At 35.0% G+C, this 119,225-nt stretch overlaps 7 protein-coding genes, 1 long non-coding RNA gene, 2 other non-coding genes and 1 pseudogene across 14 annotated transcripts; 3 read left to right on the top strand and 8 right to left on the bottom strand.

Moving 5' to 3' along the window:
- Positions 1-23,866: 23,866 nt before the first annotated feature.
- Positions 23,867-28,745, bottom strand: LOC133834264 (myrcene synthase, chloroplastic). Its single transcript, XM_062263821.1, has 7 exons — positions 28,455-28,745; positions 27,314-27,578; positions 26,396-26,822; positions 25,945-26,163; positions 25,213-25,351; positions 24,519-24,770; positions 23,867-24,279 (listed from the first exon to the last, which is right to left on the bottom strand). The coding sequence occupies exons 1-7, from the start codon at positions 28,695-28,697 to the stop codon at positions 23,974-23,976; spliced, it is 1,851 nt and encodes a 616-aa protein (XP_062119805.1). The 5' UTR covers positions 28,698-28,745; the 3' UTR covers positions 23,867-23,973.
- Positions 28,746-35,346: 6,601 nt separating this feature from the next.
- Positions 35,347-42,511, bottom strand: LOC133834261 (uncharacterized). Of its 2 annotated transcripts, none has more exons than XM_062263815.1 (18): positions 42,133-42,511; positions 41,994-42,052; positions 41,753-41,884; positions 41,411-41,551; positions 40,471-40,527; positions 39,832-39,926; positions 39,022-39,154; positions 38,743-38,919; positions 38,383-38,570; positions 38,154-38,220; positions 37,682-37,815; positions 37,201-37,267; positions 37,051-37,113; positions 36,715-36,959; positions 36,480-36,609; positions 36,180-36,272; positions 35,880-36,065; positions 35,347-35,658 (listed from the first exon to the last, which is right to left on the bottom strand). In XM_062263815.1, exons 1-18 carry the CDS (start codon positions 42,431-42,433, stop codon positions 35,374-35,376), a joined length of 2,553 nt encoding a protein of 850 aa, XP_062119799.1. In that variant the 5' UTR covers positions 42,434-42,511; the 3' UTR covers positions 35,347-35,373. The 2 variants fall into 2 exon arrangements, with proteins under 2 accessions (XP_062119799.1, XP_062119800.1); XM_062263816.1 differs by having other exon boundaries at positions 41,753-41,888; positions 42,133-42,245.
- Positions 42,512-42,673: 162 nt separating this feature from the next.
- On the bottom strand, positions 42,674-42,747 carry TRNAT-AGU (transfer RNA threonine (anticodon AGU)). The gene has a single exon. It is a non-coding gene; the product is annotated as a tRNA-Thr (tRNA).
- Positions 42,748-43,325: 578 nt separating this feature from the next.
- LOC133834260 (uncharacterized) lies at positions 43,326-46,073 on the bottom strand. Its single transcript, XM_062263814.1, has 7 exons — positions 45,777-46,073; positions 45,131-45,221; positions 44,446-44,561; positions 44,230-44,289; positions 44,077-44,142; positions 43,776-43,974; positions 43,326-43,692 (listed from the first exon to the last, which is right to left on the bottom strand). Exons 1-6 carry the CDS (start codon positions 45,831-45,833, stop codon positions 43,783-43,785), a joined length of 582 nt encoding a protein of 193 aa, XP_062119798.1. The 5' UTR covers positions 45,834-46,073; the 3' UTR covers positions 43,326-43,692; positions 43,776-43,782.
- Positions 46,074-48,565: 2,492 nt separating this feature from the next.
- Positions 48,566-49,394, bottom strand: LOC133780213 (uncharacterized). The gene is made up of 2 exons (XM_062220077.1): positions 48,812-49,394; positions 48,566-48,711 (listed from the first exon to the last, which is right to left on the bottom strand). Exons 1-2 carry the CDS (start codon positions 49,385-49,387, stop codon positions 48,586-48,588), a joined length of 702 nt encoding a protein of 233 aa, XP_062076061.1. The 5' UTR covers positions 49,388-49,394; the 3' UTR covers positions 48,566-48,585.
- Positions 49,395-50,188: 794 nt separating this feature from the next.
- LOC133780211 (uncharacterized) lies at positions 50,189-51,989 on the bottom strand. Its single transcript, XR_009869167.1, has 3 exons — positions 51,863-51,989; positions 51,637-51,720; positions 50,189-50,224 (listed from the first exon to the last, which is right to left on the bottom strand). It is a non-coding gene; the product is annotated as an uncharacterized LOC133780211 (long non-coding RNA).
- A 16,043-nt stretch (positions 51,990-68,032) lies between these two features.
- On the bottom strand, positions 68,033-68,139 carry LOC133781182 (small nucleolar RNA R71). Its single transcript, XR_009869974.1, has one exon. It is a non-coding gene; the product is annotated as a small nucleolar RNA R71 (small nucleolar RNA).
- Positions 68,140-79,900: 11,761 nt separating this feature from the next.
- Positions 79,901-81,486, top strand: LOC133834259 (uncharacterized). The gene is made up of 2 exons (XM_062263813.1): positions 79,901-80,094; positions 81,068-81,486. The coding sequence occupies exons 1-2, from the start codon at positions 79,974-79,976 to the stop codon at positions 81,277-81,279; spliced, it is 333 nt and encodes a 110-aa protein (XP_062119797.1). The 5' UTR covers positions 79,901-79,973; the 3' UTR covers positions 81,280-81,486.
- Positions 81,487-82,953: 1,467 nt separating this feature from the next.
- On the top strand, positions 82,954-85,743 carry LOC133834257 (uncharacterized). 2 transcript variants are annotated; one of them, XR_009893325.1, is made up of 3 exons: positions 82,954-83,564; positions 83,676-83,769; positions 85,140-85,743. XR_009893325.1 is itself a non-coding variant. In XM_062263812.1 (3 exons), exons 1-3 carry the CDS (start codon positions 83,441-83,443, stop codon positions 85,338-85,340), a joined length of 381 nt encoding a protein of 126 aa, XP_062119796.1. In that variant the 5' UTR covers positions 82,959-83,440; the 3' UTR covers positions 85,341-85,743. The 2 variants fall into 2 exon arrangements, 1 of the variants encoding a protein (XP_062119796.1); XM_062263812.1 differs by having other exon boundaries at positions 82,959-83,564; positions 83,714-83,769.
- Positions 85,744-87,734: 1,991 nt separating this feature from the next.
- LOC133777903 (uridine kinase-like protein 3) lies at positions 87,735-90,556 on the bottom strand (annotated as a pseudogene).
- Positions 90,557-111,195: 20,639 nt separating this feature from the next.
- Positions 111,196-118,573, top strand: LOC133834256 (uncharacterized). Of its 3 annotated transcripts, none has more exons than XM_062263811.1 (2): positions 111,196-111,392; positions 118,152-118,573. In XM_062263811.1, exons 1-2 carry the CDS (start codon positions 111,272-111,274, stop codon positions 118,388-118,390), a joined length of 360 nt encoding a protein of 119 aa, XP_062119795.1. In that variant the 5' UTR covers positions 111,196-111,271; the 3' UTR covers positions 118,391-118,573. The 3 variants fall into 3 exon arrangements, with proteins under 3 accessions (XP_062119795.1, XP_062119794.1, XP_062119793.1); XM_062263810.1 differs by lacking the exon at positions 118,152-118,573 and adding an exon at positions 112,428-112,859 and having other exon boundaries at positions 111,197-111,392; XM_062263809.1 differs by lacking the exon at positions 111,196-111,392 and adding an exon at positions 117,687-117,884.
- The last annotated feature ends 652 nt before the right edge of the window (positions 118,574-119,225 follow it).

Here is a 119,225-nt window from a genome sequence, read left to right as displayed (position 1 = left end):
GGTTTGGTTTTGTCATAGCATGTAGTAACCGTGTAAAATTTTAATCGAACTATATAATAATTTTCTAATACATTTATATATTATATACAAAAAATTAATTCAATTTATAGGACAAATAAATAAAATATATGATGACTTGCAAACTAACAAATTATAATAAATTATATAGCTAGAAACGAAATGAATTAATAATTTGAGGACTCGGTGGAAGGGAAGACTTGGGTGATTTAATTGCCTTCATACTATTAAATCCTAAAGTCAACATTATTGGCATCATAATGAGTTTGAAAATTCTTACAGAGCACAACAGCACTCATACATATATACATACTATATATACATTTATATATATTTTAGCAAAAAATATATTAGTTGCTCCATATTTAGAATAACACTATTCATTGCTCAAACTTATTTTATTAATTTTTAATTATTTTTTATATGTGTATATATGTTAATATTATATATTTAAAATGAATAAACACTAAAAAAATAAGTTTTATTTTTTTGGTAAAACAAATTCATGTATTAACCAAGGCAGTTTACACCTGTCCAGCACTTGTATAAACAAGCCTGATAATCATCTATTACAGATGCAAACCAATTGGAATCCTCTATATTAACATTTCTAGGCATTATGAACCGAATTCTATACTTAACCTCTAACTGTATTCTCTTAACTAACACCTGCAAAATGGGGACTTGTTGATGCCAGAAAGCCTCATTCCTACTATTCCAAACATGATAGACTACAGCAGCCACACTAGCCGAATACACCTGTTTTTTAAACTTGGTTATTCTAGCTCTTGATATCCACTTCAAGGCAGCTACAAGGGAATGGACTGAAGTCTTCCAATTCAGCCAGACTTTCATTTCATGCCAACATGACCAACTAAGATGAAAAAAAAAATAAGTTTTTCAAGAGCAATGGTTGTGGTCGCTAAAGAATCTCATAGCACTACAAGAATAAAGGCTATTAGCGGCGTAAGTATTAACGGCGGACCTGGTCCGCCTGTATTATTCAGTCTATTAGCGGCGGACAATAATAAGTGAGTATTTATAAAAATATAAAAAAATCTATTAGCGGCGGGCATTATCTATATTAGCAGCGGATAATCCGCCGCTAATATACTAAATTAAAAGCCCGGGAAAAGTTTTTAACTTTTATTAGCGGCAGGTAATTACCTATATTAGAGGCGAACAACCCGCCGCTATTAATATTAGAGGCGGGGAATTACCTTTGTTAGCGGCGGGCACCCGCCACTAATAATATTAGAGGCGGGGAATTCACCTTTGTTAGCGGCGGGAAAGACTAATAGCGGCGGTCCCCCACCGCTAATGATTATGTAGAGGTTAAAAATTGCACCGCACCTTTCTTCTTCGCGTCCGTTCTCTTCTCTTGCCTTCTTCGTCTTCTCCTGCCTTCTCACAGCTTCTCCGCACCGCACCAAGCAGGTTCGTACCAGATCTCTCTCACTTTTCAACTCCATTTCTCTTTCTCTATTCCGCCTTTTAAACTCTACATTGAGAGTATTCTAACAATCTATTTCGTTGCAGACCGAGAAGGCGTTTCTTAAGCAACCCAAGGTGTTTCTAAGGTATATTGTAGAACAAAAAACATTTTTCGTCTATATTTATGTATTCAAGTCTGTACATTTATATTTTAGTTTATTTTTTTTATATATAATCAATATTTCAGCTCCAAGAAATCTTCCAAGGGGAAGAGACCTGGAAAGGGAGGGAATCGTTTCTGGAAGAGCGTTGGATTGGGTTTTAAGACCCCCAGGGAAGCCATTGATGGTATTCTTTCTCTGTACACATTCATAATTAAATATGTAAATGTGCTTACTTGTTTTTCTTTCGGCATATATTTTGTTTAAATATGTATTTAGTGTTTACTTCTTTTTCCGTCAGCATATATAAGCTTAAAAAAGGAATAAAACATTAGATTATTGAAGTGCTGGCTATTTTTGGAATCTAAAGAGGGAGACTACTGCTTGAACGCATGGAATGAATGATTGAGTAGGGGTGTAGGTTGAGTGGTCTGCTTCCATGGAGTATTTGGTTCCATTAATCGTTGAACTAACCTATTAATTTGTTATAGTTTTCTACTTTCCTGGCTTTCAAAGATTTATGTGTTATTTCTTTGTCCATGAGAGGTTTCTATGTTATTTCTTTATCCATGAGAGGTTTCTGTCTGATAAATGTTATTTGATACCTGTAGCCTTACATTTTATGTATGGAAAATTTTAGGTTCTTGTAAACAAGTACCAGACAAATTTTAGGATTACTGAACCACGAAATCATTGCTGATTTTCCACTGTAAAGAATCACATGTTCTCTTTATGTGAAATAAACCGAATATGGGAAATTTTAGGATTATTGAACCATGAAATCATTACTGATAAATGTTATTCTCTTTATGTATATTCCCTTTTATAATTTGTCTAAATAGTGCAAGTTGTAAAATGGTTTGGCAGTGACTTTTGTATTCTCTGTTTTGGCAGTGACTTTGGTTTTGGTTTTGGCAGTGAATCACTTATATAACTTTGGTTTTGGCAGTGACTTTTGTGATTAGTCTTGGTGGCTGTCATTTTCGGATTACACTTGGTGTCATTTTTCAGAGGTATTTTTTTATGATATATGTTGATATCGATATTTTGGACTACTCTCATTGATGTATTTTGATTTTAGATTTTATATTTGGTACTTTGTTGCTGAATTGTTGTTACTTGTTAGTATTTTTTAATGATGAATCTGTCATTTTGCATTATGTGGACAATTCTCTGTTTTGGCTTTGTGTTCCTAATCTCTCTTTATTTGAAATAGTTTTTTTAATGCTCATAATGCTCTATGTTTGTTTGGATTTATTGAAAATTTAGAAGGCTTCTTTACAAAAACAATGTCACATATTTCTAAATTTTTTTTTTAATTTGGTATTTTATTTACCACATTTTAAAATCGAAAAAAATTATGTCACATTTCTTGTGGTTAATGTTTAAAGTCCATCATTATTAAAAAAAAAACTTTTTGCTTTTGAAATAAAAACTTTAGCAAAAAGACTAATATTTGGGAGGATAGACACAAAGATTTTAGATTTTGTCCCCTACTACCTGAAAAAAAAAAAAAACTCTTGCATTGAACATGTTTCACAAAAATAGAACAATAATTAATTTGTAAAATTATTATAATTATAATTTGTAAAAATGGAACAAAAAAATTAATTAGTAGTTAATTAGAAGTTAATTTATTTTCTCTGTCCCGGTATGCTTGTGATTGATGGTTGTTGACTACAACCATCAATTACAAGAATATCGTCACAGAAATGATAAGTTTAAAATATTATTAATAAAATAATGAATGATAAATATTAATAAAATTTATCTAATTATTTAAAAAAATAAATTAGTCTAAAAGTAAAATAATAATTAATTTGTAAAATTATTATTATTATAACAAATTAAAAAAATTATGAATAAATAATAATTTATTTTTAATTATTTTTTATTAATTTAATTAATTAAATAATAAAAGTTTGATATAATTTTATTAAATTAAATAATTTAATTTAATTTATTTATTGAATAACATTATCTAATATTAAATAGTTATAAATTACATGAATATAGAAATTGATAATTATATTTAATAAAAGTTTAAAAAATTAAGAATAAATAATTATATAAATAATAATTTATTTTTTGATTAATTTTTAATAATTTAATTAATTAAATAATAAAAGTTTGATATAATATTATCTAATTAAATAATTTAATTTAATTTGTTTATTGAATAACATTATCTAATATTAAATAGTTATAAATTACATGAATATAGAAATTGATAATTATATTTAATAAAAGTTTAAAAAATTAAGAATAAATAATTATATAAATAATAATTTATTTTTTGACTAATTTTTAATAATTTAATTAATTAAATAACATTATCTAATAAAACATCATAAAATAGCATAAGATATTATAATATTGCATAAGATTTCAAAAATGATAACAAATCTTCTTTGTTATCCATTTCTATTCACATTACTAAAACTCACACTCTTATAACACTTTAGATGGCGATTGACAAGACTTGGACAACATTGAGAAATCGTGGTTGTCAAGAATACTGGAATGATCTACAAGCTTTTTTTAGGATGGCGTCGGAACATAAAGATTATGATGGAAGAATTAGGTGCCCGTGTGTGAGATGCAATAATAATAGATTTGAATCTTTAGATGTAGTTCGGGCACACGTATTCGATAGGAGTTTTCATCAAGCTTATGATAAGTGGATTTTTCATGGTGAGGTGGAAGAAATTGTTGCTGATGAGGTGGTTGATGAGAATGAAGACGATGAGATGATTCACGTTGTGGAAGACTTCCTTTTACCGACAACTGAGGAAGTAGAAAGGGATCCCGGTGGGAGTCAGTATTATGACGTGTTATTTGAGGAGATTGAAGCTGAGTTGTATCCTGGATGTGATTGGATTTCATCCCTGAACTTTTTAGCAAAGTTATTGCATCTAAAAGTTAGAGGGAAGATGCCTAACAACATATTTGATGAATTGCTGAAGTTGTTAAAGCTTGCATTTCCTAAGGAAAACAAAATCCCCGGATCGTACTACGAGGCGAAAAAGAGATTGAAAAAATTAGGGTTGGGATACGAGTCCATTCATGTGTGTCAGTATGATTGTTGCTTATTTTACAATGAGCATGCATCTAAAGAGACATGTCCAGTATGCAGAAGTAGTAGATGGATTACTTCTGAAATGACGAAAGGAAAAAAAGTGCCACACAAGGAGATGCGTTACTTTCTCGTTGACCCCTCGGTTGAAAAGATTATACAGTTCAAGGATTACAGCAAAACACATGATATGGCATCACGCTGGAAAATCAAAAGATGAAGGGGTGATGCGACACCCAGTGGACGGCTCTGCGTGGAAGGACTTTGATGCCAAGCATCCTGATTTTTCAAGGGATCCCAGAAATGTTCGTCTGGGCTTAGCTGTTGATGGATTTAATCCATTTGGCAACATGAACCTTGCATACAGCATGTGGCCTGTGGTGTTGGCAAACTATAATCTGCCACCTTGGTTGTGCATGAAAGACAATTATTTCATGTTGACCCTCCTTATTCCTGGGCCAAAATCACCCGGTAAGGACATGGATGTATTTCTGAGACCATTGGTGGATGAGTTGAAGGATCTGTGGGTTAACGGAGTTGATACAAGAGATAGTACGACCAACAGGATGTTCAAGATGCAGGCAGCCCTTTTGTGGACAGTGAACGATTTTCCAGCTCGCAGTAGTTTGTCTGGATGGAGTGGTCAAGGATACAAAGCTTGTCCTACGTGTAATGAGGACACAACTTCCATCCGAGTGATCGATAAGACATCTTACGTTGGTCACAGGAGATTCTTGCCAAGTACTCATCGAATGAAAAGAGACAAAGAGTTCGATGGAGAAGTTGAGAGAAGACGTCCTCCGAGACGGTTTACTTGTGAGGATATACTAGAACAAGTTAATGCTCTTGCAGCGCAAGTTCCAGGAAAACATGTCCAATTTGGGGGTGTGAAACGTAAAAGAGGAGTAGATGAAGGTAATTGGAGGAAAAAAAGTATTTTTTACGAGCTTGAGTATTGGTGTACAAACAAATTAAAACACAATATAGATGTCATGCATGTTGAGAAGAATGTGTGTGATAGTCTCCTTGGCACCATCTTAGACAATGATAAATCTAAGGACACCACTAATGCTAGACATGATTTGAAAAAGATGGCTGTGAGAGAATTATTGTGGATTTATGAAGATGAGAATGGGAAGCTGATGAAGCCGCACGCTCCTTATGAAGATGAGGTACGCCCTGATTTTCCCACGGGCTGATTAGCAGGCCGAGCTTCGGATTAATCATGGTTAGTCCATAAACATCCCCCAGACCGGAGCTCCTGTCTTGAGGTCGTACCCCCCTTAGCTCGAGGATTCCTCAAGGACTCGCCAAGACTCCCCAAGACTGGAGCAAGGAATCGGAAGGCCGAAGGTCGGGTCAGATGCGCAGCTCGTGGTACGAGCTAGATATGGAGGCTATGACCCCTTGTAAAGCCAACACACGCAAGATAAACGTGCATATATCTGACATCACGTGTCCGATATCTCCCTGATTTCTCGGACACGCTGCAGGAACGTGCGTGTTCAGACACCCACGGCTGGGTTGGGCCGTGCGGCCCATTATCTCCTTACCTATCGATTTGACCATACTTATGTGTCAGGTTTAGGAATTAATCATGAATGTCACAGAGTTGATATGACAAATAAGAAGGTCACGGGATGACCTCCTTACCAACTTCCAGGTGCCTTCTCCTATAAATATAAAGACCCTGGGAGTTGATAAGGGTTGGAAAAAATAGTCTCTAAAGAGATATATACTTTGTAACCAAATACCCAGAATATATCAATAATATTGACTAGTGGAGTAGAAGGATTTTAACCTTTGAACCACTTAAAAACGTGTCTTGAGTCACCTATTTCATTCACTAAGATCTTATATCTGTTACGGTTCTACATTTGGCACTAATCCCTTTCTCTCTTTCTCTTAATTACCTGTTGGCGAAGAACCGCGTCAACAGTTGTGCGGACCTCCAGAGATGGTGGATATCTCTCCTCCGACCACGGGAGGAGGGACGTCCTGATCTATTCGAGTCCCAGGCTGACTGGCTGGGGCGTCTGGAGCAGGCCGACTCGCTGGGATCCTGTTCCGTGAGTATTGATCCCTTGGTTGTAGCAGTCCAGCTCGCCAACCGGAAAGTAAGGAGAGTGTTGGTGGACAACGGAAGCTCGGTGAACCTCCTATTCCGATCCACCTTAGAAAAGATGGGTTTGACCGTCGCCGAGCTAAAGGCGACCTCCATGATGCTGTATGGTTTTTCGGGAGAAGGATCGGCAGCGATAGGGACGATCGAGCTGGTGATCACCCTAGGAGAAGAGTCTCGGACAGTTTCCAAACTACTCGAGTTCGTGGTCATTGACTGCTCCGCTGCCTACAACGCCATTTTGGGCTGACCTACACTCATAGCTTTCGAGGCTATCACTTCCATTCGACACCTTGTCATGAAGTTCCCTACTTCAACAGGAATCTGCACTATCCAGGGCGACTAGCTCGCTGCCAGGGAACGCTACAACATTTCCATGAAGGGAAAGTCCAAACCCGGGCAGCTGGCTATGGCCATTCAGAGTGAAGAGGAATCTCAGGGGCCCTTGGCGGACCTTGAAATTGAAAAACCTCAGAGCGCCGATAAGGAAAAAGTCATCCTAAGTGAGGATATCGACCCCCGAATAGGCGAAGACAGATCCGAGCTCCAGGCCATTGAGGAGCTCGAAGAAGTAAACATTGATAAACAAAATCCATCACGGACGGTTAAGCTCGGAAAAAACCTCTGTAGCAAGAGAAAGGCGGAGCTGACTACGTTTCTGCAGGATAACTTGCACGTATTCGCATGGTCGCACGAAGACATGGTAGGGATCAGCCCGAGTGTCATCATACACACGCTCCACCTGGATAAAAGCGTTCCTGCTAAGTCTCAGAAGCAAAGACGTTTAGGAACAACCCGAGCTGAAGCCCTTGAAGAAGAAGTGGCCCGGCTCAAAAAATGTGGCTTTATCCGTGAAGCCAAATTTCCAATTTGGGTCGCCAATCCCGTGCTAGTTCCAAAGCCCAACAGGAAATGGCGGACCTGCATTGACTTCTCCGACCTGAATAAGGCCTGCCCCAAGGATTGTTTTCCATTGCCAAGGATCGATCAGCTGGTGGATGCCACGGCGGGGCACGAGCTCATGTCCTTTATGGACGCGTACTCAGGCTACAATCAGATCGCGATGAATCCGGCGGACCAGGAACACACTAGCTTCATGACCCCGACTAATGTCTATTGCTACAAGGTCATGTAGTTCGGTCTGAAGAACGCCGGAGCTACCTACCAAAGGCTAGTAAATAGAGTGTTCGCGGACTAGATCGGAAAAAACATGGAAGTGTACGTTGATGACATGCTTGTCAAGTCAAAGACTGCCGACAACCATGTTTTCGACCTGGAAGAATGTTTTAAAATACTACGAAAATATGGCATGAGGCTCAATCCCCAGAAATGCACTTTTGGTGTCGCATCCGAGAAATTCCCGGGGTTCATAGTCAATACCCGAGGAATCAGGGCAAACCCCGACAAGATCAGGTCACTGCTCGAACTTCCTTCCCCCAGGTCACAGAAAGATGTCCAAGGCCTCACAGGAAGAGTGGCAGCACTCAATCGGTTCATTTCCAAGTCAACCGATAAGTGTTTGCCCTTCTACAACCTGCTCCGAGGGAACAAGAAGTTTGAGTGGACAGTAGAGTGCAAAAGCGCATTCCTCGACCTGAAGGCGCATCTGGCTGAACCGCCTGTGCTATCCAAGCCCAAGGCAGGCGAGCCTCTTTTTCTCTACCTAGCTGTCACTGAGGATGCAGCTAGCGCCGTACTGGTACGAGAAGAGGACCAAGCTCAGAAGCCAGTCTACTACATCATCAAGAGACTCCTCAGGGCAGAATCACGATACCCACTGATGGAAAAATTGGCGTTCTGCCTGATTACGGCCTCGCGAAAGCTTAGGTCATACTTCCAATCTCACTCGGTACACGTCATGACCGATCAACCTCTAAGGCAGGTTTTGCAAAAGCCTGAAGCATCGGGACGTTTGTTAAAGTGGGCGGTCGAACTCAGTCAGTTCGAGATTTTCTATACCCCACGAACTGCCATAAAAAGTCAGGCCTTGGCCGACTTTGTGGCAGAATGCACAGGATTCCAGGAGGATCAGTCAGAAGGCTCTCCCCAGATCACCTCGCCCCATCCATTATGGAGAATCTTTGTGGATGACTCATCCAACGAGAACGGCTCCGGGGCCGGAGTCATTCTAATATCCCCCGAGGGACATAGATTCCACTCAACTCTAAGATTCGGATTCAAGGCGTCTAACAACGAGGTAGAGTACGAGGCTTTGTTGGCTGGGCTGAGGATAGCCAATGAGTTAAAGGCGAGCTCCGTCCAGTGCTTTAGTGACTCCCAGCTCGTGGTAAACCAGGTTCTGGGCGAATATCAGGTGCGGGGACCCAAGATGGCCGCCTATTTGGCGAAGGTAAAAGCCGAGCTGTCCGCATTTGAGCGAGGATCGATCGAACAGATACCTCGAGAGCAGAATGCCAATGCAGATGCTCTTGCCAAGCACGCCACCTCGGGAGAGGCAGAGACCCTGGGGTTGGTGCCAATAGAATTCTTGGAAAAACCAAGTATAGAAGGATATCGGGCAAAGGTCGAGATGGTCAACGCCAGGCCAACCTGGATGACCCCCATTCTTGAATATCTCGTCAAGGGCAAGTTGCCTGAAGGACGTAACGATGCGCGGCGAGTCTTATATCAAGCTCCCAGATATACGATAGTCGGTGGAGTGTTGTACCGACGTGGGCACTCCTTACCTCTCCTCCGGTGCGTTCTTCCAAGTGAAGCGAAGGCCATCCTGCAGGAAATTCACGAAGGATTCTGCGGGGACCACACTGGGGGGCAAAGCTTGGCCTTAAAGGTTCTCAGGCAAGGTTATTACTGGCCGACTCTGTCTAAAGACTCGATCTCATATGTGAAAAAGTGCGACAAGTGCCAGCGATTCGCTGCAGTTGCCCGAGCTCCTCCAGTCGAGCTGAAAATGATCTCGACCTCTTGGCCGTTCGCCGTTTGGGGGATAGACATAGTAGGCGCCCTGCCTACCGAAAAGGGCGGGTTCCGTTACGCCGTGGTAGCCATCGACTACTTCACTAAGTGGGCCGAGGCAGAGCCGTTGGCAACAATCACGTCTAAAAAGGTGCTTGACTTCGTGGTTAAAAGCATCATCTGTCGCTTCGGCCTGCCCAAGAAGATCGTCTCCGATAACGGCACTCAGTTCGACAGCGACCTGTTCACCGAGTTCTGTGACAGGCATGGGATTGTGAAAAGTTTCTCCTCCGTGGCCTATCCTCAGGCTAATGGCCAGGTCGAAGCTGTCAACAAGACCTTAAAGGCGAGCCTCAAGAAAATATTAGACGAAGCAAAGGGGGTCTGGCCAGAACAGCTCCCCCAGGTCCTATGGGCGTACCGGACCTCGCATCGGACTCCTACGGGTCATACTCCCTTTTCTTTAACTTTTGGGAGTGAGGCAGTCCTCCCCGTGGAGATAAAGGTTCTTTCACATAGAGTCCAATCTTACGACCAAGATCGAAACCTCGAGCTCTTATGCCATTCCCTCGATCTGGTTGAGGAAAAGCGGGAGGATTCGCAACTTCAACTCGTCCATTATCAGTAGAAAATCGCCTGCTACTTCAACACCAAAGTCAGAAAACGCGCCTTTAGCGTTGGCGACTTGGTCCTGAGGAGAGTTTTCCTGGCCGGGAAAGATCCCAAAGACGGAGTTTTGGGCCCGAACTGGGAAGGACCATACCAAGTCATCGAAGTCATCAAGGAGGGAACTTATAAGCTAGCTCGACTTGATGGAGGGGCGGTCCCGCGAACTTGGAACGCTGTCCACTTAAAGAGATATTATCAATGATCCACTTGTAAGGCCTGGAAGGCCACTTTTTATGTATTAATAAAAATTAGCTTTTTACGCATATTTGCAAGTGTAATCTTAAAGTAACCACGAAAGACCCTTTCCCAGTTACTTGGGGGGCATATGGTACCTAGATATAACCAGGTCTCCTTAACGACTTAGATGTTGATCCTTATCTATGGATCGTTGTTCTTCTTAAAGAGCTCGAGATATGGATAAGGGTTAACGCTAACTAAGTCCTATCCTGGTTTTAACCGGGTCATAAAACTTAGAAGTTAACTTAAATCTATTGATCATTGTTCTTCTTAAAGAGCTCGAAATATGGATGAAAGTTAACACGAACTAAGTTTTCTAAATAAGTTCCTGGTTTTAACCGGGTCATGAAACTTAGAAGTTAATATAAACCCATTTTTCGTTGTTCTTCCCAAAGAGCTCGAAATATGGATAAAAGTTAACACGAACTAAGTTTTCTAAATAAGTTCCTGGTTTTAACCGGGTCAGAAAACTTAGAAGTTAACTTAAATCTATTGATCATTGTTCTTCTTAAAGAGCTCGAAATATGGATGAAAGTTAACACGAACTAAGTTTTCTAAATAAGTTCCTGGTTTTAACCAAGTCATGAAACTTAGAAGTTAATATAAATCCATTTTTCGTTGTTCTTCCCAAAGAGCTCAAAATATGGATGAAAGTTAACACGAACTAAGTTTTCTAAATAAGTTCCTGGTTTTAACCGGGTCATGAAACTTAGAAGTTAATATAAATCCATTTTTTGTTGTTCTTCCCAAGGAGCTCGAGATATGGATAAAAGTTAACACGAACTAAGTTTTCTAAATAAGTTCCTGGTTTTAACCGGGTCATAAAACTTAGAAGTTGATGTAAATCTATTTATTGTTGTTCTTTTTAAAGAGCTCAAGATATAAATAGCGGTTAACACGAACTAAGTTTATCAAAAAGATATATATATATTGTAGCCAAAAGCATGAAAAAATATAAGTTAAAGGCGTCAGAACAAATTGTCTCGAGGTGAAAACACCTCATGCAAAGGTTACATACAAAAAAACTTAAAAATACTTAAAGGCAAAAAGAAAAAACACCCTAGGCTCCGTCAGTTGGCCCCTTGGAGGTCGATGTTTCACCCTGCTCCGCCGCACCAGAGGCTTCCCCAGTCTCCGAAGGCGGCGCCTCTTTCTCGAGGCGAGCTTGAAACTTCACCAGCAAGCTCACCCAAAGGCTCGGTGACATGAAGGAGAAGTCAGCCTCCGGGTTGAAAGCCCAGTAGTGATAGAATAGATCCTGCATGGACTGCTCCGATGTGGTCCGTTCGGCCTCCAGGGCGGCTTGGATCTCAGTCTTCGCAGCCTCGAGGTCTTTCCGCGAGGTGGCAAGAGAGGTCTCGAGCTCTTGGACCTTCATGCGGGTCTTCTCCAACTCGGCCTTCGAGGTCGCCAAGGCATCTTAAGTCACCTTAGCCTCCTGAATAGTGGCCTGGTGCTTGGTCCTCATATCCTCGGGCTGAGTTTTGGCCCTGGTGATGCTCCGGTGAAGAGCGACGACGCCCTGCGGGAAATGAAAGATAAATTGCCTTAGAGGAAAAATAGGGCAAAGTATAATGGTAAAAGCCTAAGACAAAGAAAAAAGGAGGGGGCAGCTTACCGTTAGAGTCATGCCCATTGAAGACTCCATTACGTCAACCAGGCTCATCGTCTCAATAGTCCGGAGCTCCTTCTCGGTGAACTTATAGATATGGTCAACGGCGTAGTTCGCCGATTCGTACACCGTTCCCCGAAAGGCCTCGGGGATCTTCTCCAGGTTCTGAGGATTGACTGGGATGCGCACATCGGAGGCCACCGCAGCCGAAGCCCCGAGCTCCGTCCCTGCGTCCTGGGTGACGGTTGGAGTTCGCTGAGGTGGTGGATGCATTTGGCCTGCTCCGGCAGCAGGAAGAATCGCTCCCGCGTCCTGGGCTGACGAGGTTTTCTCCTTCTCATTAGCCAGGGACTTGGTGGAGGTCCCAGCAGTGCTCCTGGACCCCCGAAGCCTTTTCAGTCTTGGCCCGGCTGAGGGGTTTCCCCCGAAGACTGCGCCTCGCAAGCTCCCCTCGGGCTGAGACATCTCTTCTGTTAAACAAAAAACATGGTTATTACAAGTTAACAATCATACAGAGATAAAGACAAAAGGTTAAAGCTAAAAAAGTATACGAATACTAAGGGAACCCTACCCCCCGAGCTGGAAGAACCTAAGACGATTATTTCCCGAACTGGCACAGGTTCTGGGTCCGGTTCTGACTCAGGGCTAGATTCTTCTACATACTGCCTAAGCCCCGGAACATAGATACCCCTCTGGAGTGATGGCCATGTGCGTAGGTTGGTCCCATACTCCTCAAATAGGATCGACCTAAAGGCTAGGGTGTTATCTACTACTACGGTACCCCTAGGCCGGCTCTCTTGGTGATCCAGCAAAAGCCGGTCGACACAATGGAGCAGAAGTGTGTTCAGGTTCGGATCGCTTCGCTGACGATGGACGAGCTACCTAGGATTGAACCTAGCCAGCCGGGGGTCTGCAGTGGCCCTATCTGGACTCCTAAGCAAGTAAGGGTTACCTTGGCCAGAAGGACCCGCGGCTGCTCCGGATTGGATCCTCTCCTCGCCCATCCTCTGGGCGACCTCCAAGGTCCTCTTCCTGTTCCTCACGAGCGGAACTTCGTCGCCCTCGTCCTCCTCACCTTCATCTTCCGCGACCTCCTCCACGATGACAGGTCTGGTGTCCCGAGCTGGGGGCGGCCCACGAGGCCTCTTTAGGTTCAGGGTCTGATTTGGAAAAATCAGCTTGCAGAACACCATCGTCTCGTCCGTCACGAGCGCGCGATAATCTTTCTCGCTGGGGGGCAAGCCCGCCAGCGTGTCATATTGGCCCCCGAGGGTCACGGACTTTTCGGTCCTCGCGAAGATGGCTGGAAGATTATTTTGAGTCAGAATGGAGTATGAGAGGATTTGTAAGTGTCTTACTTTGTGTATTCTGTATTTTGGCAATTTCATGATTCATCTGTTAGTTTCTCAGTTCCATCTGTTTTGTGTATCTTGACAGTATTTTGGTTCATCTTCTGTTTTGCCAGTTGCATCTGGCTGTTGGACATTGTTTTAATTGACTGTTTGCTTTCGTGGCTTTGTTTGAGTTTGACTGTATCATTAGGTTTTGAGTTTTTCAGCGGTAGCTGAATTAATTAGTTTCTCTAACGATTTTCTGTTTTGAGCATGGCTGGGTTTTTGAGTTAGTTAGATCTTAGTTCTATAAATATATGGGTTAATTGCTTTCCTCAGTCGTGGATTTAGTGGTGTATGTTTTTCGTATAGTTTGTTTTTTGGTTATCTTTCTTTTACAGGTTAAAGAACTGAATCTTGAGAGTTTGTTCATCCATGGCTAGCTGTGATTGTTCATCAAGCTGAGTATTGGAAGAAAGCTGGATCTGCAAGAATTCAAGTGTGAAGATTCAACTAGTTCAAGCTAAGGATTGTTGCAAGAGAGACAAGTATAGATGATTTACTGTGTTGATTGTAAATTGAGAGATACTGTGTAAAACTTGCAATTCATATCTTAGTGGATTTCTTTTTGGACTAGGTCCCAAGGATTAGCCATTACTTTGTGTAGTGGTGAACCTTGTAAAAATTTCTTGGTGTGAATTTTACTTGTTCTTAGCTATTTCTTTAAATCTTGTTTTTAATTCGTCAAGATTGTAGATTCTTAGGTAGTATATCACCTTCAGGATCTAAAATAACACTTAAAAGGCGAGCTAAGGACGGGAGCAACTTACAAGGACGATTGAAATAGTGGTGCTCGCAGTTCCGGAAACCAGTCGACATGAAGAACTGGTCCTTAAAGTCATTTGGGTGAGTGGGAAGCTCGATGACCGCCGCCGTGTTGGGAAAATGGGTTAAATAGTAAAACCCGTCGCCTCGCCCCCGCTGGTCCGGGCTGGCTTTGAGGCAAAAGAAATATAAAATATCTGCAAGAGTGGGGACCTCCCACTCTTGCTTCTGGAACAAGTACCTCAACCCTGCCAGCAGACGGTAGGGGTTGGGGGGGAGCTGAAATGGGGCCAACCCCACGAAGTTCAAGAAATCAGCAAAGTACTGATCCAGGGGGAGGAAGGCCCCTGCCTTAAAGTGTTCACCGCTCCAGGCCGCGAACGACTCGACGAGAGGCGAGTAGCTCCGCTCGCCCTCCGCAGCAGGTCGAGCCACCACGGACGCTTTCCCCAGGGCGATATTGTGGGAAAGGAAGATTTTGTTAATCTTCGCCTGGTCGGTTATCTTCGAGACGATCCTTTCCGCCTCAAAGAAGGCATAAGGGGCCACCTCGACGTCCTTCTCCACTATCGGCCCGAAGCAGGGGATCGGGGAGCTGGGCATCGCCGCCTTCCCTTTCTCCTGCTGGGAGGCCGAGCTTCCAACGTTCTTCTGAGGGAGATTCCTTTTTGGAGCCATCTGGTCGCCTAACGAACAAAAGAAAACACTTTAGAAAAGGCGACCCAAGCAGGAGGAAGAAGCAATTATTATTTGCACAAGCTAAGGTAAGCCCAGCCCGTGGAGAGTGGAACCACGCGGTTCAGTGAACACGCGCTTATACTCCCAACAGATCCCCGATTACTCGGAATTCGTGTGTCAGGAGGTTCAGAATAGAATTTGCCTTGGGGGGAAAGTTTCAATAGGCAAAAAATTACAAAACCGCTTATGAGGCGTGTTCCCTAAGCTACCCGGTTTTACACCCAAAGTTTCCCAAAACTCCTACCTAGAAATTTTCCCAGGAAAAGCATCCTGAAACCCATACTCTAAAGCGATTTCCTACAACAAATATACCCTAACCTAAAAAGACTGTCACCCTCCATGTCCACGAAACCCTGAAAACCCTTGCATGCGGCTACAATAAAAAACTTTTTTACCTAAGCTACAGTAGCATGTTTTCAAAGCACACAAGGTCAGGAAACTTACAGTGTATGGCTGGGAGGTAGACGAGAGTGTTGCGTGGGTAGGAGCTTCGTTGATGTAGTAGCTTCCAAAGCCTCGGAGAAATCCGTACGCCTAAGCTTCTTGAACGATGAAAATGGCAGCAACAGTTTCGAATGAGGAAAAGGGTTTCGTTCTTCTGGAATATGGAGAGGAAAGAGGAAAAGAGGTTTGAAAATTTTCGAATGAAAGGGTGGCCCATGCGTAGGGTGGCCCGTGCGTAGGATGGCCACCCCCTTTTTATATGCGTGAAGGATCACGTGTAGAAGGCTCCTGGATGGCCCTAATGAGGGATCCGAGGCCTTCCACTCGAAATACGAAACGACGGATGGGCATAGGCTAGGCCATTAAATGTGGTTCTCGTAGGACGTACCGTCACCACCCATGATGTTCCACGTGTCAGGCGCCTGCATAAAGAGTGGGATGCGAAGAGTTTGTGGGAAAGTCTAAAAGCCCCTACTATGGTCTTATATACGACGTCATATACCACGAGCAGGAGCTTGGGGGCAGATGTACGCCCTGATTTTCCCACGGGCTGATTAGCAGGCCGAGCTTCGGACTAATCATGGTTAGTCCATAAACATCCCCCAGACCGGAGCTCCTGTCTTGAGGTCGTACCCCCCTTAGCTCGAGGAATCCTCAAGGACTCGCCAAGACTCCCCAAGACTGGAGCAAGGAATCGGAAGGCCGAAGGTTGAGTTAGATGCGCAGCTCGTGGTACGAGCTAGATATGGAGGCTATGACCCCTTGTAAAGCCAACACACGCAAGATAAACGTGCATATATCTGACATCACGTGTCCGATATCTCCCTGACTTCTCGGACACGCTGCAGGAACGTGCGTGTTCAGACACCCACGGCTGGGTTGGGCCGTGCGGCCCATTATCTCCTTACCTATCGATTTGACCATACTTATGTGTCAGGTTTAGGAATTAATCATGAATGTCACAGAGTTGATATGACAAATAAGAAGGTCACGGGATGACCTCCTTACCAACTTCCAGGTGCCTTCTCCTATAAATATGGAGACCCTGGGAGTTGATAAGGGTTGGCAAAAATAGTCTCTGAAGAGATATATACTTTGTAACCAAATACCCAGAATATATCAATAATATTGACTAGTGGAGTAGAAGGATTTTAACCTTTGAACCACTTAAAAACGTGTCTTGAGTCACCTATTTCATTCACTAAGATCTTATATCTGTTACGGTTCTACATTTGGCACTAATCCCTTTCTCTCTTTCTCTTAATTACCTGTTGGCGAAGAACCGCGTCAACACTTCCAAAATCTATATCGACCACTATTGCAGAATTGTGCAATTTCTTCAGGCAAATATGTGTAGGAAAAACTCATTGCGGCATCTTTATTTATTTTCATGCAATTTACATATCATCAAACAAACATGCAAATTCCTAGAACATGCTCCTATGAAATTGATACAAATACAAAGTAAAGTAAAAACTTACATTACGCAGCGGAACTGGAACAACTCCATCCTTCAATCTCTCTAACCCTTGATTCCATTCTGTAGCAGAGTATTATCAAGAGATTGACCAAGATCAGCAACACAGTCTTCCTCACCAAGCCTTTGATCAACCTAGAACTAGTGTGGGCTGGCTCTCAACACATGAGATAGAGATTTAGAAAAGAAGAAGAGATTGTGGCTAAGAAAGGATTAGAGTGTCTAGGTTTTCACTTACCCAAATCAACTGAGACTGACTTGCTACTGAAAACCCTAGATATCATATTCCTTATATAGACAACTTAATGGGATTTATTTAAATTTAAATTAATTAAAAATAATAAACAAAAATAAAAGCCTTGGGCTGCCATAAATGAACTTGGGCCCAATCTCTTTATTTTGAATTTAAATCCCAACTGGGCCTAAATTCAAAACTTTTTATTTATTTATTTTTTAATTAATTAATTAAATCCTTATTCAAATTAACTAATTATAATTTGAAACTTGATTTAATATTATTTATTTATATTGATACCAATTTATCAATATTAATAAATTTACCCAAATATTCTCTTTTATTCTCTAAATCTCATATCTCTGTAAATTTTCCAAAATTGACCTAGTCAACTTTAAAAATCCTAATTGATAATTAAATCAATTAATTGAGACATTCTAGATGATTTACTCAAAGGTGATGCGGGGACCATGGATCCATGAAATCAAGCTCCAACAAGTTACCGTGAATTTATTTACGAATAATTTCACTACCTTATTAATTCCTCGTGACTCCACTATAGACTCGGAATTGAACTCTTGAATTCATTGAACGTATTTTCAAAACCATAAATACGTTATCCATTGTTATAACCATTACAATCAGTCAATCCTCTATCGATGTCTTACTAACGAGCTGGGTGCAAATTACCGTTTTACCCCTCATCAGTATTTTATCCTTAACTCCCACTAAGTTCCTTATAAATGATATTTCCGTGAACTTAATCACAGAAATGAGATCTCAATCATTTAACCTTTTGAACAAAGCAATCAAGGAAATCATCTTTTCACTTCTCATACAGAAGTTATAGATTTCATATCTATGAATAATACTCCCACTCAATTTCATTATTAAATCTCCAAGATGTAAGTATGGGCTAGACCGTAGGGTAAGCTGGTAACGAACAAGTCAAAAGATTTAAATAATATAATTAGTAGAATATTATCACTCAGAATTAAGATCGACTTAATATATGGTCAACGTTGTGACATTGATTAGATTTGATAACAACGATACTTATTTATCAATCAATAATCAATATCGGTCCTAATCCGATGTAACTAAATACATCCGATCTTATCTGCTTGGTCGATGCCTTGGACAAGACATCACACCCTGAATGTGTAAGTAGATCATATCGTAGATTTCCTAATCAGTGAAAATCCAATGCACTAATCTAATCTTAGGACTCGTTCTTTTGAACATATAATTACAACTATAATCCACTGTGACCTAGTCACTATAATTGTAACTATCCATATGTTCGGGATTTTATAAATGTTTGTATTATTTCAATAATCATGTAATAAAACAAGCAAGCAACACGGTTGTCAAACTAAATGATTTCTACTACTTTTATTGATAATATGAAATCATGCTACATGTCCGACATGGTTTTATAAGGGCATAAAACCCAACAATATGTTCGAGGACTTTAAATGTTAAAGATGTGGAGGAAGCACAAAATGATCTTATTCAGATATTGTGCAAGATGGAGTTGATTTTTTCTCCAGCTTTTTTTGACATAATGATTCATTTGGTATTACATTTGCTAGAAGATGCAATATTGGGTGGCCTAGTATTTATGAGGTGGATGTATCCTTTTGAAAGGTACATGAAAAAATTAAAAAATTATGTGGGAAATAAAGCTCGCCTTGAAGGGTCGATCGCCGAAGGCTATGTTGCAGATAAGGCTTTGACCTTTTGTTCAATGTATTTCAAAGACATTGAAACAAGATTTAACCGTCTTGATCGAAATGAAGATACAACTTATATCCCACGAAATCTTACAGTTTTCCAATCTCAATGTCGTCCACTCACAAAGGGAACTTTGAAGCCTCTCGATCATAATAGTCGTGAAATCGCTGAGTGGTTCATACTTGAGAATTCTCCTAAAATTGAGCCTTATTTAGAGTAAGTTTATTCTCTTATAAATTAGAACATGTGTGGTTATTATCAGTATTTTGTTATCAAGAATCGTAACACTATTCTAATTAACAGCAAACACCTACAAGAGATTAAACAAAAATATCTAGATGGTGATCATGATTGTTTGCATATGAAAAATTTTCATTCGTGGTTTCATAAAAAGGTAGCTTTGAACTTTGAACTTTGAACAGTGATTTTATTAATGATATATTTTGTGAATCTAATATCATTTTATGTATTTAGATATATGACTTGCACAAGCTTGGGTCTTTGGAAAATGGTGATGAACTGTTAGCTCTAGCATCTGGGTCAGATCATTTGTCAACCTTTTACCAAGGTTGTATAGTCAATGGTGTTCGATTTATTGCACACGATCGAGACAAAAAGCGCACCACACAAAATAGTGGAGTGTCTATTGCCGGAATAGAATGTTTTAATTATTACGACACGCTTGAAGAAGTAGTGACACTTTCTTTCACTGGTGCATATTCAGTGGCATTATTTCGGTGCAAATGGTTTAATACAAATCCAAGAATGAAGAAAATAGTCATTGAAAATATATCACCAGTATAAACGTCAATGGTGAATGGTACAAAGATGAGTCGTACATACTTGCTACTCAAGCTAAGCAAGTTTTCTATCTCGATGATTTACTTAGAGGTCGTGATTGGAAAGTTGTAGAAGATGTGAATCATCGACAGATTTGGGACATTAAGGACAATTCTGATGAGGTTAATGATGTTATTGATGTTGTACATGAAACAAGTTCATCAAATTTTGTGTTGACTGTGGACCTCGGAGAGTTGATTATGCAATCTGATCAACCTGCTGCATATGTTGGAGATGATGAAGAGGGTGATGACGAAGTTGATATGTCAGAACATGAGGAAGTTGCAGATGCAGAGGATGAATTGTTAGTTGAGCTTTGTGAAGATGAAAATGTGTCTCCGATTACTGATGGAAATGATAGTGATTACTATGTTTAGTTTTTTCTATTTGTGTAACAGAACTATATATTTAAATATAATAAAGTTTTTTTTTGTAATTATAATATAATATATTTGAGCTTTGTGAAGATGAAAATGTGTCTCCGATTACTGATGGAAATGATAGTGATTACTCTGTTTAGTTTTTTTCTATTTGTGTAACAGAACTATATATTTAAATATAATAAAGTTTTTTTTTGTAATTATTATTATTATGAATTCAATGTGATATACTTCTATTTTAATGCTAATTACTAACTAATAAATTTTAAACTGAAGTATAATGTCAGCTGATATAGATACTTATCATGGCGGAGATGGTGGGGGTCAAGACCCGCCAGATCCTTCTAGGGTACCATCATCTTGCGAGTCAGGTTGCATATCAAAATTATTTTTAGAAATTATATTGTTAATAAATTTTAAAGCCCCGCCGACGAGAAGAAAAGGTCGTGGCCTTGCTAGTAATAATGTTCTTGAAGAACGAAGGAAAAAAGCTAGGAACCCATTGGATCTAGAGCTTGATCCTGTGACCAACAAAGTGGTTGGGCAGGAGGATCAACCTTTTATTCGCATGTTGGGCACTCTAGTTTCCATTTTGTGTCCGGGGCATTATTTGGATTTTGCTGATGTACCTCAACAGTTTAAGGATCAAGTGCTTGATCGTATGAGGGTAAATAAATTACAAATCTTGTACTTTTCATTATTTACAAAGTTATCTAAATTTTTTTTCTTAATGCAGTATTACTATAATATAGACGGTCATCCACAACGTGAGTCAGTTCTGGCAACTGTCAACAAGGAGATGGGGGAAAGATATCGCGAGAGAAAGAACAATAGACATAGACACTTCAAAAATCATTATGCTGGACTAGAAGATTTGGAGAATGTCCTCTCTAAGCCACCTGACCATTGCACTAAGGAGGCTTGGCACAATATTTGTGAAATGTTTTTTAGCGAAAGATTTTTGGCTCGTTCCGCTAAAAATCAAGCAAACAGAAAACAAATGAAGTATGTAACAACACAAGGCACAAAGTCGTTGGCAGCTAAGCGTCACCAATATGTAAGAGAAGATGTTAATTTAATTTTATAAAATAACACATTCTGAAACATTTTGTTTACATTTGTATAGGAGAACCCAGATGCACATGTTGTTGATACTTGGAGGGATGCTCATATGAGAAAATCGACAAAATCTTTTGTCAATGAGGCAGCTCAACAAGATTATGTAAGTGAATAGTATTGTTTTCTTGTTTCTAATGTTTCTAATTTTTGTTCATATTGTTATCTTTATACAGGAAAAAATGGCGGTAGAGGTTCAAAGGTCACAGCTTAAGAGGCAAAGTCAACAGCAGAGTGAGGCATCTCTAAATGTATCTGGCGTTGATTCGTCCCCGGTCGATCAATACGAGATACTTAGTAAAGTACTCGGGGAGAGATCTGACTACCAAAGAGGAGTGGGTTATAGGGCGAAAGGGAAGGCAAAAAAGACATCCTCTAGCTCTACAGATCAAAGTCAGTCCCAATCAAATACTGCTGCCACGCTTAATGAAGATATGACTATTATGGCTCTGATGATGAAGGCAATTCGTGAGACGTTTCAGTCTGTGGTACCTGAGCATCCCAATAAACTGTATGACCTAAGGTTTGACAGTTTTCTGCAGAGGTATTTGCCACCACAATCCGAAGGTGGTTCGTCATCTCAGAGTAACACTGCCAATCATGACCTTCATACACCGCCACAACAGCAGTACCAGCCTCCTTCACAGCAGCAGTATCAGCCTCCTTCATAGCAGCAGTTCCAGCCTCCTTCACAGCAGCAGTTCCAGCCTCCTTCACAGTATCTGCCACAGCAGTTGTACCAGCCTCACCCAATGTATCTGCCACATGTGTCGTCGCAACAACCTCCTCAGTATCAAAACCAATACACTTTTGGACGCTCTTCCAGTCTCCTCCACTATATTTTAGCTTTACCGATTTTCCAGGAGGAACGATGCAGCCTCCGCTACCTAATGTTAGATATGGGGAGGTTGGAGGCGAGTCGCAGCCACAGCCTCAAGATCAGTTTGGGGACCTCACGCTTGGACGATCATCACAGCCACCTTATATTCCTTCACCGCCACAGCCACATCCGTCACCCTCACCGCCACCACCACAGTCGTCGTCCTCACAGCCAAACCAAAATGTTGAAGATGAGAACAATTTCAATATTAATCTTAATGATTTTACTTAGTTACTAGTTTATGTATTTGGACTGAATTAATCTTGTATTTATTTTTAATGACAATATCGATATTTATTAGGTTGATAAATATTAAAACTATTCAAATTAATTTTAATGTTAGTTATATTTAAACTAATTAAATGTTTATTTTTGTTAGATTATATTATGAATTATTTTTAAAAATCATGAAATTTAATAAATATTAATTTATTTCAAATAAACTTTAAAAAATATTATAAAAATAATATTAGCAGCGGACCCCGCAGCTAATGATAATGCCTCTGACAAAGGTATTAGCGGCGGGCTCCGCCGCAAATATTATATTATTAGCGGCGGGTGTGTCATTCCGCCGCTAATAATCATTATTAGCGACTAATATTTAGGCACGGTTTATTAGCGGCGGAGGCCCCCGCCGCTAATGTATGAATTTCTTGTAGTGTAGTCGCCGCTATTACGTTCGACGACAATAGTCAACCTTAGCAGCGACAACCACCGTCACCCCTAATCTTTGAAAAATATAGCATGATTGTAGTTTTTATACCATATTTGTTGTAATGTGTTTTATTTATACCATATTTGTCTGTTTAAAATTATTTTTATTTCCTATAGCACAATCTTCTTTGTTTTTACAGCCTTTTATGAATCTGAAAACACATGGCCTTAGTTGAACTTGAATTCGAGATTCATTGAGTGAAAATATAGCATGATTGTAGTTTAGTGGTTCAATATTCCCTAAATAATTTTGTGATAATATGCATATTTGAAGCTAGTGGTAATAAACAATCATATATGAAGCTAGTGATTATATTTCAGTTTACTCTGTATTACTAGGGTCACGTGTCCAATAATAGAATTAAAATAATATATAATATATTATTTATTTATTTTATGATGTAAGAGTTAATTATTTAAAATAAAATATTTATAATTTAAACTAGACTATAATATAAATTATAAAATAATTGATGGTTCTTGTAAAAAAATTAATAAATTAATTATTGATTACATTATATTATTATATTAATTAATAAAATAATTTTTTTAATAATAACCTATTACAACATAATATGGTATAACAAGTCAATAAAAATATAATCATCTTGATTACATAACCATTAAAATTCATCTATTTATATATATATAAATATATATATATATATGTGGAAGGTTTTGCGTTATTAAAAAAAGATAGATTTGGTTTTTCCATACCATATTTTAATCTTTTATTTTATGAATAAATTGTACCGTTAAGTAATATTGTAGCGACAATTTTGAGCTTTTGCAGCGACAACTTTTACAGTAATAGCCCATATTTTTTGTGGTGAGTTTATAATAATATTTTTTAATTAACAAATTTTTTTTAAAAAGCAAACCAAAAAAAAAAAAAAAAAAGCAGTAAACAAAATATTATATATTTATTGCAAAGGTAATAATACCCATAGTTAATTATCTACCCATAGTTAATTATTTTCCACCAACAAGATTTGAAACAAGTTTACATGATCACTTTCTCTCAGGAAAATTAATAGGATTAATAATCAGTGCCAAAATACGTTCTTTTGACAGACAGTTCTGAGAAGCATGTCCATCTCCATACTGGTACATGAACAATGCCGTTCTAGCAAGATTTTTGCAAACTTCAACAAATGTTTCTGATAAACAAGAGTTATCTTCATCGTTCTTATTCATATCCTTCCATGTTTCACATATCAAGAACTTGATGTGTTCACGAGCTTCGTCTTTCGAAGCACCAATATCGTACATGTAACATTGAATTGATTTAGGAACGTCGCCTCTATTCAACTCATCCTGATCGATCAATGAACGTTTTATTGTTAAGGATAAATAATAAAAGTAATGATATGTGCACTCAAATTATGCGCATAAACATTATACACAGTGACGTGACAGTTTAACTTAACTAATCACATTTATCAAAGCTGAACTCACTGTTTTAAAAAAAACAATATGTCACATTACTGTGTGTAATATTTGGGTAGCATATTAAAACAAAATCTAAATATGATGTGTAGATGTGATGAACTTACTGAAAATGTTCCTAAATCGTCTGCAAGTCTTACAATCAAGCATGATTGATGAATTATATTGGGATAACCTTCTGTGAAGAATTTCATAGAGTCTTTCGTTATGGGATTTGTGAAGCAGAAATAAGCATGCACAAGAATTACCGGTCCTCCTATTGAAAGCCAAGCCATCTCAATATATTCTTGCAAGGTTGGTTGGTATCCACTATAGTACCATTTTGCTTCTTGTAAATAACATTTACACAAATCTACCCACTGCAAATGATTTTATATATGCTAAAGTTAAATCATAAAGTCATGAAATATTACAAATACAGTTAAAGGAAAAATATACTATTTTGGATGTATCCTATACTTTCGCTAAATTTAAAAAATGACTGTACTTTAGACAAAAATTCCAATAATAAACATATATATTTTTTTACAAATATGATACAATTAATAAACCTTTGTCTGATTTTGATCGAACCTTTTTTTTAATATGACATGTTTGCCTTTGTTTAATTTAAAACAAATATAACTTTAGTTGAAAAATTCGTACTTACAAGTTAAATTAATTATTTCAGTTTAGTTTTAAAAAATTAAGCATAATAAACCAATCAAGTTAAATTAATTGTAAAAAATGGTAAAATTGTGTTATTTTACCAAAATATAAAAAAAATATATATCATATATATATATATATACGTATACTTACCGATTTCTTGAGGTATTCAATGTTGAGGAAGTTTTGGTCTCCTAACACATCGAAAGCCATCTCATTTATGGTATTGTGTAAAACTAAAAAAGGCATCTTCATGTAATCCGGTAACTCATTTATTGCATTCACATCCCATCTACCAACAAAATCAATTATTACACAAATTAATGTTTATAATATATATACTATTGATTGAAAAGCTACAATTTAATTTTGATATATACTTTTTTTTTAATATATAAGTATGTATATGTATAAGTATAGTATATTATTGGATATAACTTTAACAGATTATTCTAAATATTTAATAGAATATACATTTAAAACATATTTATCAATTATATTAATATAAATTTAAATTCAAATGTTATAAAATATAATTATTATAATAATATATAATACAAAACTAAATATTTAATAATTATATTAATATAAATTTAAATATTATAAAATATCATTATAATAATAATATATAATACATAATCTTAATTTTTATTAAAATAATTATTATTTATGTTTAAAAAGATTATTATATTATGTACAAATATTTAAAAAAATCATAAACAGTATTTTAGTTTAATTTTTTATTTAATATATTTATGTCATTCTTTTAATTAAAATTTATATAAAAATGATATAAATTTAATAAATCTTATAAATAAAATTAAACAAACGTACATTATACATTGCTTATATCTAATATATATATATAATAATTAATTTACTAACCTCTCAACAGCTTTAGTGAAAAGCTCTAGCTCCTCCAAGGTTCCATATACATCATAAATATCATCAATTATTGTTATAAGCACAAATAATCTTGCAGATATTCTCTTAAAGTAGCTGAATTCTGACTCAAATTTTAGTCCAACATCCCATAAGAAAGCCTCCATCAATCTATCTCTAGCGAAATTCAACTTCTCACCAAGTTTAGAATGCCTCCACCACCTTATATATTATTCAATGTACGTAATATTATTCAATTTGACCAAAATTAGAGGTGTTCAACTAATCCAATCCGCACTATGTATGGATATCCGCACTAAGTATGGATATTTACAATCGAATTAGATTGGATCGTACAGATTGGATTGTATCGGTTAAATCTTGAACACCCCTAACCAACCGATTAAAACGAGATTTGTGTATCATTAACTATTTAATTAATTATTATTATTACCTAGATAAATGTTTTAGATCTTCTTGATGTGTTGATTGCACCATGTTGAAATCCAGCTTGGCAAACTCAAGCAAAGTAGAATTCATGTCTTGTTTTTTCTCATATACATCAATGAACCACCTAGCTTCCGATCTTGTTATCCTCCAATGAAGTGGAAGCTCCAAGGCATGGTTAATAATTAGTACATGATGATTAACATTAAAATTATCATTATGATCAAGATCATGATCTAATAATACTTTTTTTTGCTCCATCTTCATCATATATTCTTTGAGACATTCAGTTGAAAAAACTCTTGCTTCTTCCAAAACATTCTCATGTTTCATTGCATAGAATGAAGCTTCATACAAAGACAAAACTCCCATAATATCATCACTCAAGTATGTTTTAAACTTCCCTGTCTCATCCTTGAAAGCATTGAATACTTCTGCAATAATATCCATAAAACTATTATTTTGTTTCTATGTATAAATTAGTTAATAAAAAAGATATATGGGAGATGATATAAATACATATGGAAAAAATTTCGCTACTTAGGTATTTTTAGTATTTTCAGTACATGGATAAGTTGTGACTCTGTTTTTTTAACAAGACAATGTATAAGTATTTACCGGAGTCCTGCTCTCACAAATTTTCAGGAAATTCCAGATAATTTAAAATGCCGAAATCGGGATTTAAATAGCATATTGCACGCGCGTATAAATATTGTATCAAGCACATGTACAATAAGTTGTTTGAATTTTGATTTCGGCATCCTAAATTATTCATAATTTTCTGAAAATTTGTGAGAGATCCATTTTAACTATAATATAAATCGTCATGTAAAAAAATTATAATTAATTTCAACTTATTTATGTACCAAAAATACTAAAAATACTTATAAACTTTAATCACTACAATATATATATAGACATATACCTTGAGTTACCAAGTATCCATGTTGGCGTAAAAGCCTAAATTGGAGAGCAGTCGAGTATAAATTATAATTAGGATTAATATTATTTTTAATATTGATGTACTTTCTTTTTAAAATAGTGTTTATTTCATCCTCGAAATGATAAGATATTCCAAGTCTTTGCAATGTATCGATTAGGTCGAGTTGAGCCAAAGATTCGTTCGTCCCATCTACCATCATTTTCACCTCTTTCTTCAACTCATTTAGTCGACTTGAATAGGATTTTCCCTGCATGCAATTCACATATATATATATATATATATATTTATATAAGATCTACTTTTAAAAGAATAATAATAATTCTAATATGATCATACACGAGTAAAAAAATTAGTCACGCGTGCAACAATATGTTTGAACTTAATTTTTGGTACTATAAATTATTAAAAATTTTCTAAAAATCGCGTCGATGCTCTAAACAACTATAATATACACGATCATAAAAAAAATCACACAAAAAACTATTCAAAAATCGAGAACATTGAGAGTCTCACCGATAAGGCTTAAAGTGAAGTCCTATAAGAGAATTGCCTATAGTATATAATATAATATAAAAGTCAAAAGTAATTTTTGAACTAAGTTATAAAAAACTCTTAGATCGATTTTGTACTTTATTTTTATTTTATATATTTTATTATTTATAATTCAAAACTATTGACTTTAAAAAATCAAACGACTCATATCTCAATGAGACAGATCACATCACACTACAAAAAGATCTTCCTTTTAGTCGCGACAAAATTTTCACTTTTAGTTACAAATTTTGTGACTAAAAAACATTATATACCAATATCATCATTAAAAAATTCGTATCTAAAATATTAGTCATCACAAAAATCATAATTTTTTTTAACTAAATATGTTTTTAGTCATGATATATATCATCACTATATATAATAGGTTGTTAGCTTGTATCTAAATATTATTTTCCTGTAACAAATAATTTTATATTTTGACTAAAAATAACATATTTAATCACAAAAAATATATGTTGTGTCATCACGAGACAAAATCAGTACTCTTGGAATAAGATTAGTAAATCTGGCTGGTAACAAAAATAACAAAAATAAATAATTGTAGCAAAAAATAACAAAAATAAATCACCTTATATTGGCTTGTAAGAGACTGAATGTAATCAAAAGACCAAATAGAGGGCTCATAGTTGGCTGATCTTCGATCAGTATTATTGACCACAGTACATTGGATGGGGTGACAAGTACTTGATCTTGATCTTGACTTTGTAGATGTTTTTGGTGTAAAAAGTCTACCAAAATCACTACTACTAATGCTACTGTGAATAGGGAGTGATAATAATGGAGCAAATTGGTGAACAGCCATGCACTGCATATTCTTTTAATTAAATTTGTTGTAATAATAATTTCTTGGGATGAAAACTTCAGCATTGCTTTGCCTTGAATTTATATATGTTGATTATGGAGAGTTAGGCAAAAAAACATTGAAAATGTTATATATTGTTAGATGAGTTTAAGTCTTCCACTAAATAATCAATTTTTTTTTAGTATATAGTAGATATATTAATTATTGCTTTATTATTTATACTTAACCTAAAGGTAGATATATAGACAGTGTGAGATACCAGGATTAATAAAATTAATTCTTGTTGGGATAACTTCACTTTCATTTTTTGAGGAAATTAACTAGACTCGGTGTCATCTTACTTTTATACACAGATTTATAATAATGAATGTTCTCATTATACCCTTTCTCATCAGCTATTCAGTCTCTTAGCTACATGCAATACGATAGGGTAAAGCAACACACATCTCGCCATCGCTCCGGAATATAGCTAGTCCACCGACCCGTAGAAATTTTGTATTTAATTTAAAAATTATGGGTATTCAAGAATTCAAACATGTATATATAATATTGTCAGTAGTTAATTTGTTTTATTATTTGTGGTTTTAGTGAAGAAAAAAATTGTTCAAACTTGAGTTCATGGGTCTACCTATATAAATTATTTTATAAAACAAATAATCCAAAAAATAACTTGTCAAAACACATAGTCTAAACAAATAATGAGATATCATCATTAAATTAAGGGTCACAAAAATTTGAATTTTTAAATTATAGAAAAGTTGATCATTTAAAGAGCGTTAAATAGATATATTAAACTATAATGTGTGATTAAAAATGTATACTATCAAATTTTTAATGCACATACATTATTGTTAAATAAATGTATGCTGTCACTAAAAAAAATTTAGCCCTTTTCCTCTTTTATACATGTTATAGATACACAAAATTAAATGCCGTGGTTAAGGATTCAAATTTCTTCCTTAATTAATTCCTTTTAATTTCCACACCAAACCATCTATATAAATATGTTTGTCATTATTCTTCTAGCTAGTATCAAGAAAATCAACACAAAACTTTAATACAATATATAATAAGATATAATGATATATATATACATATAAAACTTTCTCATAATCATATAATAATCTTAGACCCTATATATACTTAACAAAAAAAAAAGCAATTAAAAAATATAAATATATATATATTTATATATATATATAAAAGGCTTTGCGTTATTAGAAAAACATAGCTAGGTTTGGTTTTGTCCTACCATTTTATTATTATATGAATAAATTTGGGTTGTGTGTTTTTTCTATATAAATAATATATATTATTTATAAATTTTCAAAAAATTCCGAACAGTTTACAATACTGAAAACTAGGTTCAAACATGTTGATTTTCACGCGCATAAAAAAAATTAGTCACGCGTGCAACAACATGTTTGGACTTAGTTTTCGTTACCGTAAACTATTCGGAATTAATTTTCTGAAAATTTGAAGGATGCTCTAAATAGTTACAATATACACGGTCATAAAAAAAAATTGCGCCGAAAACTGTTCATGGGTCGAGAAAACTGAGAATCCCACTGGTAAAGCTTAAAGTGAAGCCCTATAGGAGAATTCCCCTATATATTATTGGATATTGAATTTAATTTAATTTTTATAATAATGCCTTAATTAATAATAAATTAGATATTATTAATTTTTTTTTTCACATACGACATATACATTGGACACTGCGTCTCTACTTTGAGCTGACTACGGGGAAGAAGAAGAACACATAAATTTTTTTAGTTAGGGTTTAATCTCTAAATTTAAATTAGATTTTTTATGTTATTATTTTAAATATAATTTATGTTTAAATTAGACATTGAACTTTTTTTGGTTGGAATGATTTTTTTTTCAGTTTAAATCTATTTTTTAATTATTTTCTTTTCATTTTAAGTTTTGTAATTTATGTAAAAAAATTGAATTAAATTATAATATAGATGATTCCCCTCCCATACACACTAACACATTCAATTGAAAAAAAATGGGTGTGTGAATGTGTGTTGGAGGGATTTTTTTTTTTTTAAAATTATCCAATATTTATAAATTTTAAATTAATTATATTATTTTTTTAATATTTTAAAATTCTTTTTCTTTTTAAAACTCAATTTACATTTTTTTTATTAAAAAAACAATATGAGTTCGATCAATGAGGGGGCAACACATGTTGGCCTAATCAACACTTAATAGAGTTGGTCAAAAATAAGAATTATGTATTTATCTATACCACTTATTAAATATTTAGTATTTATACTGTAAATATTCCTAAAGAAAATAATAAAATAAGAAGATAAAACCATCTCCAATGCAAAATGTAAATTTTGTGATAAATCTAGCACAAAAAATGAGTTAATGCTATATTTGGCCCAATATTTACAATTGTACTCTAATGCACAATATGCAAATTAATACAAAAAAAAGTCAATAATTCATTTAATATTTATTGAGAGCATACAAAAATAAATTTTTTTATTATCCAAATTATGTTCTCCAAGAAATTTGCCACTAAAAAAAATGATATATGGTTGGTCATTAATTGTCAAGTAATAATTAATTATAATAATTAGTGGAAATATAGTAAATAAAAAAGTAGTATTTATTGATGTGTTATATTTTGTGACAAATTCGGTATAGCTTTTAGCATGTGACAAATTTAGCACACTTTTTGAAATGCCATTGGATTTATATTTTTTTTGTAAAATGTGTTAAATGTAGCATTGCACTAGCTTTTTGACACTCTATTAGAGATGCCCTAAGAAGAAAAATAGTGAATGAGAAAGTGAGATGAAAGAGTAGGTAAATTTTGTTAACTAATTCATTAAAGAAATAGACATGAGAGCCACCTGGTTGTTAATAATAGTAAGGATTCAAATTTCTTCTAAGAGACTGATATTTTTAATTATTTCGGTTTAAATTCATACCGAACCATCTATATGATCGTGTATTAATATCCTAACTAGCTAGAAATAGGGACAATCAATATAAATATATATATAATATAATAACATGTATACATTTATCGGACAATTCTTCTATAGGAACTTCATTTTAAGCCTTACTGGTAGGGCTTTCAGTGTTTCTTGATCCGTGAATAGTTTTCGGCGCGATTTTTTTTTTTACCATGTATATTGTAGCTATTTAGAGCATTCTGCAAATTTTCAGAAAATTCCTAATAGTTTACAGTACCGAAAACTAGGTTCAAACATGTTTTCCACGCGCATAACAAAAATTAGTCACACGTGCAACAACATATTTGAACTTAGTTTTCAGTACTGTAAACTATTCGGAATTTTCTGAAAATTGGCAGGATGCTCTAAATAGCTGCAATATACATGGTCATAAAAAAAATCGCATCGAAAACTATTCACAGGTCGAGAAATACTGAGAATTTCACCGATAAGACTTAAAGTAAAGCCTTTCTAGGAGAATTCCCCTGAATTTATATACAACGTTCTCATGAATTAGAGTTTTTACCGGCTTTGCATTAGAAAAATATGAATAAATTAATATTACTTTTTCTTTACTATTTTTTATTTTTCTAATATTTCTTCAAAAATCTTAAAAGAATTAAAAAATGTAAAAGAAAAAAAAGAAGTAATTTTTTTCAAATAAAAAACATCAAAAATTACGTTATTTTATATATATATATATATATATATACCATTTTACCCACTTGAGTTAGGTATGCTGGAAATAAGTTGGAGTTTTTTCTTCTTAATTACATAATTAATAATGAACAAAATTCTTTGCTTTTCTTTTCTTTATGTTAAATTACTTTGTACGTATCACTTAATAAAGCAGCCATTATTGATCAATTACAACGTTGTGTTAATAATTTCTAAATCTTTGTCCATAAATCATAGTCAATAATCTAATTGGCCTTTATTATAATATTAGACCCATTATTTTCAATTAAATTGACACTTGGGAATGAAATATTACCGATTTGAATCTGTGGTCCTAATAAGCCTATAACATGCATGTATATGGAGAATATCAGTTTAGTGCTCTATATTATATATTAAATCCTCTACTTGTAACTATTTGGTCTTTTTTCTTTTTTAAAACAAGAATTTTAGTTTATGAAGTTGAGATTATTATTTAGTCGTTTACTTTAAAATTTGACAGTTTAGTTTGCAAATTTACTACTCATTCCCATTCAAGTGACCAAATTGTAATGATCGTATATCTTCGTCATGTATTGAGTGATATATAAGGAATTTCTTGTTTCTTCTTCGGTTTTGTATTTCTTCTTAAGAGCTTCTTATATCTTATTTTTTGATGTATAGTATTTGTGTAGAGATCATAGAGGCGATCCGACAAAACATTGGGTTTTTGGCATCTACAAATGAGTTCATATTCTTCCATTTACTTCCTTTCTTTGATCACTTCTTGAGAATTGCCATCCTTTGGAGGCTCCAAAATCTTCAAGTCTTTCTTTGTCAATAACTTTCAATGTTGAGGAAAAACTTGATTTTGTCTTGCCATCTTACAAAGTTTGAACCACCAAACATATCTAGTCTAACTAGATCTTGAGACATAAGCTTGATAGCTGAGATTGATGAGCTTTCTTCCATGAGTTTAACTAGCACAAAAACCTTTAGAAATGCATAAACTTTGACAAAAAACAAAGGTTTAGAGATAGAGATTTTTTATTGTTGAGGATTAGGCTATAGATAACATTTGGTTTGTGATACAACTCGAGACAGAAGATACAGGTAAATCAACCTTTGAGAATAGTTAAACACAAATTATATAAACACAATGAGATTAGAGTTTAGAGTGGACCTTCCTTGAAGAACAAACCCTAGGAACATAAAATCATAAGCTATGATTTTATGTGAAACACAAAAGTTGCAAGGTTTGACACAAACAAAGATTTGTTGTCCAAATCTATATTCCTAGCATTCTCTATGGAAATGCTTGAAGCTACAACAATGCAATGAGATTGGGATACACAAGCATTGATCTTTCATACAAGTCAAGCTTTCTTGATGAAGATCTTGGAGAAAACTAGTAATCTTGGAGCTAGAGAGAGTTAGAGAGACAGAGAGAGGTGAGTGATTAATTCACCAATTAACTCATATGAACCCCTTAAATAGTATAGGACCCTCATTAGACTCAACCAATGAGATTAGAACATTTAAATTTAAGTTTTGGAGCTACATTACAGAACTGTACGGACACCCCATAACAGCCCAGGCGACGCATCGCGTGGTTCGTTTAGTCTAGGGTTTCAAAGCTTCAAGTGTGTGTTTAAATCATATCATGAATGTTTTGTACGATAGTTTGTGATTTAAAAGATTATCATATTATTATTATTATAGAAAAAAACCATACACAGTGTTTTGGTTTAATTTTTCATTTGTCATTCTTTTATATATTATGTTGATTATTTTTTAAAATTTTATATGGCAATCATAAAAACATGAGTTATTTGCGACAAAATCTCTTATTCTTTTACAAAAAGTTGCGACAAAATCCCCAATAAAAAAAATTTGGTGGCAAAACCCCCCTTCCATTAATGATTTGTTGCAAGTTACACACTTTTTGTGTTAAATGTCATATAAGCAAGTTAAGTGTCAACTAAGACACACATGACAACACTTTATAGGGCCACATGTCAAAAACTAATTAATTATTATTTTTAAAATAAATAAATTCAATTAATAAAAAATAGAAAAATAAATTTAAAAACTTTTTAAATTTATTTGAATTTTTTTTAAAAATTTATTCCCTTCAAAATTTAAATTTATTTGAAAAAATTTCTTAATTTTTTTTTTATTTTAAGTTTTTTTAGTGTTTCAATTATTTTTTCTAATATTTTACTATTTAAAAATAATAACACATAATTCAAATTAAACAAAAAATTAAATTGAAAAAAAAAATTATTTTTCTATTTTTTATTAATTAAATTTACTTTTTGACATGTGGCCCTATATAGTGTTGCCACGTGTATCTTAGTTAACATTTAACATGCTTACGTGTCATTTAACACCTAAAATGGTTAAGTTGCAACAAATCATTAACGGAAGGGGGTTTTGCCACCAAAATTTTTTATCAAGGGTTTGTCTCAACTTTTGTAAAAGAATAAGGGATTTTGCTGCAAATATCCCTAAAAACATAATAAAAATAATTAATAATTTTTTTAAATAAAATTAAACAAACGTGCAATGCAATGCACGTTGCTTATATCTAGTATATATGTGTGTCGAAATCCGTGTGTTTTAATTAATTACAAATTTTGTGTTTATTGCTTGCTTTAATTGTATTACAAGTGCTGAATTCATGAGAAAAAATTATCAAATTGGTCACTTTTTGGCCAAGAAACAAGAAATTCAAATGACTAAATTGCCAAAACTATCACCACAACAAACCTTCAAGAGAACAAATATATGCATATTCCAAAATTTTAAAATACGTTTGAGAAAGAATTTTCATTATACTTTTGGTGTGATATTTTGTCACGTATGTACATTGAAAATTCTTATATATACATTGCCTGAAGGGGAAACAAAAAGAACAAATGAGATACATTTTATACAAGGGCTCTCTCTCTCTCTCTCTCTCACTCTCTCTCTCCACTATACTTGTTAGAATGATTTGACATTTCTTTTTGCTTCCCCAATTATTTTCACAAATACAAATTTTGTCATCAAATTCTGAATTCAACCACATCACCATCTTTTAGCTTGGTATTAGGCAACACCAATTGGCCATTCACCAAAGCCATTTTTCCCTCGAGTCCTACTCTTCTAGCAGCATCGGCCGCAGTGCTGCCAGTGCTCAATCTCATTATCTCGCCATGGGGCCAACAAACAATTACCACCTCCCCAAGAACGACCGATCCGTAAGACTTTCCTCGTAGCTTCTCTTGTCCAAGACTTGCTTCCGAGTGTAGTTGCTCTTCCCACCGCAGCATTGTCCTTAGTAGGCGTACCTATACAAATTTAAAGCTAATATTAGCATCATGAATCTTATGCAGAATGTCGAGTGTGTTAGATATGATGTCGAATGTGTCTGAAATATCATTTTATAAGGAATAATAAAAAAAGAAATTCTCTTGTAAAAGTCAATTAAGACAGCCGAATAATTTGATATGAATAAATTTCAGTGCCATGATCAAAAACTGGTCTGGATTTGGTGAATTGCTAGGCAAACCTTGTTATTTATGCTAGTCTCCATGGAGCTCCATGTCACAGCATTTAAACTTGGCCTTGATGTATAATAATCAAGCTGTTTGCCATCGAAGACAGCCGACACGACAGCCCAATAGTCAGATTCTTCATGCTCCGTCAAATCAATGACCTGAAGAAATGTTGGCAATAGGCGCCCAAATTGATCTTGCTGCATGGCCACCAAAAAGTTTAATAAATGTTTCGGTTTTACTTCTCAAGGTGACACTCTACACCAGCCCAGATTGATCTGATATTTTCTGAGAATGAGACATGATGAACATACCTTGTGGTACATACCGTCTCGAGAAAGTGTATACTTCTCTAGGCAAGTACACCAATCCCCATGCCCTGGTTCACACCACCACTCGTCGGTCACCTGGAAGCCATAAACATGCAAGGTTTAGAATGATAAGCCATTATCGATTCAGCTATTCTTGATTAAAGAAGGCACTTCCATTCCATTATCTTGTGCACTTGCTCAACTCTCTTGACTCTGTCTCTTATATTTAATTTATCTCTGAACAAAGTCATCAATTATCTAAGACTGTCAAATCGAGATATTTAAAGCATATCAAATTTCAACCTTTTTAAATAACCTTGCATAAGCCTCCCACCGCCTCATTTGGGATGAAGATCTTCTATCAGCTACTGCTTCAGAAGCTGCCAGTCCAAAGCTCACAGCAACAAGCAGCTCCTTACCACCCTTTTCTACTCTGCATATTCAAAGACGTGCTACAATTTAATGACATGTATACCGAAAACTGTATACCAAATAATGACAGCAGCATTTTCATTTAGATATATGATGAAGTAAATACCTAATAATGACAGCAGCAAGAAGATGGCTTCCTTCAACTCTAAGTACTGGATGTCCAGATTTCAGCAAACTGTACTTCTGTAACAAATTGCATTCTATGGAATTCTGTTCCTCAGTATCACTGGAGAAATAAGGAGCAGCCTCCACTTCTGATTCATCTGTGATAGGTATGGAAGATAACTGGTTTCCAGTTTCTTTATAAAGCCAATGAGCAGCTAGTCCATGTTCAGCATATTCATGCATTCTCTGGTAAGAAGAGTTAATGAGAGTAGCTGAATTAAAAGATACAAGAAAGAAATCCTGAGTTTTCTATTGTCCGACAAAGTTTGGAGCCTACCTGTGTTCGTATTTGAACTTCCAAAGGTGATCTTTCGGGACCTTGTACTGCAGTGTGCAGAGACTACAAACAGAAATACAAAGCAATAGTAAGAATTACCCGAGAAACTTTTAATTTGTAGTGAAAAATAGGGGCGGGAGGAAATCTAACCTGATAGCCACTAGGCTTTGGATTGACAATGTAATCATCAAATTCACCATCAATGGGGGTCCAAAGTCTGCATAGTAAACCATATATGCCATTATCATCAATAATAGGTTTATGACGTGAAGATTCCATGTATATCTACCTCACTAGCTTAACAATTTGACAAAAATGTATGAACTCTTGCGACATCAACATTTGTAACAAATCAGTGAGCAACTCCACATGAACAAGGGTTTTCAATTAATTTTTTTTATTTGTGGGCCCTGACTGTTTGGCCGGGAGACCTCCCAGTGGCCCCAAGTTTTGAGTCTAGGGTAATTTGAACCCTGGAGCACTGCCCCAAGTTTATTCATCATATGAACAAGGGTTTTCAAATAATAATTAAAACAGGCAATAGGTTTTCACATAAACCATAATGTTGATTCAGTTTCATGTAAATAAAATAAAAAAACTGAAACAGAACAAAAGGTTCATTTTGGTTTACTTGTGTACAATGTTGAGAAGACTATAACAGCATTGAACAGCAGGCCCATGAAGAGTTCCTTTCTTGTCTCCAACAACTACCCTTAATGCACAGGCGTCATAGACTTGGTCAATGTCGATATCCTTTCTTTTCATCTACAGCAACATAGATAACTATGTCAATTTCTTTACTGGGATGAAATTCTGAACAAGGATCATTTTTCCAATCTTTAAACAATGAAGATAAGGTGATATGAGCAAATATTAAAGTCAAGTATAAATAGAAGCATTCTCTTTTAACGGTAAATGTAATGTCAGATTTGTTTGGATTGAAGGAACAGAAAGGAACACTCCTTCACATTTATCTCACAAGAAAGAATTGACATGATTTCAAACATCATTCCACACAACAATGTTGGCAAAACTATGTTTTGGAAAACACGCTAGCCCACCTATGATTAATGTAATTAACACTGCTTGATTATATTAATTACCTTGCTGTAGATGCTATATAAACTCTTTAGACGGCTAGACAAAGTTACTTCCATCCCTGGGACATAGCTGCAAGTACAAGAGAAAAAGGAGCTTTAAAGCACTAGTCTGAATGATTCTGATTTTCATCATAATCAGCATGGTAGACAATTCTGGTAATAAATTATGCACAAACTATGTAATTGAAATAAACTACAAGTAACAACAGTGAAAGGTGAAACCAGAACATACGAAGTTGAAATAATCAACTCCCGTTCAAGCGCTTCCTCACAAACTACTAGAGACTGTAAAGCAATCGCAGCATCTTGCACAACCTTCGGTCTTGTCGTCTCTAGATCTTTTCCTAGAGTACTAAGATATCTTGACCGCTTTTTTCTGTCTAGCAAGACATCAAATGGCAATACTGCTTCCAAAAGATCCTGAAATTGAATAAAAGAAACAACAATAGATAAACAACTGGCTTATTTTTAACTAGTTTCAAACTTATCTTTACTCTATGGGTTTAATGTTGATTTTACAACCATCCCCTGTTTCCCAAAGTAGTTTTGCCTGTCTTAGTAATTTGCAAAGGGCATTGGCAAAAAAGCTTACTTTCATGTTCGTAATGTCTTCATCAACTGCCATAGTCCCGTCACAATCAAATTCAGAGCTTTTCTTGTCCAAGGGTTGCAAGCTGGCTCTAGCACATATTCTTTTTGTGTTTCCCACTTTACTGCTAGGGCTCCACATAGAAGCTAGATCAGCTCTCAATTTCTGAAAGATTTGAGGCTGCATATGAAGTGTACAAGACATACCATCAAAACATGAATTGCAGGTTCCCTAATAACAAGTGCATGAAACTTGGAGCTAAACCAAAAAGATATAATAGACCTCAAGTACAGCAAAGCACAAATCTTCTAGCTCAGCTTTCAATGCCCACAAACCCAATCTGGAAGCAAGTGAACACCAAACAGCGAGGGTCTCCTTTGCAACAGCTTGAGCTTTTTGCAATGGCAGAACATAACTGTAAAAGAGTGTTATATAGTGTGATCAATTGCTACTATTTGAGCATTAGGTTATGGCGTGGGATAAGAGGGAGGATAAGTAAGAGAATAAATGGCACAACTAATATCAGACACCCCTTTATTGTATTTGAACAGTCACATAGATTTATAAAAATTACATCCCAAAGAAGATATATAAAAATAACAATATTATCAATCAACATTAAGACACGACTTTAACCTTCAAGAAACACAATTATTGATGTACATGATGTTGCACAACACTATAAATATTATTGATAGAACCCGCATATGGGTAGTATATAGGTAATAAGGGGTATACGGGTCATTGCATAGGGGTTTTTGGATGAGCTAGAATAGTAGTATATATATGAGGGTATGAAGAGTGAGAGGGATCATGAGAATTGTATTGTAATTTGAGCTTCGTCTCTTGGGAGAGTTGAGGTCTTTCAAATACCTCATTGTATCCATTGTTTTCTTATCATTTCTGCATTCAATATCGAATATCAGATCTGCCTACTTGTTTTCTTTGTTCCTATTATCAATTTCCTCTAAGATTTTGTCTATTATCTATGTTATTCATTGAAGACCCTAGTTGGGGTACATCAATTATATACAGATATATATATATATATATATATACATACATAAAACATATAAAGTTGAGAATCTGTACATTGTTCTCATATTGTGAAGACGGTCAGCAAGCTTGATAAGAACCACACGTGGATCATCAACCATTCCCAAGAGCATGACTCGTAAATTGTCTGCCTGAAATGTAAACAAAGCAAGTGTAAGATAAAGAAAAATAATCAACTAAGCTCTAGTTCTCATATGGTCATTCATGTTTGAAAAAAAGCTAATAACATCAACCAGCACAAATGCATATACATCAAAACAATAAATGCCCATTTACCAAATCTTTAATTGAAAGAATAACTTAGTACATGTGCACACATAGTAACATCTCATTGATTATTATTAACCGAGTACATATTGTTGAGGAATAGGAAAATTGCCTGACAATATCTCTCAGGAATTAACAAAATATCCAAATTACAATTATATACATTAGGAGTAGCTGAGAGACCTCAACAGAAGCTTCTGCATTGAAACAAACATAGATAATGCATTAAATTAAGGAGACTAATTGTGATTTAAGATTACCTGAAAGCTCACATATTAAACTACGAAGACATTAAGATTAGAAAATTATGTCTTATCCAATGTGATGTATAATGAATATATCAATAACTAGTTACCACCATTAAATCATGGCTAATTACTATCAATGCATATAGAATAAGTTGCGTACCTCTTCATGCCCAAGGGTACCAGTGTTCACATTTATTCTTCGATGTCTCCGCAAGAGCTGCATAGCAGATTAATAGTCATATGATGAAATCAAAATGAACTAAAATATGAGATTAAAAAGACAATACAAAATTCATAATCAAGTAATAGATTTCAAAAACAGTGAAGCACATAACTAACACAATTGTACTGTTGAATTAAAAACAAAACAATATTAATCAAACACCACACTGAAGGATCGCAATCAATTGACAAGTCAAGGAAACTAAAAGCAGAAAAGTAAGATTGCAAGCAGACATATGTGGTTTGACAAGCATTTACATTAAATTCCAAAGCCATAGGCTTGCACAAACAATCTACAAAGTAAGTTAATCACTGGAAATAGTTAGCTAAAGCAACAGAACTTGCAGGACCAAGACCCCCAAAATAAATAGAAGCAAACACTGATGTTAAGCCATTAGGAGAAAACGACCAAATGGACTATAAAATTTGTATCTCTAAATGTTTACCTTCAACTCTGTTTTACACTGTAACCATCCATGAGATCAAATGGTTCAGTTTCTCTCCATTATTAGTATATAATGCTAAAATCCTATGAAGTGCCAAAATCTAACCTTTTTAACAAAAGAAAAGATATCTCTTTAAACTGATTAAGAAGAAGAAACAACAAAACTATACACGACCTCTTTACTTTTCATAATTGGTAGGGTCAGATGTAATATAGTCTACCCTCATAGGCATGGAATGGTTATCTTCAAGAGAACAAGTATTCTTCTAGGACTTTACAGTTTGACAATATGGAGACATTCATATTCTCACAAGCTATTAGTGTCCAAAAAAAAAAAACAAAAGTTACAAGATGCCTAACTGTTTTTATGAGAAAAGCAATCAAAAGACCAATTACAATTATATATATTTCTCTCACAAGCTATTTGTTATACCTGATTAATATAACTCAACCTGGAAACACCAGCCACCAACCTAGCTACATCCTCACCAAATTCCTCTTCTATGTTTTGCAAACTTTTACATGTGTCGTCAACCACATCATGAAGAACTCCAGCCACAACAGTTTCAACAGCCTGCAACAGATTTCAGGTTAATGAAGGGATTGTAATTTTGTTCAGCAAAATCACTTCTTGTTGTATCAATACACAAACTTGAATGAAGTAAAACAAGAAATCGAAAGGTTTTTTCTCCCTAAATCAGAATAATACTGTCATTATGGTCATTACAAAACAACAATCAGGTGTAATGAGATTGAGAATGAGAAAGATATGTACTCTTTTGCCGGTAGAGGGGACCAACATAGCTAAGATTCGTCCAGTATGGATGCAATGAGTCAAATAAGGGTCTCCAGTTTTGCGAAGTTGGCCATGGTGAGCTATTTTAGCAAAGTGAATAGCTTTCTGCACCTGCCTTCACAAATGGACAAATTCCAGAGGCATCAGATGACTAATATATAATCAAGCACAGAACCATGAAAGATTGAATGGGTGAATAATAGTGACAGTGATGGTATACCATTGGATCACTAAAGATAGGATATCCAGTTACATCTACTCCTTCCAGTATGTGAGAACCTAACAACATCGTTCATCAATATTTAGAAAGAAAAAAAAACTATGAATGTAGCAAAATATGGAGTGGAGAAGAAGAGGACCTGGTTGGTCATCTAGTTTCGGCCACAAGAAATCGACCTTAGTGGAAAGACAAGCGCCGGAGGCAATCGCGACGGCGGTGACGGCAACATGAGTGATGGTGGAGGTGACGGCGCCGTGGAGGGAGGTGGAGCCGGAAGCAGCGGCAGCGGCGATGACGTTGGCGGAGGTGAAGACGGAGTTGAGGGAGGAAGAGACGGCGAATTTGGGAGCAAGGAGGTATCGGAGCTTGGCCGTACTCCGGCGATGGAATCGGTGAGCCAACATTGCGTTGGCTTTTGCGGGGGTTTGGCATGAGACCATCGTCTGCGTCTCTGCCTCTCCCTGATTCTCTCTCTCTCCTCACTTTCTCTCTCTAGAAAAAGAATATAATTTCACAAATTCAGGTGGTTGTGGTAGTTATCCCTTTCAATATAAATATTAATTAAAATAAAATCGAAAAAAATAATAATAAATAAAAGGGAATTATTTCTGGTTAGGATAATTCCACGAATTTTGAGAGAAATTAAATAAATAAAAATGTAAAAATAAAATAATAATTTCTGCTCTCGTTGAGAGTCGAACTCAAGACCTCCCGCTTACTAAACGGGTGCTCTAACCAACTGAGCTACGAGAGCTTTTTGTTCTGTGTGTTTATGATATTAAAGAAAGGCAAATATAAATGGGTTAAAATACTATTATTGCTAACTTTTATTTTTCTTTTGTTTTTTTGTTTAGTTTTCTCCCTTTAATAACTCTAAAATGAGCAGTAAATCCAAATTTAATTTTATGATTTCTAAAACTTAAAATTGATAGAACCTACATAAATATTTATTGGTTATTTATTTTCAAATTCTCAATCTAAATATTAATTCTAATTTTAAGCTACAAAATAAAAAATATTATTTTTAAGTTTTCTCCCAATCCAAATCATTATATCCTAAAATCCTACAAATCTATCATTTTTTTTATATTTTCAGATTCTCTACCAATCACATATACTCTTTCGCGAACCAATCAGACCCTATAATATTTGTTAATTAATGGGTTTGCTTTAAAGCAATGATTAATAACAATTTCGTGAAAATTAGTAGATAATATGTTAATATTGCTCAAGTGATTTTGCAAATTTTATACGTTTCATTAGTTTAGTGGAAGTCTACTAGCCATAAGTGAAAACGTTACCTCATATTATGTAGTTAGGTCATTTGCAAAATTGAGAGAGAAAATAAATATCACAATTCTATATCTCAATCCCATCTATATATATATATAGGCATATATGCATAGGAATGTTAAACATGGGGAAGCATATAAGCATACATAATCCTAGTATTTGTAGGTTTATATTTTCATCAAAGGCACATCCTGCAAATCTTCGAAAACAAAAAATATACATTGGAGGAAGTTTTCTTTCAACTTCGAGCGCCACCATGAAAGGCGAAGGAAAACGCGGAAAAGCTCCTAGTGAACGGTCATTAGCCTCTAAATCAAATCAAATTAATCCAGTCAGGATTTATCAACGCGCAAAAGGTCGATTCTTCAGCTTTTAACAATCGAAATGCCCCTTGCTCGAGACAAACCTATAGAACGAGAGGAAAGTCGTTTGTAATCTAAATGTAGTGCGGGTGGTGATAATGAGGTATGATTGTGAAGAGCGTTTTACCCGGGAATTAGAATGATGAGGTGCCAACTGAAGAGTATCCAGCGGCTCTCATCTCTTTGAGTGTCTCGGCCAACCAGTCCAAGCCCTCGTAAAGTCCATCTCCACGGAGCGCACATGTCCCTTGTATGTGCCATTTTCTGTTCTTGAGATCGAAGAGGCCCAGTCCTTCGCATACTTCCATTGGTGACATTGCTCCTTTCTTTGGCGGGGAAAGAGGAAAAGAAAACGCGACAAATTAACCCAAGTTGTCGTGAAAATTAAGTGTGTCCTCGCATGAAACATATTTACTAGTGCAGCTTACCATGTCCTGTTTATTGGCAAACACCAAGATGACACTGTTGAGCATAAATGGATCACTGATGATAGCCTGAAACATAAAACTAGTTAAGTTGGAAAACAAACTTCAACTGCAAAATGCATGTTATCCAATTGTAATTCATTCAAGATTTAAAACCTGAAACTCTGCTTTTGCTTTTCCAATTCTCTCTCTGTCCAAGGAATCGACAACATAGATCTGCAGAATCAAAGATATCAAATATCAATATAAAGATCCTTAACGGTCAGATCATCAATGATACATTAGGAAGACCAGAAATGAAATTCCAACAAAGACAGAACAATAAAAGAAGTCATTAGACAAGAATACAGAAAACACAAGCAGGAACATTACCAATCCATCTGTGTTATTAAAGTAATGCCTCCATAGTGGCCTTAGCTTCTCTTGGCCCCCGACGTCCCAAACTGTGAATATGACATTCTTATACTGTACTTTCTCCACATTGAAACCTGCAAGAGACACAAATGTCTTTACAGAAAAGTTCACAGAAAAATTGTCTCCCTGTAAGAGTATAAAGAACTGTGGTGTACAGTAACTTCAAATAGGTATAAATAGCAAAGGAAATGCTGTCAATGAAATGATATCCAAATGCAAGTACCAATGGGACCTTGCCCTTAACACAATAAGAAAAAAGAAAAGTCTTAAAAGAGAATCCTGATGCTATGAAAGAACCCAAAATCCCAACGGTCAAAAGATGTAAAACTGAGTAATGGCAAGAATCTTTTTGTACCATCCAACAAAAAAGGAAGGAAGAAATAAATGAATAAATCCATTTTCGATGGAATGAAAAAGACAATTATGATAAAACCATAAATATAAAATACAACCACACATGTCAACCCAAGTGAGGTGGCTCAAATGTTTAGACAGTGGTTTACTTTCACAAAGTCTGAGGTTCGAGTTCCTTCTGAATAAGTACATAATGATTGCTATATTTTCCTGGGCAAGAGAGCCTAGTTTCATCATAAATACAAGATAGAACCACACATGTCCAACTTAAACGAACAAATTGACATACCAATCGTGGGAACAGTCGACAAAACCTCTCCAATGTGCAGCTTGTACAAAATGGTAGTCTTACCAGCTGCATCCAGACCTAGCATTACAACCTAAGCCAACCCATTTAAACATGGAGATTAAGCAAAGCAAACTAATTAAGCACTAAGAGGAAAAAACAAGACTAGCTCATTTAAAGCTAATACAATACAAAAGCTCACAAGTCAAGCAAGTGGAATTAAGATTAAAAAAATCCAAAGCCGAAAGCAACATCATTAAGTTTGAGGTTTGAACTGAGCAATGTACTTAGTACTTAAAAGCATTTAATGACATTTGAAATCTACAATACTGAGTTCAATTCAAATTCAACAGACCAATCAATACCCATGTCCATATTATTAAAAAAAAGAATCATATTCGACCGAAAGCAACAGCCACGAGTTCCAAAAACAAAAAACTAATAAATTTAAAGGAAAATTCGTACGGCAGAGTAAGAATCCTGATAATAAATCATCACTCATTCAAATAACTACATATTTTTACACTAACGGAATAAAATTCATAACTAAAACAAATCGAATTCCCCATCAATTTAATTATAAGTTGCAAATAAATAAATAAACAAAAAAAATCAGGAAAAATAAGAACGAGAGAAAGAGCAGACATACTCGCATCTCGGTGTTGCCGAAGAAGGCATCGAAAAGCTTGCGAAAAGCTTGACCCATGGTAATTGAGGTTTTGTGTTAAACTTATCTGTAAGTTTCAGGTAGAGCTCATCGACTAGAGGAAAGCAATCAGCGGCGATTGCGATTGGAATTGAGATTGAGATTGAAGGTTAGGTTAGGTCAGCTTTGATCGATCTTTTAGAGAAGAGGAAGAAGAAGAAGACACAGAGCCTGGTAGCGTTTGCTTTTTTCGATCTTTCCAAACACTTTTCAGGAAAATCAAAAAAACTAAAGCCAGAAGACTAGTCTTCATTGCTTTTTTTTAAAAATAAAAAAACTATTGAAAATTTAAAATAAAATAATAAATAAAAAAGCCCATTTTTTGTGAAATAAGGCCCAATCGAAACCAAGATGGGCTTGAAAACTAACTCAAACTCGGTCAGAAAATGCTTTTGAAAAATAACATTTTTTATTTATTTTTTAGTTTTACGACTTTAAAAATAATTATTATAAAATTACGTTCTCATACCAAAATAGACATCATATGTAGAAATATTTTGGTACAAATAAATCCGTAAAAACTTTATATGCTCTTTCCATTTCATTACTTTTAGTAACTGAAATTTTACATAAATAACATAATTACAAAAATTATAATAAAAGAAGGCAAGAAAGGAGTTCGACAAAATTCTAAAAAAAAAAATCACATTTTATATAAACTATGTTTTAGTATAATCGGAGTGGATTGTGTTTGATATTTTCATTAATATATAAACTATGGTATTTATTATAAAATTGAGTTTTTTATTTGTTGGAAGCACTAAACAAGTGCATAATTCTTTTATAGTTCTCTAACCTTTGTTTGTTTGTGGGAGAAAATGAGAGAGGAAAGAAAGTTTTGGAGAGAACATAAAATGAAGGTTAGTTTGGCAAGAGAGAAAATGGGGAGGGAAACAAAAGTGAGAAGAAAAAATTAGGTGATACCCACAATAAAAAAATTGAGAAATTTACACTTCACACCGTTTTTCACAATTTAATTACAAAAATACCGTACATAATTTAATGTACATAAATATTGCTAATGTAGTACTATTGTCAGCTTTTTTTCTCTCTCTTTCTCTACACCTTGTCTCTTTTTTTTTTTTTAGTTTATTACATTCTCTCTCTTCTCCTTAATTTCAAAAATATTTCTCAGCCATATCGCTACTCAATTAGGCTCAAGAGCGGTATAATCGCGACCAACTCTTCAAGATGATCATTTTGATATAAGGGAAGTATATGTTTTTTCATCATTGTCGGAAAAAATGACCAAAATAAAAAGCAATTTTTTAGTTTCTTTTGTATATTCGGTTGACTAAAAAGTAACTAAATTTTAAACTTAAACAAAATTTAATATACTAAATTTTTTATTCTTATTTTATATTTAAAAGATATCATATGGTATTCTAAATAACTTTAAAGTTATTTAAAAACATTTCAAGTAACTTTTTTAAAATAGATTATTTAGGATAGGGTTATTACCGGCGAAAATACCCAATGTTTACATGTTGTTCTACTTATACACCCAATCTTTATTTTTCGCGGCGAATATACTCAAACCCACATGAACTGTGTCTCCGTTACTACTTTACCCCTAACAGCGTTAAAAACGCTTACGTGGCCAATTGCGTGTACAAATCCAGACACATCATTTAGCCCAGGTAAGTTTTTAATTATTGATTGAAAAAAAAAAGCTTTAAATCCTTAAATACCATATGCACGAGAGATCTCCATTGTAGAAGAAGAGAGAAGAGATGAAAGGGGAAGACCCAAGTGTGTCTTGGGGCGAATCAATAAACCGAGGTGGAGCCAAAATGAGGTCGTCGAGATCTAGGGCACAAGGTGTATATCAAGCTTGTCGTAAGCATTGTGATTGTGGGGCAGAAACAGTGGAGAGGACATCATGGACCGATGATAATCCAGGGAGACGGTTCAAATCTTGCTATAGGATGAAAGTGAGCCTGTTTATATTTTTTGTCTTCTTTTTCCTTTATATATTATTAGCTTGGAAATAAATTAATTCAAGAAAACTATTTGTGAACAGTGGAATGGGGGTTGTAACTATTTCCAATGGATTGACCCCCCTATGTGTGAAAGGTCAAAGATGGTGATACCTGGTTTGCTAAGAAGAGTACGTGAGTTTGATGGTGATCTGGGCAGATATTATGAATATGAAGATAGATATGAGTCTTGCTTTGAACCTAGTGTAGAGCCTTTTCAATGTCAACATTGTGGCTATATGAATGGGAGTTTGGATGGAAGAGTTCGTGCAAGTTCCTGGTTGGTAAAGGGAAATGTGAGGAAGATGATGTTGTTGTTTTTTTTTTTTGTAATTGTGTATTGGCTGACAAAAATTATGTAATGTTCGACTTCCCAGTTTATTGTATTTAGTGTTGCTTTCAAGCATAATAAGAATGATGTATTTTATTTAGTGTTCGACCCTTCCCTGAAAAAAAATCATGGCTTCATTGAATGTAAGAGAAATATATTTATTTAGTGTTGCTTTCAAGCATAATAGAATGATGCACCAAACCAGATATTTTGTCATTGATTAATATTTTCAACTTTACAGAGCAAACATATGACATATTAAGTAGCATAATGTCTACATGTCAAAAGTATTCCTAATGGCCAAGATGTCCCAAAATATTGATAAAGTCAGACTGAATATGTACATGTCAAAAGTATGGTAATGCCTATATTGTATGGCGACTACACCAAAAAGAAAACGAGTTTTCTACATCAAAAGGGTTTAAGATTAAAGAGCAGCTTCTTAGTTGGTCTGAGATGTGGAACCACCATTCCTTTGCTTCTGTCTCTTAGCTCGCTCCTTCCTTTTAATAGTTTCAGTAGTAGGATTCTGAGATGGTGGTCTTCCTCTCTTTTTTTGCCTTGCAGGCTGTAATTAAACCAAAAACATAACTCATCATACTTAAGCAAATCACATTCATTTTAACTGCAAATGAATACAAGTCTGGCATACTGTGTACCAAGATTACCTCCATAGTTGCATTCTTGCATGTTACTCGTGAATGGCCTGTTTGCTTACAATTGCTGCAGTGATTAACTTGGCCAACTCTCCTAGCCTTTGTTGCAGTAGTAGGTGGTGGTTCATCTGCCTCTTTGTTTCTAGACTTTTTAGGCCTTCCAGGTAAAATTGTCTCTGTTGGAGGATGTATCGGATTCAGACCAGTGTCAGGCCACTTATCTGGGCTAGGCATTGGTTCGATTGGTGTCGCATAAGTTTCTTCATATGCTTGCCTCTTGTAGTAGTCATCTATGAATCCCACTGGATCTAGGTTTGAAAACCAGATAGCAGCTAAAGCATGCCCACATGGTATGCCAGACAATTGGAATAGCCTACATGTGCATGTTTTCGTTTCCAAGTTCACAACAAATGACTGAGCATTGATGCTTTGCAATAAATTTACCTGGAACTTACCACCTCCAGCAAGCATAGGGAAACAATGCTTAGCAACATTCTTGTTTTTCTCAATGATGTCCATAATTCTTTTGGAAACAGGATGCACCCACTTAGAGACACTCATTCTTCTATTGCAGAACAAACTCATCATCCAATGCCTAATATTTTCTAGCAAAGTGATAATAGATTTATCTCTGGCATCAAGAATGGCATTGTTGAAACTTTCACAGAGGTTATTAATAAGAAGGTCACATTTCACATGCTCCCTGAAATGAGACTTGGTCCATTCTTCTGGGTTTTTTTTCATCAGCCATTCATACGCCTTGAAATTCTCTTGCTTAATTTCATTCATCCTATTTTTCCATTCCACTTTAGTTGTTTCCCTTGCAGCGGCCCACATCATTTGCTTAAGTAAGAGTCCATGGAATTGCTTCTTGAAATTGGCATGCATATGTCTCACACAGAATCTCACTTCCGAACCTTGAAATACAGTACTTAATGCTATTTCTAAGCCCTTTTGCCTATCTGAAATCATTGTTAATCTCTCTGGTTCATCAATCTTCAAATCCTCCTTCAATAAATTTAAAAACCATGTCCAGCTACCTGTGTACTCCTTCTCCACTACAGCATAAGCCACTGGAAACATGGCATTTGCTGCATCAATGCCAATTGCAGCTAATAACATTCCTTTGCAATATCCTTTTAAAAAACAACCATCCAAGCAGATAAGGGGCCTACAACCATTGACGAATCCATCTTTACAAGCTTTAAGACATATATACACCCTTTCAAATAACCTCTTTCCATCCTGCATTCTGGTTTTCAATATTGATGTGCTCCCAGGATTTGTCTCTAACAGTTGCTTGCAATAATCTTCCAGTATGGCATATTGTTCCCTTATAGTTCCTTCTAACATCACTCTTGCACAATTCTTTGCTCTGTAGAAAGTTGACCTTGTTGTTCTTGAAAACTGAGTACGTGTTGTTAGCTGCATGAAACCAGAGTAAGTTAAGTTTGGGTTTATTTTGAACTGTTCAAGATAATGCTTTGCAAGCCAATTGGAGGTTGCATGTTTGTTGTTGAAAACCAATCCACACGTGTGCCTATCCACCAATGTATTTACCCTGAATGAGCGCTTGTCTGACAGTTGGACTCTTGCATAAATGACCCAATTGCAGCCTGCACTCTTGCATTTTGCCCTTACCCGACTTTGGTCATTGGCCAGCCAAACATACTCCCTGTTAATCTTAATAAAATGCTCCTTCAATGCAGTTCTAAATTGGTCCACGGTAGCAAAAAGCATGCCTAATTTAAATCTGAAGTTATCCATGTTTGTTGCATGATTGAATTGGTTGTTGGATCTTTTTCTCCTCCTGGCATTACCATCCTCATCTGAACTAGACAAACTTTGTAGGTCTTCCTCACTAACATAAGCACCTTCATCATCATTTGGATCAGCTTGGCTACAACCGTCTGTAACTGAATGCCACCATGTTGCAGGATTAGCATTAGCAAACATCCCTTCAGCCTCACCCTCATTCTGCATGTACTCCTCCTCCTCCATAACAAATTCAGACTCTTCATTACCTTCACCTTCATTTTGCCCATTCTCATTAACAGCAGCTTCACCTTCATTTTGCCCATTCTCATTAACAGCAGCTTCATCATGCTGACTCTCTAGACCCCTTTCACCAACATCACTTTCACTCTGAATATTCTCACCAACATCAGCTTCATCATTTTGACTTGGGCCAAAATCATTATACTCATACTCATATTCGACCTCTTCTCCAACTTGGGCCTCTTCTGCAGCACAATTGAGTTTTGGATTGACAACCACATTGACAACTACATCTGCATCATCAGGCAAGTCTTCAATGACACAACTAGATTGTGTCCATTCCTCTGGCATATTGACAACAAAAAAAGGGTCCTCATCTTCAGAGTTCACAGAGTCAATGTCTACAACTTCAGGACCATCCTCATATCTAATTTCATTGTGATCAAATCAAGGATCTTCATCATCTGATAATGGGTTGACCACTACATCTGCTGGGATAGTTGTATCATCAGGCAACTCTTCTATAGTGCACACCGTCTTCTTAGAAAGTTCTGGGATATAAGGAATTGCATCTTTCTCCTTACTCCATTCCAACTCCAAAGTTCTTTCTGGTTGGACCACAAAAATATCCACTTGTCTATACTTTCTCCTCATCATATCTTCAACCATTTCAATAATTTGTTTATCGCCAATTACCATTTCAGCCAAATTCAAATGCTTCTCCTTAGGCTTCCACAAAAAACCCACAGGCAATTTATACCCTAAGCATTGCACCATCCAATCCAACTCATATCTACTGAAGTAATCAGTGTGATTCCAGTCAAAAAAAGAAACTTTACCTCCATGATACCTTTTGTTGCCAAATGGAGTGAAGAAATTTCCTCCATGGTGCATTGCCACAGTAAAATGGCCCCCACACAGATCTAGCATATCAGATAATAAAAAAATACAAAGAAAGTTAGTGGGAAAATGGACAAACTCATGTGATATACGACAAAGCACATTACCCAAACAAAACAAAGAATATCCCACAAAAGTACATGCACAACACAGTCAGGGGCTTACCATATCCAGGGGGTTCTTCGTCCTCAGTCCGAAGCATGGGCATTTTGTTCCAGTTCCTCCTCCTGCTTCGTCGTCGTCCTCAATCCGAAACGGTAAAATGCAGGGGGTTCTTCGTCCTCAGTCTTCGCCGTCCTCCTCAATTCGAAATGGTAAAAATCAGGGGGTTCTTCGTCCTCAGTCTTCGTCGTCGTCCTCTGTGATCTTTGTAGTCTCAAGAAATTAGTTTCAGAAAAAACTTTGAATGTGGGTTTGCCTTTTCTACATGAAATGTGGGTATAAAGAAATCATTCCCTGTTCAAGCCGTTGGAAATTTTTTTTTTGATTTGCAGTTAATATTTTAAAGCACATGTGTCTGGTTTTGTACACGCAATTGGCCACGTAAGCGTTTTTAACGCTGTTAGGGGTAAAGTAGTGACGGAGACACAGTTCATGTGGGTTTGAGTATATTCACCGCGAAAAATAAAGATTGGGTGTATAAGTGGAACAACATGTAAATATCGGGTATTTTCGCCGGTAATAACCCTTTAGGATATTATTGGGTAACTTTTAAATAGAACATAAGAAGACTATTTTTTGTAACTCACTAAGTTTGTTGGTTACTTCAAATTTGTGGCATACTAATTTTTTTTTAATCATATATCAAAATGTAACGAATTGGTTTAGCTTAAATTATTTATAAAAAGCAATGAAAATGTAGTTTTTAAAAGTAATTTTGCAGTACACTAAATAATATCATTTTCTAATAAGCTATTCATGATAACTTGGAATTATAGGAGTAACTTTATATACTATATGATAACTAATTAGTTTTAAAGATAGACTTGAAGGTAACGTAAAAATATATTAATAATAAGACATGTAAATTACATGAGTGACTAAAAAAGTCTATTAAAAGTTTTCATTTAAAAGTTACCGTGTAGTATACTAATTTTTTTTTTAATAAACTATGTTGTAACTTATTACATTATATGACAACTCATTAGTTTTTTTAAATAAGCTTGAAGGCTACCAAAATGTATCTTAATCAGTAAGACGCAATAATATAACATAAAAATAACTAATTTATGTATTAAGATGTCTACAAATGAATTTAAAGGTAACCAAAAGCAACTTAAACAATATGATCTAAAAATAAAGCTTTAAAACAAAAGAGTAATCAATTAGTATCTTATCGGTATCATAAGCAACCAAAAGGTAAGTTTTTACAACCCAAAAAAAATTAGGAAGTAGGGTTTTCCAATTTTTTTCAAAATCTGGTATGCTATGCTAGTGTGGCACTAGTATTTGTGTAAATATTTTGGTTGAATGTATTTTTGTAAATACTTTAGATTTTATGTATATAATTGTAAATTTTCCAAAAAAAAATTACTCTTCAAATTAGAGAGAAAAATTGTGGGACTTTTATGCTTAAGTTATTAATAAGGAATATGCCATTTTGCTCTCTTTTGTTTATGCAAAATACCTACTATGCTTCCTGATTTTCATAAGTACCAAAATAATACCATTTGTTTTATTATTCATACCAAAATGATACCATGAACTTATTTTTGGTCAAAATTATTTTTTCAAAGACACTTCATCCTCACTTATATATTTTGTTTATAATAAATATACATACTTAAATAAATAATACTTCAAGTTTATTAAAGTTAAAATCAAATATCAAATAATAATAAAATGTAATACATGATTTTAATTATTTTATTATTCATTTAAGTTTATATATTTTTTAAAATAAAGTTTAAGTATTATCTATTTATTAAAAGAATAAAACGTAATTTTAATTATAGAAAAAATATATAGGTGAGGGTAAAGGGCCTTTAAAAAAAATTTGGGCTAAAATTAGGTGCAGGGTACAATTTTGGTATGAGCAACAAAACATAAGAAACAATTTTGGTATTTATGAAAACTTGGATGAATATCTGGTACTTTGTATTAGCTCAGTGACTAAAATAGTGTATTCCCTTATTAATATTAAAATTAGTTTATAAAAATGGTGAAAATTACATGTTATATGTGAATTTTAATAGATTGTGCAAAAATATAGTTTTTTTTTTCAATAAAAGTTAATCTATGGCTTTTTTTGTTTTAATTTCACTTATATGGGTTCAGTTTCTCATATTTTTGTATAAAAGTTTGTTTATGCCATATTTTCACTCTTAATCAAGTTTTATGAATTTGGAAGGGTATGTTTGTAATTTGATTATTTTTTTAGCTTATTTGATTATTTTTTTATATTAATTTTATATAACTATTTTTATATTAAATTTTTCCATGGTTGTTTTGCAAATTTTTTTTTTTTTTTTTGTAATATGAATTGTGTTTATTATTTTTTTTATTTATTGTAAACATTTTTTTCCTTTTTTTTTAGGTTGTACATTTTTTTTTCAAAATTTGGGTAAGGTAACTAGTTACTTAATTAATTTTTCAAAGTTATGTAAAAAAAATCCTACATTTATCTAGATGTTAGGTAAATAGCTTAAATAACATTTATCTAGAGGGGTAACCAGTTATTTGTTTGTTTTTTCATATTTATGTAAAAAATAATCTTAGAGGTCAAATAACATGTATCAGGAAGGGTAACCAGCTACAGTGCGATTAATAACTTACTGCCATAAGAGGGGTAACCAGTTATCATAAGAGGTTGACGAGTCACTCATATTAGAAATGAAAAAAAAAACATCACATTTGAAGGAAAAAAAAAATAAGTATGATTTAGTAACCTAGGTAACCAGTTACCATATAGAACCCAGAAATATACACACATATTAGAATGTGAAGGTAACCAGTTACCTCCTAAAATATACAAACAAACAACGTGAAAGTAACCAGTTACCACAGATCTCAAGACAGAAAAAAAAAAAAAAAAACAGATCTCACCACGAACCAATCTCCTCCCTCGCCTCCAACCACCACCAAAAACCCCCATCCCCTACGCGCAAAACCCCGTCGCAAACCCAACCATCCCCGTAGTTTTGCACAACTCCAAGCACCACAAATCGCACACAGCCTAAGCGCCACCCTTCTTCCCCGCCTTCGACCACCACCAGCACTTCCCTCACCTCGGCCTATCCCTGTCTTTTTGGATTTGGGGGCTCGCGAATGGAATCGCGCAGAGATGCGCAGATTGAGTTTGTGTTCGTCGATGGTGCGGCTGGGGTGTTCTTGGCTGAGTTTCATGGAGGTGCGCGTCTAAGGTGGTAAAGGTGGCTGGGTTTCACGGAGGTGCGGCTAGGGTGTTCTTGGCAGGTGGTAAGGGGGTGGGCGGAGATGGTGAGGTAGTCGAGTGGAGGAGTGGCTGGGTTTCACGGAGGTGCGGCTGGGGTGTTCTTGGTAGGTGGTGAGGGTGGGTGGGCGGAGATGATGGTGAGGCAGCCGAGTGGAGGAGTTTTGGCTATGGTGGAGATGGTGAGGCGGCTAGGGCAAAATGAAAGAGAAGATGGACTTGGTTGAAGGAGTTTTGGCTATGTTAATTACCATAGTACCCCTCATTTTGCTTATTTGTTTTGATTAATTTTGATTTCCAATATGGGATTAGTTTTCCCATAAACGAAGTTTTTGTTAATTAAATTTTTCGATACAAATTAAAGAAAGTTTAACTCCCATATTTTTGCACATTGATGGCTAAAAAACCATACTTTTTAAAAATCCCCATAAAAATAATAATAATTTCTTACTTGTGTGCTTTTATAAAACTTTTTTCTCTAATTTGGAGGAAAAAAAATTGGTGGGTACCACACAATATTATTCTCTTCACTTTTTTTTCTCTCCACTTTTCTTTCCTACTAAACATTTTCTTTTTCTTTTCACATTTTTTCCTTTCACTTTCTTTTCTACCAAACATAGGATTATTTTACCAAAATAGCCTCAATACTTCTAATTTTTATCTCTATATTATTTTTAATAAATTAATTATTTCAAAAATACATTTTTTATCATTATTATTGATACAGACATCTTATTTATATTTATTTTATTAATTTTTTCCCTACACTTTTTTTCTTTCTTTTTTTCCTTATATTTTTATGCTAAAATCAATCATTATAGTTATCAATAATAGGTGGAATAATTTTATAATGCTCTGTGGTCAATATAAAATTGTATATTTTGACACTTAATTTGAGGGTATTTTGCATTAATAAGGATTTTACATTAATATGGCTTTTTTTTATTTTAAAATAATTAAAATCTGGAAAAAAAAAAAAAAGAAACAAAGTTCCTAAATCTAGAAAAATTTGTATACCTTATAGGAAAGTTCTCTGGTGTACCCTCCAAAAAAGGGCACACCAGTGCATCCTTTCTCTAGTTTTTGGTTTGGGAAGTATTTTCGGCGTAAATTTTTTTTATGGCTGTGTATATTGTAGTTATGTAGAGAATCCTACAATTTTTCAGGAAATTCTAAATAATTTATAGTGTCGAAAACAATTTTCAAATAAGCTACTTTCCACGCACATAAAAAATAACAGTCATGCGTGTAACAAACTATTTGAATCTTGTTTTTCGACACTGTAAATTATTTAGAATTTACTGAAAATTTTGTAGGACATTCTAAATAACTAAAATATACATAATCATAAAAAAAAATTTATGCTGAAAATACTTTAGAGGCAAAAACTAAAGAGGGGATGCACCGGTATGCCCCCTTTTGAGGGTACACCCAAGATTTTCCTTACCCTATATAAGCCCTTTTTTTCCTATAAAACTTGATACCATTTTGGTCTAAGATATGGTCGATCTAATCCACCATGGTTGACCCTTGGTGTTCGATCTTGATCAGAATTGTCCAAACCTAATGTTGGTGATAACTGCAAGAGAATAAGAAGCATGTTCAATAGATTGTTGCGAACAATAATGCCACCTATGATTAAATTTTGTTACTATTATTTATGGCATTGCAGAAAATAAGATCACGAGTCTTCAAAATAACAACCCAGTCTAATAAATCAACTTTATTGAGTTCTCCATACTTTTTTTTTTGTTGCAATGAAATTTATTATCATTGAAAAAAAATCCATAATGTCATGCATCCTATAAAACTAGGAGCAAAATAGTTCTTCATCCACCCAAAGAGTAAGCACAATTAATCCATGATGATAAACATGAATCCACTACAAGAAAGAAAGCTTTTGCCGGCGCAATTCGGAATCGCATCGGCAAAATAAACCTTTGTTGGCGCATTTAGTGAAACGCGCTGGCAAAAACAAGGACTTTTGCCGGCGCAGCCCCGAATTGCGTCGGCAAAAGGTCTATCGATTTTTTAAAAAAAAAGATCATACACTTTTGTCGACGTATTTCACCTAACGCGCCAGCAAAATTCAAACGTGTATTTTAACAAAATGCACATTTTCAAGAAGGTAGGTGGATAGACTTTTGTCGGCGCATTTCGTTGCGCCGACAAAAGTCTAATTTTGCGTCGGCAAAAGTTGGGCTTATTAAAATAATGTCGTTTTGACCTAGGGTTTTAGTACTGAATATTTCCGGCGCAACTAAACGCGCCGGCAAAAGTCATAACGATATCCTCAGCCGCTCGAGCCCTTCTTCCCCATTTTTTTTCGTCAATTTCTTTCTTCTTCTCTTCTCTCTGGTTTTCTCTCTTTCCTCCACCACCCCACCAGTCGCACCCCCACGAGCCGCACCCTGAGCCCACCCACCCCGACGGCCACCCCACCCGAGCCCACCCACCCTGACGGCCACCCCACCCCACCCCACCCAAGCCAACCCACCCCGACGGCACCCCACCAGAGCCCCCACCTCACCCCACCGCGAGCCACCACTGCCGCCCCTTCCTCCTCCAAGTCGCCCATTGTAAGTTTTATAATATAGTTTTGTGTTTTATTTTATTTATGTATTGAATTTAATTTTTTTTGTTTCTATGGAGTCCTCGAGCCACTGCCGAAGCAGTTAGAGCGGAACCACTGCTAGTGCGGAGCCACTTCACTCACTGTAATATTTTTATTTTTGCTTGTTAATATTTATTATATTGTATTTTGTGATATATGTATTTTAGTTAAAGTTTGAACTTAAAAAAAAAATCAGATTAATAATGTATGTTTATATTTTAAAATTGTTTTATATTAAATGTGATATGTTTGTAAATATGTATTTAATAATTTTTTTTTGTATTAATAAAAAAATCAGTTTTGGTATATGCTTTTTTGTGGTTAAATATTTGTATATATGTAAATTGATGTATTTGTTAATGTATATATCTATATATTTTTTATGATATGAGAATATTCTGGTTATATATATGTTTAATTTGTAGGTTTTTAAATTTTTGGGATAGTTTGAAATATAGTCGTTATGCTGCCCATATTTTGTTAGAGTTAGTAAAATTAATAAAAGTTTAATAATTAATTAAATAAAAGTTTTAGTTTAATTAAAAAATACATCAAAAAAATAATTTTTAACTATAATTTAAATAAAATAAAATTACCAATCATAATAATTAATAATTAATTTTAACATTAATATTAGATGTTATGTAATTGAAAAAAATTAAAAATATAATTAAGTAAAATATAAATATAATAAAATTGTTATTAATTAAGTAAATAATCAAATACAAATTGAAGAATTTAATAAAAAATTACAAAATGAAATTAATGTATAATTAAATTAATTTTAAAATAAAAGTAATAAATAAGTAAATGATTTAAAAAATTATAACAATTAATAATTAGCTACATTTTCTTTGGTAAATATAAATAATTATTTTTGCCAGAGATAGGATATTATTATCACTTAGTGATAATTAGGGAAACAAACAGTCATGAAATATTCTAACTATCATTTCCCTTATTTTAAGACAATTATTAATATTTTCTGAATTATTTCGCTTAAAGATGGCGAGCAACAGAAGCTGGATGGGTGCGAGGAATCGTTGGTCTCTGAAGTATAGAAATGGTGTTAAGGAGTTCTTCGATATCGCTAAAAATCAGGTGAACGATCGGGGTTTGGTTCGTTGTCCGTGCAAGAAATGTGGGAATGTTAAGTTCTAGCCTATAAATGCAATTTCGATGCTTTTATTCAACAATGACATCATACAGTCCTACAAAGTGTGGCATTACCATGGAGAGGCGCTGCTGCCGCCACCAGATGTGGTACGAGATCAGGATAGAGATGAGATAGCGGATATCCTAGAGGATGTTTACGCTGAAGATGACATTCCCACTGGAAACTATAATGATCCTCCCCAAGATGATGTTCAACATCGCGACAAGTATGACAATTTATTTAAGGAGATGTCAAGTGAACTGTACCCAGGTTTCTGAAAGTATTCCGCGTTGAACTTCTTAGTGAAGCTGATGCATCTGAAAGTTATTAACAAGTGCAGCAATCATTACTTTGATGGTTTGCTGGAATTGTTAGTCGACGCTATGCCTGACGGAACAATTTTACCTAAGTCTAACTATGAGGCGAAGGCAAAGTTGCGGAGTATTGGATTGAGATATGAGCCCATCGATGCTTGCAAACATGATTGTGCACTGTTTTGGAAGGAGAATGCGAATTTGGAATTCTGTCCGGTTTGTGGTGAGTGTCGTTGGCAAGATAATTGTGGGAACTGGAAGAAAGTGGCTCATAAGGTCATGCGGTACTTTCCGTTGACGCCGAGATTGAAAAGGTTGTACAGTTCGAGATATACTGCAGAGGATATGAGATAGAACTATTCTAAAAGGCCAAAGGAAGATGGTGTGATAAGGCACCCCGCTGACAGTAAGGCGTGGAAGCACCTTGATGAGTTGTACCCATCTTTCGCAGCTGAACCTCGAAATGTTAGGCTTAGGTTGGCTACAGATGGTTTCAATCCTTTTGGGAACATGAGCAACTCTTACAGCATGTGGCCTATGATACTTGTCCCATACAACTTGCCGTCGTGGAAGTGCATGAAACCACAGTCATTAATGTTGTCTATTCTAATTCCATGTCCTTCTTCACGTGGAAAAGATATCAATGTCTATATGAGACCTTTGCTTGACGAGTTGAAGGAGTTATGGGTGAATGGTGTCGAGACACGAGATGCATACAATAGTACCTTGTTCAATATGCGTGCAGCAGTCTTGTGGACCATTAACGACTACCCAGCTTATCCTATGATGTTTGGGTGGAGCACAAAAGGGTACAAGGCATGCCCCACATGCAATGAAGAAACTCCATCTGTAGGGATTAGAAGTAAAATTGCATACATTGGCCATAGAAGGTTTCTTGATATTGATCATGAATGGAGGAGTAAACGAGCACTATTCGACGGTGGCCACCACCGAAAGATTACCCCAGTGATGATGTGTTGAAGCAATTAGAGAATTTGCAAATTAGACATCCTGGGAAACACAAAGAATTTGGTGGTGTGAAACGCAAAAGGGCTTCGATTGAACTTAATTGGTCGAAGAAGAGCATATTTTTCGAGCTTGATTATTGGAAGGAAATATTGCTGAGGCATAACTTGAACGTAATGTACATTGAGAAGAATGTTTGCGACAGTGTCTTGGGAACTTTGTTGAACTTAGAGGGAAAATCTAAAGACACTAACAAGACAAGACTTCATCTAGCAGACATGAAAATTAGGGAAACACTCCACCTCTGCAAAGAGGGAAACAAGTGGAAGAGACTGCACGCCAGTTACACCCTCAGTGTCCCGGAGTGTCGAGTTTTCTGTGAATTTGTGAAGTCAGTTGAATTCCCGGATGGTTTTGCTGCAAACCTTTTGAAGAATATCAATGTCAATGATGGCAAGATAACTGGGCTAAAATCACATGATTTCCACGTGTTGTTTCAGCAGTTGTTGCCCATCGCAATTAGATCGTTTTTGGTTCCTGAAGTTCGGAAGCCAATTATTGAGTTGTGCGGTTTTTTCAAAAAACTTTGTTCAGACTTTGAATGTGAAAGACCTTGAGAATATGGAGACAGACATTATCACCATTTTATGCAAGTTGGAAATGATATTTCCTCCAGCATTTTTCGACATTATGGTGCATTTGGTTTTGCACGTGGTCAACGAGGCCTTAACATTTTTCTCAATGTACCTCTGGGGGGTTGAGACTCTATTCAATCGATCTGAGAGGAATGACGATTGCGTTGAATCCCAACCAAATCAGGAATATTCTATTTATAAGGCTGTTGGTCGTCCTTTTGGTAAGAAATTAAGTATGCTCCTCAATCCGCAATTAAAGCAAAAGGCTGAGTGGTATATCTTGAACAATTGTGCCGAAATTAAGGAGTACCTTAGGTGTGTTTTCTAGTCTTTTTCAATAAATTTGTTTGGTTTATATACCGAGTAAAGGCAAAAATCATAACATTGTTGTCCGTTTGTAGTGAGCATATGGATGAATTAAGAAGACAGGGGGGCTCAAATCTTGACGTTTAATAAGAAGCTAATTTTCCTCAGTGGTTTAAAGAAAGAGTATGTATATTAGTAAATTCTTTTTTGAAACCCCACTTAATCAATCGAAAACTAACTTTCAATATTAATGTTGATAGGTGAACGGTTTGCATGACTCAACACCTACTGAAGTGAATAATGAATTGTATGCTCTTACAAACAAATCAAGCGGCACTGTGTTCTCATATCCAGGGATGATAGTGAATGGTGTGAAATTTGTGATTCATGGTCGTGATATGAAGCTTAAAACACAAAATTACAGTGTAATGGTGCCAAGTGAGGAAGAAGTGAACTACTATGTAGTTCTAGAAGAAGTAATTGAATTGTCCTACTTGATGGGTTACAATGTTGTCCTATTCAAGTGTAGATGGTTCAATACAAGTAGAATAAAGTGGAATCCAATTTTACGAGTGTATATGTGAAGGAAGAATGTTATAAAGATGATCCTTTCGTTCTCGCATCTTAAGCGAAGTTGGTGTATTAGCTTCGAGATGTGGAAAATGGGGATGATTGGAGGCTCGTTAATGAATACATTTCGAGGAATGTATGAGATTTCTCAAATTCCGATGTTGATGATACTGAGACCACAAATGATATACCAATATTGCAAGAAGTTAATTCTTCTTCATTTTAGTTGTGGGTAGAACTTCCAATTTTTGATAATCTTCAGTATGATTGGGTTGATGTCAATCCCACTGAAGTGTACAACGTCGATGCTTTGGTTGGCGAAGGTTCGGATGAATTTGTTGTCGATGATGAAGTTGAATTTGAAGACGACACGTTGGCCGAGTATGAAGACGATGAGGATGACGACAATGTTCTAGTCGATAGTGGTGTTCGTAATGATGTTGTAGTTAGTGATGATGAGGACAGTGATATGTAATTTAAACAAGCATATGTAACTTTTTATTTAATTCAATGAAAACTTTATTTATTATCATTAATTAATGATAGTATCAGATATAGGTACACATACACCTAGTGGATGCCTTGGGGATAATCAATGTATTCATGTACTGGTTCTCATTTTTTCAAGATATTTGATGAAATATCTTGAAGAAATGAGAATTAGTACATGATTGCTTACTATCTCCAAGGGATCCACTAGGTCGGAATAGGGTAGGTTGGGAAAGACCATAAGTAATAAAATGTTAATTTTATAACAAAAAACAACAGACATACACCTAGTGGATGCCTAGGGGATAGCCAATGTATTCATGTACTGCTCCTCATTTTTTCGAGATGTTTGAGAAACATTTTGAAAAAATGTGGAGAACTATATGACTGCTTACTATCTCCAAGGGATCCACTAGGTCAGAATAGGGTAGGTTTGGAAATACCATAAGTAATAAAATATTGATTATATATATAAAGTAATAGACATGCACCTAGTGGATGCCTTGGGGATAGCCAATGTATTCATGTACTACTCCTCATTTTTTCAAGATGTTTGAGAAACATCTTGAAAAAATGGGGAAAAGTACATGACTGCTTATTATCTCCAAGGGGCCCACTAGGTTGGAATAGGGTAGGTTGGGAAACCATAAGTAATAAAATGTTAATTTTATATAAAAAAAACAACAGACATACATAATTTGAATTAGTTAATTAATGAATATTTTAATGTAGAATGGCCGAACCAAGTAATGACACCGGTGGTGGCTCCAAGAGGGGTAAGGGAGCTTATTACGATGCCAATATCGAGAAGGAGCTGGCCACCAAAAACGTTAGCCATCTGAAATTAGAGTTTGATGCACAAACTGGAAAAGCTATTCAAACGTACCGCAAGTGGTTCAACAATTCCATGGCTCGTTATTTGCGTAACACCGTACCCCCAACTACAGGAGTTGGGAACAAGTAAAACCTGCTGATATCCAAGTTATTCGGCAGAGGCTATCTGTAAGCATTTTTTAAATCTTTAATAACTCACTATTAAAGATTTTGTCTATCTTCGTAATATTTTAACAAATTCCAATTTAATTGTGATTTTAGGACAAATTCATTTATCCACAAGACAATCCAGTAATCAATAATGTCATGGTAAGATAAATGCAAAAGAATCTGACTGATTGGCGCCACATGATGAAGAAACACTGGTTAGAGGTTGGAGGAGAGGTGGACAACGAGAGAGCGAAGTCAAAACCTTTTGGGTCGATTACTTCTTCTGATTGGGCAATTCTATGCGATTTTTGAGCTTTTAATTCTTTCCAGGTATGCTGTAGATTTTACATTAATGTTTAATTATGAAATTACAATCTAGATTAATGAGTACTATTTTCTGTTTGAAGCATATATCGAAGAGAAATAAAGAAGCTCGAGCAAAAATTACCATACCAGGAGGACACGGTTCCAAATCCATCGTTGCCTATGTTTATGATCACGTAAATTATAATAACCTATATCCTTACATTTACGAACATATTATAAAGGTAACAATGTTTAAATAATTTTATTTTTTAGATGGACCTGTCTACTGGCGAGCTTCCGAGCATGATCGACACATTCGAGCACCTCCACAAGAAGAAGGATAAATGGATTAGTGATGTAGCGGCGACAAAACATGTAAGTTGCATAACCTTAACTAATTTATGATCATTTAACTTTAAAAAAGTTTAGTAAATAATTAATAAATATTAATTATTAATTGGTTGGTGTCAATTAGTAATTATTTATTAATTATTAATTAAATTTTTAACAATTAAATCTTTATAATCTATGTGCCAATATTTTTATGATTAATGATTAGGGACTAAGATAAAAAAAGAATGTAACTAATGTTGTCCCCGTATAAGGGAGCTTGTGGGGCTAAGTTAGTTTGTTCATGAAAATCCATATCTAAATCACAAACTTGCAAATATAGTTGATGTATATGTTTAGAGACGTAAATTCCCCATTAATGGAATTAACTGCTCTTATTGTATATATCAACAATATCTTCATGTTTTTTATTTAGATATGGATTTTCATGACCAAATTAACTTTAGCCCACTTGCTCCCTTATACAGGAACAAAATTAATTACATTCTTTTTCAATCACTGGTCTGCAGTCATTAATGATAGGATGTTGACAAATAGATAATAAAGTTATATTTATATGTTGTTATATTAAAAAATTTTAAGTTAGGTTTTCAAATAATGTTATATTGGAATTCGAGGTACGTGCTTTTTATTGTGCAGACTGACAGAGCGTCGAGCATCGCAAAGTACGACCCTTGTATCATCTTCTGCTTCTTGTGTCGGCGATAATGTCGATGGTCAGTTCCCACTTGATATGGATATTGTCACGAATGTCCTTGGACACCGCTCGCATTATAAGAAAGGGTTTGTGGGGTTGCCTAGGTTGAAGGCAATTGGCTCAGAGAGGGCAGCATCTTCGTCAACTTCTCAAATGTCCAGGCAATTGCCACCTGAAGTGGACACCATTTTGCAGCAAACTTGATTAGTGGTGGAAAAACACACATTTATTGATTTTAATAGTCAAAATAAATTAAGTTTTAATTAATATTTTCATGGAATTAATATGATTTATTTTATAAATGAAAATATTTGATTATGATTTAATTTATTGTTATTTTGTAGGAATTAAAGTTGTATTTTGGCACTTTGAAATGAAAAAAAAAAAGAAAACAATTAAATCTGAAAACAAAAGGAAAAAAATGGCATTCTTGAAGAATTAGGCCCAAGATTTCGGCCCAGGCCCACTGTTCTCTCCAGCCACTGCAGCCAGCGCGAGCCGAGCCGCCGAGCCAAGCTTCCGAGCCACCACCTGCCAGCCGCCTGCCAGCCAACCACCGCCTGCCACGTCGCCGCCACAGCTGCATCTAAAGCCTCCATCAATTAGCAAGTGAGACCTTGTTTCCCTCCAGGCCCAACGGCCCAATCCACCCTTCAGCACTGCCTTGCACAGCCTCCATCAGCCCATCCGAGGCAGCCCAATGCCAGTCCAGTCCGAAGCAAGCCAAACACCCTGCCTACGTGGCACATTTTTATTGGCTGGAAGTGGGTCAAAACCCACTTCTGCCACAGCCACCTTCAACCCATATTTTGTGGGTATTGGGTTTTGTAAATTGCTATTTTGAGCTTTATAGATCATGTTTTTGTGGTATTTTAGAAAAAGAACATTTTGACTATACACAAAAATAGCTAGGGTAATATTAATAATAAGATTTGATTTTTCAAAATCATATTTTATTATTAATATTTCAGATTTATTTTGTAAACCCCATTTTGTTGTTTAATTTCTTTTTAGTCCTTTTCCCCATCTATAAATAGGGACACTTTCTTCACATTTGGTATGTAATTTTTAGAGTAGAGAAACTATAGCAAAATTTCCACTCACTTTCTTCTCATATTTTCTTCTAAGAATTTTGTGAGAATCATGAGCATAATGGCCTAATCTTCCTAGGAAGGTTAGGGATGATTCCATATGCAAGTGATGTTATTTTGCTACTTTGATTTACTATGTTCTTAATGTAATATATTTGAGTTATTTATGTTCTTTCATCTCTATCTTTATTTTGCTATTTTTATTTACTTATGCTAATAGTATATAGGATTAGTCATGCTCTTTCTATGTGCTTCTAATTAGTAAAAGTAATATTGATACATAATTTTATGTCTAATCTTCTATCACATTATTGCCCTTGGGTATTTTGTCATTTTTAGATTTTTCATAAGATTAACATTGTGCTTTTAAAGTAAAGAACTTTATAACTCAAATGAACTTTTGTTAGAAAAAACTATGGACTTTAATGTTAGATTTTCCAAGTAAATGTTGGGATATGAACTATTTACTTGTGTATTTTTAAATCAAGTAACCAAGTAACTAAGCAAGCATATGGATGATTCTTGAAACCCTTCCATTTCTCAAACTCTTGATTACATCTTACATTTATCTCACCTATCTCACTTTATCATTTCATCAAAAAAATACAATATCAAAATCTCAAACCTCTTTCCATTTACAATTTTATTTATTTCTTGTTACTAACTTTTTGTGTTATTTTCTACTAATCTTTTGATTTAGGTTACCTCCTTGTGGATCGACCGCCCGATTATACTACAACCACCGCTTAGTGGTTGTCACATTTTGGGCGTTAAACAAATTTTGGCGCCGTTGCCGGGGAGGTAATTTTCAAAGATTTAGTGAATTTTTTTTACAAAAATATTAGTAACTTTATTTGTGTTTTTGTTAGAATAAATATTGTGTTAGTATAGTTTTTATTATTTACTAATTTTTCATTAATTATTATTATTATAACAAAAATAAAAAGAAACAAAAAAAACAATCAATTTTTTATTTATTTATTTATATATATATATCTTTTCTTTTCTTTCTCTTTTTTTTTATGTAAAAAAAAAAAATTTATATATATATATTTATATTCATATATATTTATACATATCTATAAAAAAAAAAAGCAAAAACTAAAAAAAAAAAAACAGAAAAAAAAACAAAAAAAAATATAAATATATATATATTTTTATTTCTATTTCTTTGTTTCCTTTTCCATTTTTTTTCTTTTTTTTTTGTTAAAAAAAAAAAAAAACCATATATATTTATATAACAATATTTTTTAATTATTACTCAATTTTTCTTTCTTAATTTCTATTCTTTTTTTTCATTTTGTCTTGTGTTTTTCTTATTATTTTGTTACTTAGTTTAGGTTTTTCTTTTCCTTTGCCTTAGTTTGCCTTAGAATTTAGGTTTTAAAAAAAAAAAAAACAACATACAATTGCATAAAATTGTTCATAAAATTTCAATCATAAAACTCTTAGTATTGAGAACAATTGTGTAATATTACAAATGGTAGAAACCGATATTGTTCTGTCTAGAAAGATTGGTTGTTAAATAAGGTTTGTGATAGTGTTACCCTCCACACTTACCTGGGAACCTCGGGGAGTTCTGTCTAGGCAAGTGTGGGTCTAAAGCGGTACCTTGGCAACCTTCCCAATCGGCCTGGGAACATTTCGAGCATCTACCTTTGCACTATTGCATTGTTGAACTTATTACTATAAGAAAACCAAGCTTGTTTTGTCAAAATAAGCAATTTCACTTTGCTTAAAGGTTGTTTGGTCGAAAAGGTTGACTTGTGATCCACCATACTTACTCAGTAACCTCGGGGAGTTCTAGTAAGGCATTGGAGATCACCCGAAAACCTCCAATTCTACCTGGAAACAAGTTTAACAAAAAAAAAAATAAAAAATCAATAAAAAAAAAATCAAATCAAAAAGAAAAATAAATAAAAAAAAAAGAGACATAAAATAAATCTAATTCTGATTTCCGAGAGTGGATGAATCATCACGAAACTTCCAGTGACACTTCTTCCAATTCATCTGCCACTCCTACCGGAACTCCTTCCACCAATCCAGCTTCTCCACAAAATTTCCCTGATAATAACCCATTTGCAATGGCTCGCAATGATGAAATCCAGCCAAGAACTCTCAATGACTACCTCCATCCTACTCGCACTTCCACGCCTTCATGCATTATCTTCCCTCCTAATATGCCCGCATTAGACTTTAAACCTGGCATGATTCAACTCCTGCCTACATTTCATGGAATGGAAAACGAAAGCCCATACGTGCATATCAGAGAATTCAAGGAGGTGGTAGCCACGTTCTATAACCGAGCCGACAATGCCGATGCTGTGCGACTGAAGTTCTTCCCCTTCTCCTTGAAGGACAAAGCCAAAAGCTGGTTGTACTCTTTGAGACCTAGGTCGATTGGAACATGGGAGGAGATGACCAAATCTTTCTTTCTGAAACACTTCCCCAGCCATAAGACCAACAGTCTAAAACGACAGATTTCCACATTCTCCCAAAAAGACAATGAAACGTTCTATCAAGTCTGGGAAAGATTCAAAGATCTGTTAAATCAGTGCCCGCACCATGGCTATGAGAACTGGCGCTTGGTCAGTTACTTCTATGAAGGCCTCACGAGTCGTGAGCGCCAGTTTGTAGAGATGCTATGCAATGGTGAATTCCTCGAAAAAGAGCCAGACGATGCTCTTGAATATCTCGAAGAAACTGCAAAAAAGTCTCACACCTGGACTGGTCCAAGTGCTACTGACAGCACCAACCGACACAAACCATCTGGGATCTATCAACTTCGAGAAGAGGATAGTATTAAGGCCCAACTCGAAGCTTTGAAAAAGCAGTTTGAGGTCTTAATGACGAAAAATGGGCAAAAGTCACACATGGCTGCTCAAGCGGAACCGCAAGAACCTTGCTTTGTTTGTGGAGGGACGGAGCACTTAGCTAAGGACTGCTTAGCTTTGAATGAAATGAGGGGGGTTTATGAGGAGCAATGCAATGCCTTAGGGGCATATAACAAGCCATTCTCCCATACGTACAACCCTGGTTGGAGAAACCACCCAAATTTCAGTTGGAGAGATTCCAACCAAGCTCAATCGTCTGGAGGCCAATGGAGAAATGAGCAACAAGTTCAACCATCAAAGGCGTATTATGCACCTCATTACAATGCTCATCCACAACGAAATTCTCTCGAGAATACTCTTCATGCATTCATGGAGGAACAATCCAAATTGAATCGCCAAATGATGGAAGAAATCAAGGACATGAAATGTCAATTCTCAAAATTGACTGAATCCTTGGCTATTCCGAAAAAAGGCAAACTTCCTTCCCAACCGAAATTCAATGTTCAAGGCCAACACATGGCCCAATCTTCAAATTCAAATGATCAAAACGTCAAGGAAGTGAATGCCATCACAACGAGAAGTGGTAAAACTTTGCCAGACCCACCCATTAAATCCAACTCTCCCAGTATTCCAAAAGTCATTCCTGAAAATCCACCACTCAATGCCACTCCAAAGGTACCATTTCCCCAGGCTTTGAAACCTGTTGGGAAACTTCCTGATAACCGAGCTGAACTCCTTGAGCACTTGACACAAGTGAAGATTAATCTTCCTTTGCTTCACATCATTAAACAAGTGCCCGCTTATGCCAAAATCATCAAGGATCTTTGTACTGCAAAAAGGAAGCACCATGTCAAGAAGACTGCGTTCTTGACCGAGCAAGTGAGTGCGGTGATTGAACAAAAGACACCGCCAAAATACAAAGATCCCGGTTGTCCCACCATTTCTTGCCAAATTGGGACCCATGAAGTCAGCCAAGCCTTACTTGATCTTGGCGCGAGTGTCAATCTCATGCCTTATTCTGTATACTCGCAACTCGGTCTTGGAGAAATGAAGCCAACATCTGTTGTACTACAGCTTGCTGATCGTTCCACCAAAAAGCCTAGGGGTATCGTTGAGGATGTATTGGTTCAAATTGAAAAATTCTATTACCCCGTGGATTTTCTTATTCTTGATACCCAATCTGTGGTAAACATGGAGTCTAAAATTCCTATTATCCTCGGAAGACCATTCCTTGCTACAGCAAATGCTTTGATCAATTGTCGGAATGGTCTAATGAAGATATCGTTTGGAAACATGACTCTTGAATTCAATATCTTCCACATCGGGAAACAACCCCGAGAAGATGATGAATGCTACCAAACATTCATGATTGACTCTTTAATTCCCGAGGAGGTTCAATTGCGCAACAACTTTGATAATCTTGATGAACTCCTCCTTCTGTCCGAAAACGAAAGTCCGAGCTCTATTGAGTCTACTCTTGCAATATCAGATCGCATAGACTCACGCAATAGAAGGACTCAGTTTTGGCAACCTCGCTTTGAAGAGCTACCTCGCGAGAGGGCACAGCCGAAAGCTTCAGCCGAAGAGGTTCCAACTGTTCAATTGACCCAACTTCCCGAGGGTTTGAAACATGCCTTCTTGGGAGACGGTGAAACCTTTCCAGTTATCATCTCATCCAACCTTCAAAATTCTCAAGAATTGCAGTTACTCGAGCTACTGCGAACGCATAAATCTGCGATAGGTTGGACGCTTGCTGATATCAAAGGTATTAGCCCTTTAATTTGCTCCCATCGAATCAATCTAGAGGACGAAGCCATCCCTCGAAGAGACCCTCAGCGGCGACTGAACCCCACGATGAAGGAAGTTGTAAAAAATGAAGTTTTGAAATTGCTAGACGCTGGTATTATTTACCCGGTAGCCGATAGCAAATGGGTCAGTCCAACTCAAGTTGTGCCCAAGAAATCTGGTGTCACCGTTATCCAAAACGAAAAAGGGGTCCTTGTCCCCACAAGAACGGTGACGGGGTGGCGCATGTGCATTGATTATAGAAAATTGAATGCCGCCTCCCGCAAAGATCATTTTCCACTCCCATTCATTGATCAAATTCTTGAACGTGTAGCTGGTCATCCTTTCTATTGTTTTCTTGATGGCTATTCTGGCTATTATCAAATTGAGATTGCATTGGAGGATCAAGATAAGACCACTTTCACTTGTCCCTTTGGCACATTTGCTTTCCGGCGTATGCCATTTGGCTTGTGTAATGCACCAGCTACTTTCCAAAGATGCATGATGAGCATCTTTAGTGACATGATTGAAAAATCAATGGAAGTATTCATGGATGACCTAACCGTTTTTGGAAACTCCTTCGAGACATGTCTTCTTCATCTTGAAGCTGTTTTAAAACGATGCATCGAGAAGGGACTTGTCCTCAATTGGGAGAAATGCCACTTCATGGTATCTTCTGGCATAGTCTTAGGTCACATTGTTTCTGAAAAAGGAATTGAGGTTGATCAATCTAAAATCGACCTTATCTCCAACCTGCCAACTCCTAAGACTGTCAAAGACGTTAGGTCATTTCTTGGTCATGCTGGGTTCTATAGAAGATTCATACACAATTTTTCAATGATTGCTCGTCCGCTGAGCAACCTCCTAGCCAAAGATGTCACCTTTGAGTGGACACCTAAGTGTGAGGAATCATTCCGAGCACTTGTCAATTCGCTCACTTCCGCTCCCATCATTCAGTCACCCGATTGGAGTCTTCCTTTTGAGATCATGTGTGACGCCAACAACTTTGCTGTGGGAGCTGTGCTAGGACAACGAAGGGAAGGGAAACCCTTTGTTGTCTATTATGCAAGCCGAACTCTCAATAGTGCTCAAATGAACTATTCCACTACTGAAAAAGAGTTGCTTGCCGTTGTCTTTGCCCTTGACAAATTCCGATCTTATTTGATTGGATCGCCTATTACGATCTTCACAGATCATTCCGCCCTTAAGTATCTCCTTTCCAAAAAGGATGCTAAGGCGCGATTAATACGGTGGATCCTTCTCCTGCAAGAATTTGACATAACGATCAAAGACAAGAAAGGTGTTGAAAATGTCGTCGCGGACCATTTGTCCCGACTTGAATTCAGCGATCCCGCTGACGGTCCACCTATTCATGATGATTTCCCCGATGAACAATTGCTTTCTGTTGCTAAGTTGCCGTGGTACGCTCACATTGTAAACTACTTAGTAACAGGTGAACTCCCATCTGAATGGAGTTCACAAGACAAACGCAAATTTCTGGTCGAGGTGCGCAATTTCTTTTGGGATGACCCATACTTATTCAAGTATTGCCCCGACCAAATCATGCGAAGATGCATCCATGACGATGAGGTGTCTAGTGTGCTGAATTTTTGCCACAATGATGCTTGTGGTGGTCACTTCTCTGTGAAGAAAACCGCTGCAAAAATCTTACAATGCGGCCTTTACTGGCCCACTCTGTTCAAAGACACCAATGATTTCTGTCGTTCTTGTGTAAGGTGCCAAAAGTTAGGATCCTTATCTCGTCGGCACATGATGCCCTTGAACCCAATTCTTATTATCGAAATATTTGATTGTTGGGGGATAGACTTCATGGGACCGTTTCCACCTTCTTTTGGCTACCTTTACATTCTTCTCGCTGTGGATTATGTTTCCAAATGGGTCGAGGCTGTCCCATGTCGAACCAATGATAACGCTACAGTTGTCAAATTCTTGAAAGAAAATGTGTTATCAAGGTTCGGTACCCCTCACGCTATCATCAGTGATCAAGGCACTCATTTTTGCAACCGATCCTTTGAGGCTCTTATGCGCAAGTACGGTGTACTTCATAAAGTTGCAAATGCCTATCATCCACAGACCAATGGTCAGGCCGAGTTAGCCAATAGGGAGATAAAACACATTCTGGAAAAGACGGTAAATCCCGACCGCAAAGATTGGTCTACACGACTTCTAGACGCTCTTTGGGCATACCGCACTGCTTTCAAGTCCCCTCTTGGGATGTCTCCCTATCGGCTCGTCTTTGGAAAAGCCCGTCATTTACCTGTCGAGCTCGAGCATAAAGCATATTGGGCTATCAAAGCCCTAAACTTTGATCTGAATGCCGCAGGTATCAATCGCAAACTCCAGTTGTCCGAAATTGAGGAGTTGAGAAACGATGCATATGACAATTCCAGGATTTATAAGGAAAAATTGAAAATCGCTCACGACAAACAAATCCTGCGAAAACACTTTGAGCCAAATCAAAAAGTGCATCTGTACGACTCTCGCTTGCACTTGCATCCCGGTAAACTGCGATCGCGATGGACTGGTCCATTTGTAGTGAAGCAAGTATTTCCCAATGGTTCGGTGGAGGTCGAGGACCCAACCGATGGGAGAATTTTTCGCGTCAATGGCCAAAGACTGAAGCATTACATTGAGAGTGTGAGTCGTGTTGAAGAGGTCCTTCTTAAGGACCCAATCTATACACTCTGACGTTCTGAATGGTTTGTTGTTGTTCTTTTTATTTTTATTTTTCCCTAGCTTTATTTTTCTGTCTTTCTTTTATTTTTATATGCTTTTCGTTCTTGTATTTTGTTTTGGGGTTTTGTTACCAGGCTATTTTCGCTCTCACCTCATGGACATGGTCATCATCCAGGTGTTCTCTTTCTTTATCTTTTTCATTGCTTATTCATTTTGACATTGAGGACACTGTCTGATTTTTGGTTGGGGGTGGTGAACATGCATTGGCTTTCATTTGTAAAATCTTATTGTTACGTCATTAGCAGTCATTTGGGAAACATTATTGTCTTGTTGAATTTTTAAGTCAAATTTTCTCAAAATTATCCAAGCATGAGTATAATTTGTTGGTTTGAGTCAGTTTTTACTATGTTTAGCTATTAAGAAGTGATTTTCAGAGTTATTTTGTGCACTTTCCAAACATATGATAAATAAATTGGTTGTTAACATAAATAGTTGAGAGAAATTTCAAGTTTAAAGTTTTTCATTTCTTGGTGAGTTGTGAGAGTTGAGAAAACAACTTTTTGAACTTTTATTGATCATTTGAGTTGGTAAAGTCACATATTTGGAATTTAAGACATGACATTTACTAGAGGGATATCTTTCATTTAAGAAAAGTCTTTGTAATAAATTTGTGTTTATTTATTGTATTGTATTTGTAATTTCCTTTTTATTTTTGTGTTGTCTCTTGTCAAAAAAAAAAAAAAACAAAAAAAATAATGAAAAAAAATAGAAGAAAACAAAAGAAAAAAAAAATAATAGAAAAAGAAAAAAAAATGAAAAAAAAAGAGAACAAGAGCAACACTTCTTTCTATTACTTTGTAGTTGTTGAAAAAAAAATACATATATAGATGTTATTACTATTATTTTGTGTAATTGTATTAAAAAAAAATAATAATAATAAAAAATAAATAAATTAACAAAAAAAAAAAAATTATTATCATTATAGTTCACTTTCTTATTTATCATTGTTAGTTAGTTGTCATTTTGCTCTTAGAGCCTTCTCATGTAAATCCCAAAGGTTGTTTGTCATTTGAATTCCAATAAGTTGATTTGCCTATCTTGTGATCAATATTTGTTCAAATTGCTTGTCCTAAAAAGTTTATCTTTTCTCATTTGAGCGTAAACTGTTACATTTCCAACTCCAAGAGTGTAATCCTTCCCATACAATACTTTCAATGCCCGTGAGGAAATTGGAGTTGAGATCTTTATACTTTTGAGATTTTTCGATACTATTTGTGTTATGACTTGTGAGAAAAAGAATATGGTTTGGTGCACACACACACAACTCTGAAATCGCAACTATAGTAGTTTAGATAGTAATTTCTGACTTCTTGATGATAATTTGAAAATGCTTGGATGATTTTGCTTGGTTTGACTTGATTATTTAACTTGACAATTTTCTTTTTCGCTTGAATTGCTAGGGACTAGCAATAAGCTGGTTGGGGGTTGTGATTAGTGGTGGAAAAACACACATTTATTGATTTTAATAGTCAAAATAAATTAAGTTTTAATTAATATTTTCATGGAATTAATATGATTTATTTTATAAATGAAAATATTTGATTATGATTTAATTTATTGTTATTTTGTAGGAATTAAAGTTGTATTTTGGCACTTTGAAATGAAAAAAAAAAGAAAACAATTAAATCTGAAAACAAAAGGAAAAAAATGGCATTCTTGAAGAATTAGGCCCAAGATTTCGGCCCAGGCCCACTGTTCTCTCCAGCCACTGCAGCCAGCGCGAGCCGAGCCGCCGAGCCAAGCTTCCGAGCCACCACCTGCCAGCCGCCTGCCAGCCAACCACCGCCTGCCACGTCGCCGCCACAGCTGCATCTAAAGCCTCCATCAATTAGCAAGTGAGACCTTGTTTCCCTCCAGGCCCAACGGCCCAATCCACCCTTCAGCACTGCCTTGCACAGCCTCCATCAGCCCATCCGAGGCAGCCCAATGCCAGTCCAGTCCGAAGCAAGCCAAACACCCTGCCTACGTGGCACATTTTTATTGGCTGGAAGTGGGTCAAAACCCACTTCTGCCACAGCCACCTTCACCCATATTTTGTGGGTATTGGGTTTTGTAAATTGCTATTTTGAGCTTTATAGATCATGTTTTTGTGGTATTTTAGAAAAAGAACATTTTGACTATACACAAAAATAGCTAGGGTAATATTAATAATAAGATTTGATTTTTCAAAATCATATTTTATTATTAATATTTCAGATTTATTTTGTAAACCCCATTTTGTTGTTTAATTTCTTTTTAGTCCTTTTCCCCATCTATAAATAGGGACACTTTCTTCACATTTGGTATGTAATTTTTAGAGTAGAGAAACTATAGCAAAATTTCCACTCACTTTCTTCTCATATTTTCTTCTAAGAATTTTGTGAGAATCATGAGCATAATGGCCTAATCTTCCTAGGAAGGTTAGGGATGATTCCATATGCAAGTGATGTTATTTTGCTACTTTGATTTACTATGTTCTTAATGTAATATATTTGAGTTATTTATGTTCTTTCATCTCTATCTTTATTTTGCTATCTTTATTTACTTATGCTAATAGTATATAGGATTAGTCATGCTCTTTCTATGTGCTTCTAATTAGTAAAAGTAATATTGATACATAATTTTATGTCTAATCTTCTATCACATTATTGCCCTTGGGTATTTTGTCATTTTTAGATTTTTCATAAGATTAACATTGTGCTTTTAAAGTAAAGAACTTTATAACTCAAATGAACTTTTGTTAGAAAAAACTATGGACTTTAATGTTAGATTTTCCAAGTAAATGTTGGGATATGAACTATTTACTTGTGTATTTTTAAATCAAGTAACCAAGTAACTAAGCAAGCATATGGATGATTCTTGAAACCCTTCCATTTCTCAAACTCTTGATTACATCTTACATTTATCTCACCTATCTCACTTTATCATTTCATCAAAAAAATACAATATCAAAATCTCAAACCTCTTTCCATTTACAATTTTATTTATTTCTTGTTACTAACTTTTTGTGTTATTTTCTACTAATCTTTTGATTTAGGTTACCTCCTTGTGGATCGACCGCCCGATTATACTACAACCACCGCTTAGTGGCTGTCACATTTTGGGCGTTAAACAAAACTCAGGAAATTATGCTGGAAAATCAGAACCTAAAGAAGTATACGACTAAACTTGAGAGTCGTCAACGACGTCAAGATGTCCTACTCAGTGCTTTGTTGAAGCAGGTTGGTATATTGGCTCTTGGTTTTACTGTCGACTTACCAGAACAATATCCGGACGAGGACGATGATGCTCACGGGGGCGGGGATGATGAGGAGGGTAGTACACATTTGTAGAACTTTTTTATTTATTTATTTAAAGTTTAATTTATTAGAGATTTAATTTACTAAACTACTTTTATATTTTCATGTTTGGTGGACACAATAAATATTAATAGTTGTAATTTTTTTTTATTTATAAAATTTTAATTTTATTTCTAATTAAATAATATTACTAGAAAATTAAATAATTATTAATATATTAAAATTAAAATTTATTAATTAATATTAATATATTGAAAATAAAATTAGTAATATTATCAAAAAATTTATTTAAAAAATATTCTTACCGGTGCAAAATTACGTCGGCAAAAGTCTCAACTTTTACTGGCACAAAAATGCGTCACTACATATATCCACCTTTCCCGGCGCAAAAACGCGCCACTAAAAGACACATCTTTTACCGGCGCAATTTTGCGCCACTAAAATAATAATCTTTGTCGGCGTATTTTTGCGCTGCTAAAAGTGTTTTCCACAATAACGAGACAAGTTTTTTTCCCGGCGCATTCTTATTTTTTTCCAACGCATTTTTCCGTCGCCAAAAGATACAATTGCCGCGCGCATTACTTTTTGCGTCAGCAAAAGTGCCATTATTGACGGGGGAACGTCGTTGCTTTTTGCAGGCACAATACCTGACTTTTGCTGGCGCAAATTTACGCCGGCAAAAGTCTGGTTTTTTGTAGTGACAATGATACTCTTGGAAAATTGGACAACGAACTTGCAATATCCTCTAACAAAGACTTTATAACTTGCAATATCTCTATCTCTCTCTCTCTCAATTTTTCAAATGAACGAACTTGTAATATCTTCTAACCAATCAAATTTATTTCAGATGAGACCTGCTGTTTTAGTAGTGCCACGTCAGTTGATGTAATATCTTGGTGCACATATCATTATTCTAAATATTAGGCATGGAAAAATGGGGCGACGGGGTGGGGCGGGGCGCCGACCCGACGGGGCATCTTTGCCCCAGTAAAAATGGGGCGGAATTCGGGGCGGGGTGCCGCCCCGCCCCGCCCCGCCCCGCTAGGAATTTAAATGGGGCGGGGCCGGCCCGCCTCAATTTTTTTTTTTTTTTTGTATACTCTAACTCAATTTTCTCATGCTACTTATATACATAGTACGTAAAATTGATATTTTATATGTGATTTAGAATATTTTTCATTCTATATAGACTAGAAAGAATTATAAATATTGAAAAATATGTTTTATATAATTCATCCTTATTCTTGTATTTATTTTGTAAAGTTTAAAATAAAAAAACAAAATATAATATTTGATGGTGTAGTTGATACCAAGTGTAAAATATAAAGATTACAATAAAAAATAATATCTAGGCTTGGGGAAAATTCTAAAATTATAATTTAATGTTTCTTAAAAAAAAAAAGTTAAATGGGGCAAATGGGGTGGGGTGACACGCCCCGCTCCAAGAAACTAATCGGGGCGGGGTGGGGCGGGGCGGGGCAGACCCGCCCCATTTACATCCCTACTAAATATACTAAGCAATGTCACATTAACACATTACCACTAGCCCACTCTCATGTGGTCGTACGTAGTAGCATTCCCCTTCGGCACACATGCTGCTCCACTCCTCTCCGCCGTCCACTGCCTAGCTGCAACGTCTTCCCCCGAGACGATCTTCTCTTTCTTTAACACTACTCAATCCAATCACACAATTTTTCCCACAATGACTAGTAGCAGTGGTGGCCAAGTAAAGGCATACGACATGTGGGATGGGGTCCCTGAGTGTTAGAATATGGAAAAATATTTAGAAGTAGAATGTGATACATAGTAAGAATCATGGAGTTCCATCTCAAAACCAATACAAATATTATGCAGAATAATTATGATTTTGTTAAGAATTGTTAGTTTGGTAAATTATTTTTAATTTTAGTTCAAAAAACTTTGATCATCAAAATCGGGTTTAGGGATCTCTTTGAACTATTCTACAAAACATATGGTCCAAAAAATAATTTTTCAAAACACAAGGTCCAAACAAAGAATGTAAAAAAATACAAGGTCCAAAAAATTATAAACCCTTAAAAATATCATGTTAAGCCAAGTGACAATAAATTCCGTTAGACAATCATTTATTATATATGTAAGATTATTTTTGAGTGTTGCTAATTGACACCTTAAGGTGCCCAACACCACATGAGGTGACACCTCATAATTAGTTAGTGATACCCAATAATACTTATTAAATTCAAATATGTAGAACTCGATATTGGTTTGCACCAATATCGGTATGCCACCTACTTGTGGTGTTGGACACCAGTGATACCTCTTAACAATTCTCATTAATTTTATTTAACCTTTCTATTTGGCCCCTCCTAGTTAATTTTTATGCCATGCTTAGTTCAGCTGCTGCCTAATATGAGTTTGCTCAACATCAACACATTATTTTGATTTTGTCCTTTCGGCCAATCCAATTATGTTACCACCAATTGGGTCCGGTCCCCACAGATGGTACATTGGAAATGAATTAATGTCATCATTAATTAAAGTTGTACATATATATATATATATATATAAGTGATCAATAATTTAAGTTAAATATTTTAGATTTTTTATATTTCTTTGGCCGCCGGTTTGGCAAAGCATCCATCACACTACAATATTAAATATACCCAATTATTTAAAAATGAAATAAACTAGATTACTTAAATTTAATATATATATATATTATATTATATTAATCACTTAAAGTATTAAATATATTTAAAATAAATAAAAAATATTATAAAATAAATAAAAGATCAAACGGGGCAGATGGTACTATTATTCCTGTCTTTGACCCATTTAACATGCGAAGTTAGAAAATAGCCCCTGTCCCCACTTCCATCCCATTAATTAAGGGCAAATCCCTATCCTGGTAGAGAAAATTTTCATCCTATCCACAACCACCCTTTGAATAATAATAACAATATTTTATCCATAAAGTTGTAAAAATAATCATATACCCTCTCCCCATGATATTGTTAATTAATTAATAAGTACAATAATAACGTGGTTGAATTTTTTTCGTTCGTATATACCAAATTCAATGTTTTCCAATGGTCTATACGTACCATACTAGCTACCAAATTCTGACCAAACTTGTAATTACCGATCATTGAAGCTAGAACATATATATATATATATATAATTCTTGGTTTTGTTAGTTGGATATTCCGAAAATTTGCTCTAAATAGTTATAATATATACAGTTATAAAAAAAAAAAATTATATTGAAAACTATTCACAGGTCGAGAAACACCGAGAGCCCTACCGATAGGGTTTAAACTGAAACCTTATAAAAAAAATTGTCTATATATATACATATATAATCAAGATATTATGGATAACATACTTAAAGAATTTTAGACCATGTTCTTATTATTCTCTTTTCAATCTTTATACCTACCAATATTCAATTCATTGTTCTTAAAATATCCTCATCATAATAATAAGCAAACAAATACATTAAATTATATATACCAAGAGTAGAAGATTCAGACAAAAATGGACCACTCAACGAATGCATGCAATAATTTTCACGTGCTCAATTTAATTTGAATAATAATAATAATACGTGTATGGTGAGATATGAATGAATAGGATAAGCTTATTATTATCCATAACTCTCTCTCTATAAATACCTTGGAAATAAGCCTCTACTTTCCACATCTCAAAAGTATTATATATATATATATAATCACTCGATCGATCTTCTTCACTCACTACAATAATTAAAAATGGCGTTCATGAAGGTTTTTCTTGCTCTGCTTTTGTTGGCTGTGGTGGCTTCAACAACTCATGCTCGTGTTGATTTTTTGGGGTTGATTTCGGACAATGGTGCTCCCTTTTGTCCAGTTGGTATGTATGTATATATATATATATATATAGATATTGAAGAAATTAACTTATTATAATAAGATCATAAATTATCTATACCTTAACCCTGGTCTCCAAACACTAGGAGTCATGACAAAATTTAATTTTTTTCACCCTTTTATAAAATATATATATATATAATAGTATATTTTTTTCTTTCTAAATTTATGATTTTCTTTTGTATTTACAAAAAAAAAAAAAAATTAGAGTATTTTATTCTCTTATATTAAGTTTGGGTGGAGGAAATGAAATTGAAGGATAATAATAAAATAGAATAAAAATTAATATGAACACAAAAAATTGGTTATTTTTTATAAAAATTATTGAGTTCTTTTCATTTACTTATTCACCCCAACCAAGCATCACATGAACATTAATTCATCTGATTATTATTGGTCTTAGAGTTATGTTGGTTCTTGACAAGAATTATGATCAGATTTTATCTAAAAATCAATTGGTAATTAGTGGAGTTACCCATGTTCTTATTCATGACTCAATATTCTTACACGTGTTCCATGTAGGACACTATATTCTAATATCCTCTCAAGATGGTGACTATATTTTGCTCACCAGTCTTGAATCACAAGTTGTTTTTCTTAGCTATAGCTTATTATTTTTTTTTTATCTCGAGTGTCTTTTTGTACTATGCGGATCTCGTGCGATTTATCGCTTGCTATTTGGATCTCAAGTGTCTTGTTGCACTATGCGTTTCTCATGCATAATGCAGCTTACTGATCTTCTTTTCTTTTTTTAATTCTGTTCACTATTTGGATCGGTATGGATCGAATACCCGCTAGGAATATGACTCATGATACCATGACAATCAATGATTAGTGGAGTTAATTACTTGTGTTCTTGACTCAATATTACGTGGGACACTATACTCTAACAATTCTTATATTTATACAATACATGTATATATATAATTTGATGAAGTGATGTTGTTTGTATGTAGGACCAACGAAATGTGCTAGCTGTAGTTGCGAAGTGGAATCTGGGAAGCTTAAGTGCGTTCGTAGAGACACAAGAAGAGGTGCTTGCCCATCAACCTGCGGCAATCCATGCCTCTGCGACAGATCAGCCTGTCCACTTTGTCAATGCAGCTACGAGGTCGTAGGATGCCCTAGAATATGCCCAACAACCACTTCGACGAAGATATTCAACTAATCACTGATTCATATCTTAGTCATCATATCTTATATATATCATCATCTACACATAGCTAGCTCTCTTTCATATATATATATATATATATGCATGCCTCAATCATACATATGATATTGTTGAGGTTTTTAAATAAGTGAATAAATGTAAGCTGGCTATACCTTATCTTTTAGAATAATAATATAATATCGGCAAGTTATTATATAACAATTATGATGATGTGGCAATATAATGACTTGGTATAGCAAGTCACCAATAGGTAAATATTTTTTTTTCAACATTGACTTTGAATTTAGTTATTTTTTTTTGCATAATTAATGTTGTTTTCAACCAATAAGAGACATTAGCTATATTTAGAAATTGACATGCATTTGAAAAATGAAAAGTTTACAATATTAAATTTTCATAACAAATACACGTTTTTCATCAAGTAACTCTTCCAAAAATTTGAAAAAATAAAAATTTATTTTTAGAAATATTAATTAACAACTATAAATATGGACCATTGATCTTAATCTAATGGATAATATTAAAGTAACTATCCATGGGTAGTAACCATTAAAAGTGCACCCATATATATTTATACATTCAACTCGTCAACACATAATGCCATGGCAAAATAAAATAGTATCCATTAACGAGTTAAAAAAACTGTCACCTTTTTACTCAAAGTATATAAGTTTATTGGAATTTTCTTAGGTAGAGGCTGCTCTTACCGTAAGGGCGTTTTCTATTTTTGGTACTTGAAAGAAATTATAACCTATTTAGTACTGTTATCTGTTTCGCAGTTAAGTCTGCGTACATGGTGTGAAATTTGCTTATAACTTGGGTACTTTTACCTCAAACATTTCTTAAATTGGGTAATTTTGCTACAAATATATCTTTTATTGGGTAGTTTTTCCTACGTTTGACAGACGAATTTAATTGTGAGAATTGACAGTTGTACCAAACTACACCAAAACATGGACAGAAGGTACTTTTATCGCCAAAAAAATAATTTGAGTACTTAAATGCTATAAACGTAATAATTTAGATACTTTAACTGCAAATAACCCTAAATTTAAATAGCAATAACTTCTTATTCAAGCACACACTACAACATATTTTTGAAGAGTCATATCTATGATATATAACATAAAATACAATTATTAATAACAAAATTGTAAACAAAAAAAATTGCCTAATGAGAATTGAAGCCAATAATAAAATCTCAATATGTTTCACACTCACATCCATATTTTCTTCTACCATTATTAGCTATAATATTGTTTAAAATTTTAGTTTCTTAAATGGAATAATCTAGTTTCTTTGAATACCTAATAAATTAGAAATGGTGTATATTAAGAAATAGGCTTATGTTTTAAAATTATGTGAAGATATTTAGTTGACTTATGGATAAGTAATTAATTATAAAGTGGTAAAAGGGGGAAAAAGAATCCAATAAAATAAACTAAATTTGGAAAATGAATATAATAACGTAAAGGGTATATAAAATTATAATTAACGCCATAAAAATATTCTGTAAAAATGTAAAGAAGTGCCAAGAGTTTTTACTTTATACTTTTTCATTCTTGAATAAATGAATATATAATTATGATCAGTAAAAAAAAACAATAATACAATTTGAGGGGTCGGGAATATTAACACTCCACACTAAAAACAAAATTTAATTTAAATAATATCTTTTTATGGGTGGGACCCACTTTAAGTCAAAATAGTCAAATGATTCTTTCTTCCCTTTTTTTTTTCTTTCTCTTTCCCCGACTTCTCTCTCTCTTCCCTTTCTCTTATCTTCTTTCTCTATTCTCTAAACGGCAACACGCCACCACCACAAAGACTCAACCTCCGGCAACCACTATTTTTGACATGCAGTGACTCATTGATTTGTCTTGCTCCAACGACCTCAACCACTAAGCGGCGCTGCCAAACTCGTCGTCTGTTCGGAATAGTCAGTCAAAGTTTTGGTCCGTCAACTTTGATTGTGTTTTCAGGCCATCTCCGACCACCTCTCGACGAATGGTTAGTACCTTTGAAAACAGCGTGAAGAGAGGAACAAAACCCACTTAGTCATTCCGGTCAACTCGTCATTTTTCTCTGGCGAGATTTTGGGTATCTTCTCCACTTTCCGACGACGTTCCGACTAGTCTGAGCACCTTTTGGATCGATGGTTCGCATGAATGTGATCTACTCGCTGATGTGGTCATTTTGTTATATGTCACACCTACCTTCGTCGATGTTTCTGATACACCGCTCACTGTCGCCACCAACCGCTACTGTGCACCGCTTGGGTAAGGTTCCGGAACTTGAAATTTTAAATATGGTCATATTATATATCGTTGGACGCGATTTTGAATAAGGAATTTAATGATGATAATCATTTTTTCATTTAATGCACATAGGAAAAGTGTGATATTAAAATTGGACTAAATCATTATAGGATCATCGTTAAGCTCAGCAGCGTCGGTTTTAGCTTGGATTGAAAATTCTAAGGAGGTAGGGACTCAACTTGACTATTGTATTTATTTTACTCATATTGAATTGCATTAAATATATTCCAATTTTGAAATTTATAAAATGTTTGAAAAATTGAAAACTTAATCTACATGTTTTCTTATCTGTTTTGAGGGCACTGAGTGTCAAATATATTTTTGTTCACTTATTTATGCAGGTTATGATTTTTTTGGTTTTATTGAAATGCAGCTATTATGCTGCCATATTTTCTAAAATATAAAGGGAATGTGTTTCTTTCTTTTCATGTTTACTTGCATTTGGTTATACCGATGAGAGCCATAGTAATCATGATTTGTGCATGTTGTTGTTTCACGGCCTAGTCTCTGTGTCATCATAGGTAGATCAGCTGTCCACTCATCTGTAGGTGTAAAGACCTAGCATCTATATACAAGAAGTGTTCTAAGCCTCCCCCTTGTGGTGGTTATCAGGTCCGGCTACCCGATTTAAGATGTCGGTTTTTCTATGGTGGGTAACAGGAACTAGGGATCTAGTGGACGATGTGATGTGCACTTGTAGCTATGCTCTTATGATTATTTGTGTTTTCTCTCTATTTTGGTTCATACATGATGATATATGTTTTGTTTTCAAAGCTAACTATGCAAGGGTTTTATTAAAATTTTGGTTCCTATGTTATTAGTTGCTTTCTTACTGCGCTTTATAAGCTCACCCCCTATATCTCTCCCATTCCGGGAGCCTAGTGACGCGAATGTGGATAAGGTGAATTATTGATGGAGCAAATGTGTTTAGCCTAGTTCTATTTAGTGTCATTGTTTTATCTTTTGAACATTACATATGTATATTTGATTTGGAACCTAATGATCGGTATATTTGAATTAGTTATGTAATAGTTAGGAATGAGAAATGGTGGATGCTAAGTATTATTTTGAGTGTTTATGACTTATTAAATTTAATTGTTTGGTGACTACATAACTGTGGGGATATTATTGTTCTATATATAATGATAAATGATCATGCTTTTATCATTAATATTTTTATATACAGTTATAGGAGTTATTCCATGAATTTGACTTATAATTATAGTACTATTTAATATAAACTAAATGATCATTTATAAAGACTATTTTACAACAAGGGTCAAAGTTTGACCTTTAACCACCTAAGTTATAGATATTACAAATCAGCCACAGCCTAGGGCTCGAGTTGTGACATTATATGTATGCATGCAATGAATATTATTACAATAACATATAAATTTAAAGAGCAATGACTTCTTCTTCTTCTTCTTCTCATGCAATGAATATTATTACAATAACATATAAATTTAAAGAGCAATGACTTCTTCTTCTTCTTCTTCTTCTCATGAGCCATCTGACAACATTAGTGATTATCAGAAAACAAACATCCATAGTGAGCGCATTTGCATGGATCGCAAGTTGTTCCAAGCTGCAACTGATGGTGAACTTGAAGTCTTCAGGGAAAAGGTTAGTGAACTCCAACTGTTATTGACCCCAGAAAGAAATACAGTGCTCCATGTCCATATCATCACTACTTCAAGAACACTAATCAAACAACCTTCGTGGAAGGGATCCTAGACTTGTGTCCAGCACTGTTGATGCAAACTAATGCAAGAGAAGAGACTCCCATACTCATGGCAGCAAGGTACGACCATCACCGCATTGTTGATTTTCTAATTGAACATGCAAAATCATCCCAACCACAAGACCTTGAAGAGGACATCTCTGGTGTCCAAACGATGATAAGGATGAAGAATGAGGAAGAGGACACTGCGTTGCACGAGGCTGTGCGGTTCGGTCATCTTGAGGTTGTGCAGATATTGACGAGAGAAGACCCTAATTTCTCGTATTCAGCTAATAAAGCAGGCGAGACTCCACTCTACATAGTCGTCCAGTGCCGACACCAAGATTTGGTTAATGTAATACTAAATAATTGTTTTTCACCAGCTACCGGTGGTCTTAATGGCAGAACTGCACTACATGCACTACAAGAAAAAAATGCTTTTAATAACACCGAAAATGTGTTATCAAAACATACGATAACACTTTCTGATGTGTTAAGACCAACTATGTTATCGTAGGTCAGGGTACTTTACATAACACTTTATTAGTATTATATAGATGTGTTATTGTACTGTCAACGATAACACAATTTCTGTGTTATTTTAATATATAGATAAGTGTTTAATTATGTTATTTATAGTCGATTATATAACACTTTTTTTGTGTTATACTACACTTTAGTATAACACTTTTTTTTGTGTTATACACTTTATTATAACACATTTTTTGTGTTATACTATACTTTAGTATAACACATGTTTTGTGTTATACTACACTTTAGTATAACACATTATTTGTGTTATATAATGAAGTTTGCATAACATAATTCTTTGCATAAAAAGTGTTATTGTAATAGATATTATAACTCAATTTTCATATTATTGTTATATTTAGATATGTTTAAATTCTCATTATATATTTTATTTATATAACACTAATTTATTCCATTATATTTTAATTTTTTTTATATAATTAAAATTAGCTTTCTAATATATACTAGCATCATCAAATGAACTTGATTTTCAAATAACAAAAAGTAAGAACATTTAACATTGAATTAACAATCCACAATTTAGTTTAAAACATTCAACACTGTCATCAAGAACAAAATTAACTTTAAGTATTCAAGGATTCTAAAAGTTACTACTTTCAACACAAATAAATAAACAAAGTTACTACTTTCAATGAGTCTTAAGTATCCTTTTATGCTTCTCTTATCACATCTGCAAAATAAACAAAGAAATATTTTATTGTTATTATCTAGCATCACAAATTACTTCAAGAAAAATGCTATGGAAATTATATCCAATAAAGGACACCACATACAAAATAATGGATTCACAACTACACCAAAGCAAACAAAAACCATTCTACTTCGAAACTACTCAGAAATGAGTATTTTACTTAAGAGTGTCAAAAACCATAATTTCCAAGTCTCCACAAAAGATATAAAGGAAATACTAGCAGTTTTTTTTTTTTGGTTTCATCATGTTTTGACAGGTGAGCAAAAGAAACAATTAATTGAAGTCGCACAAAATAGATTAGCATTTGCTAGTTTGGTAAAGTTGAGTCCTATTGAATATATGTAGTCTAAGCTAAACCCATGATAATATAATATCATTTCCTCTCAACAATGCAAGAATAAGCAACAAGTTCTGCTATTCTATTGATATGAATCATGATGAGAAATTGATTCTTATTATTGAAAATGAACCAAGTGATGGGTACAATTGGGTTAGCCAATTAGCTTTATTTATAAGCTGGCTAGGCGATCAGGAGAATTCAATCAAGATAAGCTCAAAAACAATTATAGGTCTTACATGAGCTCAAGAACAAGTGAAGAAGCTCCCCCGCCACCGTTGCATATGACACCAACCCCGCACTTTCCCTTTTCATGTCTCAATACCTGCAACAACATTATTCTTATTTAAGAAATTCCAAGTAAAATATATCAGAGAGAGCATAGTTACCAATGTCTCTTTTATTCCACAGCTAAACATAACTGCATGATGTAAGATATATATAAGATCCAATGGCCTAGAATCTAGATGACACTCATATTATATGTGTGCAAGGCAAACATGTGATTAGGCTTACTAAAAAAGAAGCAATAAAGAGCATAAATGATTGTGCCAATTCATTAGTCTGAAATAGTTTGAGAGATTAAATAAAGAGCATGACCATGTGTTTAGACTAAGTCCAACAAGCCATAAGGAACTCATAAAAGAGAAACACAAATAGAACACCACAATAAACTAAGCTACAAAAATCAGCAGCAGAGTGTGCTTTATGATCGAAGCCACTGCCAAAAAAAAAAACAGAGAGAGAAAACACAACAGACTAAACTTGGAAGTTTTATTAACCAACAATTCTGGGCCAAACAAAAAGCTATTATGCAGCATGTCTGTTTTAGTAGCCAGGATAGCTTTTCCCAAAGAATAATTGCTGTCTTTGTAGACAGAATTGTACAGTAATGGACAAATACACAATTGATCAAGGTATTGGGCTTCAAGGGTAGACAAAAGTTAATTATTTTATCTCCAAAATGATTTGTAACCACCAATAGTTTATCATAGAGGTTGATTAAAAAATGGAATCATAGAAATACATTGATTAAAAAATGAAAGACAATCATAGAGGGAATCGAAACCTGCTGGCCATTGTCTCCTTTTCTGTGGATTAGAATTTTCCCAATCTTGATTCCCTTACAACATGCTCTCAGAGCATTCTCCATACTCTCACCACTGTAATGACAAGAATAAGTGTGCAATGAGAATATATCGAATTAGTACATTGTGAAAAATTACAGCTTTGAATCTTATTTTTTGGCCCAAGAATAGAAATCCTCTAGAGTTTGCTTCCAAATATAAAATTTATATGAAAAACTGACAAAAAAACACATGCCACAATTGCTTTGCGAAATTACCTCCTGATTATAGACACACCACATAATCTCTTACAGAAATCTACACCAGTATACACGGACTCTGCGAAAGACAGGAGATGTAAATTAGCTATCAGCAATTACAGTTTCAAGAAATTGGACTCTCTTAGCGAAATCAAAATTAGAAAAAGAAAACAAAATAATGAAGGTATCATCTATACAGCATAAACTAACTTTAGTCTTTGAACAACAAACATGCTATGAAGCATGGGTCCTAAACTGTCATATTAGGACAGTTAATATTAGATTTTCCTTTTTAGAGATTTGCAGTACTAACAACATAATGCTTTGCTTTTCTAATATGAGTAGTGGCACTTAATTGTTGAGGCTAAACAGTTAATGCCCTCACATTCAGACAAGAAGCTAATGTTACTCATATGCTAAAAAATTTCCTGTTTAAAAAAAGAAAAAAGGAAAAGTTACAATATGATAAGTAATTTTTCACATATAAGCTGAAGGAACCCATTAAAAATGAAAACAGAAAACTGAAAGGGACAAAGAACTAAAAAATTCCATTTGACTGTCAGCTTACCAGTTGGAGTGACCACCTGTTTTTCTGTAAATGGCAGATGTCCCAGACCATGCTCAACGACCTGGTAATAATTTCAAGATCATTACTCATTGACTAATCCCATTCTCAAAATGCAAAACCATAAATAAACTTTATATTCAAAGAAACAAATACTCACCAAACGAATCAACCGATCAGCATAAAATACAAAATCATGCTTCGTTGTTTGTGAATCACGTATGAGGGTATGCATGCCCCGTATCTGCATGAGTCAACCGGTAATTAGTGCCATAGAAAGTTGCTGAAATTACATTAATAACAGAGAATGAAGCTTGCCAGATACCTGAAAAGTTGAATGTATAACGTATAAATTAGGATATATTTTACACAAGTCATGTTGGCCAAGCTTTGTACGGATGTGTTATACAATCAAATCAATAGCCACGTGATTATCTCCTCCGCGAGGAATAATGATGTCAGCATATTTTTTTGTAGGAAGAATAAAGCATCAAATGCAGGCATCACAAACTTTGAGTACTGCATTAAAACAAAAGCATTTTAAGAAAATGAAATGGTGAAAAATGTAGCCTACTTTCATCAGATTATTCTCTCATTTTCATATGATCAAGTACCGGAGACTAACAGTGAACCCTCAACCCTATCGAGTGGAGATTTTGTGAAAGGGAATGACATAAATGATTAAACAACAAGAGTTAATCAAATAATAAGAGGAAACCATCCATCACAAAGATCACTTTCAAAAACAGCACTTTGACATTTCTAGCTACTAACAAGTAACAAAACATAATTACCACCAGAGTTGCAGTTTCATCTCCTGAGGTATATTCATTGATACTTTAAACTTAATTGAGGCCCACAAATTCAAAGATATAATCTCTTGGCAATAAGAATGATTACAAAATTACATGAATAGTTGCTAACCTGATCAAGAACTGTACCAATATCCCTGTTTTTTTCTACTGTGTCACGCCTTATCCTCCTTGCTAAACGAACATCAGCATCTGCACTGAAAAATTTTCAATGTGAAGTGCCTCAACTTAGTAACACTATAAAGTGACATATCACGGCATCCCATAGTTAATGCAGAAACTATAAAAGAAATCATTATATTAATTGAATCTCAAATGTAATGGTATAATAATGAATAAATTAGAAAAAAAATAGTCAGATAAGCATCTCAAGACCACATATTTGTAGTAGTAACTAATGAAAAGCATCAGAAATACAGAGTAAGAACATCAAGTAGCCTAAATGATAAAAAAGAAAATAAATGACCTGTATCAACAAATATCTTCATATTCATCAACTCTCGAACACGGGGATCATGAAAAATGAGAATGCCTTCCAAAATTATCACATCTGAAGGGTTTACCTGCACATCATATGCCGCCATATTGTTGAAGTAAGGGTCCTCTAATTCAGAATTCTAATAGAGATAAGAAACATACTGATAATTGCAAGCATGCACATACTGTAAGTACTGAATAACTTTAATTCTCCTATAACTTCTCTTTAGTAAGACAAGTATAAGAAAACAAGAGACAATTCATTAGACCAGCATGTTAAGAAAACAAAAGTTGCCCTTCTAGGTGGGAAGACATTGTTTTTGTAACTCTTGAAGTCATAGTTTGGAATATCTACTGCTTGCCCATTCCTCAACTTATCCATAGAAGCTAAAAGTTTCTCATTATCAAATGCATCTGACAATAAAAGCAATTTTACATCAAAAGACATGAAAGAGACAGCATGCACCATATAGGAGAAATATATACCATAGTTAGGCTAGTTATCGCTACAAAGCAAACCAATTCTAATGTGCCCCACTAAATGGCTAAAAATATACTATATTTTTGTGAATTTTTAGCAAGATACATGTATTAGAAACTGTGTACAAATTTGTAGCATACTAAAAAAAAATTAGTCATATATTAAAAGTTAACTAATTGGTATCTTAAATTATTTATAAAAAGCAATGAAAATGTAGCTTTTAAAAGTAATTATGCAGTACACTAAATAATATCATTTTCTAGTAAGTTATTCGTGATAACTTGGAAAGTAACTTTATGATAACTAATTAGTTTTTAAGATAGACTTGAAGGTAACGTAAAAATATATTAATAATAAGACATGTAAATTACACGAGTGACTAAAAAAGTCTATTAAAAGTTACCATGCAGTATACTAAATTAATTTTTTTTAATAAACTATGTGGTAACTTATTACATTATATGGCAACCCATTAGTTTCTTTAAAAAGATTGAAGGCTACCAAAATGTATCTTAAACAGTAAGATACCATAATATAACATGAAAATAACTAATTTGTGTATTAAGATGTCTAGAAATGAGTTTGGAGGTAACCAAAAGCAAATGAAACAATATGATCTAAAGATAAAGCGTTTAATAAAAAAAAAAAAAAGATCAATTTGTATCCTATCAATATCGTAAGCAACCAAAATGTAAGTTTTTACAACCTAAAAAAACAAAAAAAATTAGGAAGCGGGAGTTCTCAATTTTTTTTTAAAATCTGGTAAGTAGCGTGGCACCAGTATTTATGTAAATAATTTGGTTGAATGTATTTTTGTAAATACTTTAGATTTTATGTATATAATTATAAATATTCCTAAAAAATTACTCTTCAAATTAGAGAGAAAATTTGTGGGACTTTTATGCTTAAGTTATTAATAGGGAATATGTCATTTTGGTCTCTTGGGTTTATGCAAAATATCAGTTATGCTTCCCGATTTTCATAAATACCAAAATATTACCATCTCTTTTATTATTCATTCCAAAATGGTACCTGGTAATATTTTTGGTCAAAATTATTTTTTCAAAGACACTTCATCCTCACTTATTTATTTTGTTTATAATAAATATATATACTTAAATAAATAATTCTTCAAGTTTATTAAAGTTAAAATCAAATATTAAATAGTAATAAAATGTAATACATGATTTTAATTATTTTATTATTCATTTAAGTTTATATATTTTTTAAAATAAAGTTTAAGTATTATCTATTTATCAAAAGAATTAAAAGTAATTTTAATTATAGAAAAAATATATAGGTGAGCGTAATTTAAAAAAAAATTTGACTAAAAATAGGTGTAGGGTACCATTTTGGTATGAACAACAAAACATAGGAAATTTTTTTGGTATTTATGAAAATTTGGATGCATATTTGCTACTTTGTATTAATTCAGTGACTAAAATAGTATATTCCTTTATTAATATTAAAATTAGTTTATAAAAATAATAGAGTAATTTCTCACTTGTCTGCCTTTATAAAACTTTTCTTTCTAATTTGGAGGAAAAAAATTTGGTAGGCATCACACAATATTCTTCTCTTCACTTTTTTTCCCTTAATGTTTTCTCTCTCTCTACTTTTCTTTCCTACCAAATACATTTTTTTTTCTTTTCACTTTTTTTTCCTACCAAACATAGGATTATTTTACCAAAATAGCCTTGATACTTCTAATTTTTATCTCTATATTATTTTTAATAAATTAATTATTTCAAAAATACATTTTTTATCATTATTATTGACACAAACTGTAACGCCCTAAACTCTAGGGACCGTTATGGTGTGCGTTTTATACAGTGCTAAACTCGCTAATCGAGTCATTTGGCCATAATCGTGTAACTAAGTATGATTAACGGTTTAAGGTTAAATTTTTTTGGTTAAGATATAACGTTTCACTAAAACGTTTACCATATACATTGGGATCCCAAAAATATTATTCAAAGGTTAATTACAAGAAAGTATTTACAACTAGCCGATCTAAGCAGCAAAATAGGGTTTAACCCTAGTTCCTCTTTCAACCCTCGGTCGTGGCGGTCGAGCAGCTGCATATGTACACATCGTCACCTAAGCTCTCAAACTCAAGGATGGTCCAGCTTTCTTTTGCCTTTACCTGCACCACATAGCACCCGTGAACCGAAGCCCAGCAAGAAAACTCAATATGCTCATGAACAATAATAACATGTCATCAAATCATAAAGTGCATGCCTAGCAGTAATAGTCTTCATCACACATGCAAATAAGTTCAAATAATGATGGGTATCCAGGATAAGGAATCCTGCCCTCCTGAGTGGATGACTATCAATTCAATCCTAATCAGATGAGTGATTTAACACTGGTAGTTCTGGTAACCATGCTGGGCTTATAGCCCTAAATAGAAGAGTGACAGTTGTAACTATATGAGTCATTCAATGCCAATATTCATCGAACTTAGGGTCGGTCAGACATTAATGCTCTATATGAGTCATTCAATGCCGATGTTGATTAGACAAGCGCTTATAATTTTCATCGACCTTAGGGTTGGTCCAGCATTAATGCTCCATATGAGTCATTTAATACCGATGTCGATTAGATCTAATCTTTTTATCGGCTCTGTGCTCGTGACGCTTATGCCGCTCCTGACTCTTAGGTCAGTAACACACAACCAATGCTCAGTATCGTTGATGAACTTGACTAGTAAGTCACAGCTTCACAGACGGATCTGACACCATTGTCGATTATGACTAGTAAGTCAGTGTCATTCACAAGAAGCAAGATTTGCTAGCATTTAATATGCAATCCATGTCCACTTTTAAACATTCAACATGCCTCAATAATGTCCATGAATGTCATATATGGGGTGCAGTTTTCTTACCTTTGGTCCAAGCACATGTTACCAATAAACAAGCCACAAGCATGATCCTGATTCCAAGCCCCTATTGATAACTTAGTCACAACCATAATATAAAACCTCATCAAAATGAGTATATAAATACTTCCAAACCCAACCCAAGCCTCCAGGATGTCGAATCCCACTCAACTAGGTAGTAGGATCGATCACAGGGCCTTAGAGTTAGGTTCCCATTAACAAAACACAATTCTGGAAAATTTTTCTGTTAAGGGCCGCGACCCTCCTCCTTCTTCAGCAAGCTTGGGCCACGGCGCCCTAGAACAGGGTCGCGGCCCAACCTCGAACCAACCATTTTTCCTCGTTTTCTCCTTTTTAAAACCTTCCAAAAACCTATCAAAACATCTCCAAACTCAAAAATAAAAGTTCCCAAACATCCCCATGATCCAAAACCCATAAAACCCAATCTTTAATTCAATCAAAAACTCATCAAAACACAAAGTCCAATTCAAGCTTAAAAACTTTAAAAACTTAGAACTTAAAACTTGGATTACCTTCGATTATGTTGTTTCCCAACTAAATCCTCCAACTAATAAGCTTCTAATCTTCCCTAGGATCACTATGCCTCGAATCTCGCTTAAATCTGAGTCCTAGAACTCAACGAAAATGCGATCGGGAGACGAAAATGGAACTTTGAGGGAGAGAGAACATTCTTTTTATTTCTTAAAAGGTTACTTCAAGCTTAAGTAGCTTCAAATAAATCCTAACGCTCGGGGTCCCAAAAATGTCCCCGGGGGCAAAATAGTCAAAACCTCCAGAATTTCACCCTGATCTTACTAACTCCCAATTTATCATCAAATTTTTATTCCCATTACCCACTAACACGGTAATGTGCTGAATGCCCCTTGACTCACTCCGAGTCAAGTATAAATATGTTGTGACTTTCTCACTAGCTTACCTCCTAGAATCATCTCGTGTTGAGTAACCCTAGCATAACCAAATAATAATAAAGCACCACACACATATCATATATGTCCCAATATGCCCGAAATGGCCAAAATATGAAAATCATTCAATTAATCACAAATGGGTTCACATGCATATTTAATACACCTAACACATGCATATTATTATTTAATAACATAATAAATCAATTATGGCCCTCCTGGCCTCCTAATCAAGGTCTTAAACGTTATTAGGAAATTTGGGTAATTACACAAATATCCTTGTTGACGCAGTTCTTCGCCAACAGGTAATTAAGAAAATAAGAGAAAGAGATTAGTGCTTAATAATGAACCAAAATCGATAAATGATCTTTTTATGGACTGATGACACAACTACGTTTTTAGGTGGTTCAAAGGTTAAAATCCTTCTACTCCACCAGCCAATATTATTGCCATATGCCTGGTATTCTTTACAGGGTACTTTTTTACACAATAGAATCCAACCCCTTGCAACTCCTAGGGTCTCCATATTTATAAGAGAGGGCACCTGGAAGTTGGTAAGGGAGGCCATCCCGTGACCTTCTTACCCATCATGTCACTTCTGTGACATTCATGATTAATTCTTAAACTCTGACAAACGAAGTGTGGTCTAATCAACAGGTAAGGGGGATATTGGGCCGCACGGCCCAACCCAGTCGTGGGTGTCTGAATACGCACGTTCATGCTGCGTGTCCGAGAATTCAGGGATATATCAGACATGTGATCTCTGATATATGCACGTTTACATTGCGTGGTTGAATTTATAAAAGGTCATAGCTTCTAACTCCAGTTCGTACCCCGAGCTGGATGCCCTCTCGACCTGCGGCCTTCAAAGTCCTGACTCGACCCTTGAGTAATCTTGACGAACCTTTTGGCTACCTCGAGCTAAAGAGGTAGGACTTGACGACGGAAGCTCCAGTCATGGGGTATCCACGTGGCTGACATAATTAGGCCACATCTCAGCTCGCTAACAGCTCACTGGAAAATCAGGGCGTACATCTGCCCCCAAGCCCTTGCTCGTGGTACACGCCGTCGTGTAGGGCCACATTAGGGCCTTTTAGGCTTCTCCATGGACTCTCCATATTCCACCTTTTACGCAGGCGCCGAATACGTGGAACATTGTGGTTGGTGACGGTACGTCTTCCGAGAACCGCATTAAATGGCCTAGCCTATGCTCAGCCATCGGGACACCATCCAAATCCCCTGCACAGGGGAAAGACCAGGGCCTGGCTGCCCTGGCCAAGGTACCTCCTCCTCTGCCAGTGGAGAAGATGCCCCCGCCTCCTCCACGAGCTCTGTCCCCTGCTCGAGACGTGGAGGCGGAGGCTGGGACTCTGACGGCCGTAGTCCCGGATGTGCGCATTCCCGTTGACCCCCAGGCCTTGGAGAAGATTCCTGACGTCTTCCGGGGGATGGTGTATGAGACGGAGAGCTACGCTGTCGACCACTTCTACCGCGCCACCGAGAGAGACCTGCAGGCCATCGAAACAAGGAGCCCGGAGAATGTAATGGAAACTTCATTGGGAATGGCTCTAACGGTAAGCTGACTTTACCCTTTTATGATCTTTGATTACCATGCCTTGCCCTGTTTCTCTCTCTCTTTTTTTTTTTTTAAGGCAGTTGCCTCTTTGTTTTTATAGAGTGTCTTGGCCCTTCACCGGAGCATATCCAGGTCCAGGGCCCAGCTCGAGGAGATGAGGGGCGAGCATCAGACGATTTTGGCCGCCCATCAAACTGCCTTGATCGCCCTGCAGACGGCCCAACAGAAGGAAAAAGAAGCCAAGGATGCTTCGGCGGCCGCGCAAGCCGAGCTGGATGAAGCCCGTCCTAAGCTTCAAGAGGCCGAGGCCACCAAAGCCGCCCTTGCTGCCGCGCTGGTCGAGCTAGACTCTGCGAAGACTGGGGCCGAGGAGGCCAAGGCCGCCCTGGAAACGGAGGAGGCAGCTTCCAGCTCCGCCATGGAGGACATGCTCTACCACTGCTGGGTCTATAACTCGGACGACGACTTCTCCTTCTTAGGAGCGGACTGGGAGGTCTTCTAGGAAGGGTTCAAAGCTCGCCTCTAGCAAGAGGCACCTTCTGAGACCGGGGACGCCTCCGCAGCTGCCGAGCAGGAGGGCGAGACGGCGACCTCCACAGGGCAGCCCGGTGGAGCCTAGGGCCTTTCTTTTTCGGACCCACTCATTTATTATCATCATCATTTTTTTGGAACTTTTGTATGAGGTTTTTCCACCTCGAGACAATTGGTTTTATCAATTTTTACTTTTAATTGGTTTATTTCCTTTTGCCTCTATGCATTTCGGTCATTGCTTTGAAAAACTTAGTTCGTGTTAATTCCTGACTAATATTTTGTGCTTTTTTAGAAAAACACCGATTAATCAATTTGAATTAACTTCTAAGCTTTATGACCTGGTTATGTCTAGGTCCTTAGTTTGAAAACTTAGTGCGCGTTAATTTTTATCAATATCTTGTGCTTTTTAAGAAAAACAACGATCAATCAATTTGAATTAACTTCTAAGTTTTTAGGACCTGGTTATATCCAGGACGTTAATTTGAAAACTCAGTTCGCGTTAATTCTTGACTAATATCTTGTGCTTTTCAAGAAAAAATACCGATCAATCAATTTGAATTAACTTCTAAGTTTTGGACCGACCTGGTTATATCCAAGGTAGAGCTTAGTTCGCGTTAATCCTTTATCAATATCTCGTGTTTTTTAAGAAAAACAACGATCACTTGATTTGAATCAACTTCTAAGCCTTTAAGGCGACCTGGTTATATCCAGGCACCATATGCCCCCTAAGTAACTAGGAAAGGGTCTTTCGTGGTTACTTGATATTATACCCACAAATATTCACAATGAAAAACAAATATTTAATTTTCATTGCTTAACAAAAATAAAAAAAAGGAAATGGCTTTTAAGCCTTACAAGGGTGTTATCGATAATATCTCTTCAAATGGATGGCGTTCCAAGTTCGTGGGAATGCCCCTCCATTTAGCCGAGCTAATTTGTAAGTTCCTTCCTTGATGACTTCGGTAATTTGATATGGCCCCTCCCAATTCGATCCCAATACTCCATCTTTTGGATCCTTACCGGCTAAGAAGACTCTCCTGAGGACCAGGTCGCCAATGCTAAAGGCGCATTTTTTGACCTTTGAGTTGAAGTAACGAGTGATTTTTTGCTGGTAATGCGCGAGCTGAAGCTGCGAATCTTCTTGTCTTTCATCAATCAGGTCGAGAGAGGCGCAAAGTAGTTCATGGTTGTGGTCCTGGTCATATGCCTGGACTCGATGCGAAGATACCTTGATCTCGACGGGGAGGACTGCCTCCCTCCCAAAATTCAAAGAGAAAGGAGTATGATCCGTAGGAGTCCAATGCGAGGTCTGGTATGCCCACAGAACCTAGGGGAGCTGTTCTGGCCAGACCCCCTTGGCTTCGTCTAGTCTTTTCTTAAGGCTCGCCTTTAGTGTCTTATTGACAGCTTCGACCTGACCGTTCGCCTGAGGATAGGCCACGGGGGAGAAACTTTTCACGATTCCGTACCTTTCACAAAATTCGGTGAAGAGGTCGCTATCGAACTGAGTCCCATTGTCGGATACGATTTTCTTCGATAGCCCGAACCGGCAGATAATGCTCTTGACCATGAAGTCGAGGACTTTCTTGGAAGTTATTGTTGCTAAAGGTTCAGCCTCAGCCCACTTTGTGAAGTAGTCGATAGCCACCACGGCGTAGCGGGCCCTGCCCTTTCCAGCGGGGAGGGCGCCAACCAAGTCGATTCCCCAAACTGCAAATGGCCATGGGGAGGAGATCATCTACAGCTCGACGGGGGGAGCTCGGGCAACTGTGGCGAATTGCTGGCACTTGTCGCACTTCTTGACATACGAGATCGAGTCCTTTGACAGAGTGGGCCAGTAGTACCCTTGCCTTAAGACTTTTAGGGCCAGGCTTTGCCCCCCAGTGTGATCCCCGCAAAAACTTTCGTGCACTTCCTACAGGATGGCCTTTGCTTCGCCTGGCAGAACACATTGTAGGAGAGGTAGGGAGTGCCCACGTCGGTATAGCACCTCATCTATCATCGTATACCTTGGAGCCTGGTACAGTACCTGCCGTGCGTCATTACGTCCTTCGGGTAACTTCCCCTCGGTGAGGTACTCAAGGATGGGAGTCATCCAGGTCGGTCTGGCGTCAATCATCTCGACCTCCTCCCCGACCTTTTCTATACTTGGTTTTTCCAGGAATTCCACCGGTACTAACCCCAGCGTCTCCGTCTCCCCAGAGGTAGCGAGCTTGGCAAGGGCGTCTGCGTTGGCGTTCTACTCCCGAGGTATCTGCTCGTTTGAGCCTCGCCTGAACGCGGACAGTTCGACTTTTACCTTGGCCAGGTAAGCGGCCATCTTGGCTCCTCGTGCTTGATATTCACCTAGCACCTGGTTTACCACGAGCTGGGAGTCACTGAAGCACTTAACGGAGCTCACCTTCAGCTCCTAGACTATTCTTAGCTCGGCCAGCAAAGCTTCGTATTCGGCCTCGTTGTTGGAGTCCTTGAATTCGAATCTCAGCGCCGAGTGGAATCTATGTCCCTCAGGGGATATCAAAATGATTCCAGCCCCGGAGCCGTTCTCATTGGATGAGCCATCCACAAAGATCTTCCACGACGTCTGGGCCGAGGTGACCTGGGGTGAGTCTTCTACAGGATCCTCCCGGAATCCTGTGCACTCCGACGAGGATTCCAGTTCTCAAAGCCATGAGCTTGGAGCTGTCATCTGCGTCTCTGGCCCGAGCAGCAACGTTCGCGAACCTGCTCAGGTAAGCCTTCAAAGGCTCGTCAGGTTGTTGCCTCACGTTAGCCAGGGAGTCGACCTTGACGCGGCCAGCCTGGGAGGCTCGGAATGCCCTTTTGAAGTCAGCAGAGAAGGTTTTCCAGGAGCTGATTGATTGTTTCTTGCTTTGTTTGAACCGTTGTCTGGCAGGTCCAGTCAATGTGGAGGGAAATATCAGACACCTCAGCTCAGGGCCAATGTTGTGGGCCATCATCAGGTTATTGAACATCCCTAGATGATCCGACGGATCTCCGTCTCTGTTGAATTTGGACAGGTGCGGCATACAGAAACCGGATGGGTATGCCGTTGTTGTTATGCTGGGGGTGAAGAGCTGAAGGTCGTCCGCCGAATCATATTCGTCTTTCTCTTTCTCCGACAGGAGCTTCCTCATTAGCTCCTCCATCTGAGCCAGGCGCTCAAGGGTTTTGTCCCGACTTCCTTAGTTACTCCGGGGCTGTTCAACAACTCCGGATCCATTGTATACGGTTGGTGGGTTATTACCCCTCCTATCTTAAGATAGGTTATTTGGGGCAATCCCGCCGTTACGTACCTTGGACAGGTCTCCCCCTGAGCGAGCATGGCTGCCACCTCCTACCAGGTCCCCCCTATGAGAGTTAAGGTGATCTCGTAGGTTGCCCCTTGGGGTGGCTTGAGGGTTTTGCGCCGAGCTTAAGCGCTGACGCAGGTCTCCGTCAGAAAGGTCACTCCGGCGACTGCCGGTCCAGTAGCTCCCGTTAGAGAAGCTCGGAGTCCGCCTCTGGGGGAGGATTCAGGCTCCCTCTGGGTGCCCTGCTATGATGGGAAGGTCCTGCGGATGGCGGGTTCCTGCTACTGCTTCCATAACCTGGAATATCTCAGATAGGGCGAGGAGGAGATGGATATCTTATTGGTGACGGAGGATGCCTGACCGGGGATGCAATCCTGGTTCCGTCAGGGCGGATCAAGTTAGGTGGGGGCCTCTCGGCCCTGCCAACCTGCGGGCCCCGCGCCTGGCGATTTGGACGAGGCGCAGGACGGCTGGTGGGGACGGGCTGGTGCTGTGAGCCCTCCCCGGATCTCCTTCTAGAATTCCCTCGAGCCCTCCTGGGCGCGCTCGAGGCTGGCTGTGAGCTGGGAGTTGAAGTTCGGACCGAGCGGCTATACTGTTGTTCGGCTCTAGGTATTTCTTCGAAGTTTCCTCTCGACGATGCGATAAGGGAATAGAGTTGGATGTCGGAGGTCTGTTTGAGTGGCTAGGCCTGGACTGATTACCCTGGCAGGACTTACGAGTCTCGCCTTGCCTCTTTCCGACGTTAGCGTCTGTTGTAAGAGGGGGTAGTCGGGCCAACACCTCCTTAATTTGCTGACTAACTTTCACCAGTTGGCTCCTTAACTGAGCATTCTCCATCTCTACCGCTGTGTAAAAATCCGGGTTTGGATTAGGTGGCCAGGGTGCCGAACTTCTAGTGTCATCCTGGCCTATCGGCTGCTTGCCCGGCCGCTGCTGGACATCAGGATTTTGCTCACCGGAGATGGCGGCATGATGAGCCTCCTGCCCATCATGTTGTTCCGCCTCGTTACCGTGTCTTGATCGAGTGGTCACCATAGTTGGATGTTTGCGATAGCACCAATCTCACTAGCTCTTAACGAAAGCACCAATCTGTTGATGCGGTTCTTCGCCAACAGGTAATTATGAAAATAAGAGAAAGAGATTAGTGCTTAATAATGAACCGAAATCGATAAATGATCTTTTTATGGATTGATGACACAACTACGTTTTTAGGTGGTTCAAAGGTTAAAATCCTTCTACTCCACCAGCCAATATTATTGCCATATGCTTGGTATTCTTTATAGGGTACTTTTTTACACAATAGAATCCAACCCCTTGCAACTCCCAGGGTCTCCATATTTGTAGGAGAGGGCACCTGGAAGTTGGTAAGGGGGGTCATCCCGTGACCTTCTTACCCATCATGTCACTTCTGTGACATTCATGATTAATTCCTAAACCCTGACAAATGAAGTGTGGTCTAATCAACAGGTAAGGGGGATATTGGGCTGCACGACCCAACCCAGTCATGGGTGTCTGAATACGCACGTTCATGCTGCGTGTCCGAGAATTCAGGGATATATCAGACACGTGATGTCTGATATATGCACGTTTACATTGCGTGGTTGACTTTATAAAAGTTCATAGCTTCCAACTTCAGTTCGTACCCCGAGCTGGATGCCCTCTCGACCTGCGGCCTTCAAAGTCCTGACTCGGCCCTTGAGTAATCTTGACGGACCTTTTGGCTACCTCGAGCTAAAGAGGTAGGACCTGACGACGGAAGCTCCGGTCATGGGGTATCCACGTGGCTGACATAATTAGGCCACATCTCAGCTCGATAACAGCCCACTGGAAAATCAGGGCGTACAATCCTATTTATATTTATTTTATTAATTTCTTCCCTACACTTTTTCTTTCTTTCTTTTTTCCTTGTATATTTTTTATGCTAAAATCAATCATTATAATTATCAATAATAGGTGGAATAATTTTATAATGCTCAATGATCAATGTAAAATTGTATATTTTCACACTTAATTTGAGGGTTTTTTTGCATTAATATAGATTTTTTTTTATATATTTTTACATTAATATAGCTTTTTTTTTAAAAAAATAATAATTAAAATCTGGAACAAAAAAAAAGAAGAAACAAAGTTCCTAAATATAGAAAAATTTGTATACCCTATAGGGTGATTTTTTGGTGCACCCTCTAAAAAAGGGCACACCAGTGCATACCTTCTTCAGTTTTTGGTTTGGGAAGTATTTTCGGCGTAATTTTTTTTTATGGGCGTGTATATTGTAATTATGTGGAGAATCCTGCAAATTTTCAGGAAATTCCAAATAATTTATTGTGTCGAAAACAATTTTCAAATAAGCTATTTTCCACGCACATAAAAAAATAGTCACCCGTGTAACAAACTATTTGAACTTTATTTTTCGGCACTGTAAATTATTTATAATTTACTAAAAATTTGCAGAACGTTCTAAATAACTACAATATATACAATCATAAAAAAAAATTACGCTGAAAATACTTTAAAGGCAAAAACTAAAAAGGGGGTGCACCAGTATGCCAATTTTTTAAGGTACACCCGAGAATTTCCTTACCCTATATAAGCCTTTCTTTTCCCATAAAACTTGATACCATTTTGGTCTAAGATATGGTCGATCTAATCCACCATGGTTGACCTTATGTGTTCGATCTTGATCGGAATTGTCCCAACCTAATGTCAGTGATAACTGCAAGAGAATAAGAAGCATGTTCAATGGATTGTTGAGAATAATAATGCCACCAATGATTAAATTACGTTACTATTGTTTATTGGATTGCAGAAAATAAGACCACGAGTCTTCAAAATAACAACCCACCAAAAGAAATCAACTTTATTGAGTTCGCAATACTTTTTTTTGTTGCAATGAAATCTATTATCATTGAAAAAAAATTCATAATGTCATGCATCCTATAAAATTAGGAGCAAAACAAGTTCTTCATCCACCCAAAGAGTATGCATAATTAATCCATAATGATGAACATGAATTAAGGATACTCTTGGAAAATTGGACAATGAACTTGCAATATCCTCTAACAAAGACTTGAGAAGTCATTGGAAAAATGAACATCTCTAAAGAAAGCAGTCACAACTGCTAAAGAGTCTCATGCAACAAAGTGCAAAGAAGTATCAAATAGCTAACTCTGAACCAACGACACTATTAAAGTCTGCATCAACAATTCTTCATCCTTCTTGTGTGTAGCATCCAAATATCATCCTGAGAAAGATGCTTGTGATAGTATCATGACTTTTAAGCTTATCTTAGAGGTAAATCTCGTTCTGTTGATAATTCTCGCTCTGTCATTAATTCTAATTTTATGTATAGTTATTATATGAGATCGTCTTGGGGTGCAAGATCTTTTAATTTCCTCTTTTTGATAATATAATTTGTATATATGTGGGCATTGAAAAAGAATGGAGATCAAACTTGGCAAATATTGACGCAATAAGACTACAATAATTGTTTATTAAATTATATCAAGCTGTAATAATAATAATAATAATAATAATAATAATAATAATAATAATAATATCTCTAATTTTCCCTAATAAATTACTGAAAAAAATAAAATTACTAATAAGCACTGAAAAACTTAAAATTCAAATATAAATATTGATAACAATAATTGTAATAATAGTAAATTAATTAAATATGACATAGAATATCCTAAATTAGTTTAATATTGAAAAAATTCTGAAAAACAGTATAACAACCTTCTATTTAAAAATCAAATTTAAATAATAATATTTATCTAAAAATAACTAACATAAATAACTGTATTTGATAACATTGCAAATTAATGAATAACCGTTGAAACAACCAATCACGGCCTCTTATTTCAAATTAATAAGTTATTTTATATATAGTTATTTTATTTATATATATTTTAAAATAATTAAATAAAAAAATATTCACTAATATATAGGAAACAGTTTATTTCTCAATTTGTAACTAAACAATGGTTTCAATAATAATAGTAATACTAAAATAAACATAAAACATATTGCCTATCTACACTTGGATTATTTTGGGGGTAAAGTAAATAATGAAAAAGTTGCTAAATTGTGAATACAAAAAATCTTAATTTTAATCACAATAAATTTTGTGCCTACAAATAAAAAATTTGTGACTAAAGAATTTTTTTTTACTTGTGTCATCACTAAAAAGTCTGTGGCTAAAAATATTAGTTAAAAAAATCATAATTTGTTCCCACTTAATGTATTTTTAGTCCTAACAAACTTTATTACTAAAAATAATAGGTTGTGACTAAAACTATATTAGTGACAACTTGTGATTAAGTATGACTTTTTAGTCACAACTAATTTTTTGTTGTGACTAAAAATAATATTTAGTCACACAAAATATATTGATAACTCTACAAAATAGAGTTATTTTACCGCTTTTTATGTGCTAATTGTTGCTTAATTCTTGAGTTTTTAATCGATTTATTAAGTTTTTAAGTAATTTTGAATTTATTAGTCTTATCATGATTTTATATATTTTTGTGTAGTTTAATTATTTAAATTATTGTGTTTAGTTAGAAGTAAAAAATGTGTGTTTTATTAAAACAAAATGTTAAATTAAATTAAGTTTAAATTAAAATTTTCATGAAAATTTTGTTGTATATTTTATTATTAAAAATATTTAGTTTTAATGTAATTTATGCTTTTTGTAGGAAATTATTGTATTGTTGGTGCTTGAAAAACAAAGAAAAATGAAAGAAAAAAATGACATTTTCAAGGAAAAGAATGAAAAAAAATTGGAAGATTTACACTCACTTACATTATATTGTAATTAATTACTAATTTGTTATGCATATTTTAATATACCTACATTATAATATTAATTAACCTAAATAGCATATATTCCAAATTTATTTACCATTTTATTGTACCTCTTATTTTTTTTAATTTAATAAGGTGTTTGCTACTTACCATTTTGATACATCATTTTATTTCCTTGTTTTCTTGGCTTTTTTATTACTGAATCACTTTATTTCTTAAAAAAAACGCATTGTTCCAATATTTCCTTTACTTTTACCTGTCTATGGGTATATATTTTGTGGTCTACATAATAATAACTTATGAATTCAATATAACTTTTGTATTAGTTTAAAATTTTACTCCTTATTTTAGTTTATATGTCTATTATGAAATTTCTTGTGATTTTTGTTTATATGTACAAAATAATTTATAATCACCTTTTGTGTTATTAACTAGTTTTTGTTTTGAATTTTGTAGTTATTTTAAACACTTGTATTTACTAATATAGTAACTTAATACTTAATAGTATCTAAATCAATGACTGTAATTTGATGTCTACCAGTATAAAATTAGTAGGTAAATGTTACTTTGGATACTTATATTTATCAAAATCATAGCTAAATACTCAATAGTATCTAAATCTATGACAAATTTTAAATACTTATTTGTATCAAATTATTATATAAATGTTACATATATTTTTGTTTTTGAAAAACCCATTTTGTCATAACCATAATTAGTTAATTATTTTCCTTGATTTGGATACTTTTATATGATGGTAACTAAATGTAACATATTGCTCTTGAAAGTTTCCCGTATCAATATTTGACAATTTTTACTTACGGGTAGTTTATTGATACTTTTATATATCAATCCCAATTAATTGGAATTCATCTCATCTCAAATGTAATTATGATATTTGTTAGATTTCAACAACAAGATTCCACTGCAATCAAGTGAAATGCAGCCAAGAACAACAAAGAAAACACTATAGCAACTTCAATCTAACTACAGTGGTACTCATGGGTAGCTAAATGTATTTGTTTATTAATTTGAATACTCTTTCCAAATATTATATATAAATACATACTTATGAGTATATTACATAAAAAAAATATCCATTGTTAACACACTTGCAAACATATATATTATAAAAATGATCAATTTAACAACTAGAAAAATACTAATTCGTATCCATCAATATTTATATTTTATAAATACTTTTTTCTTTTCTTATTTTTAATACCTTTTGGTATCCTACATACAATAAAAGCATAACCTTAATGATATAAATAATTGAAAAAAATATACTTTTTAGTATCCAATGAAAATAACATTATCAACATCAAAGTTTTAAAAAATAAAAATAAAAACTACCACTAATTATTATTATGTTATACATAAAAAATGATCATTTATTTAATTATATAATTAATGGTATTTTTTTATATAATTATATACTTTTTGGTAATATTAAATAAAATAAAAACCACATTTATTTTTCTTACATATAAACTGAATATGTAAGCAATATAAAAATTAAGACGAAATAAATTGTATGTCATATCCTATAATAAATATGAATGTCCTAAAAGAAATTAGCCATAATAAACGTCAAAGTATGAAAGAAAACATATATAAAATGGACATAAAATATATAAATCACAAGTGTGCTATAATAAATTTTTATTAAAATCATATGCATCCAATACAGAAGTTGGGTAAAAGTTTAAATTTTGTATTAGATTTGAATGAAACATAAGAAGAAAAATAAAATAAATAATAAATAACTACCAATCGGTACCCAAAATACTTAATTTTCTCAATAATCCATGCCACCTTAATATTTGTATGATCTTCAAGTTGGTTGTAGCTTCACATTCATTGTTCAAATAGTAATAATGATTTTTTAGTAGTCAAATCTTATATAAAATAAATTAGTAATAAGTCAACAAATTGATTAATTAAGCTATTTTAGGAAAGTTATTAAGTTTGTGAGTAAATTAAGGAAATGTAATATTTTGTTAAATAAAATGAAATCAGTTATATACAACAATAATTAATATATTTTGGTTATATTATTTTATCCCTAACAAAATTGTTATTATTTATTCTTATATGTATAAATGTGTAAACTGCCCAAAAAAATTAGCAATTCTGAAAACTAAGGCCCAAGTAGCTTCAGCCCAAGCTTCCAGCTGCCCCAACCGAAGATTCTTAGCTGCCAGCAGGCCCACGAGCCTCCTCCCAGCTGGCCCAACTCACCAGCCCAACCCAGAAGCTGCCCCAGCCTTCACAGCCTTCCTGGCACTCCAACGGGCCAGCTGCACCAGGCCCACGAAAGAAGCCTCCCCAACAAGCTTTCCCCTGCCAGGCCCAACCTGCCAATATTTCTCCAACAGTATTCGGCCCACCTAAAACCCAAACTTTTACCCTTTTTGAGCCAACAAATTGTCACTTTGTCCCCTTGTCTAAAATACTAATTTTTTATTCAAATTTTTCTACACATTTTACCAAAAAATCATCATTATACCATATAATTTACCCATATTTACTATATTATTATTAATTTAATCAATTTAATTAATTTAAATTGATTATTTTAATACCATCATTTTGGCTATAAATAGAGAATTTTCAAGACTATTTTGGGTGTGCTTGATTTTTGGGAGATGTTACACTACACAAGTTCTACACTTTCAAACCTCTCTATTTTCTTCATCTTCATCTTCTTTTTGATTAATTTTCTATGAGTTTTTAGAGGAAAAATTTGGGCGTTTCTCCTCCAAATTTTCCTATTAATGTGTATAATGTTTTGGTTTGTAATTTCTAGTCCAGTTATGAGTTTCTAATCTTTTTAAGATTATTAAGGTGATGATGATACAATATGTAACTAGATAGTGTTTATTTTATATGTTGATTTCCCATTTTGTGCAACAAAGTTTATGGATTTTCTTTTTCAAATATTTTCTTTCATCTTAAATATCTTGTATTTTTTATTGTTAGCAAACATATTTACACTTTGTTATTCATTAGTACAAAAACATAATATTCTTTGTGTAAGATGTGTCATTAAATCATACATATCCAATGCTTAGAACAAAAATATTATGTTTTGCCTTATAAATAATGTTATTTGAATTTTTGTTGTTTCATTAGGTTGATTCACATTCAATACTTTGAAATTATAATTTTGAAAAAGTGAAGAAAAATCTTATCTTTTTAGAAGTAATTTGTGCTTAAAATTATAAATCTATTTGGAAAATAATAGTTTGATTTATTTTAACTATCACTAAAACTTGGGAATCAATGTACTTATAAATATTATTCAACTTATATTTTGTGGATTCTAGCACCTTAATAATCTTCTTTTACTATCTTGATTTCTATTTTTAATTTATTTTTATTTATTGTCTTTGATTTCTTTATTATTATCTTTTATTTTATTTTCATTATACAAAAATCTCAACAATCTTTGGAGCTAGGTTAGAATTTATTAATTTAGGTTTAAAATAGTTTTCTTTTCGATTTTAGACAATTTTTTTGGGTTCAACATCCTTGATTACACGATCACTATTCTATATGAACGATTCGTGCGTTTGCGATATAAATATTTAAAACATACTTATTTTTGGTCCATCATATATGTTGTGACTAAAAAGTTGTTACTAAAGGGTACCTTTATTTGTAGTATTGATCATTTTCATAACCATCAAATGGTTATTATTATTATATTCTCATTGATCCGACTTCTTGATACTTTTATTTTCGTATTTTATTTTATTTTATTTATTTGTGTGTGTAATGAGACTTTTACTAGTGTTTTCTTTATTATTAATAAGAATTTTATCTATTGTTAAGGCCTTATGAGTTAACTAAAACCTTAGATTATTCATTCTAGAACCATATGATGAGTCAATAAAAACAGGCATTAAGAAAACATTACTACACTAATCTATGTATGCATAGAAAGGATAATTTTGATGAAGAAAGAGGTGTAATTTTTACAATCTCTCTTTTTATTTCTTTTTACCATGTCCTTTTTCTAATAGTGTGTGTATATGTTTTATTGAGTTGATTATTGATAAATCATTACATAAATAGATGTGATAATTTTATTTAACTAATCAAATTTATTTCAGATGAGACCTACTGTTTTAATAGTGTTATGTCAGTTGATGTAATATCTTGGTGCACATATTATTATTCTAAATATACTGGCAATGTCACATATTAACACATTACCACCAGCTCACTCTCATGTGGTTATGCGTATAGTAGCATTCCTCTTCGGCACACATGTTGCTCCACTCCTCTCCGTCGTCCACCGCCTAGCCACAGTCTCCTCCCCGCCTAGCCACAGTCTCCTCCCCGAGACGATCTTCTCTTTCTTTAACACTACTCAATCCAATCACACCATTTTTCCCACAATGACTAGTAGCAGTGGTGGCCAAGTGAAGGCATACGACATGTGGGATGGGGTCCCTCAGTGTTAGAATATGGAAAAATATTTTGAAGTAAAATGTGATGTATGGTAAGAAGCATAAAGTTCCATCTCAAAACCAATACAATTATTAGGTAGAATAATTATGATTTTGTTATGAATTGTTAGTTTGGTAAATTATTTTTAATTTTAGTTAAAAAAACTTTGATCGAAATCGGGTTTATGAGTCTATTTGAACTATTTTACAAAACACATGGTCCAAAAAATAATTTTTCAAAACACGAGGTCCAAACAAAAAAGTAAAAAAATACAAGGTCCAAAAAAGTATAAACCCTTAAAAATATCATGTCAAGCCAAGTGACAATAAATTCGGTTAGATAATCATTTATTATATATGTAAGATTAATTTTGAGTGTTACTATTTGACACCTTAAGATATCCAACACTATATGAGGTGACATTTCATAATTGGTTAGCGATATTGCATATTACTTATTAAATTCAAATAAGTGGAACTCGATATAAGATTACACCAATATCAGTATGTTACCTACTTGTTGTGTTGGGCACGGTAGTACCAAGCTGCCTAATATGAGTTTGTACTACATTAACACATTTTTTTGTCCTTTCGGCTAATCCAATTGAGTTACCACCAATTGGGTCCGGTCCCCACAGATGGAATTACATTGGAAATGAATGTCATCATTAATTAAAGTTGTACGTGTATATATAAGTGATCACTAATTTAAGTTAAATATTTTAGATTTTTTATATATCTTTTTTTTTATCCTCTACTTACTAATCTTTGGCCGGTTCATGCATCACACTACAAAATTAAATATATAAAGAAAAACCCACAAGGATGGGGCAAGATTCATCGGATATACCCATTTATTTAAAAATAAAATAAATAAAAATAAATTACTTAAATTTAATATATATTACATTATATTAATCACTCCAAGAATTAAATATATTCAAAATTAAATTAAAAATATTTAAAAAATTACTAATATGTTACAAAATCAAATAAAGAAACATGTAAAATAAATAAAAAATATTATAAAATAAATAAAAAATCGAACAGAGCATCGTTGGGGCGGAGAGTACTAATATTCCTGTCCCCGCCCCGTTTAATATGCAGGGTTAGAAAATAGCTCCCGTCCCCGCTCCCGCTTTATTCCCAATTTAGGTGGGAAATTCTCGTCCCATTAAGGACAAATCCCTATCCTCATGATAAAAATTTCCATCCTACCCACATCCACTCTATGGATAATAATAACAATAATTTATCAATAAAGTTGTAAAATAATTATATACCCTCTCCCCATGATGTTGTTAATTAATAAGTACAATAATAACGTGGTTGAATTTTTTTTGTTCGTATGATACCAAATTCAATGTTTTCCAATGGTCTATACGTACCATACAAGCTACCATATTTTGACCAAACTTATAATTACATATAAATATATGATCATGGTAGCTATGAGGATATATATATATATATTTTCAATATAAATAACAGTAATTTTTAATTTTAATGATTTTTTTATTTTTTTTAATGTTAACTTTTTTAATAAAATATTCTTATATTTAATAAAATATTTTTATATTTAACAATAGTTTGTAAATTGTAAATACTTAAACTTATATTCCTATATAATTAATTTTTTTAATTATTTATTTTATTTTATTTAAGTTTAAGTGTTTACAAACTACCATTAAATATAAGAATATTATGTTAAAGTTAACATTAAAAAAAAATAAAAAACCGTTAAAATAAAAAAATTTCATTATCTATATAATTATTATATAGAAGAGATATAAATATATATATATAATCAAGAGATTATGAATAGCATAAAATGTTTTAGACCATGTTTTTATCATCCTCTTTTCAATCTTTATACGTGCCTACCAATCTTCAATTCATTGTTCCTAAAATATCCTCATCATAATAATCAAACAAATATATTAAAGTATACAAACCAAGAGTAGAAAATTCAGACAAAAATGGACCAATCAACACATGAATGCAATAATTTCCACGTGCTGATCAATTTAAGTTGAATAATAATAATAATAATAATAATACGTGTATGGTGAGATATGAATGAATAGGATAAGCTTATTATTATCCTTAACTCTCTCTCTATAAATACCTTGGAAATAAGCCTCTAGTTTCCACATCTCAAAAGTATTATATATATATATATAATCACTCGATCGATCTTCTTCACTCACTACAATAATTAAAAATGGCGTTCATGAAGGTTTTTCTTGCTCTGCTTTTGTTGGCTGTGGTGGCTTCAACAACTCATGCTCGTGTTGATCTTTTGGGGATGATTTCGGACAACAATGCTCCCTTTTGTCCAATTGGTATGTATGTATGTATATATATATAAATATAGATATTGAAGAAATTAACTTGTTATAATAAGATCATAAATTATCTATACCTTAACCCCGGTCTCCAAACACTAGGAGTCATGACAAAATTTAATTTTTTCTCACCCTTTTATAACAAATATATATATATATAATAGTATCATTTTTTTTCTTCTAAATTTATGATTTTTGTTTGTATTTACAAAAAAAAAGACACATTATTCTAAAGTTAGAGTCTTTTATTCTCTTATATTAGGTTTGGTTTGAGGAAATGAAATTGAAGGATAGGAATGAGATAGAATAAAATTGAGTATGAAGACAAAAAATTGGTAATTTTTGTAATTTTTTATGAAAATTATTGAGTTCTCTTTTCATTTACTTATTAACCCCAACCAAACATCACATGAACATTAATTCATCCGATTATTATTGGACCTGAACTTAATTCATCCAATTATTATTGGTCTTAGTTATGTTGGTTCTTGACAAGAAATATGATCAGATTTTATCTAAAAAATCAATTGGTGATTAATGGAGTTACCTATGTTCTTATTAATGACTTAATATTCTTATACTTATTTCATGTAGGACACTATACTTTAATATCTTCCTCAAGATGGTGACTATATTTTGCCCACCAGTCTTGAATCACAAATTGTTTTTCGTAGCTATAGCTTATTTTTTTTTATCTCGAGTGTCTTTTTGTACTATGCCGATCTCGTGCGACTTATCGCTTGCTATTTAGATCTCAAGTATCTTGTTGCACTATGCGTATCTCATGCATAATGCAGCTTACTGATCTTTTTTTTTTTTTTAATTCTGCTCACTATTTGGATCGGTATGGATCGAATACCCACTAAGAATATGACTCATGATACTATGACAATCAATGATTAGTGGAGTTAATTACTTGTGTTCTTGACTCAATATTCTTTACACTCGTACGTAGGACACTATACTCCAACCATTCTTATATTTATACAATACATGTATATATATTGATGAAGTGATGTTGTTTGTATGTAGGACCAACGAAATGTGCTAGCTGTAGTTGCGAAGTGGAATCTGGGAAGCTTAAGTGTGTTCGTAGAGACACAAGAAGAGGTGCTTGCCCATCAACCTGCGGCAATCCATGCATCTGCGACAGATCAGCCTGTCCACTTTGTCAATGCAGCTACGAGGTCGCAGGATGCCCTAGAATATGCCCAACAACCACTTCGACTACTGTGTTCGAAGATATTCAACTAATCACTGATTCATCTTAGTCATCATATCTCATATGTATCATCATCTACACATAGCTAGCTCTCTTTCATATATATATATATATATATATATGCATGCCTCAATCATACATATGATATTGTTGAGGTTTTTAAATAAGTGAATAAATGTAAGCTGGCTATACCTTATCTTTTAAAATAATAATATAATAATATCTGCAAGTTATTATATATATATATATATATTTATATATGATCTTTTCTATACATTCAACTCGTCATCACACAGGTGTTTTCCTCTCAATCCCTAAGCAAGCACTTTTCCAACAGTTGTGCTTTTCAATACAGTTTCCCAAACCCAGCTCTCACAATCTTTCTCAATACTCAATCTTGATTTCCATACTTGAGCTCTCTCTCTTCTAATCTGGTGTTTCTGCTGTTTTATCTGAATTTTTCTTTGCACTAACAAGTGGATCCAAGTTGTCTTTGTATAGACCAAGGAAAGAAATAACCCTTAAGTTAATGAGGTTGTTATGACAGTTGTGAACCAAACAACCCATTAATAGAATTAGTTGGGATTTGGAGAAACTACTCCCACAAAAACATTACACAAATAGACATGAAAGTTTTATTTAACCAATAAAATTTATTTCAGATGAGACCAACCATTTTAACAATGTTACGTTAGTTGATGTAATGTCTTGGTGCATATATCATTATTCTAAATGTACTAAGCAATGTCACATTAACACCAACCCACTCTCATGTGGCCGTACGTAGTAGCATTCCCCTTCGACACACATGCTGCTCCACTCCTCTCCGTCGTCCACCGCCTAGCTGCAGCCTCCTCCCCCGAGACGATCTTCTCTTTATTTAACACTACCCAATCTAATCACACCATTTTTCCCACAATGACTAGTAGCAGTTGTAATGCCCCGAAATCCCTAATGCGGTTTAATGGCTCGAATAGTAGGCCGGGAGGGCCATAACTGTTTAATTATGCCATTAAATGATTATATGCATGTTTATTTGAATTATATTATAATATGATGTTATATGCATGCATGTGGGTCCACATTTCATAACAGGGATGTTTTGATAATTTGGCCCGTTGAGAGCGTAATTGTATATTTGTATGCATATCAGTGACATATTGTTGAGACCACATTATAATGTGGATTTGTTCGAGCTATTCGGCATGAGACGATCTTTGAATATGAATTAGCAGTTTAGTCATAACAGGTTTAAGCTTGGGGCTCGGGGTGAGTCTTGGGGTGATTTTAATGATTAGAGCATTGCCGGAAATTAAAGGGTAACGAGATGTGAATTATTGGTGTTTGAGAATAGCGAGAATTGGAGAGCATTAATTATGATTAACAAAATAGGTGGAACATTTTAATTTTGCCCTTGGGAGCCTTTAGAAATCCTTATTTGACCTAAGGGTATTTTAGTCTTTTCACTCCTAGGATAGATATAAGCCATTGAAGGCTGTAGAAGGAAGGGGAAAATAGAGCATAGAACAAAACCTTCCCGTACCTAATTTTTCTCCTTTTCTTCTTGGATTTTTGAGCTTAAGTTGAGGAATAAGTCTTGAGAGCTTGGGAGTGAGTTCCACCGTTGAAGAGCATCATAATCTGAGCTTGAGGTAAGTTTCTAGCCATTAAATTTCTTGGTTTGCTATGTTTTAGCTTTGGTTTTCAGTTGAGATTTCTAGGTTGGATGATTGGTTTTGTTGGGAGTTTTTGGCTAGGGTTCTTGTGGTTGTGATGCTTAGGGCATGTAAGGATGGTTTTTGGATTCATTTGGCACCAAAAATGAGGTTTGGAAGCATTGGAATTGAGTTGGAATTGAAGGAGTCGAAGGAAGAGGTTTCAGTGGAGGATCTGGCTGGGTGTAGCGCTACAGCGCCCACCAGGGGGCGCTTTAGCGCTACCTAGTGCTCTGTTGGGCGGTTTGGGGTTCTGAGAATAGCGCTGGGGCGCTATTGAGCAGCGCTGTAGCGCTACTCTGTTCCTTCAGAATCCTGTTTTGAGTGTTTTTAAGGGTTTTTGGCTTGGGGTTTCAATCCTTAAGGCCCGGGATCGAATCTACTCACCGTGTGGGTACATTTCGAGGTCCCGAGAGTGGGGTTTAGGTCAAGACCCTTTCATTGTTGATTTTCATTAATGGAGGTTATAATTGGTTATGATTAGGTAACCGTTAAGGAATCAAAAGGTTGATCGTTCTCAGGAGTAGTTCTTGTTCTACTTCTCGCTCGAACCAGAGGTAAGAAAACTGCACCCTGTGTATATGACATGCATGATTGTTGTTGAGGCATGTTGGTTGATAAATGTGGACAATGATTGCATATTAAATGCTTAGCAGAGTTTGCTTACTTGTGTATGGTACTGATTAGTTAGGGATGACACTGGTTGCATATTACTGACCTGAGAGTCAAAAACGGCATAAGCGTCCTAAACGCAGGCCGACTAAGTATTAAATCTAATCGATATCAGCGTTGAATGACTCAGGGAGCATTAATGCTGGACCGACCCTAAGGTCGATGAAACTTATAAGCGCTTGACTAGTCTAAGCTAGTTACTTAGAGCCAGGGCCTAAGGCCTAGGTGACTGCTTGTCACATGGCTAGGGAGCGGAATCCCACGGTCATGACTCTATGGACATATGATAGGTTATATTGGTGACCAGTTCATCGAGCACCTATCTTGATAAGCTAGTGAAAGGCTCACTTATTTGTAAAGCCCAGGTGACCCTATCGTCACATGACTAATGGGAACAGAATCCACTTTAGTGACTTTTCTAATTGTCACTCCTCTATTTTGGACTGAAAGTCCTGAATGATTATTATGATCATTGTTGATATTATATTCATGCGTTATTGTGTTTTCTTGCTGTGCTTTGGCTCATGGGTGCTATGTGGTGCAAGTAAAGGGAAAGAAAAGCTCACCCAGCCTTGAATGGAGAGCTTAGGTGGTGCTGTGTACATATGCGGCCGCTTGACCACCACGGCCAATGAGTTCTCAGAGGAACTAGGGGGTTTACCCTATTTTTGCCGCTTAGGTTAGTGGGTTTGTAAATTTGAAACAGTAATGACCATTTTGAGTTGTAAATAAATTATAAATGGTTTTGATGGGCCTATGAATAGTTTTATGTTTTAAATAAAATATATCATTTTCTTTTGATTGGTTTTCTACCTTAGCCTGTTAATAATACCTAGAAGCACGTTTTTAACTAAAGGACTCGGGTAGCGAGTTAAATTTCCAGTTCACCGTATTTGTTCTGGGGTAACCAGGGCGTTACAGCAGTGGTGGCCAAGTGAAGGCATACGACATGTGGGATGGGGTCCTTGAGTGTTAGAACATGGTAATTAAGAATAATTATGATTTTGTTCTGAATTTTTAGTTTGGTAAATTATTTTTAATTTTAGTTCAAAAAACTTTGATCAAAACCGGGTTTATGGGTCTATTTGAACTATTTTACAAAACACATGGTCCCAAAAATAATTTTTCGAAACACAAGGTTCAAACAAAGAATGTAAAAAAATAAAAGGTTCAAAAAAAATATAAACCCTTAAAAATATCATGTTAAGCCAAGTGACAATAAATTCAGTTGGATTATCATTTATTATATATGTAAGATTAATTTTGAGTGTTGCTATTTGACATCTTAAGGTACCTAATACCACATGAGGTGATACTCTATAATTGATTAGCGATATTCCATAATACTTATTAAATTCAAATAAGTGGAACTCGATATTAAATTGTACTAATATCAGTATACCACCTAATTGTGGTGTTGGACACTAGTGATAGAGCTCGGTTGCTGCCTAATATGAGTTTGTTCAACATTAACACATTATTTTGATTTTGTCCTTTCGGCCAATCCAATTGAGTTACCACCAATTGGGTCCGGTCCCCACAGATGGTACGTTGGAAATGAAAGTGATCATTAATTAAAGTTGTACATATATATATATATATATATACATAAGTGATCAATAATTTAAGTTAAATATTTTAGATTTTTTATATTTCTTTTTTGTATCTTTGGCCGGTTTGGCAAAGCATCCATCCCACTACAATATTAAATATATAAAGAAAAACCCACAAGGATGGGGCAAGATTCTTCGTATAAACTCCTTTATTTAAAAATAAAATAAATAGAGATAGATTACTTAAATTTAATATATATTACACTAAATTATTAAATATATCCAAAATAAAATTAAAAATATTTAAAAAAATTACTAATATGTTACAATAGCAAATAAAAAAACATGTAAAATAAATAAGGACAAGTATTATTCTCGTCCCTGCCCAGTTTAATATGTGAGGTTAGAAAATAGCCCCTGTCCCCTCTCCCGCCCTATTCCTCATTTAAGCAGGAAATTCACGTCCCATTAATTAAGGACAAATCTCTATTTTCATGGAGAAAATTTTCAACCTACCCACAACCACTCTATGAATAATAATAACAATATTTTATCTATAAAGTTGTAAAATTATCATATACCCTCTCCCCATGATATTGTTAATCAATAAGTACAATAATAACGTGGTTGAGTTTTTTTTTGTTCGTATGATACCAAATTCAATGTTTTCCAATTGTCTATACGTTCCATACTAGCTACCAAATTTTGACCAAACTTGTAATTACCGATCATTGAAGCTAGCTATACATATAAATATATATATATATATATAATCAAGAGATTATGAAAGATAATCAAGAGATTATGAATAACATACTCAAAATATTTTAGACCATGTTTTTATCATTCTCTTTATACGTACCTACCAATCTTCAATTCATTGTTCCTAAAATATCCTCATCATTATAAGCAAACAAATACATTAAATTATATATACAGTAGAAGATTCAGACAAAAATGGATCACTCAACGTATGCATGCAATAATTTCCACGTGATCAATTTAATTTGAATAATAATAATAATAATAATAATAATAATAAAGTGTATGGTGAGATATGAATGAATAGGATAAGCTTATTATCCTTAACTCTCTCTATAAATACCTTGGAAATAAGCCTCTAGTTTCCACATCTCAAAAGTATTATATATATATATATATAATCACTCGATCGATCTTCTTCACTCACTACAATAATTAAAAATGGCGTTCATGAAGGTTTTTCTTGCTCTGCTTTTGTTGGCTGTGGTGGCTTCAACAACTCATGCTCGTGTTGATCTTTTGGGGATGATTTCGGACAACAATAATGCTCCCTTTTGTCCAATTGGTATGTATGTATGTATATATATATAAATATAGATATTGAAGAAATTAACTTGTTATAATAAGATCATAAATTATCTATACCTTAACCCTGGTCTCCAAACACTAGGAGTAGTCATGACAAAATTTAATTTTTTTCACCCTTTTATATAAAAAAAAAATATATATATATATAATAGTATATTTTTTACACTATACTCCAACAATTCTTATATTTATACAATACATGTATATATATATATATTGATGAAGTGATGTTGTTTGTATGTAGGACCAACGAAATGTGCTAGCTGTACTTGCGAAGTGGAATCTGGGAATCTTAAGTGTGTTCGTAGAGACACAAGAAGAGGTGCTTGCCCATCAACCTGCGGCAATCCATGCCTCTGCGACAGATCAGCCTGTCCACTTTGTCAATGCAGCTACGAGGTCGTAGGATGCCCTAGAATATGCCCAACAACCCCTTCGACTACTGTGTTCGAAGAAATTCAACTAATCACTGATTCATCTTAGTCATCATATCTCATATGTATCATCATCTACATATAGCTAGCTCTCTTTCATATATATATATATATATGCATGCCTCAATCATACATATGATATTGTTGAGGTTTTTAAATAAGTGAATAAATGTAAGCTGGCTATACCTTATCTTTTAGAATAATAATATAATATCCGCAAGTTATTATCTAACTATTATGATGATGTGGTAACATAATGACTTGATATAGCAAGTCACCAATAGGTAAATATTTTTTTTTCAACATTAGTTTTGAATTTAGTTATTTTTTTTTGCATAATTAATGTTGTTTTCAATCAATGAGAGACATTAGCTATATTTAGAAATTGACATGCATTTGAAAATTTTCATAACAAATACACGTTTTTTCATCAAGTAACTCTTCTAAAAATTTGAAAAAATAAAAATTTAATTTTAGAAAGATTAATTAACAACTATAAATATGGATCATTGATCTTAATCTAATAGATAATATTAAAGTAACTATTCATGGGTAGTAACCATTAAGAGTGTACCCATATATATTTATACGTTCAACTCGTCAACACATAATAATGCCATGGAAAAATAAAATAGTACCCATTAACGAGTTAAAAAAACTGTCACCTTTTAACACAAAGTATATAAATTTATTGGAATTTTCTTAGGTAGAGGCTGCTCTTACCGTAAGGGCATTTTCTATTTTTGGTACTTGAAAGAAATTATAACCTATTTAGTACTACTGTCTGTTTCGTATTTATTTTCTACGTTTGATAGACAAATTTAATGGTGAGAATTGACGGTTGTACCAAACTACACCAAAACATGGACGGAATGTATTTTCGT

Source organism: Humulus lupulus, chromosome 5 (assembly GCF_963169125.1).
Source record: "Humulus lupulus chromosome 5, drHumLupu1.1, whole genome shotgun sequence".
In the NCBI taxonomy this organism is placed as follows: Eukaryota; Viridiplantae; Streptophyta; class Magnoliopsida; order Rosales; family Cannabaceae; genus Humulus; species Humulus lupulus.
Note: the sequence above shows the minus strand (reverse complement) of the source record. Positions and strands in the feature narration are given on the sequence as shown.

What these genes read in the sequence shown, in the direction of transcription:
- LOC133834261 (XM_062263815.1), bottom strand. Translation starts at nt 42,433, where the DNA reads ATGGTCTCATGCCAAACCCCCGCAAAAGCCAACGCAATGTTGGCTCAC. An exon ending in GAGTTGATTATTTCAACTTC is followed by an intron (nt 38,221 to 38,382) that starts GTATGTTCTGGT and finishes TTGTACTTGCAG; the next exon opens with CTATGTCCCAGGGATGGAAG. An exon ending in CTTCTCAACATTGTACACAA is followed by an intron (nt 37,268 to 37,681) that starts GTAAACCAAAAT and finishes TTTACTATGCAG; the next exon opens with ACTTTGGACCCCCATTGATG.
- LOC133834259 (XM_062263813.1), top strand. Translation starts at nt 79,974, where the DNA reads ATGGCGTTCATGAAGGTTTTTCTTGCTCTGCTTTTGTTGGCTGTGGTG. An exon ending in TGCTCCCTTTTGTCCAGTTG is followed by an intron (nt 80,095 to 81,067) that starts GTATGTATGTAT and finishes GTTTGTATGTAG; the next exon opens with GACCAACGAAATGTGCTAGC.
- LOC133834257 (XM_062263812.1), top strand. Translation starts at nt 83,441, where the DNA reads ATGGTTCGCATGAATGTGATCTACTCGCTGATGTGGTCATTTTGTTAT. An exon ending in CGCTACTGTGCACCGCTTGG is followed by an intron (nt 83,565 to 83,713) that starts GTAAGGTTCCGG and finishes AAATCATTATAG; the next exon opens with GATCATCGTTAAGCTCAGCA. An exon ending in GGATTGAAAATTCTAAGGAG is followed by an intron (nt 83,770 to 85,139) that starts GTAGGGACTCAA and finishes AGTGATTATCAG; the next exon opens with AAAACAAACATCCATAGTGA.
- LOC133834256 (XM_062263809.1), top strand. Translation starts at nt 117,761, where the DNA reads ATGGCGTTCATGAAGGTTTTTCTTGCTCTGCTTTTGTTGGCTGTGGTG. An exon ending in TGCTCCCTTTTGTCCAATTG is followed by an intron (nt 117,885 to 118,151) that starts GTATGTATGTAT and finishes GTTTGTATGTAG; the next exon opens with GACCAACGAAATGTGCTAGC.
- LOC133834260 (XM_062263814.1), bottom strand. Translation starts at nt 45,833, where the DNA reads ATGGGTCAAGCTTTTCGCAAGCTTTTCGATGCCTTCTTCGGCAACACC. An exon ending in GTCGACTGTTCCCACGATTG is followed by an intron (nt 44,562 to 45,130) that starts GTATGTCAATTT and finishes TGTCTCTTGCAG; the next exon opens with GTTTCAATGTGGAGAAAGTA. An exon ending in AAGCAAAAGCAGAGTTTCAG is followed by an intron (nt 44,143 to 44,229) that starts GTTTTAAATCTT and finishes TTTATGTTTCAG; the next exon opens with GCTATCATCAGTGATCCATT.
- LOC133780213 (XM_062220077.1), bottom strand. Translation starts at nt 49,387, where the DNA reads ATGATGAGTTTGTTCTGCAATAGAAGAATGAGTGTCTCTAAGTGGGTG. An exon ending in GCAAGAATGCAACTATGGAG is followed by an intron (nt 48,712 to 48,811) that starts GTAATCTTGGTA and finishes GTTTAATTACAG; the next exon opens with CCTGCAAGGCAAAAAAAGAG.
- LOC133834264 (XM_062263821.1), bottom strand. Translation starts at nt 28,697, where the DNA reads ATGCAGTGCATGGCTGTTCACCAATTTGCTCCATTATTATCACTCCCT. An exon ending in GATCTAAAACATTTATCTAG is followed by an intron (nt 26,164 to 26,395) that starts GTAATAATAATA and finishes ATAATATATAAG; the next exon opens with GTGGTGGAGGCATTCTAAAC. An exon ending in TTCACTAAAGCTGTTGAGAG is followed by an intron (nt 25,352 to 25,944) that starts GTTAGTAAATTA and finishes TTTTGTTGGTAG; the next exon opens with ATGGGATGTGAATGCAATAA.